Below are 101,367 nucleotides of genomic sequence, written 5' to 3' on the forward strand. Positions count from 1 at the left end.
TGTGTGTAAAGTGTAAACCAGTGCATCCTGACTTTCTAACTATGCCTGTGTGTTGCGTGAGCGGCAGTCAGTCAACAACTCTTCGCAAAGTTTCCTTATGAAACAATATGCTTGCTGAAATTATGGCAGGGAACGCCAGATTAAACATTAAAACTGCCTTCTGAGCACTGTATCTACAGGCTGCCACAGAAAGAAGGAGGCTACCAGAAAGGCTTCTCTACTCCGTACGATTTTACTTTCACTACGACATTACTTTGAACAGACTATCAAAAAATTGCAAGGTGATATGATAAAGTAAGGCACAGTTTACTTACAGTCGTTTTGTTTTTGTTTTTTTTTAACGATGCAATCGTTTTCTGCCTTTTGGCACCCTTCATCATGCCGTGTTGGGGTCCTGAACTAGGAGGCGCTGTCCCCGATATGCCTGTCAAACTTGTGGGTAACCATAGCAACCAAGCTCGAGCTCGCAACCTGTGCAGTCTGCGCAGTTGCAACTATGTATACACTGCTGTGCACCTCAATAAACCGAATGGTAATTAGTCTTTTGATTTTTCCGTGAGGTTTGCCTTATGCAAAGAAAGACAGCATAGACGTTTTTTCCTCCCTATAAGTGGGGGGGACCGAACGAGGTGAATTTAAATCTGGGTGGGACGAATCCCCCCCGTCCCCCCCTCTATCTGCGCCCATGCTTGTGTCGACCTGTGATAACAAAATCTTGCGTCGACCCACGATGATGCAGATAATAGCAGAGTGTTGCAGAGGGATTTTAAGTAGAGGCAGACTGACGCAAGTGGATCACGATCTGTTCGCATTTCAGCCGCAATTCACTTCCAATCAGAGCAAATAGCAGGTTGACGCATGTAGAGGCAGGCAGTCGTGCAATGTAGTGGCAGTCGTGCAAGGTAGTGGCAGCTAGATGCAGGCTAACGCAGGAGAAGACAAGTCTTTAGAAATGGCTGTGATGCATCGCAGGAAGATGCAGACTGCACCTGCAAATAGTTTACGACAACCTGCGAGCAGTCTTATGGCCTAATATATTTTAAAGGTTTTCTGTGCGCTGCGTCAACCTGCGTCTAGCTGTGTCTGCTTCTGACTGGTTGATTCAGCTTAAAAACTTTGCGTCTTACAACACATCTGACCACAACGAAGGATTTGATGCAGAATGCCTGTGTCCACCTGCTATCGGTCGCCATCCGACCGATCACAGGTCGCAGCGTGTGTCTTTCTGCTGTCTGACCCGGGCATAATAATCACTCTTTGCAATCGTGGTGAGTTGCAAAGCATCTCAGATCACACAACACCTTGAAGCTTGAGACAGATGGTCTACAACAGCAGATCACATCAGGTTCCACTTCTGTCAGCCAAGAACAGAAACCTGACTCTGATCTGGTTTTTCTTCGTTCTGACGTCCCAATGCTGTTAGGTCAGTGAGATCTCCTCATGTGGACTAGTACTGACAGAAAGAGTTCTGTTTTATCTTCGGCTGATTTCAGTAAACTGTTCAGTGCTGCAGTACCACTCCTGACCACCAGAGGCCACAATCACCTAAGTTTCAGTTACATCCTCCTCTCTCTCTCTCTCTCTCTCTCTCTCTCTGAAACACACACGGTTAATTTCCTCTGCTGATGTAGATGCTACTCCTACGGAGCCGTAGAGGGGACATGGTGAATAAAAAAATAACAAAGCGTGGGAACGACTTATAAGGCGTGTGCACGAGATATTAATGCGCGCGCACGGGGACATGGTGAATAAAAAAATAACAAAGCGTGGGAACGACTTATAAGGCGTGTGCACGAGATATTAATGCGCGCGCACGAGTTATAACCCGTGCGCACGCTTTGCGTTAAGGCGTGCGCTCGGGTAGTTAAAAGTGAGGGGACGAGTTACAAATCGTTCCCTCGCTTTCATTAAGGCGTGTGCACGAGATATTAAATCGTTCCCTCGCTTTCATTAAGGCGTGTGCACGAGATATTAAATCGTTCCCTCGCTTTCATTAAGGCGTGAGCACGAGATATTAATACGTGCGCTCGAGTTATAAAGGCGTGCGCACGGGTTATTAAAAAGTGAGGGAACGTCTTAAAACGCGTTCCCTCGGTTTATATCCAAGGCGTGGGAATGATATCCTATGTCGTTCCCTCGACTTATTAAAATATTCCCACAATGTCCTTGTTTTCGTTGATCTCGTTGCCTACACACACACACACACGTACACACAGGCTGTAGGTCACCATGGTAGCTCCGGAAATACTAGACGCTATTTTATTATATTTTAATACTGGACTCAGATACACAGAAATCCTCGATGCACTTGCATCCCAACATGGCTTTATTATAAGTCTGAGACACCTCAAGAGAGTTCTGAGAGAGAATGGGCTTCGCCGTCGTAGTTTTTCTGACCTAGGAACGACTATAGATAGCCCAGGTCGCCTCCACGGGTACCGCTGGATGCACGCAAAGTGCCTGGAACATGGCATTCAGGAAAAAACAGAGGATGTACGGATTATCCTTCAACTACTGGACCCAGAGAGTGTTGCGCTACGCCGTCGTCGTACACTTCAGCGCAGACAGTACTTTTCCAAAGGACCCAATTTCATTTGGCATGTCGATTCTTATGACAAACTAAAACCGTTCGGAATCTGCATAAACGGATGCATAGACGGGTTTTCCCGTAGGATCGTCTGGCTGAAAGCCACACACACAAGTAGTAACCCGCGAGTGATTGGCAGTTACTATGTGGATGCAGTGGAGAGGTTAGGTGGATGCCCGAGAATCGTACGAACTGATTTTGGAACTGAGAATGTGACTGTGCGAGACATCCAGAAGTTCTTCAGCTCTCCGAAGAACTCGATCCAGTATTCAGCCCCTTGTCTACGCAGCTGGCCCCACCAAGATTCAATACGCTGATTTGCAGTGCTGGCCCCGGAGATGTAGCTTCGGTCCCCTGCCCTGTCGTCTTCTCCGTCACGCCTGAAGAACTTCTGGATGTCTCGCACAGTCACATTCTCAGTTCCAAAATCAGTTCGTACGATTCTCGGGCATCCACCTAACCTCTCCACTGCATCCACATAGTAACTGCCAATCACTCGCGGGTTACTACTTGTGTGTGTGGCTTTCAGCCAGACGATCCTACGGGAAAACCCGTCTATGCATCCGTTTATGCAGATTCCGAACGGTTTTAGTTTGTCATACGAATCGACATGCCAAATGAAATTGGGTCCTTTGGAAAAGTATACTGTCTACGCTGAAGTGTACGACGACGGCGTAGCGCAACACTTTCTGGGTCCAGTAGTTGAAGGATAATCCGTACATCCTCTGTTTTTTCCTGAATGCCATGTTCCAGGCACTTTGCGTGCATCCAGCGGTACCCGTGGAGGCGACCTGGGCTATCTATAGTCGTTCCTAGGTCAGAAAAACTACGACGGCGAAGCCCATTCTCTCTCAGAACTCTCTTGAGGTGTCTCAGACTTATAATAAAGCCATGTTGGGATGCAAGTGCATCGAGGATTTCTGTGTATCTGAGTCCAGTATTAAAATATAATAAAATAGCATCTAGTATTTCCGGAGCTACCATGGTGACCTACAGCCTGTGTGTACGTGTGTGTGTGTGTGTAGGCAACGAGATCAACGAAAACAAGGACATTGTGGGAATATTTTAATAAGTCGAGGGAACGACATAGGATATCATTCCCACGCCTTGGATATAAACCGAGGGAACGCGTTTTAAGACGTTCCCTCACTTTTTAATAACCCGTGCGCACGCCTTTATAACTCGAGCGCACGTATTAATATCTCGTGCTCACGCCTTAATGAAAGCGAGGGAACGATTTAATATCTCGTGCACACGCCTTAATGAAAGCGAGGGAACGATTTGTAACTCGTCCCCTCACTTTTAACTACCCGAGCGCACGCCTTAACGCAAAGCGTGCGCACGGGTTATAACTCGTGCGCGCGCATTAATATCTCGTGCACACGCCTTATAAGTCGTTCCCACGCTTTGTTATTTTTTTATTCACCATGTCCCCTCTACGGCTCCGTAGGGGGGGGAATCGTGTAGATCCGAAGAGGTTTTTTTGGGGGGGTAGGCAGGCTACAACGCTATTGTTGCCAAACATTTCACTTACAAGGTTAAAGCCAATCAAGATAAACAGTTACTAACACGCTTCTTTTCCATTGGAGTTCTGATCAGCTGGTGCGCAACCCACTGCTGGTTGCCAGTCCTCGCTTACGAATATTCCACAGATTCAGACCGCAAAGTCACCTTTTTATAGAGAGATCTGGCAACCTCATCTCGCGACTGAATCTGAATACCAATGGAACAGTTTCCAGCGCGCTCGGGGGTGAATAACCATGGGCGGATCTACCGGGGTGGCATATGCCACTCTAAAAGAAAGCCTTGCCACCCCTGCTGCTACCCCAGTTGGCAGCGACGAATTCAAAGAAAAATTACGGCCAATTTGACATTTACGCGCGCGAATTTCCAATGTCCGACTGCGGCGAATGCAGCACGAGATAACGCCAGAGATTGGTTGTTTTGGAAAATTGAGAGGCGCGAAGCGAGGGAGCCAGGAGTCGCGAGGAAAGGAGACACGGGAGGAAAGGGGTAAAAGCTGATTAACTATCTATCAAAAAATGAAATTATAATGAATGAACAGTGCTAGTATAGTTGCGATGCTGATTTTGAGAGGATAAAAATCAGGTTGGAGAAGGTTATTTAGCTAACTATACATGTAAGGCAAAAAAAAAAAGTGTGTTTCCGGTAACCCGACCGATCGAGAATTTCCGCGTCGAAATTGCCGACCGTAAAGTTTTTATTACAAATTTCCCTCGATATTTTAGTGTAAGCAGCGTTAGTTTGTCATAATTTTTTGTTTCAACGCATTCAAGTTGTGAAAGAAACGATAAAAAGTAAAATGTTTTGCCACTTCTATCAGCCCTCCTGGCTGTAATGCAAATTGCTTCCTCTTCAGTATACAAGTGCACTTCCATGGCAGGGAAAAACACTACATTTTGCCGCCTATGTAGTCCCCTATTTATACAAATAGGAGTCATTCAGGATTCAGCCATGTTTTTGCTCGGTGTTTTTGCTCGACCCAAGTTCTACAGTAGGCTGGGCGAGGCCGGCTGCTTTTAATGGAAGTAGCCTAGCCTAGGACGTTAAACCATATTTTCACGTTATTTCTTGATAAGGTGTTTTCACATTATCACATGAAAATATCATGAAATTACGTGTTATGTTATTACATGATAAACATATTGTAAAAACGTGATAACTCTGTTAACAATATCTTTTCACGTAATTACTTGAGTCTAAGCCAATTTATTTTTTTTTTTGAGTGTGGCAGCAATACGCTTCCGCAGATCATAACTCGAACTCTTGCGATATTTTTTTTTATTCGTTTAAAGATTTAAAACACTTATTTTATTATGATGTGTGGTATAAAGGATTCTGTGCCAAAATACTATTTTGTAAGATGTTTACTTGTGTTAATTTTTTCGAACAAAATAAAACAAATTAAGAAAAAAAAATTTCCTACCTACCGACCTTATTTTAGTATTTCATGTTACCTGAAACACACTTTTTTTTTGGCCTAATGTTAGCTAGGTCTGACATTAGTTTTGTGTAAAGTCGGCCACAAAAGTTAATATTGATTCACCGTCTGTCAAGGAAAACATTGCTATTGGCTGAAGCTTATGATTCAAATATTGAGGATCTTAAACATGAGTTACATCAGACGAGGAGAGTACTAGACAGAAAAAAGGGGGAACAGGAGAGTCCTACCACTCTCATGGAGTTCACTGTTTTTGGACCCATACCAAGATGATGATGTTGTTTTTTTTTGAGTTGTTCAGGTTGTGTAAAATAGCGGTTGTCTTGCCTGTGAGCATCCTGTGAACGAAGTTTTTCATCTCTCAGGCTCATAAAGACTTATTTGCGGTTGACTATGACAGAAAAGAGACTATCAAGTTTGGCTGTACTCAGCATTGAATCAAAGCGCACAAAAGCATTAGATCTTGATAAATTTGTAAAGCGTTTTGCTGAGCAACATGGAAATCGCCGCATTCAGCTGTTGTAGGCATGACAAGTTCATGTTATGCTCACTGGTGAGCCTTTACAAAGCGTGAGGGGAAAAAACTATAAAATGTGACACTGGTGTAAATGGCTTAAATCATGCTGAACTTGAAGCAGTGTTGTTATTGTTGTTTTTTAGTGTTTGTTCTTTTGCATATACAGTATAAAACTGTCCAGAAACGGTATAGACCTCATCTGAGAATGTGTGTTCTTCGTGAACAATAAAGGCATGAGATTAAGTTTATCTGTATGAGTTTGTAAATGGCAGTCTGTGCCCTTTTGTAGTGTGTACATACTATTTGTCGTCAAACTGTGATTAAATTCAGTATATATACATGTCTGTAATACGTTGCCACCCCTCAAAAATTCCTGCCCCCCTCTTGCCACCCCATAAATATTTTTCTAGATCCGCCCCTGATTTCACATAGGTGATGTCTTTAAGAAAATTGACAGACAGGGATTGGTCAGGTGTGTCCTCTGGGGTAGGTCTGTTAGATAGCACAGGCAGTAATATATACCTTTTTGTAAATAGCCCACTGTGTTGTACACAGGGGTGAAAATTAACTTCACAAAATATCAAACTTTACCGGCCACTGACAAATAAATGGTACAATTTACCGGCCACTCAACAGTAACTTATTAAGACATGTTTATGGAAAGTTATTTTGTACTGTATTAAATTCAAGATGTCACTGGTTGCAATTTTTTTTGCAACGTAGACTACGAAATGTACTTTTGCGCACGTGCCGTGTCCCCGTGCATCCTTCTCACCTTTTTCACCCCTGACCAGTTTGCATGCCTGCATTTTGTTTCATCAGAAAGGAAATAAACCCATTTTTCTGACTTCCTTGTGTTGAGAGATGTGTGTGTTTTTGTTTTTAAACCAATCAGATCTTTCTGATGTGTGTAACCAGGAGCCACCTGAAGGTGATATTTTAAATGCTCCTTTTATAGCATCTGGACTCTGATTGGTCAGAAGGTGTTGATTAATTTTCTGTAACAGCAGCTCTGACAGTAGTGCAGGTTTAGATACGTTATGGTTTCTATAGTAACAGCTCATTCACGGGGACGTGTACAGCAGACGCTTCACTGAGAACAAAAAGAGGAGAAATGTGTTGATGTAATGTGTCTGGAAGGAGTCTCCAGTGTCAGCGCTGTGTAACAGTCAGAGGTGAAGCTGGAGCTTGAAGTTTTCTGACATCTTCAGGACAGAGGAAGAGTTTACAACTGTTTTACCTCCTGTAATATAAGTGAGAACAGGAAGTCGCTTGATTTGACATATTCAGCTGAGTGACTGATGTTGCCAGAGAAGCTGTAAAAACTTCTTCCGTCGAGCTACAACAGATAGAGTACAGATTATAAGTGAGAGTGATGCCCTTCCCTTACCCGAAGTCCTGTACAGTGGGATCTTGAGGGTCGATGAATAGAATCGGTTCAGAAGCAGGATTTTTTTGCCTTTTATTGAATCACATCTCACACCCCGACCTGTTGGTGCCAGCATGAGAAAGCTCTTCTGTCAGTCACTCTGTTTTTGATTGCAGAGTTTTTCAGTATTCGGTATTTGTTTTCCAATTTTCATTTAAATGCTCGGTAGTTGAAAAAAATAATTGATAGATAAGATGAGACATCAGGCCCGATATATTGACACCGGGAAATACCGCGGATGGCAGGCTAATGTGGCCCACCGGCACGCTGTCAAGTAATCATTACCTACAGTGGTGCTTGAAAATTTGTGAACCCTTTAGACATTTCTATATTTCTGCATAAATATGACCTAAAACATCATCAGATTTTCACACAAGTCCTAAAAGTAGATAAAGAGAACCCAGTTAAACAGATGAGACAAAAATATTATCCTTGGCCATTTATTTATTGAGGAAAATGATCCAATATTACATATCTGTGAGTGGCAAAAGTATGTGAATCTCTAGGATTAGCAGTTAATTTGAAGGTGAAATTAGAGTCAGGTGTTTTCAATCAATGGGATGACAATCAGGTGCGAGCATCCTGTTTTATTTAAAGAACAGGGATCTATCAAAGTCTGATCTTCACAACACATGTTTGTGGAAGTGTATCATGGCACGAACAAGGGAGATTTCTGAGGACCTCAGAAAAAGCGTTGTTGATGCTCATCAGGCTGGAAAAGGTTACAAAACCATCTCTAGAGTTTGGACTCCACCAATTCACAGTCAGACAGATTGTGTACAAATGGAGGAAATTCAAGACCATTGTTACCCTCCCTAGGAGTGGTTGACCAACAAAGATCACTCCAAGAGCAAGGCGTGTAATAGTCGGTGAGGTCACAAAGGACCGCAGGGTAACTTCTAAGCAACTGAAGGCATCTCTCACATTGGCTAATGTTAATGTTCATGAGTCCACCATCAGGAGAACACTGAACAACAATGGTGTGCATGGCAGGGTTGCAAGGAGAAAGCCACTGCTCTCCAAAAAGAACATTGCTGCTCGTCTGCAGTTTGCTAAAGATCACATGGACAAGCCAGAAGGCTATTGGAAAAATGTTTTGTGGACGGATAAGACCAAAATAGAACTTTTTGGTTTAAATGAGAAGCGTTATGTTCGGAGAAAGGAAAACACTGCATTCCAGCATAAGAACCTTATCCCATCTGTGAAACATGGTGGTGGTACTAACATGGTTTGGGCCTGTTTTGCTGCATCTGGGCCAGGACGGCTTGCCATCATTGATGGAACAATAAATTCTGAATTATACCAGCGAATTCTAAAGGAAAATGTCAGGACATCTGTCCATGAATTGAATCTCAAGAGAAGGTGGGTCATGCAGCAAGACAATGACCCTAAGCACACAAGTCGTTCTACCAAAGAATGGTTAAAGAAGAATAAAGTTAATGGTTTGGAATGGTCAAGTCAAAGTCCTGACCTTAATCCAATGGAAATGTTGTGGAAGGACCTGAAGCGAGTAGTTCATGTGAGGAAACCCACCAACATCCCAGAGTTGAAGCTGTTCTGTACGGAGGAATGGGCTAAAATTCCTCCAAGCCGGTGTGCAGGACTGATCAACAGTTACCACAAACGTTTAGTTGCAGTTATTGCCGCACAAGGGGGTCACACCAGATACTGAAAGCAAAGCTTCACATACTTTTGCCACTCACAGATATGTAATATTGGATCATTTTCCACAATAAATAAATGTCCAAGTATAATATTTTTGTCTCATTTGTTTAACTGGGCTCTCTTTATCTACTTTTAGGACTTGTGTGAAAATCTGATGATGTTTTAGGTCATATTTATGCAGAAATATAGAAAGGTCTAAAGGGTTCACAAACTTGCAAGCACCACTGTATATCCACTAGGGAGGGCAGTTTAATTATTCTTCAAAAGGGCTCTTATTTAGTATTATGATGAAAGTAAGAATTTATCATAATTACTAGGATAAATCATTTGGGCGTGAGTCTTGTTGAGGTCCAGGGTCACTGCGATCAGAGTCGGCCGAGTCGCTGTCTGATTCTGAGGCCGCACAGTCAAACCAGTGAGCCACATTCACCGATTGCTTCGCAACGGCCAAAGGTTCATACATACATGGTTTCACCTCTCAATATTCAATTTGGAGAGTTCCTTCTTCAAAATCGCTATCGCTTTCAGACATTTTACACAACCTCTCACAACTAAAGTCCGTACACTTGTGCTCTGTTCGCAAGTAAACACAGAGCTGCTCCCGGTCTGTTTGGCTTAAATGACGTCACGACGACAGCCCCCTGGCGGTGAAAGTGCGTGTAAGTGAGATGCAAACAAATCTTCAGAACTTGCGCAAAACAGTATATTTTAACCTTTTTATTCAATTTTAAGGTGCAAATTAGACACCAGGAAGATTTAATTCACTTTTTGGGTCATTCTTCGAGACAATAAGGTTGATATTCTACGTTTGACCTCTGACCGTTGCCTATGACCTTTAAGCTCATCACCTTACTCTCCATCAGATTGATATTTCCTGTAAATGAGAAATAAACAGTGGACAATGAATATCCTTACATCAAGGAATATTTCAAACAGCTACATCACAATAAACAGGATGTTGACTTCAAGTGAAACTGGTTTCCTAAGATAAAGTGAAAAACAGCTCTAATTATAGACATAATGACGTGTAGAAGTGATGCGTATTAAATCGCTGAGCCGAGCTGAATGTACAGAATTGGTTTGAGATAAAAGTTGAGGTTAACCAGTGAAGAAAACCTGCAGTAACTTCTCAACTCTCTTTGAGGTTTTAAGAAGTAGTCGGGTCATAATGTAAGGTTTTGTGACCATCCTCTGGCAACAATGTTTTGATGATTGATTTGACCTCTATGGACCCTTTAGAAAAGATTTAGCTCCCATGTCCCTCCCAAAAATCCTGGCATTTTTTGCTACAGAGCCAAATTCAAAATGGCGCCCGGTGCCATCTCTAAAAAATAACTTTTCATCTGAATGACCTAGAATCATGTATGAAGGCACTTTTTCATACAAGTCAACCCTGAGGATTCCAAATCTGACATTTTAATAATCAAAACTAGTTTTGATATTGAAATTCAAGATGGCCGGCATTCAGTAGAGTGAAAATAGCCAGATAGCCAGCTGGGGGACTGCTCCCTTTGGGCCTGCCATCCCGCCCTGAACCATTCTTCGTCAGGCCCCTCACCAGAGACCAGTTTGTCATGGGAGGCCCTACCAAGAGCACGAGGCTCCAGACAATATAGCTCTCGGGTCATAGGGACGCACAAACCCCTCCACCACGGTAAGGTGACGGTTCCCGGAGAGGGTTTTTTTTGTTTTTGTTTTTTGTTGGTTTGGTTTTTTTTAGTTTGTTTTGTTTTGTTTTTTGTTTGTTTTTTTGTATTTTTTTAATGTGGAGGTACCACCCACTGCATTATGTGGAGAGGTAGTTATCATCACCAATAACGGCAACATATGGCAACCACAAAACACGTATCAGTCTGAATCAGAGCATTCTGAGTCACTGCCTTCTGAATCATCAGATTCAGATGACTCCACCCTCTTCTGTGCAACATCCTCCTCCTCATCCTCACCTCTTTCAACTTCCTTGTCCCCTTCAACCAGCCCTGGTGCAGGTAGGTGTGTGGGGAGTGCAGGCCGAGTGTGGCGGACAGGACGACAACGACCACCCACCAACTCCCAACCATGTCCGAGTGGCGACGGGTGGTCCTTCAGTGTGGGGTGACGCACTAGATATGCCAAGTAGTTGGCACGGAGGCAGTGTTGCCGTAAGCTATCTGCATCTGGAGGGAGACGGATAAAAGACTTTCTCTTCATGGTCTTCCACTTGGAAGCACGGGCTTCAGCCATGGTGCTACTCTTCTTGTCTCCATAGATCACCTGTCTCGTGAATGCAAATAGCTCTTGTTCTACCTCCTCTTCAAGGTGAAGGCTGTCTCCACACCAGGAGAGTTCCTGTCGTGCCACAGAGCTCTTTGCCACCTTCTCATACACCGATGATTTCCCTTTGCCATAGAAACCTGAGTTGGCATCACAGCCTGTAAAACAGTGTAGCTGCACAATGCAGTGTGCCATCTCTTCTGTCAACATGCCACGACAGAGGACTGTCTCTTTATTCCTTTTGATGCAAAGCATGCCAGGGAGCTGCTGTGAGATGACCGATGCTGCGATGTATACATCAGTATCAGCTGCATCAATAACAACAGGGCCACTATAGCCTGATTGCTGTAGACCAGCATAAACAGTGAAGAGGATGGTGTCAGCTTCAGACTGGTCAATGCTGTAGTCTTCCATCGGTTGCTGTGTTGACAAGTTGGTACAATGTGGGCCAACAGAGTAGACAATCATGTTCTGTGCCAGGTCAGTGAGGTGGCTGCATATTAGTTTTTGCAACCGCCCCTTGTTGCTGACACTACATAGTAGCGTTTTGAATGCCTTGGCAGAGGGGAAGGGGTCATCCAATTTCATGTAGGTGTTTGGTACATGTACCTTCCCTTGTATCCGCAGGTCTCGCTCATCATCTTTAGTTGTATATGCTGCATCGTATGGATCGTTCACACAAATGATATGGTGAGCATCAGAGTGGCGGGCAAGGATGATGGCTGACACCTTTTGGACATAGTCCAACCACTTGTATGGGCTGCCGTCTTGGGTCTGCCGATCTTCTGCTGATGGAGTTGCCATCCTCCAGATCATGCCCATGTCAATGAGAGCAACGTAGGGTTGTCTGATAACAATTGTTTGGAGGGAGAGCTTCTGGATGAGCTTGCTCTTCTGTGTCTTCCTGTATGTGCCATTGGGGTTGAATAAGGCCACACATTCCTCAACAACATGGTGTTCCAGCAGCTCGGGGAGCTTGACAAGTTGACTGTCTTCAACCAGGTTGATCACTGCTTTGAGAGCACTTCTTTCCATTTCAGCAGCTCTTGCCTTGAGTTCCTCGCCGGGCTTCTCAATGCATGCCTGCTTGGAAAATGTCAAATGTTTGCTCAAACTGACAGGTGAATGGAGGGATTTATTCTTGCTGAACACCCGGTCCTGCAAAAAGATGTTCAGCTTCTCCTCTCCTGCAGAATGGGCTGATTTGAAGTCAGCAACGAGCTCATCAGAGGCAGGCATGGCTGACTGTAGGGTGCGAAGTGTGGGTGAAGCCGGATTAAACGGGAATGAGTCAAATTCATCCATGCATGCAAGCAGGTTATGCACACACTGCTCATCCTGACGCATATGCTTCGAGCCACTTTCCGTGTGTTTCTCCTTTGTTTTTTTTCGGGTGGCAAGAGAGTTGTGTGCTGCTCTTATGCGGGTAACATTGTTGACATTTCTTGAGTGCACCAGCAGTTGTTTTTCATTTTGGAGGATTGAGAGCCAGCCTGACTTCATTTTGCTGCCCTTGTTCATATTACACTCAATCCACATGTCCCAGGCCATGTTTGAATAGGGGTTACCTGTGATGGACTGAGTGAAATTAGAATGAAGGAAAGCAACCTGTTCAGCAGGGAGAGCTGTCAGCATTGCCCAGAAGTCAGGCAGCCACCTCCCATACTTATTGTTGTCATATGCTACCATCCACGGCTGCATAGCATGCAGAGAGCTGACATACTCATCCCAGTTGCAGATATGGACTGCATGCACATTCTGCATTAGAGCATCTGTCATGGACAGGAGGTCCCTCCAGTAGTCTGCCATGTCACTGACCTCTACTTGGGAGAAAAGGTTGGTGATGAGATACTTTAGATCAGCATCATCCTCCAGGGCTGCATGAGCAGCAGCACGGGCTTCTTGGGAGAGACTTGTATTCCTCAGAATATCAAGATTCTCACTTGTCTCCTCTGTTAGGTTGGGTATCAGGCTCTCCTTGGCCAGCTGGCTCAGAAGTGCCTCATACATCAGCCTCAAGCAACGAAGCCCCCTTTTATAATGCTTGCCTTTCAGAGCAGAATCAACGGATCCCTCTGCAATAACTCCAGCCGCTACAAGTACATCTCCCAGCTCACTCCCTTTGTAGCACTTGTAGATGGTACTCATCATCATCACACTGTGTATGGAAAGGACCAAGAAAGGGTACAATGTCACGGTACTTGTCTGGGTTTTCTGCCTTGAGCAGAGTGACAAGGACGTACACAGGATGATCTCCCACTAAAAAGGCAAAGGGCATGTGTTTTGAGATGATGATGTGAGATAGCTTTTCCATGATGTCATTCACAACTGACTTGTTTGGCGGTTGATTGTAAGACATATGGAAATAAGCCTTGCTCTTTGACTGCTCCTTATTCAAGCTGGCATGAAACCCGTTGTAGGAAGGGATAGTCTGCTCAGCTGCATTAGGGCGTTCACCATTCTTGTTTGCACGAACAAGCGCATGAATAATGCTCCGCTTGCGCTGAGGCTCTGTACTTGATGAGAAGGTAGTGGGCCTGGGGCGGATGGGAGGTTCCCCACGCTTGATCGTCTTATATGGTTTAACTGCCTGCATCTCTGATGCCTTCTCAGTCAGAGCCTGTGAAACAGTCTTTGCATCTTTTGTGCACTCATGTGCATCGTGGATGTTCCGCTCCTTCTGTGCAAGAAGATCTAGGTGCTGCAGAAACATCCAGTTACAGCGGTGTCCAGTACCCCCCCGTCAAAGTGTCATTTTGAAAGTCATCATTGTCAATGATACTGATACTTGGCTCTCCCTCAGCAATGTCATCAGGACACACAGAACATTGCTCAAAATCATGCAAGGTCCAGATATCACGCAAGAGAAGCACATCATGGTAGCTGATCCCCATACCCAACTTGTAGTAGCAGTCAATAAGCTCCTTGCTGCGAGTCAAACCATGAAGGGTGATGGTGGCATTGATGGCCGTTGTGGTGGGTCGTTTTAACACATACTGTGTGATGAGCGAGGTGAGGGAATGTGTGCATGGAGACAGATCTACCTCCTTCTTCCCCCGTAAAGCAGATAGCAGCTGCACAAGGAGAGGTGAGAGCTCTTCCTCCTCCTCCAGTTCTTCAACCCTTGGTGGCCATTGGATGAGTTTTATAGAGCATCCCTGATCCGCTCAGCCACATTGTGCACCAGTTGCTCATTACTGACGCCGATGGAGTTTAGTGCAGCTTCAACATATGACACACCGCCAGACGTGTCATAGACTAGGTCACTCTGGTTCCTCTGTGAGCGTGAATGGAAACCAATCTTACTCCCAAATTCCCGGGTCAGGATGTCTTTGATGTAAGATGATTTAACCCCAGATATTGGGAATCCATAACGAGAGATTATAGAGCTGTAGTCTTGGAGGAGGCTCTGCAGTGACCTTAGTTCATGTTCCTCAATAATAATTTTTCTTATGTGATTAAAGAACATAGTCTGTGCCTCACGTAGAGTGACATTGTGCATATGTGGGAGTTTGTCATCTTCGGTCATTTTCTTGTATTTTGTCACATATTTCATCCAACATGTGTAGTGATATCAGATCTCAAGTGCATAGGGCTGATCAGTTGCAGAATCGATCAGGCAATTGATTTTGTCCCGCATTGTCTGATCTTCCAGGGCAACTGTATGGCTCTTGAAAGCTGCCCATGCATGATCATAGGAAATCAGCCTCAACTTTGTTTCTGGGTGCTTTGGTGACTCAGGCTTACAACACCAGACACATTTTGTTTTATCATGTATCTGCCCAAGACTTGATCGTAGTCGTTTGGCAGGTGGATCTGCAGCTGTGGAACATTCATCTAACATAGAAGAAGACTGAGATGGGCATTCATCAGTCTCTTGTTTTCTCTGTCTTGTTTTGGCTTGTTCCAGTTTCTTAGTATTACATAGTGTCAACAAACATGCTTCATGGACATACTTTCCAACTGGACCTTTATTCCAATCAACAGTTGCATAGACATGCCCAAACTTGTCAAGGCCACTCCATAACAGTGACTTTTGTTTTATGTTTTCCCATCTCTGAGTTGACCTAATGGTATCTGTGGCTTTATTACACATAGTACCACATTGGAGAACACATGGCTGTCTATCTGTCCCTGTTGGTATATTGCTTTCTTCCATATTCAAGCAGTTGTGCATGCAGCATGAACACTGTCTTTACATTTGTCTTTACAGATCAAATATCTAGCTCCTCTCACTGTGGGCTCAAAAGAATGACTGAGGCAACAAGTAGCAGCATTAAACAAGCAGCATGTGATGATGCTATGAGAGATATGTTTCTGACCACGGTGCAGAGCTATAGTTACGCTGAAAAACAATGATTTTGTCACTTAAAAGACAAGCTTTTTGCCATAATGTCGCCAAAGCCGCTAGATGAGGTTTTTAGAATTGCCAAAAAGTCGCCAAAGTAGCTAGATGAAGTTTTTAGTCGCCAGAGACGTCGCTAAAGGACATGTCAAGGCATGAAAGGTAAAGAGTTAGAATCAAGAAAACTGGGTATGATGTGCACAATATAAAATGAACAAAATAGTATGAGTGCATTATTCACTGGCCTTTTTTTGCTTTTAAACAAAAGTTATGTTTTCTAACCTATGGGTCGAGACACAAGGTGTTTTTTTGGGGGGGGGTGATAATGTAAGAAACTCAAAGTAAAAGCACCTTGGCTACTCGGTAGCGTACTGTAGGTCACTCTTGATGTACTGTACGTACTTTCACATAAATTGGGGGGTCACAGCCTGAAAAGGTTGAGAACTATTGTACTAGATGGCAGCCATCTTGAATTACGTGATCAAAACAAAGTTGTATTATCAAAATGGTGTCAGATTTGGAATCCTCATGGCTGACTTGTGTGAAAAAGTGCCTTCATACATGATTCTAGGTCATTCAGCTCAAAAGTTATTTTTTAGAGATGTTGCCGGGCGCCATTTTGAATTTGTCTCTGTAACAAAAAATGCCGGGATTTTTGGGAGGGACATGGGAGCTAAATCTTTTCTAAAGGGTCCATAGAGGTCAAATCAATCATCAAAACATTGTTGCCAGAGGATGGTCACAGAACCTTACATTATGACCCGACTAAAGCTTTGATAAAAATTGTCTTCTTCTTTCTTCTTCATCTACAGTGGTGCTTGAAAGTTTGTGAACTCTTTAGAATTTTCTATATTTCTGCATAAATATGACCTAAACATCATCAGATTTTCACACAAGTCCTAAAAGTAGATAAAGAGAACCCAGTTAAACAAATGAGACAAAAATATCATACTTGGTCATTTATTTATTGAGGAAAATGATCCAATATTAGGCAAGGCAAGTTTATTTATATAGCACATTTCATACACAGTGGCAGTTCAATGTGCTTTACAGAAGTAAAAGCAAAACAGTAAACAATAGAAAATAAAATTACATAAAATAAATGGGGAAGAAAAATAATAAGAATTAAACAATAGTAGAAATAAAATAAAATGAAGTAAAAATTCAGTTAAAAAAACAGCAGAATAAAATAGAATAAAAGTTAAAGTTTAAAACATGCAGAGACTGTAAAAGTTAAGAAAGTTTAAAACGTGTAAAGATGATGATATTAATCAGTTAGCAGAAAGCATCTGAGAACAGCTTGGTCTTTAGTCTAGATTTGAAGCTGCCAGCAGCAGGAGCATTTTTGATGTCCTCTGGCAGTTGGTTCCATAGCTGTACTGCATAGTAGCTAAAAGCTGCTTCACCACACTTTGTTTTAACAACAGGTTTTACCAGTAAATTTTGCTGCTACGATCTGGTAGATCTGATTGGGTTAGGCCGCTGCAACATATCAGAGAGGTAATTGGGCCCTGTACCATTTAGAGATTTGTACACCAGCAGCAATGCTTTAAAGTCAATTCTGTAGCTTACTGGAAGCCAGTGAAGGGACCTTAGAATTGGAGTAATGTGCTCTGTTCTTTTTGTTCGTGTGAGAACCCTAGCCGCTGCATTTTGAACCAGCTGAAGTCGTTTGATGGTCTTTTTTGGCAGGCCTGTGAAAAGGCCATTGCAGTAATCAACCCTACTAGAGATGAAGGCATGTATTAGTTTTTCCAGATCATTTTTTGACACAAGTCCTCTTCGTCTGGAAATGTTTTTTAGATGATAAAATGCCGATTTAGTGATTGCTTTCATGTGCCTGTCAAAGTTTAGCTCGCTGTCAATGAAAACACCAAGATTTTTAACCATATCTTTTGTTTTAATCCCCTTTGTGTCAAGAATAGTGGTAATCCTGAGTCTTTCATCTTTTTTCCCAAATAGAATTACTTCTGTTTTATCTGTGTTCAGCTGAAGAAAATTTTGTGACATCCAGCTGTTGATTTGATCGATACACTGGTAGAGACATTCAAGGGGGGCATAATCATTAGGTGATAGAGCAAAATAAATTTGGGTGTCATCTGCATAGCAGTGATACAAAATTGAGTTGTTCTTGATAATTTGTCCAAGTGGGAGCATATAAAGGTTGAATAGTAATGGTCCAAGAATCGACCCCTGGGGAACACCACAGGTCAAGGACATTGATGTTGAGGTACAATTTCCCATGGTAACAAAGAAGCTTCTATCTTTTAAGTATGATTTTAACCAATCGATAACTTTACCAGTCAACCCAACCCAGTGTTCAAGTCGATATAGCAGTATGTTGTGATCAACAGTATCAAAAGCTGCACTGAGGTCCAGTAACACCAGGACCGATGTTTTGCCTGCATCAGTATTAAGACGTATGTCATTTATAACCTTAATCAGCGCTGTTTCAGTGCTATGATTGGCACGAAATCCTGACTGAAAGTTATCAAAACAGCTGTTTGATATCAAGAAGGCAGTTAATTGATTGAAGACATTTTTTTCAAGGATTTTCCCGATGAATGGTAGATTTGATATTGGCCTGTAGTTGTTTAATACTGAAGCATCCAGATTATTCTTTTTAAGTAGGGGCTTTACAACAGCTTTTTTCAGGGACACAGGAACAATGCCAGTCTCTAGGGATGTATTTATGATCTGAAGCACATCTGTAATTTTGAAGAACAGACTTAAAAAAGTTGGTGGGCAGAATGTCCAATTCAGATGTTGGATATCTGGGAGTGGCAAAAGTATGTGAACCTCTAGGATTAGCAGTTAATTTGAAGGTGAAATTAGAGTCAGGTGTTTTCAATCAATGGGATGACAATCAGGTGTGAGTAGGCACCCTGTTTTATTTAAAGAACAGGGATCTATCAAAGTCTGATCTTCACAACACATGTTTGTGGAAGTGTATCATGGCATGAACAAAGGAGATTTCTGAGGACCTCAGAAAAAGCGTTGTTGATGCTCATCAGGCAGGAAAAGGTTACAAAACCATCTCTAAAGAGTTTGGACTCCACCAATCCACAGTCAGACAGATTGTGTACAAATGGAGGAATTTCAAGACCATTGTTACCCTCCCCAGGAGTGGTCGACCAACAAAGATCACTCCAAGAGCAAGGTGTGTAATAGTCGGCGAGGTCACAAAGGACCCCAGGGTAATTTCTAAGCAACTGAAGGCCTCTCTCACATTGGCTAATGTTAATGTTCATGAGTCCACCATCAGCTTTTGCAAAGCTTTTGCATCTTACGTTTCATCTTTGGGATGAAAGCAGCATTTGTAACAGAGTTGACACCTGAACCAGCTGAAAAGCAGAAATGATAAATACGTAACTTAAAAAAAGATGCCCTATGCTAAATCATTTAGCTGATGAACATAACAGTAAAATGTAACAGTAAAAGGTTATAGAAACATGATAATCAACATTTCTGACAAATTATTTTCTCCACACGTCTCCATGACGTTTGCGATACGGTGTATAGCTATGCATTTGATCTTTAAGCCATTGTCCTTGTTTCTGAACAAATCTCCATAATAAAATAAAAAAAAAGTTCCTAAAAAAGTCTAAGTTCTGTGTGAAAAAAATATTCTATAGTCATAAGAAAGGCCTATCTTCGATCAAACTGATCGATTTGTCCATCAGCATCTCTTCGCTTTCTGCGAACGTGTACCCGAACAAATTCATGGTGGGACCACAAATTTTCTGAACCATCTGTGCGAGCTTAAATGGCATACTAAACCTCCATTTCTCCACCTGCTGGGATGAGTTTCTCTTGGTCGAGTAGATGCCGCTAGCCTTATTGGATGCTTGCGTGTTCCTCAAGATCCACTCCTTCACCTGGGCAGTGAACGGGATGCCAGTAAACTGGTACAGCTCAACTGCTTTAAGCATCGGAAACATGGCGATGTCCTCGTAGCGCACTAGCATGTATCGCCCATGCAACCATGGGGGCTGTTTGAGACCCACTTCGGCAGACATGCGGATGTTCTCGCAGGTCTCTCTGAGCTTTCTCACTTTGTTGTCATCCTTGGGAATGTCTCCACTCATGGTCCACCTCTTCCAGTATTTATACTTGTTCGCGAAGGCCACCATGCGGGATGCTAACGTGGCTCGAGGATCCCGGACCAGCTGAATAACCTTCAAATCCAGTCGTGGATCTTCTGCTAACAATCGTAGCGTCTCCAGTTGCCATACTCGTACAGACTTGATGGCATGGTGCTCCTTCCCCAGGCAGGACAGGGATGCTAATGTGAGGTTTAGTGGACCGCAGCGCTGGTTACGGCATTGGGGAGGCACATAGCCCTTCTTCACAAATGGTGTGCAGACGGGATCTTTGCATAACGACTGGCTGGACTCACGACGAAATAGTCCTGTCGTGATATGGTCCTTTGGTGGTGGCTTGATGAAGCTCTCCAGCAGGGTGAAGTCACACAAGAAGAGCTGATGGAGAACGTCACGATAAGCCTTTGTCAAAGCCGTACCATTGGTCTCTCCACCCTCCACAGTTAGCATGCGTGCCACATGCCAAAGAGGCTCAAACAAGTAGAACATGTTGGCGCCATGCTGGTTAAAAAACTCGCCCACAAACGAGGAACCTGTACGCGTTGTGGCCAAGAGGAGTATGTGTTTCCTGCCTTTGCTGGGCTCGGTGATGTTCTTCAGATGCCATTTTACTTCCAGATAGGATGAGAAGTCAAGCTCAGACAGGACCAGAGCATTGGTACCATTTTGTCGGAGAGGTGACCAAGATGATCCACTGGTCTGGAGTGGAGTCTGAGCTGTCTGCTTCAGAGAGAGCTTATCCAAGACCCTTGCAAGAAAAAAAAATCGCAAGGTGGTACATCAGAGAAACTATTTTTGTCATCAACAACCTCAGCCAATTTTTAAAGAAGAGAAAACATTATTGCTTGCTTGGCCTCATTTATGATTCATTCGTAAAGTTGTGTGTAAATGTTTTCATAGGCTAACCTTAAATAGAACGGATAAAAGTTTCAGTGATTTTCTTTGTACTCAATGTGTGTATGTATGTTGATAAATGTCATAAAAATCTTCTAGTGTACTGTAGTGCTCAATCTTCCAGTAACGCAGCTCAGCCACTGCAGCAAGTCGGCTAACACAGACGCACACTAACCCTTCCTCCGTTTATAGGGTGCTTTTACTTTTGTGTGATCTTTATATAAAATCATGTAACTCATCACCATTTATACGAATTAAAGCTGACTGGTCGAAGTTCACGTTAATGAGTCTCAATATACTTACTGTAAATGTACACACATTCAGCAATGTGGGATTTGTGTGTATCATGCAAATGCTCCTGTGAACAATGTACAAATAAATATGTTTGTATCTGGTTTAATAAATGAGGAATATTCTCATTAGAATTTCTACAATTTTTTAGAAAAAGATCCAGAAAGCTAGGAATGGGAATAGAACTTATGAACCTGTAGCTAGATCACCAAATTAATCACAGCTTCGTTTACGACTGCATCATAGCGTAAAGTCATTTCAGCATTGTTACAGGCTTTATATGACATTTTATATTTATATTCACACTTGTTTTCACTGAGTATTTTCTGTTGATGTCTGATTGTGATTGGATGCAGATGGCAAAACATTACAATCTGCAACAGCATTTATATCATGTAAAGCAGCTTAAAACAAAATTTTATATTTAAGAGCTCCATACTTAAGTGTGACCTGATTTTTGATGGCTTGACTCTACGAAGTACCGTATGTACATCTGTCTGTGTACTACCACAGGGAACCCACTCATAAGTGCAAGGCAGTGTACCTCATAAACACCTGACCACCAGACAGTGAAATTTGTCTCTTTATTTCCATAAGATAGATGGGTTTTTATCCAGTGCTTATTTTTAATTTGCTTTAAAAAAAAAAAAAAAACATAGGATTATTTACGAACACATTTTACAGAAAATATTTATGGCAGTTTCATATAAAACGAGTTAAAACAGTTTCATTAGTCCACTCACTTGTTGGACAGGTGACAGTTTGTGTTGTGTAAGGATGATAGACGGATGTAATCGCAGGAAGAGTTTTATTGAAAACACATGAGCAAACAGATGCAAAACGAGTGGAAAACCAGGCAATGGTGGAGTGAAACACAGACAGGATATCAGAGGGATACAATACTCACAGTCCAAACACTCAAACAGGGTCAAAACCAGAAACGTGACACAAAATACAAGGCTTTCACAAAGTCTGTGTGTTACTCAGAGTCCTTATATAAATGTCTGTGCTGTGATTGAGCTCTAATCAGGAACAGGTGCATGGGGATTAGTCCTAATGATTCTATGCACGTGTTGTGGCCTGTGGCTGTGTGAAAAACATGACATGACACAATTAATTGGTTCATTCATGGTGCTGTAATATTCTATTCAGGGTGATTTTGTGCCCTTGGAAATATTTTGCTCATAAACTCATCAGGAGCTCCGTTTTCAGGCAGTGAATAAATAAATATCTATATTACAGCACTAGTTTCATTAATTGCTCTCTACATGTACTTTATACAGGATTTACATCTTGACCTCTTGCTGCTTGGGACAGTTTTTCTCAAAATTTAATTGATGTAGAAAGTCTCTACACAAATATTTCTCACGAACGAGGTATTATAGCACTTGAATATTATCTGCAGAACCGCTCGGAGGATGAGAACCCCCCAAATACCTTCATCTGTGATCTGGCATCATCTATCCTCAGACTAAATTTCTTTTCCTTCCACCAAGGAGAGTATTACCTCCAAGTTAAAGGCACAAGTATGGGGAGTAACTTTGCCCCCAGCTATGCAAATTTGTATGTGGGATTTTTTGAACAGCAGTTTATTTTTAATGAGGACAGAAATCCGTTTTATAGTAACATCATCAGATATTTTAGATATTTAGATGATGTTCTTTGTGTTTTTAAAGGGTCTCAAAATGAGCTGAATGAATTTATCACACACTTGAACAAAATGAGCCCTGACCTGAAATTCACTGTGGAGTTTGACTCTAAACGTGTGCATTTCTTAGATATGTGGACCAGACTAGAAGATGGGAAACTGACCACAACCCTCTACCGTAAGGAAACGGACTGCAACTCTTTTTTGTTGGCAAGCAGCTCACATCCTAGTGCCCTAAAAAACGGACTGCCCAAGAGTCAGTTCTACGGACTCAGAAGGATCTGTCACTCCACTGAAGAATATGAGGAGAATGCATTAGAAATGAAACAAAGATTTTTGGCTAGGGGTTATCCCATGAAGACTGTTGAGGAGGCATATAATATTGCCCTCTCCACGCCACGGTTACATCTTCTGAAAAAAAGTGTTAAAAAAGATAAAAAGTTTTCAGTTTCTTGCATTACTACTTTTACTCCTAAATCCTACATAATTAAAAACACAGTCATGAAATATTGGCATTTAATATGTGACGATCCTTCACTCCAGGGTAAATTTAAGGACCCCCCGTTGTTTGTCTCCAGACGGGGTCCCAACCTCAGGAATAAGCTTGTTAAAGCATGTATAAGATCTGCTCCTGCTCAAACACTCTTAGCACCCCTGAGGGATGGTAACTACCCCTGTGGCAACTGTGCCCAATGTAACAGTACACATAAGACTCATACTTTTAAACACCCCAGGTCTGGTAAAAGTTATAATGTGAAGGGTTTTATTACATGCAATACAAAGAATGTTGTTTATTTGTTAAGATGTCCCTGTGATAAGGTCTATGTGGGAAAAACTACACGTAGCTTAAAACAAAGGATTAGCGAACATAAGAGTTCGATTAGATGGGTTGATCTTAATTACCCTGTGGCTTGTCACTTTGTAGAGTGTGCCCACCCTGTTTCTTCCCTACGGTTTCAGGGAATTGAGCAAGTTAAATTGTTAAGGGGTGGGAACATTGATAAAGTGCTATGTCAAAGGGAATTGTTTTGGATCCATACATTAGATGCCCTACAACCCAAAGGGTTAAATGTAGACTTTGACATGAGTGTTATGTTATGATTGGAGGTATACTATTTGTTAAGTCTTGAAACTGCAGTTTATGAAGTTTTTGCTGATGTTTATGCAGTTATCTTGAACTTACATTGGCTTATATGTGTGTATGTACTCAAGTTTGTATGTAAAAAGATGTTTGTTTTGTGTTGGGTAATTTTATTGGTGCATTTGGGGTCAATTTAATGCCAGCTACCTTGGGTAGAGGAAATATGAAACTAGGAAGAACAGAAAAACTACAACTCCCACACTTGGACTACAACTCATCTGTGCAGGTGTGACTGAGCACCTTAATGAATCTTAATTGATTAGTTTGTTGTATGCTCCATCTGTTTGTGCCCTGAGGAAGGTCTCTGACCGAAAGCTTGGCAATTAAATGAACTAAAGGATCTAAGTGTGCAGACATTTTTTCTTGTCTCAAAATTTAATTAAAATTTTGTTTCCCAAAATGTAAACAAACTAGCAGCTTAAACGTAAACCAGTGTGACCCTGACCAGGCACTTACTCAAGGACGGATCCAGCCCAAGAATCTGACAGATGCACGTTTGCTGTAATATTTTCATTAATTTTAACAGCTTGCCATTGATTTTCAGAGGGAAGTAGAGCACACTGAGCTTTCCGAAGAGGGCAGCTACGGCCTGCTATGAACACGACTCGGCCCGCTGTTCAACCCCAAAGCCCGGCTCACCAAAAACTTTAATATGAGCCCTGGCTCCAGCCACGTGTGCATGCAGGGATTTAAAAATTCATAACTTGGCCACCAAAAGTCCAAACCCTGCAAAACTTTACAGGCACTTCCCTCTCTCTCTGAGACCTTTCAAAACAACCCAGGCACTGCCCACTACAACTGCAGTTCAGCCAGTTATTCGTGGTGAATTTTGACCTCTTTCTGGAGCATTTTATTGGTTTGACCTAGATCCTTTGTCTCAGGTCAGGCTATACACAGCATTGTGAGAATACAGGAAAATTAGATCAGGTAAGCATTACCGCTTACCACAGGTGGTCGGATCCTGTACCATTGGTCTCTGTTGATTGATCGTGGTTATAGCCCATGTAGCCAGCTAGTGGTAAAGTAAACAAACACCCCATGACCGATGCTAAGTGGCGCACATATATTTCTGACTGATGCATGTGCAGTGGTTGCATCGCTCTGGATCCGTCCCTGACTCACTAAGAATGAAACGATGAATGTTTGAAATTCATCACACAGCCCCGCATGTTCATGTTATGAATTTAATCTTTGTTTGTTCTCTGAGCTGTATATCTGACTGATCTGACCATTCACTCTTCCTCATGAAAATGGAATCATCACTTTTTTTTCTTTTGGGTCCCATTGTCAGAAATGGCAAGCTGAAGTGAAGTGAGGACCCAAGAGCAGACTCAAGACAGGCAGTGTACAAAAAGAAACTTCTTTAATGAAGTACAATAGGCCACAGACAAAAATCAATGGTCAAAGAATGGGCCAAGGAGGTCAAAACACAGAAGAGCAGGCAGGCACGGTCAGGGACAAAAACAGGACAGAAAAATCTTCACAAAAACTGAAGAAAACAGGGACAAGGGAAACCCAGGCAAAGGAAGCAAAAACACAATCCAAAGGAACAGGCAGGGGCAAAAACTGGACAGAAAACTAGACCCCCCCCCCCCCCCCAGAACGATACAGGCAGGGGGAATTGAGAAGTCACAATACCAAAGGGCTGTAGCGAGGCAAGGAAAGTCTGCAAGAGACAGTCTAGCAACTGGAGTAGCTCCAAACAACTCTTAAGAAGGCCCTGGCTGATGGGAGAGGAGTGGTAGCAGGTGTGGGAGTGCCGCTTCTGGGAAAATGGCCGACAGCAGGGCAGGACTGAATTCTTGTCCTGGATCCGGCCTGGAGCCGGTGTGGAAGTCCCACAAACTCAGGCATGGATGGACTGATCCGGACTGTGACAGTAGCCCCCCTTCAATGGGCGCCTCCAGGTGCCTTAGGAAGTGCCTCAGGGTGTTGTTGGTGGAAGTCCGTGATGAGGATGGGATCCATAATGAACCTGGCAGGAACCCAGCTCCTATCCTCAGGACCATACCCCTCACAATCAACCAAGTACTGGAGTCCTCTGCCTCGGCGTCGTACCTTCAGCAGCCTCCTGACTGCGAAGACCTCACCACCATCTATAAACCTGGGAGGAGGAGGGGGTTTGGAGGGTGGTTATAGGGAACTGGAGACAAAGGGTTTGACTTGGGAGACATAGAAAGTTGGGTGAATACGGCATATGGTTGGGGGCAGAGACAGTCTTACAGAGCAGGGATTAATTACCTTGGAGATGGGGAAGGGCCCCTGCAGGAGAAAAGGAAGGATGAATAATTCCAGGTGCTAAGGACTCAGTGATGTACTTGTCCATGGCTTGCCTTTTAGAGGGAGAGAAAGAGTAAAGTCACCCCTTGGGTGGTGCAGTGCCGGGGAGAAGGTCAATTCCACAGTCATAGGGCCTATGGGAAGGAAGGGAAACAGCTTGAGACTTGCTGAACACAGGTTTTAGGTCATTATACTTGGGAGGCACATTAGAGAGGTCAGGATATTCACCAATGGTGGGCTAGAGCAGCTCGGCGTGAGGGAGGGCAGATCTCAGGCATGACGATAAACAGAATTGACTCCATCCTAAAATGGTGTTGTTAGTCCAGTTGACATGGGGGTTATGTAGAGTTAGCAAGGGCAGACCAAGAACTATGGACACATGGGAATTGCTCATGACGAAAAACCGGATGGATTCAGAGTGGTTGCCCAAAATTCTTAAGGTGACCGAGGATGTTTTATGGGTGATGGTGGTCAGACCAGTACCGTTAAGGGTCAGGACAGTGAGGGACAGGTTAAAGAGCCAGTAGTGGAATCCCCAGGTGCTAGGCGGTGGTCGAGCAGATGAGGTTTCTGACAGCCCCTGAATCAATGAGTGCCTGGAGGTCATGGGGCTGATTGCCATGGATGATGACCACTGGGAGTAGCAGTTGATCGGTAGGGGGCCAATTCTGGACATTGCCCACCAGGGTCCCTAAACTCACTGGTGGGCTCTTCCTTTTAAAGGGTGGGACTGACAGAAATGCCCCAGCTGTCCACAATAAAAACGTTCTCATATCCCGACAGCGCTGTCATTCCTCAGATGAGATGTGGACTTGGTCTACCTGCATTGGCTCAGCGGGAGGGATGGGAGGCTGAGGGGGTGCAAGACTAGTCCGAGTTCTTTCTTTCACCCGCTGTCCGATCCGGGAGTCAATGCAGCTGGTGAGGTCCATGAGACCGGGGAGATCAGGTGGCAGTTCTCGTGAGACCAGTTCTCCTTGATGGAGTCTGACAGCCCGTTCAAAAATGCGTCAAACAAGACACTCATTCCAGCCACACAATGCTGCCAAAGCATGAAACTCAATCGCATAATCAAACATGGACTGGGCACCCTGCCACAGTCCCATGATTTCTCTTGCTGCCTCACTGCCAGACAGACAGCGATCAAAGGTTCACCTCATTTCCTCTGTGAAATTCTTGAAGCTGGTGCAGCATAGTGCATTGGCATCCCACATAGCTGTTCCCCACTCCCTAGCTTTGCCAGTGAGGAGAGTGATGGTGTAGGCCACTCAGGAACACTCCGTGGGGAAGGCCAGTGGTTGGAGCTCAAGGGTTAGTGAGCATTGAGATAAGAATGATCGGCAAGTACCTGGTTCTCCGTCGTATGGCTGTGGGACAGGAAGTCTCGGCTCCCTGAAGAGGGCTGGAGCAGGAGGAGAGGTAGGCAGAGGGGGTTGTGTGGGAGCAGACGTTACTTGAAGCTGTTGTAGCTGAGTGGCAAGAAGATTAAGAGTGTTCGAGATGGCGACAAGGTTTTGGTTCACCTGTTGGATGTCCCGTTGGTGGGTCCCAAGGAGAGCTCCCTGCTTTTGCACCACTGCTCTTAGCTGGGCGAAATCTCCTGGGTCCATGCTGGCCAGACTGTGCTGTCAGAAATGGCAAGCTGAGTTGAAGTGAGGACCCAAGAGCAAAAAGAAACTTTTGTACAAAAAGAAACTTCTTTAATGAAGTACAGAGCAGAGGTACAATAGGGCTCAGGAAAAAATCAATGGTCAAAGAACAGGCCAAGAGGTCAAAACACAGAAGTGCAGGCAGGCATGGTCAGGGACAAAAACAGGACAGAAAAATCTTCACAAAAACTGAAGAAAACAGGGACAAGGGAAACCCAGGCAGAGGAAGCAAAAAACACAATCCAGAGGAAGAGGCTGGTACAACAGGGGAAAAAACTGGCCAGAAAACTAGACAAAAAAAACACGTAACGATACAGGCAGGGGGAATCGAGAAGTAACAATACCAAAGGGCTGTAGTGAGGCAAGGAAAGTCTGCAAGACACAGTCTGGCAACTGGAGTAGCTCCAAACAGCTCTTAAGAAGGCCCTGGCTGATGGGAGAAGAGTGGTAGCAGGTGTGGGAGTGCTGCTTCTGGGAAAATGGCCGACAGCAGGGCAGGACTGAATTCCTGTCCTGGATCCAGCCTGGAACTGGTATGGAAGTTCATGGAAGTCCCACAAACTCAGGCATGGATAGACTGGACCGGACTGTGACACCCATATAATCCCATTCCTGATGAAGGCCTCTAGTCTCAACCACATGCCCTCGGAACCTTTCTGACAAACTCATCTCATCTCATCACATTATCTCTAGCTGCCTTATCCTGTTCTACAGGGTCGCAGGCAAGCTGGAGCCTATCCCAGCTGACTACGGGCGAAAGGCAGGGTACACCCTGGACAAGTCGCCAGGTCATCACAGGGCTGACACATAGACACAGACAACCATTCACACTCACATTCACACTTCCGGTCAATTTAGAGTCACCAGTTAACCTAACCTGCATGTCTTTGGACTGTGGGGGAAACTGGAGCACCTGGAGGAAACCCACGCGGACATGGGGAGAACATGCAAACTCCGCACAGAAAGGCCCTTGTTGGCCATGGGGCTCGAACCCAGACCTTCTTGCTGTGAGGTGATAGCGCTAACCACTACACCACCGTGCCGCCCCATTTTCTGACAAACTGTCTAAAAAAAAAAACCAGTGCACCTCCTGTTCCTATCTCTATTCTTATCTGATTAATATATTCCTATGACATCACATAAGAGCTCTGATCTTCTCAACTAGTCAGCGCTAACATTTATTCACTAATATCTAACATACATTAAATTTTTATTCATTTATTTTTGTTTAGTTCATTTAGATACCTGGAGAAAGCATGGATTTAGAGATTTTGAGATTTAGAGATGTTGGCTTACTTGGAGATGATGTTGCTCTCCTTCTTGATGATGACCACAGCCACGATGAAGACCAAGGAGATGGTGTATTTAATCTTCATTCTTGCGCGTGATTATGTCCTGATTGTGAGTTCGACCTCCAGGCTCTGGTCCTCTCAGCTCTCTCATACACACTGCTTAATTCTGAAATATAGCACACACATGCACACACATGACTTTATATCAGGATTTCAGATCTGCTTTCACTCAGAATATTGGTGTGCGTGTGTCCGGGTTGGGCAAAGGATTGGTTGGGCAGAAATAAAATGCTCAACGATTTGTTAGAAAAGTGAGAAAGACACAAACCACCTGTTCTTCCTGTTGTGATAACAGACAGCTCCTTTCATCCTGCTTACTGATCGTGTGGGTGTGGGTGTGAGTGTACTAGTGTGATCTTGCCTAAAATATGGCTCAACCAGTTTTCTCTCGTCTCGTCTTCTTCCGCTTTATCCGGGGCCGGGTCATGGAGGCAGCAGTCTGAGCATGGAAGCCCAAACTTCCTTTTCCCCAGACACCTCGGCCAGCTCCTCGGGAAGAACACCGAGGCGTTCCCAGGCCAGCTGAGAGACATAGTCCCTCCAGCGTGTCCTGGGTCTTCCCTGGGGCCTCCTCCTGGGGGGACATGCCTGGAACACCTCCCCAAGGAGGCATCCAGGAGGCATCTGAAAAAGATGCCTGAGCCACCTCAGCTAATTCCTCTCGATGTGGAGGAGCAGCGGCTCTTCTCCAAGCTCCTCCCGAGTGACTGTGCTTCTCACCCTATCTCTAAGGGAGTACCCAGCCACCCTGCGAAGGAAACTCATTTTGGCCGCTTGTATCCGCGATCTTGTTCTTTCGGTCATTACCCAAAGCTCATGACCATAGGTGAGAATCGGAACATAGATCGACCGGTACATTGAGAGCTTTGCTTTTTGGCTCAGCTCCTTCACCGTGATGGACCAATAAAGCGACTGCATCACTGCGGAGGCTGCACCGATCTGCCTGTCTATCTCATGCTCCATTCTCCCCTCACTCATGAACAAGATCCCGAGATACTTAAACTCTTCCACTTGAGGCAAGACTTCTCCACCAACCTGGAGAGGGCAAGCCACCCTTTTCCGGTCAAGAACCATGGCCTTGGACTTGGAGGTGCTGATTCTCATCCCAGCCGCTTCACACTTGACTGCAAACCACCCAAGTGCATGCTGAAGGTCCTGGTTTGAAGAAGCCAACAGGACAACATCATCCGCAAAGAGCAGATATGAAATCCTGTGGTTCCCAAACAGGATTCCTTCCGGCCCCTAGCTGCGCCTAGAAATTTTGTCCATAAAAATTATGAACAGAACCGGTGACAAAGGGCAGCCCTGCAGGAGTCCAACATGCACTGGGAACAGGTCTGACTTACTGCCAGCAATGCAAACCAGACTCCTGCTCCATTCGTACAGGGACCTGACAGCCCTTAGCAAAGAGCCCCGAACCCCATACTCCTGAAGCACCCCCCACAGAATACCATGAGGGTCATGGTCGAATGCCTTCTCCAGATCCACAAAGCACATGTGGACTGGTTGGGCAAACTCCCATGAACCCTCGAGCACCCTATGAAGGGTATAGAGCTGGTCCAGTGTTCCGCAACCAGGACGAAAACCGCATCGTTCCTCCTGGATCTGAGGTTCAACCATTGGTCAAATTCACCTCTCCAGTACCCTGGAGTAAACCTTCCCTTGGAGGCTGAGAAGTGTCATTCCCCTATAATTGGAGCACACTCTCCGGTCCCCTTTCTTAAAAAGAGGGACCACCACCCCAGTCTGCCACTCCAGAGGCACTGTCCCCAACCGCCACGTGATGTTGCAGAGGCATGCCAACCAAGACAGCCCCACAACATCCAGAGACTTAAGATACTCAGGGTGGATCTCATCCACCCCCAGTGCCTTGCCCCCGAGGAGCTTGCAAACCACCTCAGTGACTTCGGCTTGTGTAATGGACGAGTCCACCTCTGAGTCATCAGCCTCAGTCTCCTCAATGGAAGACATGATGGTGGGATTGAGAAGATCCTCAAAGAATTCCTTCCACCACCCGACAATGTCCCCAGTCGAGGTCAACAGCTCCCCACCCGCACTGTAAACAGTGTTGGCAGAGTACTGCTTGCCCCTCCTGAGGCGCCAGACGGTTTGCCAGAATTTCTTCGAGGCTGACCAATAGTCCTTCTCCATGGCCTCCCCGAACTCCTCCCAGTTCCGAGTTTTTGCCTCCGCAACTGCCCGAGCTGCAGCATGCCTGGCCTGCTGATACCCGTCAGCTGCCTCAGGAGTCCCGGAGGTCAACATGGCCTGATAGGACTCCTTTTTCAGCTTGACAGCATCACTTACTTCTGGTGTCCACCACCGGGTTCGGGGATTGCCACCACAACAGGCACCAGAGACCTTGTGGCCACAGCTCCGAACCGCTGCATCCACAATGGAGGTAGAGAACATGGTCCACTCAGACGCAATATCCCCCGCCTCCCTCGGAATCTGGGAAAAGCTCTCCCGGAGGTGGGAGTTAAAGACCCCCCCGACAGAGTGCTCAGCCAGACGTTCCCAGCAGACCCTCACCATACGTTTGGGCCTGCCAGGTCTGTCCGGCTTCCTCCTCCACCAGCAGATCCAACTCACCACCAGGTGGTGATCAGTTGACAGCTCAGCCCCTCTCTTCACCCGAGTGTCCAAGACATTGGGCCGGAGATCAGATGAAACGACAACAAAGTCTATCATCGACCTCCAACCTAAGGTGTCCTGGTGCCATGTGCACTTATGGACACCCCTATGCTCGAACATGGTGTTTGTTATGGACAAACTGTGACTAGCACAGAAGTCCAATAACAAAACACCACTTGGATTCAGATCGGGGAGGCCGTTCCTCCCAACCACGCCCCTCCAGGTGTCATTGTCATCGCCCACGTGAGCATTGAAGTCCCCCAGTAGCACAATGGAGTCCCCAGTCTGAGCACCCCCCAGTACCTCTCCCAGGGACTCCAAGAAGGCCGGATACTCCATACTGATATTCGGCCCATAGGCACAAACAACAGCAAGAGCCCTCTCTCCAATCCGAAGGCGCAGAGAGGTGACCCTCTCATTCACTGGGGTAAACTCCAACACATGGCGGCTGAGCTGGGGAGCTATAAGCAAGCCCACACCAGCCCGCCACCGCTCACCATGGGCGAATCCAGAGAAGTGGAGAGTCCAGCCCCTCTCAAGGAGCTGGGTTCCAGAGCCCAAGCTGTGCGTGGAGGTGAGCCCAACTATCTCTAGCCGGTACCTCTCAACCTCCCACACAAGCTCAGGCTCTTTCCCCCCAGCGAAGTGACATTCCATGTCCCAACAGCTAGCCGCTGTGTCCGGGGATCAGGTCGTCGAGGCCCCTGCCTTCAACTGCCGCCCAATCCACACTGCACTGGCCCCCTACTGCTACCTCTGTGGGTGGTGAACCCACAGGAGGTTCAACCAGTTTAAATAATGCAAATTATCTCATGCACACTCACACACACTACTGTCAGAGCTGCTGTTATAGAACATTAATCAACACCTTCTGACCAGTCGTTTTATCCGTCATCTTGAGTTCCTTTTTGAAATAAACACATCACATTATTGAGGCTGAGAGCGTCAGACTTCACCTCTGCCACATTAAACCAAGCTGTTAAAACCATGAGACTTCACACAGGAAGTGACCCCAAATAGCACTAACTCAAGTCACTGCATGCACCGAGGATAAACAAGCACAATTAAATCCTCATTATATAATGATGCGCATTAGGAAACACAACCCAACAAGTAATAACATCATCACACAGCATCGGCAGGGAGGCGTGGCCTATTCATAATCTCTGGAACTCGTTATCAGGGTTGTGATGTTGAGGTGAGATGGATGAAGACAAATACAGGACCATACTACAAGATGTAAGACTGTGGGCGGGGCTTAAACTTCCAAAAGGACAATGGCGCTAATCATATTGCATACTTCATTCCTAATTATGAAACATTTTGCTACATCTCGTCAAATCTTAAGAAATAAACTTGTTTTGAAGTCTAATCTGGATTTATTTGTTGAACATGGATTGAACTTAATTTTTGGTGTGTTTTACAGGGTGAAGGACTTAATAAACAGCAGATTAATATGTATGTGACCCAGATGGAGATGCATTAATAAATGCTGCTAGTGAGGTCCACTGAACATTTCCATACCTGAAAGAGAACCCTTGGTGGTTTGGGAATTTTATCGGTCCGACAGGCTCGTTCGGCTGCTGAGTGCTTTGGTACATTAAGAAGCAAAGGCCGAAGAATGCTTCTGTGTTTTACAGGCTTTGGAATATCACTAGTTTCAGACGATGAACAGTGTCGATTGTTATAATCATCTATAACCAAAGGCCATTCCGCAGACCATGGAAATATTGCTGGGTCACAGTTTAAAGGGAAACTGAAGGCAAATTTTTTATTATCAAAATGTATTTATCTCATTTTATTAAATATAGGAATGTATTTTGATAGCTCTTTTGTCACTGCTATAGCAAGTTATGAGTGTTTGAAATATGCTCTGTAATATATCAGTCCATATGTCAAAGCAATGGCCGTAAACGAGATTCATTAAGACCTGTGCAAGACATTGTAGGACAGAAGTAAAACGTACTGTACAGCAGAAATCAAAGTGACCAACATCTGCCAACATTGTCAAAAGAAGCACGCACTCTTTCAAATGCTGATGTAACCAAGCCGGAAGTTTTGTTTGTTTTAATAGCAATCGGGAAAGTTTGAAAAGAGTAGGCAGTAATCGTCATTTAAACTCGTTTTTGTACAATATTTCGTTTGGAAAACAGTTTTCAAAATGGTGGCACTGACACCTAGCTGACACTTCACATTTCAAAGTCTCGCACAAGTCTCTTGAAGATTGCACGGATAAGTCATGCCTGCCGTGGACCAAACAAACTAAATTCAACATGGCTAAAAACTGAATAGACCTATAAGTATAATATTTAATTGCAATTAGTTGCCAATATGAGTCACGATATAGGGTTACTAAAACCGAAAAAGTAACTGAATAACATGTTAAGTAAAAAATATGTCAGTAAACCTGCTGAAGATCAGCAAACTACAAACATGGATCCTCCAACCTACAATTCCCAGAACACACAGTGCCCTCTGTCTCCCGCCTACTGAATCACAGCTGGCTTCCATTTCATCAATCTCCTGTCCCTCCATATACAGTGGTGCTTGAAAGTTTGTGAACCCTTTATAATTTTCTTTATTTCTGCATAAATATGACCTAAAACATCATCAGATTTTCACACAAGTGTTAACAGTAGATAAAGAGAACCCAGTTAAACAAATGAGACAAAAATATTATACTTGGTCATTTATTTATTGAGGAAAATGATCCAATATTACATATCTGTGAGTGGCAAAAGTATGTGAACCTCTAGGATTAGCAGTTCATTTGAAGGTGAAATTAGAGTCAGGTGTTTTCAATCAATGGGATGACAATCAGGTGTGAGTGGGCACCCTGTTTTATTTAAAGAACAGGGATCTATCAAAGTCTGATCTTCACAACACACATTTGTGGAAGTGTATCATGGCACGAACAAAGGAGATTTCTGAGGACCTCAGAAAAAGCATTGTTGATGCTCATCAGGCAGGAAAAGGTTACAAAACCATCTCTAAAGAGTTTGGACTCCACCAATCCACAGTCAGACAGACTGTGTACAAATGGAGGAAATTCAAGACCATTGTTACCCTCCCCAGGAGTGGGCGACCAACAAAGATCACTCCAAGCGCAAGGCGTGTAATAGTCGGCGAGGTCACAAAGGACCCCAGGGTAATTTCTAAGCAACTGAAGGCCTCTCTCACATTGGTTAATGCTGATGTTCATGAGTCCACCATCAGGAGAACACTGAACAAGAATGGTGTGCATTGCAGGGTTGCAAGGAGAAAGCCACTGCTCTCCAAAAAGAACATTGCTGCTCATCTCCAGTTTGCTAAAGATCACGTGGACAAGCCAGAAGTCTATTGGAAAAATGTTTTGTGGATGGATGAGACCAAAATAGAACTTTTTGGTATCAATGAGAAGCATTATTGTGGCAGTTTGTAGGAGTGGGAGGAGCACAGAAGACGGCAGGCCAGAACTGAGTTTCATAACTCATGTTTATTTTGACACTTTCCAGTGGTCTTTTTACACTCTCTCGTGTACACACACATACGCGCGCGCACACATCAGGTGTCTGGTTGGGGAGAGAGCTCTCCCTCTGCTCTTGCTCTCTCCTTAAATAGGGCACAGTCACTGGAGAAGACACACAAACAGACATTAATCAACCTCAGGTGCAGTGATTCTGCCACTTACCTTCCCTGACTCCGCCCTCCGGTCACAGACCGACTCTTGACCACGCCCCCGCTGCCACATACCCCCACCGCCTGACTCAGGCCGGGCAGCTGTCAGGCCTGCAGCCGACTCCCCCTCCCCCCTTGATGGGAGAGGAAGTCTGCCACAAACATCTGCGCCCCCGGCCTATGGATCACCTTGAAGTGAAAGGGTTGGAGTGCCAGATACCAACGGGTGATCCACGCATTGGCATCCTTCATGCGGTGGAGCCACTGAAGGGGTGCGTGGTCTGAACAGAGGGCGAAAGAGCATTCCAGAAGGTAGTACTGGAGGGTGAGGACCGCCCACTTGATCACCAGGCACTCTTTTTCAATGGTGCTGTAGCGCCCCTCATGCACTGACAGCTTCCTACTGATGTACAGCACTGGGCGGTCCTCCCCCTCCACCTCCTGGGACAAAACAGCCCCCAGCCCTCTGTCCGATGCATCCATCTGTAACATAAAAGGGAGAGAAAAGTCAGGGGAGTGTAACAGTGGCCCCCCACACAGTGCAGCCTTCATCTCAGAGAAAGCCCGCTGGCATTGCTCCGTCCACTGGACCAGATCTGGTGCCCCCTTTTTAGTGAGATCAGACCTGTACGCTTAGGTTTTTCACAAGGAGCACTTGTGCTCCTAAATGAAAAAAAATAGGAGCACAGAAAAAAATTTTGGAGCACTACGAATTTCTTAAATGCCATTTTTATTATTATTAAAACATCACTTTTTTACACTTACAGAATTAAATGGGGAAGATGTAATAAGTGTAACAATTCATTTCAATTCAATTCATTCAGACAAATCATTGACCCATAACCTCCCACACCCTCACACACACACACAATGTCCCGTTCCCATATTTTGTAATCTGGCCGCCTGCTACGCTTTGCTGAGTCCATCCAGCGGTCCACAGCAGGGCTTGGATCAAAGTCTTCCAGAGATGGTCCCTCCAGGCTGATTCTCATGAGGTCCTCAGTTGTGCTCACTGCTAGGCAGCTTCGTTTGCTGTTCTTTATTCGGTTTTGTGCGGAGAAACCCCTCTCACACTGGGCAGCTGAAATGGGCAGCACCAGCATCATGTGCACCAACTCCAGTATGTTCTAGGGGGATCAAGATAGGCCTTACTTATCTCATCTATAACCATCAATAATAGGAGGGCACTGCAGCATATAAATGCTCAACAGTGTTTGCTTACCTTATAATCCTCTCTGTATGGCTCCTTGGTAAGCATGGTCTCCCACAGGCCACTGTAGTGCTTGTCTTTGAAGTGTTGACTGACCAAGATCTTCAGTCCCTGCCACTCATTCTGAACAGCTGCCAGGTCACACCCTGATCTATGGAGATTAGCAAATTAGCAAATACCAAAAACATAATTGGTTGCATTATAGTACAGCAGTGCAAAATATATTCTTACCTGCTGACAGGCTCTCTGAAATGCGCCACCAATTCTGCCACATCTTCATCACCAAACGTCAGAAGGCTGGCATGGTCATCAGGCCATGTGTCATGGTTGAAGACTTTGAAGGCCTGTACTGGGGTCCTGACATCAGCCCCATCGTCCAAAAGCCCACCAAACCGGTCTTTCAGTTCAGACACGCAGATGTTGATGGCTGATTCCACATGCTTCTTCAGCTGGGGGTGGGTGAAGTCAGCAAGACATGTGAGATTCCCCTTCAGTGATATTCCCTTTGAGCGAGACAATCACACACAAAATTGTTTTAAGACAGCATCTTTCCAAAATGTTAAAATCCAAAACCTACAGTACACTAATAATAATATAGTGACTGATTCAAACACTTCTGCAGCCATGGCCAGATGCAGGGACTGTAACCAATATGCTGAAGTGTAATGTAAGTTCTGCTCTAAACATATTTCCCTAAAATCCCAACAAACTCATCCTAGTAACACACCTGGAATCTACACTCATCTTCCTCTCCATGCTGAGCAAGCATGGCCTGGATCTTCTCGAGCATGCCTCCTGACTTTGCCCTGGACTTAAATGCTTCCAGTCTGGTCACAGTCTTCTTCAGCTCTGACGTTGCTTGGGGGAGGATCAGGTCTTTTCTCTGCAGGGTCAGGCTAAATGAAGACAGCTCCTCGAAGACGTCAGCGAGAAAATGGCAGAATACACAAAAAAGTGCACTCTCCATCCCTCTCTTTACCTATGTGGTAGTGAGTAGATCAATACAAGTAGGCCCTATGTATTCCTAGCCACTCCCTAATCTGCCAAGCATTAAAGTCTGAAATCAATTTTTTAGTTTCATGTACTGTCTAGGACTCACCTGCTTTGCCCGTCCTTGAATCTCCACTGATCCTGCAACAGCCAGGTGCTCCATGTGCTGCAGAACAATGGAGTACTGGCCATGGCCTGTGGCAAGGTCAGTATCTGTTCCATATCGCAGGAACACTTTGAGGGCTCTGTGGACATGAGGAATCCAGCGTGTCCCCTTGACGGTAGACGGTGTGCAGACCTTCACACCAAGCTCTTGCCCTAGTTGATGGAGCTCTCTCTTGGATTTTCCACTGAAGTGGTAGGTCTTCCACACGAGATGCAGGAGATCGTACACCTGGCACACCATTGGTTCCTTCTTCTGCAGGGTCAGGATTGCCAACTCTAGTCTGTGAAGGCAAAAATAGTTAAAAACAACCTTTTTCTTCCCCTCTGTGTTACAAAAGTAGCTTGTGTGTCTGTGTTGCTGACAAATGTGTGTGCATTCATTACATTATTATCATGCAGGAAAAGAGTCCCGGCAATGGAATAGATAGGTTTTTGTTAACTTCTTGAAGGATGATAGTGATGACCCTAGTTTAGTATACATTATATCTGCGACCACATAATCATAACCATATTTTTTCATTTACAAACCTGTGTGGCATGCAGTGGATGGGGATAATATGCTCCCCTGCCTCTCTTTGGAGGACAGCAATCACTCCTCCACGGTGGCCCATATTCACTGAGGCACCATCTGCCCCAAAGCTGATGAGCTTCGCCAACCACGACCCCCCATTGTCCTCGGGGTAAACTGCACTGAATGCAGCCTTGGTTGCATCCAGAACACCTTGAAGGACAACACAAAAACATGAAAAACAAACAAGAGATTGAGTGAATTATGCATTTATGAAACTGTACAAAAATGAAGGTTTCTTTCTAGCTGCTGGATTGACCACTTACCAATGGCATGGGAGTGTTCAAGAGCCTGTTGGCCAACCAGTAGAGTGACTGGTTTCCCACCCTCCACCAGACGCACATAGACAATCTCGCACTCAGTGTTTGATATGTCAGTGTCTCCATCGATGAGGACTGCAAGGTACTTTGCTGTTCTCAGTTGAGCAGTTAGGCTCTCTTTCAAGAGATCAGCAATTTGTCCAATCATTTCCGCACATCTGTATGAATAAGAACACTGTCGTAAAGTGCTTGTAGTTCATGCAGTCACATAACATGACTGACAATTTGTTCCAAACATTTGTTGCAGCCCTATCATTATACGAAGAATATTAAAATAAACTCTAAAAACTAACATTCAAAATTCTGCATGGTAATAATTCTTAATATAACTTCATAAAAAATACAAAAAATCAAATTAAACACACTGCTGACAACTTAATGCTGATACCTACTAGGGATGGGCAGTCAGAAAAGACACACAATAACCTACAAAATAAAACAGACTACCACTGCTGTGTGCACTTCACCCCGACTGGGCCCGTGGTGGTCATGGCCCAGAGTATCCCTAGCTGGCAACAATGTATAATGCCCGCTGTCAATGGTAACGGGAATTTTCACAGCAGAATCATGCCAGCGTATCACTTCGTAAGTAGAACAGTCAGCCTACACAAACTGTCTATCGTCGTATCGTTAACATAGATGTGGCCAGTCCTTGCACGCAGGTGGGGGAAATTAAGTAGCCTACTAATGCGAACATCGTTTGAATTGAAAAAGTTGAAAACGATCATGACATTGCCTCATAATTAAACTGAAGGCTGAAACGTCAAATAAAATTAATCATAAACTTTTTGTATATGTTTTCTCATGTTCACAAGTAGCCGTATTGTAAGGGGGATAACGTATAGTCCGCGGGCGACAATAGGAAAATATTTCTCTCCGGCGTCGGGATGCTGTTCGTCCTGACGGGAATTTTTTTTCCTATAGGCTAGTCGCCCTTGGACAAAACATTATCCCTTACATAATAATGATCATTATAAAATACAATATTACCTCACGTAGTTGTCGTAAGTTGGGTTCACATCAATGCCATTCTTCTTGTGCAGGGTGATAAGTGGCCCAAATCTCACAAACGGCTCTTCCTCCTTGGCGATGAAGTAGGCAATGTTCATTTTGATCTTGAGCTGTCTCATTGCCTCCATCTCCGAAATCTTCACCTGTCTAACCAGGGCTGCGTCCACCGTCGAGCCTTTGTTCTGTCGAATTAAATAACCGTCTCTGCAGGCGATGTGCCGTTTAGATATGTTGTGTTTCGTGAGACTGTCTTTTTTAAAGTGCTGGTTTCCAGTCACAAATGCCGAATTCCCTGCTTGCTTCTGCCCTTTACAGTATTTGCAGTACATTAGCTCGTTTTCAAAAACTAGCCATGGAAAAAGCTTGACCCAGTCAGCCTGAAACTTGTAAACCTTACTGTTTACACCACTGCCGGTAGTAGCACTACTATCCCTCACTGTTGTCGTATCCATTTCTTCTCTCACGATATCCTCCTCTCCCTCCTCGGATCTCACACGAGTTCTTTGAAAATACGACGATATTTGATTTTGTAACATTTTTAGATTTACGATACTGACGCTGAGTGAACAAATGTAGCACTTTCCCCTGAGACGATGAAAAGGTTAGAACGTTGAGAGTCTTTGCTTTCCCGCCGCTCAACAGAAATGCGAGGCGTCATCGCACATCAAGACGTGTTCCAACAGTTCTGATTGATAGGGTATGAAAACTAGAAATAAGACCACACTTTGTTTGTTATTATTTTAGGGGCAAAATGCGAATGAAATGGCTGAAATCGGTTCTCGCACGTGTGCTCCCATTCTGTTTTTCCTACTCGCACCAATCTATTTTTAGTCGCATATGCGAGTAAAATGGTCGCACTGTACAGCCTTGGAGATCAGTCAGCGGGCTGGTGACATCCGAATAATTAGGTATAAACCTACGATAGTAGCCAGCCAGCCCCAGGAACCGTCTCACCCCCTTTTTGGTCTTGGGCTTTGGTCAGGCCGCAATTGCTGCTGTCTTGTTAATTTGGGGATGCACCTGCCCGTTGCCCAAGTGGAAGCCCAGATACCGTACTTCCACCCATCCAATCGCACATTTCTTCGGGTTGGCTGTGAGACCCGCTCCCCTCAGTGACCTAAGGATGGCCCTCAGATGTTGTACGTGCCGCGGCCAGTCATTACTATAGATAATGATGTCATCCAAGTATGCGGCCGTGTAGGTGGTGTGGGGGCGGAGGACCCTATCCAGTCACTTTGGGACTCCTCGACGATGCCCATTTCGAGCATGGCCTCGAGTTCTTCCTGAACCACTTTTTTCTTGTGTTCGGGTAGCCTGTAAGGGTGGCTGCGCATTACCACCCCCGGGGGCGTCTCAATGTGGTGCTCTATGAGGTCAGTGTGGCTGGGCAGGGGCGAGAACACGTCTGAAAACTCGGTCTGCAACTGGGCAACCTCCGCAAGTTGGGTCGGGGAGAGGTGGTCTCCACAGGGGACCGGAGAGGTACGCGATGCCAGTGTTCCTTTTTGAACCTCCAGCCCCAGCTCCGCCTTCTCCAGAACCACTGACACCAACGCCATGGGGACCTCCTTGTTCCAGAGTTTGAGTAGATTGAGGTGGTAAATCTGTAGCACCCCACCCCTGTCCGTTCGCCTCACCTCATAGTCGACATCCCCGACTCGCCATGTGACCTCAAAGGGTCCTTGCCACTTGGCAATTAAATTGGAGCTCGATGTGGGCAACAGTACGAGTACTTTATCTCCCAGTGCGAACTCTCTAAGGCACGTACCCTTGTCGTACAGGCGGGTTTGCCATTCTTGAGCCTGCCGCAAATTCTCCTGGGTTAGGTGGGTGAGTATGTCGAGTTTTGCGCGCAGGTCAATAACGTATTGAATCTCATTTTTACTTGGCGAAGGTCCCTCCTCCCAATTTTCTTGCAGCACATCTAAAATGCCGCGCGCCTTACGCCCATATAATAATTTGAATGGAGAGAACCCCGGGGAGCCTGGTGGGACCTCTCGCACTGCAAATAACAAGGGTTCGAGCCATTTATCCCAATTATGTGCATCCTCGCTTACGAATTTCTTAATTATATTTTTGAGGGTGTGATTGAATCGTTCGACTAAACCGTCCATTTGTGGGTGATAAACGCTGGTGCAGGTCGGCTTAATTCCTAATAACCCATACAGTTCGTTCAGTTTTCGTGACATAAACGAGGTGCCTTGATCAGACAGAATCTCTTTGGGGATTCCAACTTGGGAGATGACGCGGAAGAGCTCTTCCGCAATACTGCGTGCTGAGATATTGCGAATAGGCATTGCTTCCAGGTATTGCATTGCATAGTCCAATAGAACTAATATAAAGCGATACCCTTGTGTTGACCGATCTAATGGCCCGACGAGATCCATCCCAAACCTTTTGAACATAGTCTTGATTAATGGGAGAGGGCGCAAAGGTGCTTTTGGAACTGCCGCTGGATTTACTAACTGGCATTCGCAGCATGCTGTACACCACTTACGGACATCACCGCGAATCCCTGGCCAATAGAACCGGGCCATTATTTGGGCTGGTGTTTTATCCTGCCCTAAGTGTCCAGCCATGGGATTAAAGTGAGCCGCCTGGAATACCAATTCCCGGCGGCTTTTTGGAATCAAAAGCTGTGTGATTTGTTCTTGAGTCTGAGTGTCCTTCGTCATTTGGTATAATCTGTCCCCACATTGCCTCGTTTTTCACCAGGCTTTGGTGGATTGAGGTCTGATTACAGCCGGAGTCCACCAACGCCTGATATGTATCCCCTTGGACACTCACCGGAATGCGATAGGCTCCGGCACGATCGAGGGTGGCTCCTGGCGTGTTGGGGACCTGAACCACCGCGCCCACCTCCATTGTCGAGCTCTGCTGTTGGAGGTGGCCCGGCTCCCCGCAGCGCCAGCAAACCGGCTCGGGCTTCGTCTCTGCACTGGCGGTCTGGGGCTCACTCACCTGAGGGGGGGAAGAGACAGACATAGAAGGGAGAGACGGGAGGGCACTGCGGGTGCGGCGGGCCGGCTGGGGTGATGCCAGCCCCCGCCTCCGCGGTGGGGGAACGGGGCGAGGACGAGACACAGGAGGGGGGAGAGAGAGAGGAGAGGGAAGAAGAGGTTGTCTGCTGTCCTGCCATCGGGACAGCCACCAAATGGTCCTCCCCCAGCTCGATGGCCTGATCCAGCGATGCCGGGCGGTGGCACTGGACCCACTTTGCGGTTCCTGCCGGTAGGCAAGCGATGAACTGCTCCAGTACCACCTGATCGATGATTCCATCGGCATTGCGGTTGTTGGCCCTCAACCACCGCCAGCAGGCATCCCGGAGTTGCTGGCCAAACATGAACTGCCAGCTGACTTCCTCCAAGCGCAGAGCACAGAAGCGCTGTCGCTGCTGTTCAGGGGTGCGCCCCACACGCTGGAGGACGGCCCGGCGGAGGTCCGCATAGACCAGCCAGCGGTCGGCAGGGAGCTGTAGCGCGGCCAGCTGCGCCTCACCTGTTAGCAGGGGGAGGAGGCGTGCCACACTCTGTTCCACCGGCCAGCCCGAGGCCTTTGCTACCTGCTCGAAGAGCATGAGGAAGGCCTCGGGGTCGTCATTTGGGCCCATCTTCATTAGGGTGAGGGGGGAAGGGCCCGCAGCAGTGGAGGTGGTGGACCCCGCCGATGCGAGGAGGTGCCAGAACACCTGTCAATCTTCCTGCTCTGCCAACACCAGGGCCTCAAACCGTTGCTCTTGCTCCTTCTGGAGGGCAACTAGTGCCTGGTGCTGGCTCTGCTGGGCCGTGGCGAGGGCGTGGACCAGGTCGGCCAAAAAGGAGGACTCCATGGGGCTGCTCTTCTTCTGCGCTCCAGTCCCGGGTATCGGCACCACTGTGGCAGTTTCTAGGAGTGGGAGGAGCACAGAAGACAGCAGGCCAGAACTGAGTTTCGTAACTCGTGTTTATTTTGACACTTCAGTGGTCTTTTTACACTCTCTCGTGTACACACACACACACACACACACACACACACACACACACATCAGATGTCTGGTTGGGGAGACAGCGCTCCCTCTGCTCTCGCTCTCTCCTTAAATAGGGCACGGTCACTGGGGAAGACACACAAACACACGTTAATCAACCTCAGGTGCAGTGATTCTGCCACTTACCTTCCCTGACTCCGCCCTCCGGTCACAGACCAACGCTTGACCACGCCCTCACTGCCACAGTTATGTTTGGAAAAAGGAAAACACTGCATTCCAGCATAAGAACCTTATCCCATCTGTGAAACATGGTGGTGGTCTTATCATGGTTTGGGCCTGTTTTGCTGCATCTGGGCCAGGACGGCTTGCCATCATATGGAATTAATTTTGTGCCAAAAGATTCCATAGAAACCCACCAACATCCCAGAGTTGAAGCTGTTCTGTCTGGAGGAATGGGCTAAAATTCCTTCAAGTTGGTGTGCAGGACTGATCAACAGTTACTGGAAATGTTTAGTTGCAGTTATTGCTGCACAAAGGGGTCACACCAGATACTGAAAGTAAAGGTTCACATACTTTTGCCACACAGCGATATGTAATATTGGATCATTTTCCTCAATGCATAAATGACTGAGTATAATATTTTTCTCTCATTTGTTTAACTGGGTTCTCTTTATCTACTTTTAGGACTTGTGTGAAAATCTGATGATGTTTTAGGTCATATTTATGCAGAAATATAGAAAATTCTAAAGGGTTCACAAACTTTCAAGCACCACTGTAAGCTCCCCTCACAAACACACCTTTGCAAAGTATCATTCTGCTATCAGTTCATGCCAAGCCTTGTGTCTTTCTGACTAACTACTTCATTTCTGACCCTTGCTACTTTCTTCTCGTTTCTCGCTTTGTCTTTCCTACATTACATTGTTTGCTGATCGCCTGACTCTCGCTAGTTTACTGACACGGACTCAGTCTCTCGATTTGGCTTTGTTGACTTTCTATAATATGTCTTTCTCCACGCATACCATACATCTGTAAGTGCCTGCATTCTCACAGGATACTTCGCCAACATGGATGTAGCGGAGGATTCCAAACAGACTGCTTTAAATGCACAGGGGCGTTCGCTAGGAGAACATCAGCAGATGCTCGCCGATCTCAACACCCGGATGTCACAGCTCACAACCGTGATGTCGCAGGCCCTCCTAGCATGCTCCAAGTCTCCTCAAAGTCCAGTGTTGCAACTCCAAACTCCAGAGAAGTTCTCTGGAGATGTCATTGCATGTAAAGGTTTCCTATTACAATGTTCTATGTATTTCGCCACCATCCCAAACCTATCAGATGAGCATAAGATCGCTAAATTTCTGTCTTTTCTCACTGGCAAAGCGCTCCGCTGGGTTACTGCAATCTGGAACAAGGGTGGTGAGCAAACCAAGTCCTACGAATGGACCATTTGCCAAGGTCCTTTTGCCATGGTCTCCATCCTGAGATCATTAATGAACTGGCTTGTAGAGATGAGAACCTTTCTCTCGTCTCCCTTATAGATTTATCTATCTGTCTCAAACAATTGTTAAAGCACCGACCCTCCATTCATGATTGTGCCAGGACTGCTCCCCCGTCAGAGGACAGCGCACCCATGGAGGTCTCTCGCACTAGGTTAACACATGCTGAGCATGCTAGACGACACAAGGAGGAGTTGTGTTTCTACTGTGGGAGCGCTGAACATTACATCCGGAACTGTCCGATCGGACCAGCCCGTGAGAACCCAGCCGAGAAACCCATACAATCTACAAGTCCAGTAAGAAAGCTCTCCTCAAAGTCTTTCCAGTTACCAGTGCTACTAAAAGTTACATCCTCCATTCACACCTGATCTGCTTTCATCGATTCAGGGGCAGAGGGGAACTTGAATAATAAAGCCATCGTGCAGAAGTTCAACCTGCCCATCACCCCACTGCACAGAACACTCAGCATTCGGACCATCAATGGAGGACCCATAGGTGACGGGCTGGTCACCTCCCACACCCAACCTGTGCAGATCCAGGTCAAGGCATTACACAAAGAGCTCATATCCCTCTACGTTACAACTACCGTTAACCATGATATTATCCTCGGATATGCCTGGCTGCAACTCCACAACCCTCTCATTTCTTGGCAAAACAAGGAAATTCTCCAGTGGTCACCCACGTGTTTCCAGAGCTGTCTTTCTCATCCTCAGGTCCAGGTATCCTCCACCTCTGTAGAGAGTCCTCAACCTGACTCCATGGACAACGTTCCTGACTGCTATCAGGACCTCTCTGAAGTCTTCAGCAAGGGGAAGGCCTGCGGGCTACCTCTGCACAGGCCTTATGATTGCACCATAGACTAACTACCTGGTATGTCTCCACCCCTCGGTCAGATTTATCCCTTGTCCCAAAAGGAACATGCTGCCATGAAGGATTACATTTAGGAGGCCCTCAAACAGGGATACATTCATCCATCCAAATCTCCCGCATCAGCTGGTTTCTTTTTTGTGGAGACACGTGGAGGCGGACTGAGGCCCTGCCTAGATTACAGAGGTCTAAACCAGGTCAGTGTGAAGTATCCTTATCCTCTTCCCTTCATTCCAGCATCTCTGGAACAACTACGGACCGCTTAAATATTCTCCAAACTAGACCTGCACAATGCACACAATCTGATCCGGATCAAGAAGGGTGACAAGTGGAGGACTGCTTGTAGCACCACTGCTGGACACTTCGAATACTAGGTCATGCCTTATGGCCTTTCTTCAGATCCCAGCATGTTCCAATGTTTCGTCAATGACATGCTACAGGACATGCTGGGCAAATATGTCATCGCGTACATTGATGATATCCTGATATACTCCTCAAATATCCATCTTCACCAGGTACACGTCAGGGCAGTCCTCAGGCAACTACAGGAAAACAACCTCTACGTGAAGGCTGAGAAATGTGAGTTCCATCAAAGCAGGATCTCCTTCCTGGGCTACATCATCAGCGCCAGTGGAGTAAGCATGGACTCATCCAAGGACTCAGCCGTAACATCCTGGCCAACACCCAGATCGATCAAAGATCTTCAGTGCTTCCTAGGCTTTGCAAACTTCTACCTCCAGTTCATCCCAAACTTCAGCACTCTGGCAGGCCTTCTAACCATGCTGCTGAAGAAAGGTCCCAAGAGCCTATGCTGGAACCCAGCTGTAGAAGAAGCCTTCAACTGACTAAAGCAAGCCTTCACGTCAGCTCTCCGGAGGATTTATCAAAGATAAAATCCAGTGTAAAATTGCTTGGGTGCAGTGATGCAATACATCTATAATCTATGCTAAATCTATAATAATAATAATAATAATAATAATACATTTTTCATGATTAGTTGGGGCGGCACTGTGGTGTAGTGGTTAACACTGTCGCCTCACAGCAAGAAGGTCCGGGTTTGAGCCCCATGGCCGGCGAGGGCCTTTCTGTGTGGAGTTTGCATGTTCTCCCCGTGTCCGCGTGGGTTTCCTCCGGGTGCTCCGGTTTCCCCCACAGTCCAAAAACATGCAGGTTAGGTTAACTGGTGACTCTAAATTGACCGTAGGTGTGAATGTGAGTGTGAATGGTTGTCTGTGTCTATGTGTCAGCCCTGTGATGACCTGGCGACTTGTCCAGGGTGAACCCCGCCTTTCACCCGTAGTCAGCTGGGATAGGCTCCAGCTTGCCTGCAACTCTGTAGAACAGGATAAAGCGGCTAGAGATAATGAGATGATTAGTTAGCCTGATCTCATTTGCGCAAGTCTAACTGACTCGGCTCGTTATTATCAAAGAATTATTTGTTCTTTTCCGTTATATATGATAGTCATCTCTACTACTCAGATTGTGGCCTTGTAGCAGTGTTGTAGCTTACGTGCCCCAGTGAGTCCAAGAGCTCATGTCAGTGGGGTCCCTATGGACCCCCAGCAGGTTCAGCCTTACCGGATTTGGTTTTGAGGGAGAGGACTGACAAACAACAGTCCACCCACTTCTCTCCAGACACACACCTGGTGATATGTGTCTCTCTGTGAGTCCACTGCACTCTATGTATTCCTGGAAGAAGGATGCAAGTATGGAAGATGGGCAGCCTACTTGCTAGCAGTGACTCTCTTAACCCGCTGAAGGCTCTTCAATAATGACATCACTACAGCGTTGAGTGAATGGGAAGCATCACCACAAGAATGGGTGAGGGTAAAGCCTACAGGATCCCTCACACCTGAAAATTCTAGATAACGTCGCAAATACATGTCTCAGCTCAAGACAGCATGGTGGTGTAGTGGTTAGCACTATTGCCTCATAGCAAGAAGGTTCTGAGTTTGAGCCCAGCGACTGATGGGGCCTTTCTGTGTGGAGTTTGGATGTTCTCCCCGTGTCTGTGTGGGTTTCCTCTGGGTGCTCTGGTTTCCCCTACAGTCTAAAGACATGCAGTTAGGTTGACTGGCTACTCTAAATTGCCGAAAGGTACCTGAGCATGAGTAGTATGGCTGCCACCAGCAGCGCCTTTGTATGCCTTCAACTCAGACATGTTGAGCTGTGTCCTTTTGGCGATGTCCTATTCGGCTGTAAGAAAGCATGATTCCAGCGTTATTGAATTCATGGAAATATAACGTAAGAATGCGAGCTTGCTAATGGGAGCAGATCACATGAAAAGTTGGAAGGACTGTATCCCATGCAGCTTTGATCTCAAGGAAAATGACTAATACAAGCTTACGTCCTACCTGTAGACACTACACTGCGAACGGCAACCACCTGTGTGAAAATAGACTTAAATGGCACATGGAGGAAAAACATTACAGACACCACAGAAGAGTCACCCATCGTTAGCCGTGACGGGGACCATAAGGAGTAAGGAAGGATTTTCATCTACGAAGAAAATCATACAGCATAAGGCTCATTCTATAATTGCCAATACAGTTCAAGTGTTGATTCTGTTAGTCATTCATCAACTCTGTTATCATTAAACTGGGCAATCTGTTAACAGACTCGACAATAACAGAGTTGACCTGTCCACCATTTTGTGTCTTAACTCCACACATTAACCTCAAACTAGCTGCCACATGGCATGTATAAAAACAAAATTTTATGGATTTTAATCATATTATTGTTTGTAAAAAATGAGTGAGAGATTCATTCCAATATCACGATAACAGAGTTGACAAATAATTAATCTACTGTTGATGTAAAATCCTCAACATTTTGTTCAAATTAATGATTGAAGAAACAGAACACTCTCTCCCTCACTGCCTTTCTGAAGTTTCCTGCCAGAGGAAGTGACATCACTCAGTGCAGGTGCCATGCGTATTATTAAAAGCCTTTGTGGATTTTATGCGGTTTTATTACAGAGTTAACAGAGTTGACAAGAATGTTGGGATAGATAAAAAATATATATTTTTATTACTGAAATGTCACATGATACAGAAAATAGACTTTCTCTGCAGTTGATTTTATAACAGTGAATAGAATAAGCCCAGTGGCAGACTGGGGTGGTGGTCCCTCTTTTTAAGAAAGGGGACCGGAGAGTGTGCCCCAATTATAGGGGAATCACACTTCTCAGCCTCCCAGGGAAGGTTTACTCCAGGGTACTGGAGAGGAGAATTCGACCAATAGTCGAACCTCGGATCCAGGAGGAACAATGCGGTTTTCGTCCTGGTCGCGGAACACTGGACCAGCTCTATACCCTTCATAGGGTGCTCGAGGGTTCATGGGAGTTTGCCCAACCAGTCCACATGTGCTTTGTGGATCTGGAGAAGGCATTCGACCGTGTCCCCCGTAGTATTCTGTGGGGGGTGCTTCGGGAGTATGGGGTTCGGGGCTCTTTGCTAAGGGCTGTCCGGTCCCTGTACGAACGGAGCAGGAGTCTGGTTCGCATTGCCGGCAGTAAGTCAGACCTGTTCCCAGTGCATGTTGGACTCCGTCAGGGCTGCCCTTTGTCACCGGTTCTGTTCATAATTTTTATGGACAGAATTTCTAGGCGCAGCCAGGGGCCAGAAGGAATCCTGTTTGGGAACCACAGGATTTCATCTCTGCTTTTTGCGGATGATGTTGTCCTGTTGGCTTCTTCAAACCAGGACCTTCAGCATGCACTGGGGCGGTTTGCAGTCGAGTGTGAAGCGGCTGGGATGAGAATCAGCACCTCCAAGTCCGAGGCCATGGTTCTCGACCGGAAAAGGGTGGCTTGCCCTCTCCAGGTTGGTGGAGAAGTTCTGCCTCAAGTGGAGGAGTTTAAGTATCTCGGGATCTTGTTCACGAGTGAGGGAAGGATGGAGCGTGAGATCGACAGGCGGATCGGTGCAGCCTCCGCAGTGATGCGGTCGCTTTACCGGTCCGTTGTGGTGAAGAAGGAGCTGAGCCAAAAGGCGAAGCTCTCAATTTACCGGTCGATCTACGTTCCGACTCTCACCTATGGTCATGAGCTTTGGGTAATGACCGAAAGGACAAGATCGCGGATACAAGCGGCCGAAATGAGTTTCCTTCGCAGGGTGGCTGGGCGCTCCCTTAGAGATAGGGTGAGAAGCACAGTCACTCGGGAGGAGCTCGGAGTAGAGCCGCTGCTGCTCCACATCGAGAGGAATCAGCTGAGGTGGCTCGGGCATCTTTTTCGGATGCCTCCTGGACGCCTCCCTGGGGAGGTGTTCCAGGCATGTCCCCCCGGGAGGAGGCCCCGGGGAAGACCCAGGACACGCTGGAGGGACTATGTCTCTCGGCTGGCCTGGGAACGCCTCGGTGTTCTTCCCGAGGAGCTGGCCGAGGTGTCTGGGGAAAGGGAAGTTTGGGCTTCCCTGCTTAGACTGCTGCCTCCGCGACCCGGTCCCGGATAAAGCGGAAGAAGACGAGACGAGACGAGAATAGAATAAGCCCCCAAAAAACAGACTGTTAGACTGAATCACTTCCGGTTTATAGGAGTTGAATGGATGAATCAGGAGTCGAAGACAGCCAATAAGGTGGGGGTCGTTCATTTAATGTTTTATGGATAAAATGGGTCAAAAATGTACATCGAGCATCGCTATTGGGGAAAGTTTGTCATAATTTTCTTTACTGTTCAAAACTGATTCAATAAAAATTTCTTTTGTGGAAAATAACAAAAGGTTTATCTCGAAGATGCGAAATGTATCCCGAATTCTAGAATGACCCGTAAACATGACTTCAACATCTCCCATCATATCATCATAGATAGCAAGGGGTCAAAAATCATAAAAGGCACGGCTAAGCTGTAAATATTGGCAGTTGTGTTAATAACAGTGCAGACTAATCTCGGTGATATCAGTTATATTCCTGCTCACAGACTAAACACACAGAAAACTAGACACTTATAGTCACCACTGAAGCAGCTGTTTGGTTTGATGTGTTTTGTTTTTGTTTTTTTTTATTAATGATATGTTTAAGGTTTCCACACTGTGGTTCTGTCCGCACTGTTATTTACAGCTCTGTGGATTCATCCTGATTACCCAGCATGCACTGGGGCAACCGGAGAGACTCTCAGTAAGATACTCATCTCATCTCATTATCTCTAGCCGCTTTATCCTTCTACAGGGTCGCAGGCGAGCTGGATCCTATCCCAGCTGACTACGGGCGAAAGGCGGGGTACACCCTGGACAAGTCGCCAGGTCATCACAGGGCTGACACATAGACACAGACAACCATTCACACTCACATTCACACTTACGCTCAATTTAGAGTCACCAGTTAACCTAACCTGCATGTCTTTGGACTGTGGGGGAAACCGGAGCACCCGGAGGAAACCCACGCGGACACGGGGAGAACATGCAAACTCCACACAGAAAGGCCCTCGCTGGCCACGGGGCTCGAACCCGAACCTTCTTGCTGTGACGCGACAGCGCTAACCACTACACCACCGTGCCGCCCTCAGTAAGATACTGAATAACAAAATGGAAAATGAAACGTCGTCAATGAGCCGAAACGATGCAGGTTCGGTGTGTGATGTTTGCTAACGTAGAGGCTGATGTTGCTAACAGGCTATTGAAACATACAGCCACCAGATTAGCAGGAAACATAAAAACACACTGTAGCATGTAAACGTTACGCAAACATGATGCTAAACTGGAGATTTTGGTGCTTTTCTGACTTGCTAAATACAGTCTTGTAAACAAATCTCCCACACCCTGGATTTTATTTGGTGTCATGACTGAGTCACAGTGTTTAACCGTACAGCTTCTTTGCTGGAACTATAATTGTAAAATGCTTTTTTTTTTTTTGATGCAGTGTGTTGCATTTTTCTCACCATCTCTCTCTCTCTCTCTCTCTCTCCTCCAGCTTAGTCTTTCTCAAAATATCTTTCTGGAGCCCTGTTCAGACAGGATTAGTTTCCAATGTGGAGGTGTGTTTTGTAATTATTCCTGGAGTATCTCTGGAATTCGGGGCGGCACGGTGGTGTAGTGGTTAGCGCTGTCGCCTCACAGCAAGAAGGTCCGGGTTCGAGCCCCGGGGCCGGCGAGGGCCTTTCTGTGTGGAGTTTGCATGTTCTCCCCGTGTCCGTGTGGGTTTCCTCCGGGTGCTCCAGTTTCCCCCACAGTCCAAAGACATGCAGGTTAGGTTAACTGGTGACTCTAAATTGACCGTAGGTGTGAATGGTTGTCTGTGTCTATGTGTCAGCCCTGTGATGACCTGGCAACTTGTCCAGGGTGTACCCCGCCTTTCGCCCGTAGTCAGCTGGGATAGGCTCCAGCTTGCCTGTGACACTGTCGAAGGATAAAGCGGCTAGAGATAATGAGATGAGATGAGATGAGATCTCTGGAATTGTTTGTAGTAGTCTGGAAAGATCTTATCGTCTTTTCTCTCCTGTAAAATCCACAGTAGAAATAACTCGCCTGAACTGACAGTTTGTTGGTAAAGATTGTGTTTTATCCTGCAGGGAAAAGAGCTTTAGTGTTTCTTCTTCAGTTTGTGAAACCAGAAGTTAAAAACAAAGCAGAACAATAAAATAAATGAAGTTTAAAAGGGCATGTCACTGAAGAAGAGACACTGTTTAGGAGTTTTAGGGAAGTTACTGAGTTCCTACGGACATGTTATGGTCATGTGACCTACGAATGATCAAATGTGGCCACGCCCCCTGTAACAAGTGCTTATACTGAGATCAGAAAAATCAGTATTAAAGTGAAGTGTGTGTCATACATATGTGTTCATGGTGAAGACACGCCCATCTCTGTGATTTATACACACACACACACACACACACACACACACACATCTGGAAAATGAATCCTACAGGAAGAACAATTAAAGAATAACTAAGGATGTGCAAAAAGAGCCTTATAAAACGTTCATAAAATGTTATTTTATTTCTGTCTGTCTCTCTCTCCCTCCATCTCTCTCTCTTCAGATAAACATTTTATATGACGTTTAGAAATATTTAGAAATATTTTTTCCTTTACTTCTTATCTACAGCCTGTGTTGTTCTCTCTCTCTGTCTGTCTCTCTCTCCCTCTGTCTCTCTCTCTCTGTCTCTCTCTCTCTCTCTCTCTCTGTCTCTGTTTCTCTCTGTCTCTCTCTCTGTCTCTCTCTCCCTCCCTCCCTCCCTCCCTCCCTCTCTGTCTCTCTTTCTCTCTCTCCCTCTGTCTCTCTCTCTCTCTCTCCCTCTCTCTCTCTCTCTCCAGATGAACATTTTACAGCTCCTTGAAGAAGTCCCATAAAAACACTTCAGTAGACTCTTCATACAGACACTAAGGAAAATAAACCATTACACACACACACACACACACACACACACCAGTTAGAGCTTGCAAAATGAACCAAATGCTGTTGTGTGTTGTAAAAAACAATATATAACAATAAAATGAAATGAAAGTAGATGGCTTAATGTGTGTGTGTGCGTGCGCACAGGTGTGTATAATGATATGATGTGGAGTGTAGATGGGTGGAGACAAGCGCTCTGGCGAGAGATGAAAAAAGAGGCTCAAACTCTGTGGAAAGTGGTTAGCATGTTCTATATTTACAGGAGACCATACACACACACACACACACACACACGCGCCAACTTCAGCACATGTGAACATCTCCAGTACCACGTTTAGTATTTATAACTGAGAGACGTGAGAACAGACCACATGTTAATATGCTTCATGTTGACTAATTAACACGAGGAAGTGAAGAACACATAACATTAATACAGTCCATATGTAGTGAAAATTCATTATGTCTGATAATTATAATTATTCTTTTAAGTTCGTTTCTTAAGACACGTATTTTAAAGTATGTTACCTCGCTTGTTGACAGTTTCGGCGAACACTTCCACCTTCTTCAAAACAGTCACCAGATGTCGAGTGGTGACGGGCCTTATCAGCTGATGTTACTCTATGGAGGCGTGAACGTCCCGCCCAATTTGACAGGTAGTCCACGCCTCCTGCTGTCAGGTCGCTGGCCCAGGACGGCGCTCCAGGTGTGTGACAGCGCGTACGCTCCCTCATCCCGGTTCATCGTCCTCTGCGCCCGCTTACGTATCTCCACTGCCTCCAAAATCCAACGCTGGAATCTATTCTCTTCAGCGTGAATGACTCTGGCCTCTTCCCAATTCATTATATGATTTTGTCGTTTGCAGTGGTCTGAAATGGCTGATTTTAAGTTTTCTTGGTTTGCTTTTTCTTTTTCGGATCTTGTGAGTCTTTTTGTTGTTTCTTTTTCACATTCTAATTGGTGTTCTTTCCTGCGAGTGTGGAAGCATCTGCCTGTTTCACCAATATAGACTTTATTGCATGAACGGCAAGGGATTTCATATATGACATTGCATTTATTGTCCAGTTGTATTTTATCTTTGGGGTGAACTAGCAGCTGTCGGAGGTTCTTGTATGGTTTGACCGGGGTGTCGATGTGGTATTTCCTCATGGATCGTTGGATGCGTTCTGTAACTCCTTTTATGTATGGTAATGTGACAAAGCCCCAGTTTGTTTTTTCTGTGTTTTTTCTTGTTTGTTTGTTTCTTTCCTTTTTTTGTGTCTGTGATTTTCCTTTTCGAATTGCCCACGGTGGATATTGGCAGTTTTTTAATGCCTGTTGGATGTGTTGTTCCTCCTCCTGTCTGTCTTTCTCCTCCGTGATGTTCTGTGTTCAGTCGTATAGTGTTCTGATTACTGACATTTTGTGTGCGATGGGATGTTCAGATGTCCAGAGAAGATATTGGTCGGTATGTGTAGGTTTTCTGTATGTTGTAATTCTGATGTTCCCTTCTTCTGTGTGGTGTATTTTTAGGTCCAGAAATGCTATTGTCTTGTCCGTTTCCTCTTCGTGTGTGAATTTGATGTTGCCTGTCTTGTCTATGGAGTTTAGATGATCCGTGAATTGTTGTGTGTGACCTGTTTTGGTTATTTCAAGAATGTCATCAACGTATCTTTTCCAGAAGATAGGTTTGCAGTCATCCAGTGCTGTTTCTATGGCTCGGGTTTCCAGATCCTCCATAAAAAAGTTGCATAGAGTGGCAGATAGCGGGTCCCCCATTGCAAATCCCTCTTTTTGTCTGTATATTGTACCTCTGTATTGGAAATATGTGGACGTGGAAATGAAATGTAATAGTTTTGTTATGTCCTGTGCTGTAAGTTTTGTACGTTTTTTCAGGGTTCTGTCTGCTTTTAACCGGTTTTCTACTATGTTAAGAGTGTTTGTGACCGGTGTTTTTGTAAAGAGGGATATGACGTCATGTGATACAAAGATTTCATCCTTTTTTATCTTGATTTCCTTTAGTTCTTTCGCCAGTTGTTTTGAGTTTTTGCAGTGGTATTCCGTGAGTCCGAGGAGTGGTTTAATTATGTCTGCCAGTGTCTTGGAAAGGTTGTAAGTAACTGATCCTATACTGTCTACTATGGGTCTTAGTGGTGCTCCGGGTTTATGAATTTTCGGTGTGCCGTATATCCGGGGGGTGATGTCTGCTGTGGGGATGAGGTGGTTGTATGTTTGTTTATCAATTTTGTTGTCATCCATTAACGGTTTGAGTAATAGTTTGTCTTTTTTTCTTTTCCTCCGTCGGGTCTTTTTTGAGTATTTCATATGTGTTTGGGTCCGTGAGCATTTCATTCATTTGTTTTTCATATTGATTAGTGTCCATGATAACCGTGGTCCTCCCTTTATCAGCCGGTAGTATTGTTATTTTCTTGTTCTTTGTGAGTGTTCTGATGGCTTCCATTTCCTGTTTAGTTGTGTTTCTGGGTGGCACTTTAGCTGAGGTGAGGATGCCTGCTATTTCGTTCCTTAATGCGGCTTTCTGTCCTTGGTCCTGTAACATGTTGCATGCTAGTTCCGTAGCCAGTATGAATTCTTCATTTGGGATTTTATTTGGTGTGATGGCATAGTTTAGTCCCCGTGAGAGTATAGTGCGTTCTGCTGTTGTTAGTGTGTGTTTAGACAGGTTGCATATCCATTTTTCATTTATTTGTTTGTCCTTGCATTTATTTTGTTTCTTTTTGATAAGCCTATTTAGTTTTTTAATATGGCGTGTTTTTGTTTTTGAAAATTCTTGTTCTTGTATTGCATTTAGATGTTCTTCCATACTTTTTTCCATGTCACTGCTGAGTTTGAACCGGAGTTTGAAATCTTGTGTTCTTTGTGTTATTTCTGTATTTAAATTGTTGATTTTGTTTGTCGTGCATCTAATTCTTTCTCTTACCAGAGTCATTCGCGCTCTTTCGATGGTCCTTTCCGCGTTTTTTGTTGGTATTGGATTTTTTATGTAGAGGCTTGCTGGAATGACGCCTTCGTCCCGGCAGCAGAGATTGAAGCGGAGATGGTTTCTTTGTCGCGCCAGTTTTTTCTTTAGTTTTTCCAGGCAGCGTACCTCTTTGGCACAATCTTCTCCATAACTTATTTTTAATATGTAGTGAAAATTCATTATGTCTGATAATTATAACTATTCTTTTAAGTTTGTTTCTTAAGACACGTATTTTTAAGTATGTTACCTCGCTTGTTGACAGTTTCGGCGAACACTTCCGCAATTCGAAAAGGAAAATCACAGACACAAAAAAAGGAAAGAAACAAACAAACAAGAAAAAACACAGAAAAAACAAACCGGGGCTTTGTCACATTACCATATATAAAAGGAGTTACAGAACGCATCCAACGATCCATGAGGAAATACCACATCAACACCCCGGTCAAACCATACAAGAACCTCCGACAGCTGCTAGTTCACCCCAAAGATAAAATACAACTGGACAATAAATGCAATGTCATATATGAAATCCCTTGCCGTTCATGCAATAAAGTCTATATTGGTGAAACAGGCAGATGCTTCCACACTCGCAGGAAAGAACACCAAATAGAACGTGAAAAAGAAACAACAAAAAGACTCACAAGATCCGAAAAAGAAAAAGCAAACCAAGAAAACTTAAAATCAGCCATTTCAGACCACTGTAAACGACAAAATCATATTATGAATGGGGAAGAGGCCAGAGTCATTCGCGCTGAAGAGAATAGATATCAGCGTTGGATTTTGGAGGCAGTGGAGATACGTAAGCGGGCGCAGAGGACGATGAACCGGGATGAGGGAGCGTACGCGCTGTCACACACCTGGGGCGCAGTCCTGGGCCAGCGACCTGACAGCAGGAGGCGTGGACTACCTGTCAAATTGGGTGGGACGTTCACGCCTCCATAGAGTAACATCAGCTGATAAGGCCCGTCACCACTCGACATCTGGTGACTGTTTTGAAGAAGGCGGAAGTGTTCGCCGAAACTGTCAACAAGCGAGGTAACATACTTTAAAATATGAGTCTTAAGAAACGAACTTAAAAGAATAGTTAATACAGTACAGGTGATTTTATTAAAATTGCAGTGAAGCTTATGCTTAAGCATATTTTTTAAAGGAATAAATATTCTTTTAAACGATTCATCTTTGCCAGGTTATTTCATATTTTCATATCATCTTCAAAAATGCACTTTTTTATGCAAATGAGGATTCATCTCATTAAATATGCATATACACCGATCAGCCATAACATTAAACCCACTGACAGGTGAAGAAGTGAATATCATTGATTATCTCATTACAGTGGCACCTGTCAGGGGGTGGGATTTATTAGGTATATTTGGCAACAAGAAAGAGATCAGTCAATTCTCGAAGTTGATGTGTTGGAAACAGGAAAAATGGGCAACCGTAAGGATCTGAGTGACTTTAACAAGGGCCAAATCACACAAATTGCTGAAAAAGTGAATGCTGGCTAAAACAGAAAGGTGTCAGTATTAACTTTTCCAACAGTTCGTGCTACAGTAGGTCTTCTGTGGGATTGGACCATATAGGCTAGCCAGCATGCCCCATGCAAATCAGTGAGCCTTCGACATCCATGACCCTGCCGCCGGTTCACCGGTTGTCCTTTGGATCCTTGGACCACTTTTGTTTGGTACTAACCACTGCATACCAGGAACACACCACAGGATGTACCATTTTGGAGATGCTCAGACCCAGTCATCTCACCATCACAATCTGGCCCTTGTCAAAGTCACATATTAATACATTTTAGTGTCATGTTAATTTTAGTGTTTTACATTTTGTCCTCGAATAAAATGCCAGAGTGCGTCTCATCTCATCTCATTATCTGTAGCCGCTTTATCCTGTTCTACAGGGTCGCAGGCAAGCTGGAGCCTATCCCAGCTGACTACGGGCGAAAGGCAGGGTACACCCTGGACAAGTCGCCAGGTCATCATAGGGCTGACACATAGACACAGACAACCATTCACACTCACATTCACACCTACGCTCAATTTAGAGTCACCAGTTAACCTAACCTGCATGTCTTTGGACTGTGGGGGAAACCGGAGCACCCGGAGGAAACCCACGCGGACACGGGGAGAACATGCAAACTCCTTACAGAAAGACCCTCGCTGGCCACGGGGCTCGAACCTGGACCTTCTTGCTGTGAGGCGACAGTGCTAACCACTACACCACCGTGCAGCCCCAGAGTGTGTGTGAGTGAATTTACAGCTGAAAGATACATTTCAGCGTGACACGTTGTGGTTACATCAAACTGCCATATGGTGGCACTGAACTTAACACTGCTCCTCGCTCCTCACTCGAGCTGACATCATGCAAGAAACATGCATTTACGTTCAAGAACAGAATTGTAACTAAGACACGCCTGTGTTTTACACAAATTCCACCCACAGGTGTGTACCTCTCACTGACCTTCATGTGAATATGGAAGCAGCTCTTTAAAGTCTGAATTCTGATGTGTGTCATTTCAGTATTTCATCCCAACAATACAGCTCTACTGTATATTAGCAGCCTGCATGCTTTCTATCCATCCATCCATCCATCCATCCATCCATCCATCTATCCATTTTCTACCACTTATCCGGATCCGGGTCACGGGGGTAGCAGCCTATGCAGAGCAGCCCAGACTTCCCTCTCCCCGGCCACCTCCACCAGATCTTCTGGAGGAATACCAAGGCATTCGCAGGCTAGCTAAGAGATGTAATCTCTCTAGCGTGTCCTGGTTCTGCCCCAGCTCTTCTCCTGGTGGGGCATGCCCAGACAACCTCCCTTGGGAGGCATCCAGGGGGCATCCTAACAAGGTGCCTGAACCACCTCAACTGACTCCTTTCGATGTGGAGGAGCAGCGGTTCTACTCTGAGTCTCTCCTGAATGACCAAGCTTCTCACCCTGTCTCTAAGGGAGAGCCCAGCCACCCTGCGGAGAAAACTCATTTCTACCGCTTGTATCCGCAATCTCATTCTTTCGGTCACTACACACAGCTCGTGACCATAGGTGAAAATGGGAATGTAGATGGACCAGTAAATTGAGAGCTTTGCCTATTGCTTTCTAATTTCACCTTTTTTTTGGATGACTTTCCAGCCGTCTAAGAATTCCTGTAATCATCACTGTAAAACTCTCCAGATAGCAGTGAGGTCTCACTGCAGGCTCACTCTGAACTTTTTCATCTGGTCCACATCACCGCTGTGGAATGATGGCGATGAACTCATCCGAATCTGGCTGCCAGAAACACCGTCATCACGACTCCACCTGAAAGAGGCCATATCTCAGGCAGGATATGGAGCAGGACTGGAGATGTGATTAGCGGCTGGTTGTATCCGAGCCATTTTTAGCTCAGAGTCTGAATGATGTGGAGCTGTGTACAGCTGAGATCATTTTAGGCCACAACTGACCCTCCGTTCACACCAACATGTGACAAGTTGCTCCTGTCACTGATTAGCTCAGCCGTCCATGAGGTCGATGAGCTGTTGCCATGGTGTGGCATCCATCATCCACAGTTCCGTTACATCGTATCTCCTCCATCAGTTCTCCACAGATTTCCGTTCCGATTGTTTTGTTTGAAAGAACTCATCATGCCACATAAAACTTGGCCGTTGTTTTGTCAAAGTTTTTGCTAATGAGTTACTAATTAGGCCAAATTAGCAAATTTTCTAAGCCTCTCACTAGAATTGTATCTCCTCTCTGATTTCTCATCCGATTCCAGTTCTGATCAATGTTTTGGGTCGAGCTTCCCTTGAGGAACAAAACTTGGTTGTTTGTTTGTTGATTTTCCTGTTGTAAACAATTTGTTTATTTTCAGTTAAATCGTGTCTCGTCCCTCAGTTCTCAATGGATTTCCGTTCTGATTGTTTTGTTTGAAAGAACTCGACCTTCTGCACAAAACTCAGTCACTGTATTGTCAAATTTTTGCTAACGAGCTGCTAATTAGGTCACTTTAATGAGTTTTTGGGACTACTCATTAGAATTATATCTCCTCTCATTTATCATGTGAATTCAATTCTGATCAATGTTTTGGGTCGATCTTCTACTGGGGAACAAAGCTTAGTCCTTTGTTGATGTTTCTGTTGTAAACAGTTTGTCGTGGAGGTTGGTCCTCTCTCACATCGTCACATTTCAGTTCTGTTTGATGTTTTGGTCATCAGGGTTGTTTTGATGGCAGGACAGATGACTTACTATGCCCTTGATGTTCTGGGAGTTTATCGACTACTGTCACATGCTACATGCTTGACTTAGCACTAGCTTCATTCTCAGATGAAATTAGCAAAGAAGGATAATCATACTAGCTGCATATGCCCACCAGAGACACCAACAATCTCTGCTCCCTCCTTCCAATCTTTATTTTACTTCTAATATCCAAAAGAAGAAGAAGAAGCTTTTATTTTTGTCACATGCACACTCAAGCACAGAGAAATTTCTCCTCTGCATTTAACCCATCTGAAGCAGTGAACACACAAGTGAGCAATGAGCACACACACACATACATACCCAGAGCAGTGGGCAGCTATGCTACAGCACCCAGGGAGCAGTTGGGGGTTCGGTGCCTTGCTCAGGGGCACTTCAGCCATGATATAGAGGGAGGGGAAAGTGCCGTTCATTCACTCAACTCCCCTCACATTTTTCCTGCTGGTCCTGGAAATCAAACTGACAACCCTTGTATGCACATTTAATCAGATATCAATGAGAGGAATTTTGCAAGAGAGCTAAAATTGTGAGCGCAGAGCTGAACAAATGTCGGAACGTCATGTAGAAAAGAAATTATCACCTGTTGCATCTTCACTTGTTAGTGTGCATGTTGGCTGAAGATTAGCCTGAAAATTAGCTTCTATGACTGTATCTGTTTGTGTGTCCTTTAAAAATGCCTGATGCTTCAATGGTAAGATTTCTAATAGTAAATTATTCTGCAGTCCTGCCCATAGATTACTGATTAACAGGGTTTTAAGGTGAGGTTCATTCCACTCGAAGGTCTTTTGAAGAAGAGATCCCGAAAAGGTGACCGACAGAAACTAAACCCCGTCACTAGACTACACATGTATGAGGCTGAAACAGTACGTCTGTTCTCAGATCCCTGATGCCCCTGTTTGTGTGTGTGCGTGCTTGTATGTTTGTGCATGTGTGTTTCGGTGTGGTCGGCTGAGGTTAACGCTTCCCCACCGCATATGAGAGGGAGCTCCGGGTAAATTACTAACTTGGTGTTGTGTCAGCTGCTCCAAATAGCAAAGCCACTGCTATGGTAAATACTCGAGCACTTCAGGAAAGGCTTCATTAACAAAGCACAGAGGCTGGAGAGAGAATTGCACAAAGAAAGCAGGAGAGAGGTGATTATGAGTGAAGGGGTCAGAAAATTTGGCAAACGTCTAAACGTTTTATTTCACGCCGAGTCTGTAGGAGTGGAGCAGAAAGACCACCAGTGAAAGAGCAATTCTACTGTCTGTAAAAAGTGCAGTGATTTTTTTCCCCATCAGTGGTGTTACTGCAAGTGAGCAGTCTTCCATGACTAACTGCAGGATCACATCTAGCTCGGACTTCAAGTTTGTTTTTGGAAAGCAATCCATCCAGATGTACTGCATTTACAACCTGCTGGTAACACTTGTCTTTGGTCCAGAGCACACAGTGTCCATTTCTTCCAAAAAAGCCCTAGAATACTGATTCATCTGAGGACAATACACATTTCCACTGTGTGATGGTCCATCCCAGATGCTGCCAAGCCCAGAGAAGTCAATGGTGCTACTTCTGGACACAGTTAACATAAGGCTTCCTTTTTGCACAGTAAAATGTTAACTGGTGTTTGTGGATGTAACTCCATTTTGTAGCTTGATAAAGGTTTGCCAAAGTAATCCTGAGCCCATGTGGTTCTATCAGCTGTAGTTGAATGGTGGTTTTTGATGCAGTGAGGGATCGGAGATCATGGGGGTTCAGATTAGGCTTGAGCCCTTTACACACCAAAATTCCTCCAGATTCCTTGAATCATTTAATGATATTATGCACCGTAGAGGGTGCAAATAATCCAAATTCCTTCCTATCTTTCTCTGAGGAGCATTGTTTTTAAACATTTCAATAATTTTCTCACACATTTGTTGATAAACTGGAGATCCTCAGCCCGTCTTTACTCCTCAAAGACTCGGCCTTTCCTGGAGACTGATTTTGTACCAAATCATGATTACAGTCATGTGTTTCAAATCACATCATTATTTAATTGTTTTACCTCATTACTATCCCTAAATTTCCCCATCCCTACTTTTTTTGGACTGTGTTACAGGTCTGAAACTCAGGAATGGATGTTGATTAACAAATGAAATGAAGTTGACCAACAAAACATGAAATATCTTGGGTTCATTCTGTCTGTAATGAAATACAAGTCAAAGCACATTCACAAATCACTGCTTTCCTGATGTAGGAGATGCAGTCAAAGATACAGTATCTGATATCTATGAATGAATAAGAGTGGAAAGAGTGAAAGGTACACCCAGGAAGTCCAAGCAGCTGGACAAACTTGGTATACGAACACGTTACGTGACCAAGTGTGTGATTGTTGTTATCAATGATGTTTGTATATTTTCTTCATTCCATGATGGATGACTTCATCCTGTAGTCATGGACACCGTTATGAAATCTTCCTACTGACACTTGCGGTACCGATAAGGTATTAGGCAGAGACCCGTCCACCCGTAAATTTGACGGGCAATTGCCGATTTCAACGGGCAAGTATACACACAGACGGATACTGAAACGGACGATAATGCCGAAAATTTTCGCACATGAATACTCCCACATGTCATCCGATAAATCCAGTTATGTTCCGCCCACACACGGACTGGCCATCGGGAGTAGCGGGAGTTTTCCCGGTGGGCTGGTGGTTCAGCGTGGGCCGGCGGAGAAAAAAAAAAAAAAACAGTTGCGCGCTGGCCTTTAATATGATAAGCAATGTTAACAGTTTCTTTAACAAACTGTTAACATTGCTTATTACAGTTGCGCGCTGGCCTTTAATATGATAAGCAATGTTAACAGTTTGTTAAAGAAACTGTTAACATTGCTTATCATATTAAAGGCCAGCGCGCAACTGTTTTTTTTTTTTTTTTTTTCTCCGCTGGCCCACACTGAACCACCGGCCCACTGGGAAAACTCCCGCTACTCCCGATGGCCAGTCCGTGTGTGGTTCCGCCATCATTTACAAATCGTAAGAAACACAGTTTAATACGAAAAATACTGAAAACTTGAAATGAAAAATCAGAATATTTCATCGTTTCCGCCATTTTGGCCCGCACTGAATCTTGTAACATGCGGACTGAATAAATCGCGAATTCTGATTGGTCGAAAATTGCCAAACACCCTGCGTTGTAGTTTCCTCTTTCTTGGCGGGAGAACCGCATTTTTTTTTGCTGACTCACTCTTCTGGATCAAGATGAATCCCAACAAACGCCCCAAATTGAATGTGACAAAAACTGATTCGTTTTTCCACAAAAAGACAGAAAAGGTATGTGTGATACATTGATTAACAAGGGGGGTTCATTGGGGTATGGTAAAATAGAATACTGTTGTTTTTTTTTTTTTTATTAAATACTGTAACTAGATCAAAAGATTATATACAATTCATTGTTGTTTATTTTCTTTTCACTTTTGTTACCAAATCAAACACCATACATACATCTGATACATTCAGGAGTGAAACTGAAAAAAATACAAAGTAAAAATATGCAATATTTCTGATCAAAAATTACACGCCATTTCACCCTGAAAATGTCCTAGAATGCAGGAAATGAAGTCTAAATTTCAAAAATTTTCTGGGGGGGCATGCCCCCAGACCCCCCTAGAGGGACTTCGCGCCTGCGGCGCTCGTCTTCGCACCTGCGGCGCTTATCAGGATTATATAAAATATTATTTTTGACTGGTAAATTTCTTTTTCTGCCTAATACCCTAGGTACCGAAGCACTCATTCGTGATGGTAAACATGAAACCATAGAGAGCACACAAGCTTCTAAGAATGTGAAGGTGGTTTCATCTTCACGCATCCCTCATAGACATCCTCTCCATGTGAAGTATATTATAGGTTTTATAAGATCACATCATCTCTGTGGATCTGTATTGGCTGTTGTGTATGAGTGCTCCAGTGGCGCTATTAAATTTCCATAACTACAGGAAGAAGATCACTGCTCGTTAATCTTGAAATGATGATAACCAGTCACAGGCTTGGCCACTTAGTGTAGATGGATTGAGTCCACTTGCTATGTGCATGACACAGTGAGCGAAGCCTCTGTGCGATTATTATCCATTTGCTCTGCAGTTCTGCGAACAAAACATTGCTTCTGGATGAAGTATACTGGGGCCTTAAGGGACTGGGTTCGAGGAGGAGGAGAAGGAGGAGAGAAAAGGTTCAGACCTGGCTTTAAAATCCAATCACATAAGGACATCTGAGTCTGACAACCTTTCTGTCCTGGTGTTTTGATGGCATCCACTAAATAAAGTAGATAGCAAAAGAACTACATTAACAGTGTGAACAGAGGTAGTGGAAACACTACATTTACTAACCTTTTTCAAAAATATTTTGTGATTGTACGAATAATTCTAGCTTGGCCAGTGTCCACCTTGAGTCCTTGTACATGCATTTATAGACGCAACATAAAATCCTCTCAGAAATCCTATCAGATTGGCTTTTGCTAGCTACTTGGACGTGCAATGGAAATTTTTCTTCCTTAGTATGACGTATTTCAGAGTAAAAACAGCATATGTGTTAGGTGAATGTGACTGACTTATGAAAAGTGGGAATTCCAAAACAAATATTGAGTCTAGTCCAGTCTGTACTTAGGCACTGAAACACAACCGGCAGGAACAAAGCGGGAATATATCGCTGTGCTTTAGTCGTTGTAGAAGATTACAGAGAAAGTTCTATTTCTGAGTAAAAACAGCAAATATGGTATGCAGGTATTTGGTTATATCCACATATCCAGAATGTGACTGACTTATGAAAAGTATCAGGCTAGCATATATTAGCTAGCCGGTTAGCTAGTTTTTCATCTTCATAATCTTCATTGCTTTCTCAAAGAACCTGTAAAATTAAGTTGTCAAACCTTCCAAGATACTATTATGATGCTTCTTCTTACTCCTTACTGAAAGATCTCTCAGAAATCCTGTCATGTTAGCCTATATTAGTAATCACTAGCATCAGCAGTAAAGCTTAGTTATGAACCTGACTACAATCCTATAAGTTTAGCATATATTACTCAGTAAGATAATGTTAGCAGTGTTTATAGCAAAGATCCAGGCTTAAAGCAGATACGCAGAACCTTTATTTTTAAATACATTTCTGAGTGGATAGTATCTCCATCCTTGACTCTTGTATGCTGCATAAATGGGAATAAAAAAATATTAGTGCTGTCAAGCGATTAAAATATTTAATCGCGATTAATGTCGCAACTGTCATAGTTAACTCGCGATTAATCGCAATTTAATCACACATTTTTGTCACATGAAAAAACATTGTAATTCTCTTATCAGCATAAAAATGTGAATGGGCTTGCTCACCGTTCGAACTACGGGGGTACTCGGGGGATCCGAGATCCCCTGAAACAGACATGAGATCCCTTGAAAACATGATTTGGGAAATGTTGGATGGTCTCTAAAATATTGGCAAAATGATGTTTATTGACAGCAATCGTGTGTAACGGGAAGCATTTGCATATCCGAAGTGAGCGCGCGATGGAGAGCCGCGCTCTGAGACAAGCACAAGCACCCCCCCCAAGGGAAAAAAAGGGACCCCCCGAAAATATCGGCATAGTTCGAACACTGGTTGTACCAATGTTTTTTTTTTTTTATTGCAGAGCATAAAACACGTCTTGTCACAGCCACTGCAAAGTCGGGCTGGAGCCGCCGATGGGAAAACGAAACCTAAGCCGAGCACCGTGGCTCTTCGTCCCGAGGCGCGGGGCTAGCGCGCCCTGCCCGCGCTGGTTCTTTGGGGGGAGCAATCCTCCTCCACCAGCAGATCCAACTCACCACCAGGTGGTGATCAGTTGACAGCTCAGCCCCTTTCTTCACCCGAGTGTCCAAGACATAGGGCCGGAGATCAGATGAAACAACAACAAAATCTATCATCGACCTCCAACCTAAGGTGTCCTGGTGCCATGTGCACTTATGGACACCCCTATGCTCGAACATGGTGTTCGTTATGGACAAACTGTGACTAGCACAGAAGTCCAATAACAAAACACCACTTGGATTCAGATCGGGGAGGCCGTTCCTCCCAACCACGCCCCTCCAGGTGTCACTGTCGTCGCCCACATGAGCATTGAAGTCCCCCAGTAGCACAATGGAGTTCCCAGTCTGAGCACCCCCCAGTACCTCTCCCAGGGACTCCAAGAAGGCCGGATACTCTATAGTGATATTCGGCCCATAGGCACAAACAACAGCAAGAGCCCTCTCCCCAATCCGAAGGCGCAGAGAGGTGACCCTCTCATTCACTGGGGTAAACTCCAACACATGGCGGCTGAGCTGGGGAGCTATAAGCAAGCCCACACCAGCCCGCCGCCGCTCACCATGGGCGAATCCAGAGAAGTGGAGAGTCCAGCCCCTCTCGAGGAGCTGGGTTCCAGAGCCCAAGCTGTGCGTGGAGGTGAGCCCAACTATCTCTAGCCGGTACCTCTCAACCTCCCGCACAAGCTCAGGCTCTTTCCCCCCAGCGAAGTGACATTCCATGTCCCAACAGCTAGCCGCTGTGTCCGGGGATCAGGTCGTCGAGGCCCCTGCCTTCAACTGCCGCCCAATCCACACTGCACTGGCCCCCTACTGCAACCTCTGTGGGTGGTGAACCCACAGGAGGTTCAACCAGTTTAAATAATGCAAATTATCTCATGCACACTCACACACACTACTGTCAGAGCTGCTGTTATAGAACATTAATCAACACCTTCTGACCAGTCGTTTTATCCGTCATCTTGAGTTCCTTTTTGAAATAAACACATCACATTATTGAGGCTGAGAGCATCAGACTTCACCTCTGCCACATTAAACCAAGCTGTTAAAACCATGAGACTTCACACAGGAAGTGACCCCAAATAGCACTAACTCAAGTCACTGCATGCACCGAGGATAAACGAGCGCAATGAAATCCTCATTATATAACGACGCGCATTAGGAAACACAACCCAACAAGTAATAACATCATCACACAGCATCGGTAGGGAGGCGTGGCCTATTCATAATCTCTGGAACTCGTTATCAGGGTTGTGATGTTGAGGTGAGATGGATGAAGACAAATACAGGACCATACTACAAGATGTAAGACTGTGGGCGGGGCTTAAACTTCCAAAAGGACAATGGCGCTAATCATACTGCATACTTCATTCCTAATTATGAAACATTTTGCTACATCTCGTCAAATCTTAAGAAATAAACTTGTTTTGAAGTCTAATCTGGATTTATTTGTTGAACATGGATTGAACTTAATTTTTGGTGTGTTTTACAGGGTGAAGGACTTTATAAACAGCAGATTAATATGTATGTGACCCAGATGGAGATGCATTAATAAATGCTGCTAGTGAGGTCCACTGAACATTTCCATACCTGAAAGAGAACCCTTGGTGGTTTGGGAATTTTATCGGTCCGACAGGCTCGTTCGGCTGCTGAGTGCTTTGGTACATTAAGAAGCAAAGGCCGAAGAATGCTTCTGTGTTTTACAGGCTTTGGAATATCACTAGTTTCAGACGATGAACAGTGTCGATTGTTATAATCATCTATAACCAAAGGCCATTCCGCAGACCATGGAAATATTGCTGGGTCACAGTTTAAAGGGAAACTGAAGGCAAATTTTTTATTATCAAAATTTATTTATCTCATTTTATTAAATATAGGAATGTATTTTGATAGCTCTTTTGTCACTGCTATAGCAAGTTATGAGTGTTTGAAATATGCTCTGTAATATATCAGTCCATATGTCAAAGCAATGGCCGTAAACGAGATTCATTAAGACCTGTGCAAGACATTGTAGGACAGAAGTAAAACGTACTGTACAGCAGAAATCAAAGTGACCAACATCTGCCAACATTGTCAAAAGAAGCACGCACTCTTTCAAATGCTGATGTAACCAAGCCGGAAGTTTTGTTTGTTTTGATAGCAATCGGGAAAGTTTGAAAAGAGTAGGCAGTAATCATCATTTAAACTCGTTTTTGTACAATATTTCGTTTGGAAAACAGTTTTCAAAATGGTGGCACTGACACCTAGCTGACACTTCACATTTCAAAGTCTCGCACAAGTCTCTTGAAGATTGCACGGATAAGTCATGCCTGCCATGGACCAAACAAACTAAATTCAACATGGCTAAAAACTGAATAGAACTATAAGTATAATATTTAATTGCAATTAGTTGCCAATATGAGTCACGATATAGGGTTACTAAAACTGAAAACGTAACTGAATAACATGTTAAGTAAGAAATATGTCAGTAAACCTGCTGAAGATCAGCAAACTACAAACATGGATCCTCCAACCTACAATTCCCAGAACACACAGTGCCCTCTGTCTCCCGCCTACTGAATCACAGCTGGCTTCCATTTCATCAATCTCCTGTCCCTCCATATACAGTGGTGCTTGAAAGTTTGTGAACCCTTTATAATTTTCTTTATTTCTGCATAAATATGACCTAAAACATCATCAGATTTTCACACAAGTGTTAACAGTAGATAAAGAGAACCCAGTTAAACAAATGAGACAAAAATATTATACTTGGTCATTTATTTATTGAGGAAAATGATCCAATATTACATATCTGTGAGTGGCAAAAGTATGTGAACCTCTAGGATTAGCAGTTCATTTGAAGGTGAAATTAGAGTCAGGTGTTTTCAATCAATGGGATGACAATCAGGTGTGAGTGGGCACCCTGTTTTATTTAAATAACAGGGATCTATCAAAGTCTGATCTTCACAACACACATTTGTGGAAGTGTATCATGGCACGAACAAAGGAGATTTCTGAGGACCTCAGAAAAAGCATTGTTGATGCTCATCAGGCAGGAAAAGGTTACAAAACCATCTCTAAAGAGTTTGGACTCCACCAATCCACAGTCAGACAGATTGTGTACAAATGGAGGAAATTCAAGACCATTGTTACCCTCCCCAGGAGTGGGCGACCAACAAAGATCACTCCAAGCGCAAGGCGTGTAATAGTCAGCGAGGTCACAAAGGACCCCAGGGTAATTTCTAAGCAACTGAAGGCCTCTCTCACATTGGGTAATGCTGATGTTCATGAGTCCACCATCAGGAGAACACTGAACAAGAATGGTGTGCATTGCAGGGTTGCAAGGAGAAAGCCACTGCTCTCCAAAAAGAACATTGCTGCTCGTCTTCAGTTTGCTAAAGATCAGTTTGCCAAAATAGAACTTTTTGGTATCAATGAGAAGCATTATTGTGGCAGTTTGTAGGAGTGGGAGGAGCACAGAAGACGGCAGGCCAGAACTGAGTTTCATAATTCATGTTTATTTTGACACTTTTCAGTGGTCTTTTTACACTCTCTCGTGTACACACACACACACACACACACACACACACACACACGCGCGCACACATCAGGTGTCTGGTTGGGGAGAGAGCTCTCCCTCTGCTCTTGCTCTCTCCTTAAATAGGGCACAGTCACTGGAGAAGACACACAAACAGACATAAATCAACCTCCGGTGCAGTGATTCTGCCACTTACCTTCCCTTACTCCGCCCTCCGGTCACAGACCGACTCTTGACCACGCCCCCGCTGCCACATACCCCCACCGCCCGACTCAGGCCGGGCAGCTGTCAGGCCTGCAGCCGACTCCCCCTCACCCCTTGATGGGAGAGGAAGTCTGCCACAACCATCTGCGCCCCCGGCCTGTGGATCACCTTGAAGTGAAAGGGTTGGAGTGCCAGATACCAACGGGTGATCCACGCATTGGCATCCTTCATGCGGTGGAGCCACTGAAGGGGTGTGTGGTCTGAACAGAGGGCGAAAGGGCATCCCAGAAGGTAGTACTGGAGGGTGAGGACCACCCACTTGATCACCAGGCACTCTTTTTCAATGGTGCTGTAGCGCCCCTCATGCACTGACAGCTTCCTACTGATGTACAGCACTGGGCGGTCCTCCCCCTCCACCTCCTGGGACAAAACAGCCCCCAGCCCTCTGTCCGATGCATCCATCTGTAACATAAAAGGGAGAGAAAAGTCAGGGGAGTGTAACAGTGGCCCCCACACAGTGCAGCCTTCATCTCAGAGAAAGCCCGCTGGCATTGCTCCATCCACTGGACCAGATCTGGTGCCCCCTATTTAGTGAGATCAGTCAGCGGGCTGGTGACATCCGAATAATTAGGTATAAACCTACGATAGTAGCCAGCCAGCCCCAGGAACCGTCTCACCCCCTTTTTGGTCTTGGGCTTTGGTCAGGCTGCAATTGCTGCTGTCTTGTTAATTTAGGGATGCACCTGCCCGTTGCCCAAGTGGAAGCCCAGATACCGTACTTCCACCCGTCCAATCGCACACTTCTTCGGGTTGGCTGTGAGACCCGCTCCCCTCAGTGACCTAAGGATGGCCCTCAGATGTTGTACGTGCCGCGGCCAGTCATTACTATAGATAATGATGTCATCCAAGTATGCGGCCGTGTAGGTGGCGTGGGGGCGGAGGACCCTATCCAGTCACTTTGGGACTCCTCGATGATGCCCATTTTGAGCATGGCCTCGAGTTCTTCCTGAACCACTTTTTTCTTGTGTTCGGGTAGCCTGTAAGGGTGGCTGCACATTACCACCCCCGGGGGCGTCTCAATGTGGTGCTCTATGAGGTCGGTGTGGCTGGGCAGGGGCGAGAACACGTCTGAAAACTCAGTGTGCAACTGGGCAACCTCCGCAAGTTGGGTCGGGGAGAGGTGGTCTCCACAGGGGACCGGAGAGGTACACGATGCCAGTGTTCCTTTTTGAACCTTCAGCCCCAGCTCCGCCTTCTCCGGAACCACTGACACCAACGCCATGGGGACCTCCTTGTTCCAGAGTTTGAGTAGATTGAGGTGGTAAATCTGTAGCACCCCACCCCTGTCCGTTCGCTTCACCTCATAGTCGACGTCCCCGACTCGCTGTGTGACCTCAAAGGGTCCTTGCCACTTGGCGATTAAATTGGAGCTCGATGTGGGCAACAGTACGAGTACTTTACCTCCCGGTGCGAACTCTCTAAGGCACGTACCCTTGTCGTACAGGCGGGTTTGCCATTCTTGAGCCTGCCGCAAATTCTCCTGGGTTAGGTGGGTGAGTGTGTCGAGTTTTGCGCACAGGTCAATAACGTATTGAATCTCATTTTTACTTGGCGAACGTCCCTCCTCCCAATTTTCTTGCAGCACGTCTAAAATGCCGCGCGCCTTACGCCCATATAATAAATTGAATGGAGAGAACCCCGTGGAGGCTGGTGGGACCTCTCGCACTGCAAATAACAAGGGTTCGAGCCATTTATCCCAATTATGTGCATCCACGCTTATGGATTTCTTAATTATATTTTTGAGGGTGTGATTGAATCGTTCGACTAAACCGTCCGTTTGTGGGTGATAAACGCTGGTGCGGGTCGGCTTAATTCCTAATAACCCATACAGTTCGTTCAGTTTTCGTGACATAAACGAGGTGCCTTGATCAGTCAGAATCTCTTTGGGGATTCCAACTTGGGAGATGACGCGCAAGAGCGCTTCCGCAATACTGCGTGCTGAGATATTGCAAAGAGGCACTGCTTCCGGGTATTGCATTGCATAGTCCATTAGAACTAATATAAAGCGATACCCTCGTGTTGACCGATCTAATGGCCCGACGAGATCCATCCCAATCCTTTCGAACGTAGTCTCGATTAATGGGAGAGGGCGCAAAGGTGCTTTTGGAATTGCTGCTGGATTTACTAACTGGCATTCGCGGCATGCTGTACACCACTTACGGACATCACCGCGAATCCCTGGCCAATAGAACCGGGCCATTATTAGGGCTGGTGTTTTATCTTGCCCTAAGTGTCCAGCCATGGGATTAAAGTGAGCTGCCTGGAATACCAATTCCCGGTGGCTTTTTGGAATCAAAAGCTGTGTGATTTGTTCTTGAGTCTGAGTGTCCTTCGTCATTTGGTATAATCTGTCCCCACATTGCCTCGTTTTTCACCAGGCTTTGGTGGATTGAAGTCTGATTACAGCCTGAGTCCACCAACGCCTGATATGTATCCCCTTGGACACTCACCGGTATGCGATAGGCTCCGGCACGATTGAGGGTGGCTCCTGGCATGTTGGGGACCTGAACCACCGCGCCCACCTCCATTGCCAAGCTCTACTGTTGGAGGTGGCCCGGCTCCCCGCAGCGCCAGCAAACCCGCCCGGGCTTCACCTCTGCACTGGTTGTCTGGGGCTCACTCACCTGAGGGGGGGGAAGAGACAGACATAGAAGGGAGAGACGGGAGGGCACTGCGGGTGCGGCGGGCTGGCTGGGGTGACGCCGGCCCCCGCCTCTGCAGTGGGGGAACGGGGCGAGGACGAGACACAGGAGGGGGGAGAGAGAGAGGAGAGGGAAGAAGAGGTTGTCTGCTGTCCTGCCATCGGGACAGCCACCAAATGGTCCTCCCCCAGCTTGATGGCCTGATCCAGCGATGCCGGGCGGTGGCACTGGACCCACTTTGCGGTTCCTGCCGGTAGGCAAGTGATGAACTGCTCCAGTACCACCTGATCGATGATTCCCTCGGCATTGTGGTTGTCGGCCCTCAACCACTGCCAGCAGGCATCCCGGAGTTGCTGGCCAAACATGAACGGCCAGCCGACTTCCTCCAAGCGCAGAGCACACAAGCGCTGTCGCTGCTGTTCAGGGATGCGCCCCACACGCTGGAGGACGGCCCGGCGGAGGTCCGCATAGACCAGCCAGTGGTCGGCAGGGAGCTGTAGTGCGGCTAGCTGCGCCTCACCTGTTAGCAGGGGGAGGAGGCGTGCCACATGCTGTTCCACCGGCCAGCCCGAGGCCTCTGCTACCTGCTCGAAGAGCATGAGGAAGGCCTCGGGGTCGTCATTCGGGCCCATCTTCATTAGGGTGAGGGGGGAAGGGCCCGCAGCAGTGGAGGTGGTGGACCCCGCCGATGCGAGGAGGTGCCAGAACACCTGTCAATCTTCCTGCTCTGCCAACACCAGGGCCTCGAACCGTTGCTCTTGCTCCTTCTGGAGGGCAACTAGTGCCTGGTGCTGGCTCTGCTGGGCCATGGCGAGGGCGTGGACCAGGTCGGCAAAAAAGGAGGACTCCATGGGGCTGCTCTTCTTCTGCGCTCCAGTCCTGGGTATCGGCACCACTGTGGCAGTTTCTAGGAGTGGGAGGAGCACAGAAGACAGCAGGCCAGAACTGAGTTTCGTAAGTCGTGTTTATTTTGACACTTCAGTGGTCTTTTTACACTCTCTCGTGTACACACACACACACACACACACACATCAGATGTCTGGTTGGGGAGACAGCTCTCCCTCTGCTCTCGCTCTTTCCTTAAATAGGGCGCGGTCACTGGGGAAGACACACAAACACACGTTAATCAACCTCTGGTGCAGTGATTCTGCCACTTACCTTCCCTGAGTCCGCCCTCCGGTCACAGACTGACGCTTGACCATGCCCCCGCTGCCACAGTTATGTTTGGAAAAAGGAAAACACTGCATTCCAGCATAAGAACCTTATCCCATCTGTGAAACATGGTGGTGGTCTTATCATGGTTTGGGCCTGTTTTGCTGCATCTGGGCCAGGACGGCTTGCCATCATATGGAATCAATTTTGTGCCAAAAGATTCCATAGAAACCCACCAACATCCCAGAGTTGAAGCTGTGCTGTCTGGAGGAATGGGCTAAAATTCCTTCAAGTTGGTGTGCAGGACTGATCAACACAGTTACTGGAAATGTTTAGTTGCAGTTATTGCTGCACAAGGGGGTCACACCAGATACTGAAAGTACAGGTTCACATACTTTTGCCACACAGCGATATTTAATATTAGATCATTTTCCTCAATGCATAAATGACTGAGTATAATATTTTTCTCTCATTTGTTTAACTGGGTTCTCTTTATCTACTTTTAGGACTTGTGTGAAAATCTGATGATGTTTTAGGTCATATTTATGCAGAAATATAGAAAATTCTAAAGGGTTCACAAACTTTCAAGCACCACTGTAAGCTCCCCTCACAAACACACCTTTGCAAAGTATCATTCTGCTATCAGTTCATGCCAAGCCTTGTGTCTTTCTGACTAACTACTTCATTTCTGACCCTTGCTACTTCATACTTTAGCAGAGAAAAATTATGACATAGGAAATGGAGAACTGCTTGCTATTAAACTAGCTCTTGAAGAGTGGCAGCACTGGTTAGAGGTAGCCACTCACCCCTTCATCATCATCAGTGATCATAAAAATCTTGAGTACCTCAGAAAGGCCCAGAGATTGAACCCACGTCAGGCCAGGTGGGCACTATTTTTCACTTGCTTTGACTTCACTATCTCATTCTGTCCTGGTTCCAAAAATGTCAAGGCAGATGCTTTATCCAGGGCATCCGGCCCATCCCACCATGAAACCAATTTACATCCCATTATCCCACCACAATGTTTCATAAAATCCATCACCTGCGAACTGGACAAGGAAATCAATGAATCACAGCCTCAAACTCTGCTGGTTCACCTCCCAACTGGCCTTCTCTTGGGTGGCATGGTGGTGTAAGTGGTTAGCATGGTTGCCTCACAGCAAGAAGGTTCTGGGTTCGAACCCAGCGGCCGGCGAGGGCCTTTCTGTGTGGAGTTTGCATGTTCTGTCTGTGTGGGTTTCCTCTGGGTGATCCAGTTTCCCCCACAGTTCAAAGACAGGCGGTTAGGTTAATATGGGACAGCCTTGGGCTGAGGTGCCCTTGAGCGAGGCACCTAACTCCCAACTGCTCCCCAGGCGCTGTTAGCATGGCTGCCCACTGCTCTGGGTATGTATGTATGTATGTGTGTGTGCTCATTGCTCACGTGTGTGTTCACTGCTTCAGATGGTTTAAATGCAGAGAGGAAATTTCACAAGTGTGTGATGAATAAAGTTGTGCTTTCTTTCTTTCTTTCTTTCTTTCTTTCTTTCTTTCTTTCTTTCTTTCTTTCGTTTTCTATGTGCCGAAGCATTTTCGCAGTAAACTCATCACCTGGGCACATGCATCTCCCACCACAGGACATCCGAACAGCCAGCGTATGCACCAGATGCTAAGGAACAGGTACTGGTGGGAGAACATGTTGTCAGAAATTTACCAATTCATCGCCTCCTGCTCCGAATGCGCTCAAGAAAAGGTCCCGAGAGCCCCCCCCAGCCGCTGGCAAACTATGCCCACTACCTATTCCCCAAAGGCCATGGTCTCACCTGGCTATCAACTTTATCATGGATCTTCCTCCCTCTCAAGACAACACCACGATAATGGTAACCATAGACAGATTTTTGAAAGCCTTGAAACTTATCCCACTGTCTGGTATCCCCACAGCCTCTCAAACCACAGTGTTCTTGCTCCAGCATGTCTTCCGGTACTATGGCATCCCAGAAGACATTGTTAGTGACCGGGGACCCCAATTCATTTCAAAGTTTTGGACAAGTTTCATGGAGAGGTTGGAGGTATCCATGAGCCTCACTTCCAGCTATCACCCTCCATCCAATGGTCAGGTAGAGAGAGCTAACCAGGAAATTGGCTGCTTTCTCAGGGTTTATTGCATGCACAACCAGGGGGACTGGGCACGTTTTCTGCCCTGGACTGAATATGCACAAAACTCACTGAAACACTCTGCCACCCAACTGACACTGTTTCAGTGCATACTCTGCTACCAACCACCCTTGTTCCCCTGGGATGACATGATGACAAGCCGTCGATGACTGACTGGTTCAAGCGCAGTCAGTCCATCTGGGAGGAGGTTCACCAACGTCTGGAATCATTCTGTGCCAAGTACAAGATATATGCAGATAAGCATAGAGGAGAGACTCCCAACTTCCTCCCTGGTGACAGAGTATGGGTGGCCATGAAAAACCTAAGGGAGACCAACATCTGCAGGAAGCTCCAACCTCGCTACATCGGGCCACTGAAAGTCCTGTGTTGCATCAACGAAGTGTCATAGCATTTTGAACTCCCTCCCCACAGCCAAATATCACCCACTTTCCATGTCTCACACCTTAAACCTGCCATCCTGGGACCCCTTGCTGGCAACACACCAACCCAAGAACACCCCTCACTCAACCTTGAAGGAGATCCCATCTACCAGGTCAACAAGATCCTTGATTCAAGACGTAGAGGAAGCCAAGTTGAGTCCCTGGTAGACTGGGAGGGGTACGGGCCAGAGGAACAAAGCTGGGTCATATCCAAAGGCATCCCTGACCCCCTTCTGAAGCAAGAGTTCCATGCCCAACATCCTAGCAAACCAGCACCCAGAGGTAGGGGTCATCCCAAAAAGGTTGTAGCTCCCAGAGGTAGCTCCTCGGGGGGGGAATCTGTCAGTCAACTAAAACTAAATTCAACATGGCTAAAAACTGAATAGAACTATAAGTATAATATTTAATTGCAATTAGTTGCCAATATGAGTCACGATATAGGGTTACTAAAACCGAAAACGTAACTGAATAACATGTTAAGTAAGAAATATGTCAGTAAACCTGCTGAAGATCAGCAAACTACAAACATGGATCCTCCAAACTCCAATTCCCAGAACACACAGCGCCCTCTGTCTCCTGCCTACTGAATCACAGCTGGCTTCCATTTCCTCATTCTCCTGTCCCTCCATATAAGCTCCCCTCACAAGCACACCTTTGTGAAGTATCGTTCTGCTACTAGTTCATACCAAGCCTTGTATCTTTCTGACTGACCACTTCATTTCTGACCCTTGCTACTTTCTTCTCGTTTCTCGCTCGTTGTCTTTCCTACGTTATGTTGTTCGCTGATCGCTCGACCCTTGCTAGTTTACTGACACTGACTCAGTCTCTCGATTTGGCTTTGTTGACTTTCTGCAATCTGTTTTCCTCCGCTCATACATCTGTAAGTGCCTGCATTCTCACAAAATAAAGCAAGTTTAAAAAGGACTTCACTTCCCCTTTAAGTATGTCTTTTTCCCACCAGAGAAATGTAAGCTACAAACACTTGTCCATTTCGATTCAGTTCGAAGGTTTTCACTGTGGATCAAATTTAGCAATTTCTTTCTTCTCTTCTGCTCAACTGGCAGCTGATAAAAGCTCAAATGAAGTGTTCTCTTTGTCGTGGAGACACAGTAAAACACACAGCAGTTCACTTTAGGCGGCACGATAAAAACTGGTTACACAGAACAATGCAGTTTAACAAAGGCGAAAATAAACAATACAGCAGAGCTGACCCCGGGTATTGCCCATAATACATTGCGGTAAACAAGCGATGATGTAGTTATGGGTTAGGGTCATTTTGAATAGGTATATTTGACCATTGATCTCGATTAAGCAGAAGTAAACAGTATCAATAACTGACACATTTATTTTATTCAAGATTAAAGTATTATCCACACACACATTTTACCAGCAATAGCGAGTAATGAGAAAACACGATAGTTATCACAAAGTGATCTGTTGCTTTTCTTGAAAAATATGACAATTGAAGCATCTTTGAATTCTTGAGGCCCCTGTCTCCCAACATTGCACCAAGATTTCTGTGAGTTTCTTTATAAGAAACCGTCCACCACAGGTCCACCTTGTTACAAATATTAATTATATTAGTAGATTTTATCATCTTAACACTATGGGACAAACTATTCGACAACGATTTCAGGAAAATTGCAACTCAGTTATACACATTTACTGTAAAATAAAATGTCATTATATGTTTATCATTATATTCATTATCAAAGGAATACTTCGAGGATCTCCTCAATCCCACCGTCATGTCTTCCATTGAGGAGACTGAGCATGATGACTCAGAGGTGGACTCGTCCATTACCCAAGCCGAAGTCATTGAGGTGGTTTGCAAGGTGTGTAACTCAAAATTATGACTCAGTTACACACATTTACTGTAAAATAAAATGTAATGATATTTTTACTTTTGTTTTTCTTGCTTTTCTTTTTGCTCTTCTTTTTTTTGCCAATTAAAACAAATATTATGACAGGCTACAAACACAGAGAGATTCTTACCTGATGATACTTGACGATATCTCTCCCTCGGACTGACAGATGATTTCTTACACAGGCTTTATACCACCAGTTGAGCATAACTTTTGCTTTTGTTTGGGTTTTTTGTTTGGTTGTTTTGTTTTTTAGACATATTCCTCTGCAGATGATGGTAAATCTTTGTTACTCCAGCTGAACAGGTTCCTCAATACATTCCTCTCAAGTCTCAAAAACACATCAGCTCCAAAACACTAAAAATATTCAGAACTCAGATACGCAAGGCTACTGATACAATGTAATCTCAGATTTATTCTGGTCATCTCATTGTAGAGCTCTCTGAGGTGTGGGTGGAGCACAGAGGACGGCAGGACAAAGCTTCAGGTACGAATTGGCTTTTATTGCCAGACTTTCCAGTATAACAACACCATTTTATTCTGGTAAATACACACACACACACTGTGTTCTTGTCCCGGGAAGAGCTCTCCTCTGCTCTCCCTCTGCCTCCTTAAATAGGGCGCGGTTATTGGGAAGACACACAAACACAGGTTAATTACCGTCAGGTGTAGTGATTCTGCCACTCACCTTCCCTGGCTCCGCCCTCCTGTCACAGACCGGCGCGTGACCACGCCCCCGCTGCCACATACCCCCACCGCCTGACTCAGGCTGGGCGCCGGTCCGGCCCGCAGCCGACTCCCCCCCCCCCCCCCCCTTGACGGGTGAGGAAGTCCGCCATGACCATCTGCGCCCCCAGCCTGTGGACCACCTTGAAATTGAAGGGTTGGAGTGCCAGATACCAACAGGTGATCCGCGCGTGGGAATCTTTCATGCGGTGGAGCCACTGGAGGGGTGCGTGGTCCGAACAGAGGGTGAAAGGGCACCCCGGCAGGTAGTAACGGAGGGCGAGGACCGCCCACTTGATCGCGAGGCCTTCCTTCTCAATAGTGCTGTAGCGCCCCTCACGCACCGACAGCTTCCTGCTTATGTACAGGATGGGGCGGTCCTCCCCCTCCACCTCCTGGGACAACACCGCCCCCAGCCCTCTGTCCGATGCGTTGGTCTGCAACACAAAAGGGAGAGAAAAGTCAGGGGAGTGTAATAGTGGCCCCCCACACAGTGCAGCCTTTACCTCAGAGAAAGCCCGCTGGCACTGCTCCGTCCACTGGACCGGATCTGGCGCCCCCATTTTAGTGAGGTCAGTCAGCGGGCTGGTGACGTCTGAATAATTAGGTATAAACCTACGATGGTAGCCAGCCAGCCCCAGGAACTGTCTCACCCACTTTTTGGTCTTGGACCTCGGGCAGGCCGCAATCGCTGCTGTCTTATTAATTTGGGGACGCACCTGCCCGTTGCCCAAGTGGAAGCCCAGATACCGTACTTCCACCCACCCAATCGCACACTTCTTCGGGTTGGCAGTGAGACCCACCCGCCTCAGCGACCTAAGGACGGCCCTCAGGTGATGCAGGTGCCGCTGCCAGTCGTTACTATAAATGATAATGTCATCAAGATATGCGGCCACATAGGTGGCGTGGGGCCGGAGGACCCTGTCCATCAGCCGCTGAAACGTAGCGGGCGCCCCAAACAGCCCAAAAGGAAGTGTGACAAATTGGTGTAAGCCGAACGGTGTGGAAAAGGCCGTTTTCTCCCGGGATAATGGAGTCAAGGGGATCTGCCAATATCCCTTTGTCAAATCCAGTGTTGAGTGAAAGCAAGCCGTGCCTAGTCGATCGAGCAGCTCATCAATACGAGGCATTGGGCACGCGTCGAATTTAGACACCGCGTTGACTTTTCTATAGTCCACACAGAACCGGACCGACCCGTCGGCCTTGGGTACCAAGACCACCGGGCTGCTCCAGTCACTGTGGGACTCCTCGACGATGCCCATTTCGAGCATGGTCTGAAGTTCTTCCCGAACCACCTTTTTTTTGTGTTCGGGTAGCCTGTAAGGGCGGCTACGCACTACCATCCCCGGGGGCGTCTCTATGTGGTGCTCTATGAGGTTAGTGCGACTGGGCAGGGGCGAGAACACATCCGAAAACTCGGCCTGCAACTGGGCGACCTCTGTGAGTTGGGTCGGGGAGAGGTGGTCTCCACAGGGGACCGGAGAGGTACGTGATGCCAATGTCCCTTTTTGAACCTCCGGCCCCAGCTCTGCCTTCTCCGGAACTACCGACACCAACGCCACGGGGACCTCCTCGTTCCAGAGTTTAAGCAGATTGAGGTGGTAGATCTGTAGCGCCCCCTCCCTGTCCGTTCGCCTTACCTCATAGTCGATGTCCCCGACTCGCCGTGTGACCTCAAAGGGTCCTTGCCACTTGGCGATTAATTTGGAGCTCGACGTGGGCAACAGTACGAGTACCTTATCTCCCGGAGTGAACTCTCTAAGGCGCGTGCCTTTGTTGTACAGGCGGGCTTGCCGTTCCTGGGCCTGCCGCAAATTCTCCTGAGTTAGGTGGGTGAGCGTGTGGAGTTTTGCGCGCAGGTCCATAACGTACTGAATTTCGTTTTTACTCTGTGAAGGTCCCTCCTCCCAATTTTCTCGCAGCACATCTAAAATGCCGCGTGGCTTATGCCCGTATAGCAATTCAATTGGGGAGAACCCCGTGGAGGCTTGGGGGACCTCTCGCACTGCAAATAACAAGGGTTCGAGCCATTTATCCCAGTTACATGCGTCCTCACTTACGAATTTTTAAATTATATTCTTGAGGGTGCGATTGAACCGTTCAACTAAACTGTCCGTTTGTGGGTGATAAACGCTGGTGCGGATCGGCTTAATACCTAATAGCCCATACAGTTCACTCAGTGTTCGTGACATAAACGAGGTGCCTTGGTCAGTCAGAATCTCTTTCGGGATTCCAACCCGGGAGATGACGTGGAAGAGGGCCTCCACAATACTGCGTGCTGAGATATTGCGAAGAGGCACCGCTTCCGGGTATCGTGTTGCATAGTCCACCAGAACCATTATAAAGTGGTACCCTCGTGTTGACCGATCTAATGGCCCAACGAGATCCATCCCAATCCTTTCGAATGGGGTCTCGATTAATGGTAGGGGGCGCAAAGGCGCTTTTGGAATGGCCACTGGATTTACTAACTGGCATTCACGGCACGCCGTACACCACTTACAGACATCGCCGCGAATCCCCGGCCAATAGAATCGGGCCATTATCTGGGCTGGTGTTTTATCCTGCCCTAGGTGTCCAGCCATGGGATTAAAGTGAGCCGCCTGAAATACCAATTCCTGGTGGCTCTTTGGAATTAACAGCTGTGTGACTCGCTCTTTCGTCTGAGTGTCCTGCGTCACTCGGTATAATCTATCCTTCATAATAGAAAAATAGGGGAAGGACGGGGTGGCGTTCGGCTGGAGCGTTTGACCATCGATTACTCTCACTTGGTCAAACGCATGTCGCAGAGTCTCATCTCGCGATTGTTCTAATGGGAAATCCGCGAGGGATTCCCCAACAGAAAGAGGAGGAGCCGGCGGCTCCTCACTCCGTCGCGGAGATGACGTAGACAGCTCTGCGACAGCAGCTCCAGCCAAAGCGACACTGGGACCTCCCCCTGTCAAATGGCAGGACCCACTCTTTACTAGGCGCGTCATTAAACCCCGAAATCCCGGCCAATCAGTCCCCAAAATTAAAGAGTGGGTAAGGCGAGGATTAACCGCCGCCTTCACTATAGATTTTTCCCCTCTGAAAAATATGTGGACCGACACCAAAGGGTAGCTGTGAACATCCCCGTGCACACACAACACCTTTACCCCCTGTGCTCCCCCCAATGCCTCGCCTTGCACCAGGCTTTGGCGGATCGAGGTCTGATTGCAACCAGAATCCACCAACACCTGATATGTAGCCCCTTGGACACTCACCGGTATGTGATATGCTCCGGCCCGATCGAGGGCAGCTTCTGGCGCGTCGGGGATCTGTACCACTGCGCCCACCTCCATTGCTGTGCACTGTTGTTGCAGGTGGCCTGGCTCCCCGCAGCGCCAGTAAACCGGCCTGGGCTTTCCCTCTGCACCTGTGCTCTGGGGCTCACTCACCTGAGGGGGGGAGAGACAGACACAGAAGGGAGAAACGGGAGGGCACCATGGGTGCGGTGGGCTGGCTGGGGTGAAGCCGGCCCCTGCCTCCGTGGTGGGGAAATGGGGCGAGGACGGGACACAGAAGGGAGGGGAGAAAGAGAGAGAGAAGAGGAGAGAAGAGAAGACATCGTCGGCTGTCCCGCCGCCGGAACAGCCGCCAAATGATCCTCCGCCAGTCCTACTGCCTGATCCAGCGACGCCGGGCAGTGGCACTGGACCCACTCCGCGGTTCCGGCTGGTAAGCGGGCGATGAACTGCTCCAGCACCACCTGATCGATGATTCCCTCGGCGTCGCGATCGTCGGCCCTCAGCCACCGCCAGCAGGCATCCCGGAGCTGCTGGCTGAACGCGAATGGCCGGCCAACTTCCTCCAACTGCAGCTCGCGGAAGCGCTGGCGCTGTTGTTCTGGTGTGCGCCCCACGCGCTGGAGGACGGCCTGGCGAAGGTCCGCGTAGGCCAGCCGGCGGTCGGCGGGGAGCTGTAGCACGGCCAGCTGCGCCTCTCCCGTCAGGAGGGGGAGGAGGCACGCCACACGCTGCTCCATCGGCCACCCCGAGGCTTTGGCGACCTGTTCGAACAATGTGAGGAACGCCTCAGGGTCGTCCTGCGGGCCCATTTTGGTCACGGTGAGGGGAGACGGGCCCGCGGCCGGGGCGCTGGTGGACCCTGCCGACGCGAGGAGATGCTGGAACGCCTCGCGATCTTCCTGCTGGGCCAGCACCAGGGCTTCGAAGCGCCGCTCTTGCTCCTTTCGGAGCGTGACGAGCGCCTGGTGCTGGCTTTGCTGAGCCGTGGCGAGGGCGTGGACCAGGTCCGTGAATGGGGAGGATTCCATGGGGCTGCGGGGTTGGTGCTCCACCTTTCTCCCGGGTTTTGGGACCACTGTAGAGCTCTCTGAGGTGTGGGTGGAGCACAGAGGACGGCAGGACAAAGCTTCAGGTATGAATAGACTTTTATTGCCAGACTTTTCAGTATAACAACACTGTTTTATTCTGGTAAATACACAGACACACACTGTGTTCTTGTCCCGGGAAGAGCTCTCCTCTGCTCTCCCTCTGCCTCCTTAAATAGGGCGCGGTTACTGGGAAGACACACAAACACAGGTTAATTACCGTCAGGTGTAGTGATTCTGCCACTCACCTTCCCTGGCTCCGCCCTCCTGTCACAGACCGGCGCTTGACCACGCCCCTGCTGCCACACTCATCTCATCTCATCTCATTATCTCTAGCTGCTTTATCCTGTTCTACAGGGTCGCAGACAAGCTGGAGCCTATCCCAGCTGACTACGGGCGAAAGGCGGGGTACACCCTGGACAAGTCGCCAGGTCATCACAGGGCTGACACATAGACACAGACAACCATTCACACTCACATTCACACCTATGGTCAATTTAGAGTCACCAATTAACCTAACCTGCATGTCTTTGGACTGTGGGGGAAACCGGAGCACCCGGAGGAAACCCACGTGGACACGGGGAGAACATGCAAACTCCACACAGAAAGGCCCTCGCCGGCCACGGTGCTCGAACCCGGACCTTCTTGCTGTGAGGCGAAAGCGCTAACCACTACACCACTGTGCCGCCCTATTCTGGTCATTAAGGTCTTTTTTATTTGATTAATTGATGATATTTTATTATATTGTAACACCTTTTTCCCTAGTGTTTTAATCTACACTGAGGTCACACTCATTTCAAACAAACAGGATCCTGGGTTTCCAGCTGCTGCTGATGAATTAATGGATTTCCTGTCTACTATTAAAGTTAGCAGATTTAGTATGAACATTAGAATAGGTGAGTACTGTCTGAATTTAGTAAGTAACTAGTGCGGTGCCTCCACTGAAGAAATACTTTCCCAGTGGTCCCTGGCAGAAACCATGTAAATCTTCAGAATTTATGTACAATAAAAACAGGAAATGTAACACGGGCGATTGCTCCAAGACAATGAGGGAGGCTCAGCCTCCTCTAAAAATGACGAACATCATGTAGGATGAATTGCGCTTGGCTTGTGTTATAGCCGACCTTATAACATTGCTATTTCAGATCCAGAATCATAGAAATATATGTGCTCAACCCAACTACAGTGCGAAATCATTTCCTTATAACTTTAATGTGTGCGTGAGTTTTTCCCCCCCGTGACAGCACGATGCAGCGCAGCCTCAGTGTACTTCAATGACATTTGGGAGCTATGCGCTTTTGAATCTCAAAATGCAAGACGATTATTGGACAAATACTGCGAAAACGCCCACCCACGGAGTCTCACGGACTCCCAGCCTCAGTGGACTTCAATGGCATTTGGGAGCTATGCGCTTTTCAATCTCAAAATGCAAGATGGTTATTGGACAAATACTGCGAAAATGCCCGCCTACAGACTCCCAGCTTCACATGGGAGGGACATGGCAGTTTCCGCGAGGAGACTGGTGATTGGTGAAAGCGGCCGGATATTTTCTTTGATTGACAGCTTGTTTCAACTATAGACAGGCAGCGGTGAATTTCAGTTCAGTCCCATGCGGATTCACAAGTGCTGTGGTGTATTGTAAGAGATCAGCTTACATTTCGATTTCATTCATTACATACGGTTTCTACCAGCATTTTTAGTTTGTATATATTTTCATTGTAAATAAAGTGTAAATATAGTGTTGTCAAGTTTGCTATCTTAGTTCCAGAAATTTCGTTTATTTGAGTGACTGAACTTGAACTTGAGGGGGCTAGTCAGCTAGCAAGAAAGCTGCACACGGATGCCAAGCATTGCTGATTTAATTTTGGCGAAGCCATTTGCCAGTCTTCCTTTCGAGGAAAAAATTAAAATTAAAGAGCAGGGTAGACCAACGCCTCAAATTGACTTGGTGAAAAAGGTAGGGAATAATACTCGTTCCTTTCAGCTCTCCTGGTACGAGAAAGTGAATTGGCTAACAGCAAGTGACCCACATCAACAACAGTAAATAGGCTACTTTAGTAATATGTCATGGATGGACCAAAAATATAGAATCTATTTAAAATGTTTATGCTGAGTATATTATATTGGAATATATATTTTTCTGGATATGAATTAAACACAGCTACAATTTGGAAAACATTTTTAAACAAAAACACAGCCAGGAACATTTCACACTACAGACCTGGATTAAAAGTGAAGGGTTATCAAAATTGTCAATAAAACATTTCTCAGTCAAAATAAGTAAAATATAGGGAAAGTGTGTTTGAATGAAATGTGTGGCACCCAGCTCTATGTTTGGCTCCCCAAGGTCAGTGCTTGTGCCTATTCCAGAACACTCTGCTGTTACTGCTGAGGTTCCTGACAAAGAGCTGCTTTCAATAATGATCAATTTTTAAACAACATGCCACAATTTTAAAATATAAAATGTTAAAATATACCCCTCCCCCCAACACCACCATCATGTATATTGGACAGTAGGCTAATGGACCAAAAGAACCTGTTATTTCACAGTTTGTGATGCTGCCAACAATCAGCCAGATCAGAGGCAAGAGTATGGGCAAAATTGATGTTTTTTCTTTTAAAATCTGGAATTATCATAACCGACCAGCCTCCCCTGTTTGAAAGACTACCAGCCGCCACTGAAATGTAAAGAGTAGTTCTTATTACCAGGAAGTGTCAGTTAAACTACAGTAAGGCAATGCCACACTTCAAATACATTTTAACAAATAGGTGACATTTATTTTATCTTATGTTCAAATGAAATAAGGTGTAAGAATGTCTGTCTTTTTTTTTTAAACATTTCAGCAGGAAACATCCATCATGTCCAAATAAAAGAAACAAGCACATTGTGGTAATTACAGTCATTTTCCATAAACATCTCATCTCTCATCTCATTATCTGTAGCCGCTTTATCCTGTTCTACAGGGTCGCAGGCAAGCTGGAGCCTATCCCAGTTGACTACGGGTGAAAGGGGGGTACACCCTGGACAAGTCGCCAGGTCATCACAGGGCTGACACAGACACAGACAACCATTCACACCTACGGTCAATTTAGAGTCACCAGTTAACCTAACCTGCATGTCTTTGGACTGTGGGGGAAACCAGAGCACCCGGAGGAAACCCACGCGGACACGGGGAGAACATGCAAACTCCGCACAGAAAGGCCCTCGCCGGCCACGGGGCTTGAACCCGGACCTTCTTGCTGTGAGGCGACAGCGCTAACCACTACACCACCGTGCCGCCCTTCCATAAACATAGTGTAATCAATTTAAATAAAATTGTTAACATAGTAAAGGCCAAATCATTGCTATTTTAAAAGGGCCTTACAATATCATTACGTGATATGTTAGAAATTTAATAATTTTTAAAAGGATGTTTTTAGAGTCTAGCACGCTGAGACTTTTAATATAGTCTTACTCTACACCATTATTCATGAATTAATAATATCATCATGATAACCTGTTAAAACCAGTTTAAAAATGATTACAAATTTGTTTTATACATCAGGGGTGGGTTTCCAAAAAGACTCTTAAGGTTAAGAGTGTCTTTAACTGCCTCTTAAGATCCATTGTTAAGTTAACATGGTTTTCCCAAACAATGTCGTAGCCAAAGTAGTGCTTTAGTTTAGTGTTTCTCAACCACTGGGCCATGGCCCATTACTGGGCCATGAAACGCCATCTAGTGGGCTGCGAATTTTTATCAAGTTTGAAGCCAAACATTAAATAGTTCGGGATGTTGTAGTGTCCTAAATTGAGTAGCTGGTTTGCCGAACACTTTTCAAGTGGAATAAATACATTTGTGGGTGAATTAAGGAGAACAAGCCTTTATTTTTGTCACATTCTTCATTTACATTTAAGCCGTGTGCATATACACATACACAGAGAGAAAGAGAGAGAGAGAGAGAGAGTGCAGTGGGCAGAATAAATAAATATGTTTGTGGGTAAATTATATGGATCTGTGATGCCTGCTGGAAGAGAAGATCAGGAGGATTGAGAATCGAGTGGCTGTGGTTTGTTTTCATCCGATACTGAAACTTGTAGTGTTCAAACAACCATCGCAAAGACGTGGTCAAAAAACCCAGAAACTCCTCCTTACCCGGGAAAAATAATACAAGATTTATCTTGTAGTGTCCTGATTCCCAGATCTTTAACCCAGCCACATATAAAAAGTTGTTCTCCTCCATGCTCTTCCAGGTTTTCATCTGTGTGTCCATGTAGAACGACACCTGCAGCACCAGATAGTTTGAGATGTCGGGGAACTCAATGGATGGATAATTTTCCAATTCATAATGAATGAATGAATGAATAACATTATTTAAACACAATAAGTTGATCAGCAGAGCTGGTGGGGTCATGTACAGATACAAATAACTACAACCCCGATTCCAAAAAAGTTGGGACAAAGTACAAATTGTAAATAAAAACATAATGCAATAATTTACAAATCTCAAAAACTGATATTGTATTCACAGTAGAACATAGACAACATATCAAATGTCGAAAGTGAGACATTTTGAAATTTCATGCCAAATATTGGCTCATTTGAAATTTCATGAGAGCAACACATCTCAAAAAAGTTGGGACAGGGGCAATAAGAGGCTGGAAAAGTTAAAGGTACAAAAAAGGAACAGCTGGAGGACCAAATTGCAACTCATTAGGTCAATTGGCAATAGGTCATTAACATGACTGGGTATAAAAAGAGCATCTTGGAGTGGCAGCGGCTCTCAGAAGTAAAGATGGGAAGAGGATCACCAATCCCCCTAATTCTGCGCCGACAAATAGTGGAGCAATATCAGAAAGGAGTTCAACAGTGTAAAATTGCAAAGAGTTTGAACATATCATCATCTACAGTGCATAATATCATCAAAAGATTCAGAGAATCTGGAAGAATCTCTGTGCGTAAGGGTCAAGGCCGGAAAACCATACTGGGTGCCCATGATCTTCAGGCCCTTAGATGGCACTGCATCACATACAGGCATGCTTCTGTATTGGAAATCACAAAATGGGCTCAAGAATATTTCCAGAGAACATTATCTGTGAACACAATTCACCGTGCCATCCGCCGTTGCCAGCTAAAACTCTATAGTTCAAAGAAGAAGCCGTATCTAAACACGATCCAGGAGCGCAGACATCTTCTCTGGGCCAAGGCTCATTTAAAATGGACTGTGGCAAAGTGAAAAACTGTTCTGTGGTCAGACGAATCAAAATTTGAAGTTCTTTACGGAAATCAGGGACGCCGTGTCATTCGGACTAAAGAGGAGAAGGACGACCCAAGTTGTTATCAGCGCTCAGTTCAGAAGCCTGCATCTCTGATGGTATGGGGTTGCATTAGTGCGTGTGGCATGGGCAGCTTACACATCTGGAAAGACACCATCAATGCTGAAAGGTATATCCAGGTTCTAGAGCAACATATGCTCCCATCCAGACGACGTCTCTTTCAGGGAAGACCTTGCATTTTCCAACATGACAATGCCAAACCACATACTGCATCAATTACAGCATCATGGCTGCGTAGAAGAAGGGTCCGGGTACTGAACTGGCCAGCCTGCAGTCCAGATCTTTCACCCATAGAAAACATTTGGCGCATCATAAAACGGAAGATACGACAAAAAAGACCTAAGACAGTTGAGCAACTAGAATCCTACATTAGACAAGAATGGGTTAACATTCCTATCCCTAAACTTGAGCAACTTGTCTCCTCAGTCCCCAGACGTTTACAGACTGTTGTAAAGAGAAAAGGGGATGTCTCACAGTGGTAAACATGGCCTTGTCCCAACTTTTTTGAGATGTGTTGTTGTCATGAAATTTAAAATCACCTAATTTTCTCAGTTTAAACATTTGATATGTCATCTATGTTCTATTCTGAATAAAATATGGAATTTTGAAACTTCCACATCATTGCATTCTGTTTTTATTTATAATTTGCACTTTGTCCCAACTTTTTTGGAATCGGGGTTGTACAAATACCAGGGCTCCAGACTAACTTTTTGCACTGGTTGCACTGGTGCGCCTAACTTTTTTTTTTTAGGTGCACCAGCCCAAAAGTTAGGTGCACCAATTTTTTTTTCAACTCTATCACATATGACATTTAACATCGGCGTTTCACAGATATTTTTTTATTTCTGTAAAATACATTGAGAACAAATAACTTGAAAATCATTTGGCAAACAAACAGTCGTCATTAAGACAGCACAAATAAAACAACAAGACAAGGTTAACACTCCTCTCTAATAGTCATAGACATGCTGTATGTCAGCATACAATGCAAATGCATATGTAAAACAGAACAAAACATGGTAATCGATAAGAACATTACCTTTTACTCCAAGTGTGTGTGTGTGTGTGTGTGTTCAAGCCTCAGATGACCAACTCTTGTAATGTGGCCTTCTTGCCCTTTGGCCTTGGCTGAACCAGGCTGCCACACTCTCCCTCGCGTCAAAGTCCTCCAGACTTGGCCCCTCTACACGAATTCTTCTTAAGTCTCCAACTGTGGATGGATGAAGGGATGCCCGTGCATCAGATTTTATTCTTTTTTGCGTGGAGAACCCCCTCTCGCACACTGCAGCTGAGACTGGGAGGACCAGCATAATTTGAACAAGGTGTAGGACGTTCTGGGAAATGCATCCAAGAAGTTAAATTCAGCAATGTTAATATAGTAAACTGACACAAACTTAAATTATATATATATATATATATATATATATATATATATATATATATATATATATATATATATTTAAAATGTACCTTGAAATCAGTGCAGTAGGGCTCCCTTGTTAGTATCATCTCCCAAAGGCTGAGGTAGGTCTTGTCCATGAAGAGTTGTGAAATCAGCAATTTGAGACCTTGAAATTCCTCCTTGGCTTGATTTATGTCAACAGAATTTCTGAAAATAATTACACAGATAATCAGTTCACATTCACAGCATACCTATTATCAGACATATTACATTGTCGAAGTAATTCACTATCTACCTTTGAAGAACTATGGAGAAGTGATTGAGCAGAAAGTCCAGATCCTCTGCACCATAGTCTACAAGGTCTTATCTCATTTCAGGCCAGCATTCGTGGTTAAAAATATTAAAGGCCTTGACAGCCTGTGTTGTGCTCACCAGGGAATGCTCCCCTACTGTAAGAAAAGCTACATTTTAGTAAATGCACAGTGTGCATAATTAACAGCAGTTTTGTAGAGGATGTGGTAACTACACTTGCCTAGGATGCTGCTAAATCTGGCCTTCAGGTGGTTCAACGTTGACACAATTGTTGCACCCATTGCTTTTTTTAATTTGGTGCCAGCAAGTCCACCCGTCAGCTCGGATGCCTCACCTTTGAGCGGTATTGTCTGTGTTGCAAACCAGATGTTTTAAATGTTGGAAATGTTTGTACAAATACACTGTTCACTGTGTAAGTGCTAGACAAAACCATCTGTATACCTGGAATGTGTATGTTGTTTCCTGTGTATGCTGCCGCTGCCTCTTCTGCTGTGTCAGGTCAGCCAAGAACTCTGCTAGTCTTCTGCCCAGCTTAGGCCTTGCAAGCATTGCCTCTGTTGTCATCAGCAGCTTGTCAAGGCCACACACTGCCTGTTTACATTTAACATTAAGGTATTAATAACACAGCTAATGTCCAGAAACACATCTCCAGCTCAGGTTTACTTATATCTCTTACTTGTGGTAGGATGACCTCGTCTTTTTGAAGTAAGAGGCTGAAATGGCTAATTCCACTGAATATATCAGTGATAAAATGGCAAAAGGCCACAAAAGTGGAATCCTCCATTGACTTCTTGACCTGTATCATAAAACAATAGTCACATAGTATAATACAGATTAGCTAGTTTCATTAAACGAATTCAAGGGTATAAACTAAACTAATTTAGTGACAATATGTACTGGCCTTTGCAGCCCGGCCTGCAATGTCTGCATTGGTAGCACTCCCGGCCAAATGGTCCATATGGTAGTATACAGCAGTGAATTGCCCTGGCTTCAGAAATGTTTCCAGTGCTCTAGACACATGTGGGAGCCACCTTGTCCCCTTCACTCCACTGGGCATCAAAGGGCTTATCCCCAAGTCAGCTCCAATGGCCCTCAGCTCCCTCATTGATTTTGGGCTGAAATGGTAGGTTTTCCAAATCAGATGCAGAAGGTCATACAACTGGCCGATTAGCGGATTTTCCCTTTGCACAGACAACATTGCCAATTCCAATCTGAAAAGAAGCACAATTTCACATGTAGCCATATCAATTCGATTCAGTAATATGACCCTTGGGTAAGTTCTAATTTGAAGAAAAAGCTGGTCTCACCTGTGAGGCATGCAGTGGAAAGGGATAATGTGGTCCCCTGCCTCCCTCTGCATCAGGGCTATGACGCCACCTTTGCTTCCCAGATTTACTGCCGCACCATCCGCACCCAGGGCAACTGTCTTATGTAGCCAGTCACAGCACTGCTCCCCAAGAGCTTCAAATGCCTGCTTTGAGGCTGCATAAAGTCCTATGAAGAAATTATAAAGGCAAAAAATATACTAGGGTCTATGAAATCAATATTTTTAATATAATGCAATCCACTTTTGATTTTTCAATATATCCTATTTAAGTAGAATATTACACCACAATAATAATTATACTATTATATAACTATAATGATAAATATAATGTTGCAGAATATTGCTGATTGTAAATATACCGAGTTTGCGATGAAAAAATGATTATTAGCTATATTATTATGACGACCACTAGAGGGAGCATCTTACCTTGCGCATGTCCATGTTCAACTTCGACGTGACCGATCAACAGGTTGACAGGCTTCCCTCTCCGCAAGCAACGTCCAAAGACGATGACGCACTCTCTCGAGGAAACATCCGTGTCTCCGGCAATGAGAAGTGACATATATTGGCTGCTCGCTATCTCCACACTCGTTTTCCCCTTTAGGGTGTCTGCTATAACCCCTATAAACTGGGCGCAGGCCATGTCGTTGCTATATGTTGGGTTTATAGCCAGCCCATTTTTTTTGTGAAGGATAACTTCTGAACGAAACTTAGTGAACGGGAGTTCCTCTCTGGCTATGTTATATGCGATGTTAAATTTGGCAATCATCTCGGCCTCTTCAGCTGACCTATTAGCAGCTGTCTGGCGCTGAAAAGCATCGGGAAGGGTTGAAACTTGCGCAGTGCATTTATCCCGGCATGATATATGTTTCGCGGATGCACTGTGTTTTTTAAGTGTCTCAATTCGAAATGTATTGCACCCGGTAACAAAAGAAGTATTGCCTGCCATGGTCTTTCTGCACTCCTTGCAATACATGCAGAACATAACGTTCTCCTCTTTACTATGCCTCAGCCAAGGAAACTGACTAAGCCATTCTCTTCGAAACGTGTACGTCTTTTTCTTTAGCTCGGGTTCATTTACCGTTTCTGCTGTCTCTGCTGTGGTCTCGTCATCTTTGTCTTTCTGTCCCTCCACGGACACAGAGGCCCTTGCACTAGGAACAAAAAAACTATCTATAGTTCGTTTCATTGTACTAGTTCATGACTAACATTTAGCTACATGAATGAAATGTGTTCAGCTATCCCAGTCAGAGAACTCCCGCGGTCGAATTCCCGCGGTCGAACAAATGACGTACAATGCTTTGACAGGCCCCCATTTCGACTGGATACTGAAACCTTTGTTTTGAAATTATACACAATTACGGCTTGGGAATACTTTATGGTTGTGTTCTTTTTGTGGTTGACGGAAAGAGACTAGCATAGCATTGGAGCTGGACAAGGTTAGTGTGGGATGCCGTGGCGCTTTGTGACTCGTAACATTTAATGATGCTTTATTATCTCGAGCTTCCATTTACTCAACAATGTCGCTGTCTAATTGTATCAGTCGGTTTGTTGCTGAATCACAGCAAAGCCGAGCGTAGCCTGTGCACCACTGCACTATGCAGTATGCAGAACAGTCTGCGCGCACCGCTGTAAACAGTTAGGTCTGGCAACGTTCGATCCCATTGTTTTAAAGGCAGGTAGCCTACTCAAGCGGCCGAATGTTGATGTTTTGATCTACGGACGTGGTGGCTATGATATATTTGCAGCTTACAAGCATTACCCATTTGCGGGGTAAAATGGAAAGGTTAGTCTCGCGTCCCCCACGCCCACCTCTCCCTCAGACAGCTGGTCGCACCGGTGCGACCAAAGATTTTTTTAAGGCGCACCACTCCGAAATTAAGGCGCACGTGCGACCAAATTGGTCGCACTCTGGAGCCCTGAATACAAAAGACTAAAAATAAACACAATCTTAAAAAGAACTTAAAATCTGTTGATTACCTGTTAATTATCTTCACATTAAGTTAATTAATAGTATGCATAACTATTGTCTTTGTATTAATAACAGCTACAATAGGATCAAAATTTATTCTACTAATGTCACATTTAGCAAGTAAACTTTTCTTTCATAAGAAAAATCCTTCTTTGTTAGCGTGTAAGGATCTGATCCCATTGAGTGGTTTCTGTATCCACTTCTTTTGAGTGAACTTCTTGGTTTTAATAACTTGCTAGTTTGCTGAACAAAAAACATGGCAATAAGTTCTTGTGTTAATGGACGAGACTTCGCTTTTGGATCATTAATCCTTTCTGACTGAGAATGACCTGCATGTAGGTTTTGGCTTCTGGCACATCTATACAGTTTTAAATATAATACCTACAATTACAAACAGCTTGTTTTATTGCATTTATTTAATTCCTGGGCTCCCATCTGTGACAGGGAGTGATGTCGCATCCCATTAATACACTTTACAATAGATTATTAGATTCTAATACGATAGATGAGCCAAAATAATTGGGGATCTTTTTTAATGGGCCTTGACTCATGACAAGTATGAATAGGTGGGCCTCGAAGCAGAAAAAGTTGAGAACCCCTGATTTAGTTCACTCTTCACTTATGATGGACCTGGATCACTCTTTCACAACAAAGAGCGTCTCTTCATAGCCGAATACACAGAATGCACGCGCGCCTCCGAGGGACTCTCACAGTCAGTGGGCGGAGACTGGTGTTGAATCTGCTGCTGGTGTTAAATTACTTCTCTTGTACATTGGAAGTGCATCGAGGTACATCAAGTTAATTACCTCCGCCAAGGAGGTTATGTTTTCGGTAGCGTTGGTTTGTTTGTCTGTTAGCAACATTACGGAAAAAGTTATGAACGGATTGCTCTGAAATTTTTTCCAGAGGTGTGACTGGGCACAAGTAACAATCCATTACGTTTTGGCGGTGATCCGGATCACCTTCTGGTTCCAGGATTTTTGTAAAGGATTCTTTATCATTGCGAGATGAGCTGCTTGGCAGAGGTCTGCACTCTCTGAGTGCTTTTCTAGTTATTAAATAAATCTACACAAAACATCTCATTATCTCTAGCCGCTTTTATCCTTCTACAGGGTCGCAGGCAAGCTGGAGCCTATCCCAGCTGACTACGGGCGAAAGGCGGGGTACACCCTGGACAAGTCGCCAGGTCATCACAGGGCTGACACATAGACACAGACAACCATTCACACTCACATTCACACCTATGCTCAATTTAGAGTCACCAGTTAACCTAACCTGCATGTCTTTGGACTGTGGGGGAAACCGGAGCACCCGGAGGAAACCCACGCGGACAACATGCAAACTCCACACAGAAAGGCCCTCACCGGCCCCGGGGCTCGAACCCAGGACCTTCTTGCTGTGAGGCGACAGCGCTAACCACTACACCACCGTGCCACCCTACACAAAACATTTTAGATATATTTCAAGATGATATGGAATTACGTATAGATTTCGTAATGTCACATTGATATCATCACATTCAGAGGTGGGTAGTAACGCGCTACATTTACTCCGTTACATTTACTTGAGTAATTTTTTGGATGAATTGTACTTGTAAGAGTAGTTTTAATGCAGCATACTTTTTACTTTTACTTGAGTATATTTGTGAAGAAGAAGCAGTACTTTTACTCTGTTACATTGGGCTGTATTCTGCTTGTTACTCGCTACTTTATTTTTATTTTTATTGATCCGTGCGAGGGCGGCACGGTGGTGTAGTGGTTAGCGCTGTCGCCTCACAGCAAGAAGGTCCTGGGTTCGAGCCCCGGGGCCGGCGAGGGCCTTTCTGTGTGGAGTTTGCATGTTCTCCCCGTGTCCGCGTGGGTTTCCTCCGGGTGCTCCGGTTTCCCCCACAGTCCAAAGACATGCAGGTTAGGTTAACTGGTGACTCTAAATTGACTGTAGGTGTGAATGTGAGTGTGAATGGTTGTCTGTGTCTATGTGTCAGCCCTGTGATGACCTGGCGACTTGTCCAGGGTGTACCCCGCCTTTCGCCCGTAGTCAGCTGGGATAGGCTCCAGCTTGCCTGCGACCCTGTAGAAGGATAAAGCGGCTAGAGATAATGAGATGAGATGAGATGATCCGTGCGATGCGTGGTCTGTTTGTTTATGTTTTCTCGAGACTTCCAGCAGAGGCTCTGTCACATGACAGCATCTCACCGATCAAATGTAGCAGCCTGAGCCATAGTGGGAGGCATACCTGTCAACTTTGAGGTTTGAAAAAAAGGGATATTTCCCAGATTTTTAACTCAAAATAAGGGAAAATTTTGGAAAGTCATACCCTTCACCAAAAGTGGGTGTGTAGTTGAATGGGGGGCAATTTTCTATCTAGTATTTGTGATTTCCTGTACTCTGGTGCATGTTGGTGATAGCCAAGACCCAAACTCAATATGCTTATGGTTTATAGAGCGCATTTGTGAATAAACTATACATTTATTTTATTTGCTTTCAGTGGTACCAGTTATTTCCCAAATTAAGGGCTAAAATACGTATCTTATGTTAAAATAAGAAAGGTCATTATATAACCAGTCAATAAATTCAATTCCATTGCAATTTATTATGGTTTTACCATAGTCATGGCCTCGGAATAATAGATAGATAGATAGATAGATAGATAGATAGATAGATAGATAGATAGATAGATAGATAGATAGATAGATGTAATAAAGAGAAACTAGATGTAATAAAGAGAGAGTAATATAAGATATTAAACCAAGAGTGATTTAAAATGGGTAAGTTTCAGATAGAAAATAAAATAGACAATGAGTGGATAAAACAGTTAATACACCAATTAGTTTACACTAGGCTATTTATGAGGTCTTAGCCAGGACATACTTAATGTAAACATGTGTAGCTTACCTTTGATTATTTGGGAGGCTTTCGTTTTCCCCATGGAACATTTCTTTGCGATGGAAGAGTCTGGGAACATTCCAGCCACGCACTTGTTGAAATCATCAAAGAAAGAGAGGCTAATGTTTTTCTTAGCTATTAGCATCGCCATCTTCACCTCAGACCTAATCAGTGTTGCCAGATACTGCTGACGTTTTCCAGCCCAAAATATGTTCAAAACCCGCCAAAATGCACTTGAAACCGCCCAACTTGGGCAGGAAGCCGCCCAATCTGGCAACACTGGACCTAATCACTTGTTCAGCCTCGCCTCCAGATGTAGTTATGTAATGACTGATGCCTGAGAGGGCGGGGATGTGAATTCATGGCCCGACTTCCTGCTGTAAACTCCTGTCAGAGGCGCGTCATGAATTCTGGACCTACCGACTTTTTTATATTGTGAAAATACGGGACTTTTATATAATGTGAAAATACGGGATATTTTCGGGAAAATAAAAAAACGGGAAGACAGCGGGAAATAAGTCAAAATAAGGGATTTCCCAGGAAAAACGGGAGGGTTGACAGGTATGGTGGGAGGAGCTATGGTTTAACTCCGTTTCGCCAATCAAACAGAGCCAAGCCACCGTGCGCGCTCGCACACAAAATTCCCGTGGCAAGACCAGTCCAGGTGGAAAAGAGCACGGAAGCAGAAGAAAAATGGCAGAGACAGCGGCCAGCGTTTCTCATCAAGCCGAAGAGGCACACCCCTGGCCACACATACAAACCATGTTCACTCTCCAAACAACAAAAAATAATAGTTATGTTATGCGGTGTCACATGTGTCTCCCCAAACCAGTGGACGTTTCAGCTTATAAAAACTCAACATCGAATTTGAGGAAACACATTGCGGTAAGTAGGCTATGTGCTTTTGGCTGTCTTCGTAGGTAGGGTTGCCACCATTCAGAAATGAAAATAAGGGACGCCCACCACGGCTCCTTGGGGCCATGACCGCCACGGGCACGACTCCCATGGGGTGGGGTGCCCGCAGCAGTGGTATGTTTTATTTTGTAGGTGTTTTTAGTAAAGGGGTGATCAAGAAAGCAATTACTCATACTTAAAGCTTGAAATGCTTTATTGCCAATGCTGTAAAAATGTATAATGTACAAGTGGGCAACAATGGACTTTTAAAATATAATCTAAATATATTGAGAACTTAATATCACTGTAAATGTAAGTGCATAACTGTTCTTGGTGTGGGGACTCTCTTTGTGAACCTTGGGGACATTTTTACTTCGAGAGGAAAAAAGAGAACAAAAAACAACAAAAACACAACAAACAGTTAAAGTAAACCACACTGATAAAATAAAATTTTTAATCTAGGAAATGTATGTATGTATGTATTTATTTGTTACTATTATAATGTGAATGCTGTGTGCTAATAATAATAATAATAAAATAATAATGGGGCAGCATGGTGGTGTAGTGGTTAGCGCTGTCGCCTCACAGCAAGAAGGTCCGGGTTCGAGCCCCGGGGCCGGCAAGGGCCTTTCTGTGCGGAGTTTGCATGTTCTCCCCGTGTCCGCGTGGGTTTCCTCCGGGTGCTCCGGTTTCCCCCACAGTCCAAAGACATGCAGGTTAGGTTAACTGGTGACTCTAAATTGAGCGTAGGTGTGAATGTGAGTGTGAATGGTTGTCTGTGTCTATGTGTCAGCCCTGTGATGACCTGGTGACTTGTCCAGGGTGTACCCCGCCTTTCGCCCGTTGTCAGCTGGGATAGGCTCCAGCTCGCCTGCGACCCTGTAGAACAGGATAAAGCGGTTAGAGATAATGAGATGAGAATAATAATAATAATGTTGTGTGTTTTCTGATTGTCAGTGAATGTGTATATTACGGGCAAGTACGTGGTTGGATGAGAAAGCGAGGGGGCGGGGTGAGTGTGGAAGACAGGGGTCTTGTGTGTGAGTGAGTGAGTGAGTGAGGTGCTGAGATTTAGTGAGAGCTTGATTTGTGGATCAACTCTGTCATCCTTTTTAACACGTCCAGTCGGACGGATGAATGATCATTAATTCAAACAAACAATCAATCAAACAAACGACAATCATAACATAATGTCCCATACCGTATCACTCTCAGGAGATGATTGGGGTATAAAGAACTGTGACACTGACGCTTGTGTCTTCTGTGTTCTTACACTACCGTTCAAAAGTTTGGGGTCACTTTGAAATGTCCTTATTTTTGAAAGAAAAGCACTGTTCTTTTCAATGAAGATCACTTTAAACTAATCAGAAATCCACTCTATACATTGCTAATGTGGTAAATGACTATTCTAGCTGCAAATGTCTGGTTTTTGGTGCAATATCTCCATAGGTGTATAGAGGCCCATTTCCAGCAACTCTCACTCCAGTGTTCTAATGGTACAATGTGTTTGCTCATTGCCTCAGAAGGCTAATGGATGATTAGAAAACCCTTGTACAATCATGTTAGCACAGCTGAAAACAGTTGAGCTCTTTAGAGAAGCTATAAAACTGACCTTCCTTTGAGCAGATTGAGTTTCTGGAGCATCACATTTGTGGGGTCGATTAAATGCTCAAAATGGCCAAAAAAATGTCTTGACTAGATTTTCTATTCATTTTACAACTTATGGTGGGAAATAAAAGTGTGACTTTTCATGGAAAACACAAAATTGTCTGGGTGACCCCAAACTTTTGAACGGTAGTGTACATATCTGCAGTGTTGCTCTCCTGACGAATGCTGTGTAATGTCAGACAGCCCACCGTACACCACTGAACACACTCGCCGACAGACTTTACAGTTTGCTCTGTAGTCGTCTCCACTCATGCTCATGCTGTCCAGCCAAGGATGTGCCTCTTCCCACTCACGTCTGTATTTTTGTAAGCGTTTACGCTTTTGAGGACGTGGTGGAGTCCCGGGTGCAGCAGACATTTTTAAAAGGCCCGGGTTTTTTGAGCAGTGCTGGTGTGTGTTGTCTGTCTCTAGGCAACCGTGACAGCACCACACGCAGTGACGCAGGCAGCCAGGCACAGACGCACAGAGCGGGACGCAGAGTGGAGGGGTTTGTGTCCTGGGTAGATCCTGCAACGGAATATTTCCTGTTTTATTTTGTTCATTATTGTTAGATCTAATGTTGATATGTGTGAGACAGACATGTGTATTGGACATTTATGAAAATACGGAACAAATCGCGTCCCGTATCGGTTCAATACGGGACACAAGATTTAATTGCCAAATAAAGGACGATTCCGTATTTTACAGGACGGGTGGCAACCCTATTTGTAGGCAGATGGTAGCCCTGTTGTAACATCATAAATAACTGTAAAATACATTGTTTTGTGGAAATGTATTGACGCACTGCGGCCTCAGACGGCAAGATAACACACACACACACACACCAGAGAACCAAGAAATAAAACTACAAAAAATCTTCCTAACAATCACTTTTTATTGATGTGAAACCAAAAAATGCTCATGAAAATAAGGTTGCTTGCCTAACGTCAGCTCCTCAATAGCATTACAGTTGTACACGGCTCTGGTCAAAAACTGGGAATGGAAGACTGGTGAAAACTTACTAAATAACAGAACACGTAACATATCGTTTATGAAATCTCCATTTTTCAAGCTACTGTATTTGCTGTGGATTAGAGGGATTTGTGAAGACTTTAGGTGTTTTTTTCTGTGAGATTTGTTTTATTATTTGTCTGCAAGTGCTTGTTCACAAAAGGAAGGGCATTAGCTTGTTAGCTTGACCACTTGCTAGCAATCCCCACCACCACCCGGCCAAGCTGGGCACAGGCAGCTAGTTAGCAACCTTTTTGCTGGTTACTTCCACTTGCTAACTCCTCTGCGAGATGGAGCCAGTAAACAACTTTTTGGGAGATGAAAGGATTATTTCCAGTCTTTTTCATACGAGGAGATATTATGTGTGATGTTCAGCTGCTCTTAAAGCTGAACAGTCACTTCACGGAGTGAACATGCACGCACGCACGCACGCACACACACACACACACGTGTTATGGTTTATGTGCAGACTGCCTTGAGCTTCTTGTTATTGTTAATACACAGAACTACACACACACAGTTTATGTGTGAAATATATATGAAATCTCTGCTGTTATGCCATCCTGATCAATAAACAAAGAAGTTACTCAGCAGTTACTCAGTACTTTAATAGTTTTTTCACTTAGTACTTTTTACTCTTACTCAAGTAATTAATTGGACGACTATTTTTTACTTTTACTTGAGTAATATTATTCTAAAGTAACAACACTCTTACTTGAGTACAATTTTTGGCTACTCTACCCACCTCTGATCACATTTTAACTCCATGAGGCGAGTGATTATCTCATTTAGTGTCAGAAATGAAACACACTGCTGCACCTTTAACATTGTGTGTGTGTGTGTGTGTGTGTGTGTGTATAAGTTGATAAGATATGAAGTTTATCTTCAAGTGGTGACTGTATACATCACGAGTGACTGAAGTGAACAATGAAAATATTTTTCAAATTGAGAGGATAAACTTCATATCGTCACAACACTGTGTAATGTTCTTTATATGATATGGACACATCCACAAAAAAATAAACAAATTAATCTAAATAATTTTAATTTTGAACCGGTTTGCCATTTAGTCAGCCGGAAAACACTGGGAGTGACATTATTGGAGTGAAATATCAGGAAATATGTCACTAAGATCTTTGATGTATTTTGTCTGAAAAATGCGAGTTTTTCAACACGAGAAGATAAACTTCATATCCTCAAGCCAACGTGTGATTTT

The 101,367-nt window shown here is 45.2% G+C and overlaps 2 protein-coding genes across 4 annotated transcripts; both read right to left on the bottom strand.

Moving 5' to 3' along the window:
- Nucleotides 1-17,832: 17,832 nt before the first annotated feature.
- LOC132897900 (carbohydrate sulfotransferase 3-like) lies at nt 17,833-78,504 on the bottom strand. 3 transcript variants are annotated; one of them, XM_060939163.1, is made up of 3 exons: nt 78,441-78,504; nt 29,061-29,222; nt 17,833-20,609 (listed from the first exon to the last, which is right to left on the bottom strand). In XM_060939163.1, exons 2-3 carry the CDS (start codon nt 29,138-29,140, stop codon nt 19,394-19,396), a joined length of 1,296 nt encoding a protein of 431 aa, XP_060795146.1. In that variant the 5' UTR covers nt 29,141-29,222; nt 78,441-78,504; the 3' UTR covers nt 17,833-19,393. The 3 variants fall into 3 exon arrangements, with proteins under 3 accessions (XP_060795146.1, XP_060795147.1, XP_060795145.1); XM_060939164.1 differs by lacking the exon at nt 78,441-78,504 and adding an exon at nt 53,847-53,885; XM_060939162.1 differs by lacking the exon at nt 78,441-78,504 and having other exon boundaries at nt 29,061-29,304.
- LOC132898653 (zinc finger protein 862-like) lies at nt 36,176-38,958 on the bottom strand. The gene is made up of 7 exons (XM_060940370.1): nt 38,607-38,958; nt 38,301-38,493; nt 37,717-38,053; nt 37,345-37,596; nt 36,849-37,120; nt 36,630-36,768; nt 36,176-36,534 (listed from the first exon to the last, which is right to left on the bottom strand). Exons 1-7 carry the CDS (start codon nt 38,806-38,808, stop codon nt 36,214-36,216), a joined length of 1,716 nt encoding a protein of 571 aa, XP_060796353.1. The 5' UTR covers nt 38,809-38,958; the 3' UTR covers nt 36,176-36,213.
- Nucleotides 78,505-101,367: the final 22,863 nt, after the last annotated feature.

Source organism: Neoarius graeffei, chromosome 14 (assembly GCF_027579695.1).
Source record: "Neoarius graeffei isolate fNeoGra1 chromosome 14, fNeoGra1.pri, whole genome shotgun sequence".
NCBI lineage: Eukaryota > Metazoa > Chordata > Actinopteri > Siluriformes > Ariidae > Neoarius > Neoarius graeffei.

Bases quoted from the DNA above. Each gene is read 5' to 3' on its own strand.
- LOC132897900 (XM_060939163.1), bottom strand. From the start codon at position 29,140: ATGAAGATTAAATACACCATCTCCTTGGTCTTCATCGTGGCTGTGGTC. The intron at 20,610-29,060 runs GTAAGCCAACAT...TTTTCTTGCAAG, and splicing joins GAGAGCAACATCATCTCCAA to GGTCTTGGATAAGCTCTCTC.
- LOC132898653 (XM_060940370.1), bottom strand. From the start codon at position 38,808: ATGATTGGACAAATTGCTGATCTCTTGAAAGAGAGCCTAACTGCTCAA. The intron at 37,121-37,344 runs GTGTGTTACTAG...TCTCGCTCAAAG, and splicing joins AAGATGAGTGTAGATTCCAG to GGAATATCACTGAAGGGGAA. The intron at 36,535-36,629 runs GTAAGCAAACAC...TGATCCCCCTAG, and splicing joins CATACAGAGAGGATTATAAG to AACATACTGGAGTTGGTGCA.